This window comes from Moschus berezovskii, chromosome 2, assembly GCF_049115385.1.
Source record: "Moschus berezovskii isolate FMDL1 chromosome 2, NW_MosBer_1.0, whole genome shotgun sequence".
Lineage (NCBI taxonomy): Eukaryota > Metazoa > Chordata > Mammalia > Artiodactyla > Moschidae > Moschus > Moschus berezovskii.
In genome coordinates this window covers 9,338,350-9,475,873 of record NC_142461.1, presented here as the reverse complement: position 1 = coordinate 9,475,873, position 137,524 = coordinate 9,338,350, and the positions used below count along the sequence as shown (strand labels likewise).

Here is a 137,524-nt window from a genome sequence, read left to right as displayed (position 1 = left end):
CTGACTAAGATGTCTAGATATTGGCCACATGATACACTTAATTCACTGAATTATTGCATCCCTGATGTTCATTCATCTTTCCTGAAGGAAGAGGGAAGGAAGGGAAACAAACATTTATGAGGGCCTTCTATGTGCTAGCAATATCAGCAGTCACAGTTTACATTTTTAAGTAATTCCTTTGCGCGTGGCCCTGGGCTGGGTGTTTTATGTGCGTTACCCCTGCCTGGCTAGTACTGTTACCATCCCCACTTTGTGCTACAGGAACTTGAGGCACAGGCCATACTGGTGAATGGTGGAACCTGTCCAGAGCCTGGGCTCTCGACTTCCTGCTGTGTGCACAGTGTCTTGGTAGAGCCCTGCCTTGGGGTTGCCCCGCTCTGGCTCTGAGATGTTGGAGGTGGCACCTGGTTCCAGTAGGAGGGGAGGGACACCCGGGCTTTGTGATGATCAACTTTGTGACGACCAGGTCTTTGACAGATGGACAAAAGCCCCCGGCCACCTGAGTGGGTCTTGTGCCTGGGATGGAGGTCTGGGGAGGTCCCAGTCGAGTGGCCAGCCCCTGCCCCCATCCCACCCCATTGCCCCTTTCTCGGGTACTGCTAGGCCAGAGGCCTCCAGGGGCAGAGCAGAGAGATAGATAGCCAGCGGAGCAGGTGGACATCAAGCATGGGATCCTGAGGCCAGATTGCCTCCAGAAACTTCTGCGGGGGCTGTGGGAAAACACAAGGGGCACCGCTCCCTGGACAGTGCCATCTCCTCAGAAAAGAAGGCAGGGAAGAGCAGGTTTCAGGCCGCTCCCTGGTCCTCAGTGACTGTCCCCAAGGGCTGACTTCTTTGTTCTTAGGGGGTTCCCGACAGCTAGAATCTAGAAGTAGAAATATGAGCTCACCTTTGGCCTCCCTTGGCAAGACCCGGAGAGTGCCTCTACAGTCGGAGCCTGTGAATCCTGGGTAAGGAGCCAGCCTCTTGGGGTCTTTGTGTCCATGCCCCTACCTCCTCCCGGCCCCTCCCATGAACTCAGAGGTTGACTCCTAGCATCTTGGGGAAGCAATAAGAAGTGATGTATCTTTCCCTGGCCACCTTTTCTTTCTTGCCCCTTCTTCTGGGAGGCTGTCCATGTGCCTAAGCACACACTGGGCTGTGCCCTCCAGTGAGGTGTGGGCTGTGGGGTAGCTCGGCATCCTTCCGTTTACTCATTGTTCATGAATTAGTTCTGCAGGCACTGATGGCCCAGGCGTTCTGGGCCCGGCCACGTTACATGCTGGGCTGTCAGTGAAGAGATTCCTAGTCATCGTTCTGTCACTTTCATCTTTGCAAAGCATTTTTTTTTTAATCCCTCTCCTTATTCTTCTGAATCCCACTTTGAGTCATCCATGTCATGGCCAAGGGGGTCCAGAGAGGTTAAGTGACAGGCCTGGGGTCCTGCAGCCATTTCAGAGCAGAGCTGGGGCTGGGCTCCTGGGCTTGGGGACTCTTGTGGTCCTTTCCCCAAGGCTCTGCCCTTCAGCTGTTGCCCATCTGTCTCCTTCGGGAGGAGTCAGATACCCTGACACCTGCGCCTTGGCTCACCCCCGGGCCAGGATTGGATTTGGGGGTGGATGTCTTCACAAGGCATCTTTTTTAGGCTTGGGGGGGGACCTGGTGCCAAAGCCCCCCCACCCCGCCATGGCAGTCCAGGGGTTCCTAACTTGTCTGTCTTCCTTCTCCTCCCTGCCCATTCCCAGGAGGCGGGGGATAAAAGTCTACGGAAATGGTGAGTGTGGGCTCTGGCCCTTGGGCCCTCCTCGTGCCCTTGCAGTTGGGCGGATGGAGAGAGAGAGCATGGTGAACTGCCTTGTCAGCAGGGTGGCTGGCCAGCAACAGTGCAGCCCACGGCTCTCGGCTTAGGAGACTCCATGCCCCGAACAGGGATGTCCTGACTAACGTCGGAACCCCTCCACTCACTGTGGGGTGGGCCATGGGGCGCCAGACCCCCACCCGCCGCCCCCAACAGCCACCTCCAGCCCATGACAGCCTTTTCTGCTTGAAGCCCAGTCCGCATATGGCTGCCTTGCCACCTGCAGGCTCAGAGCTTTGCATCCCAACCCCACTCTAGCCCCCACTCCGATGCAGGCTTTGGCCACCCAGGGCCCTCCAGGAGCCGGGCTGGGAGAACAGAAAGAGGCCTGTTCTGGTTGGATCCTTGCTCTCCAGCATCCCAAGTTTTCACTCCTCATACTCGGGGGGCAGGGAGGAGGGAGAGGGACACAGAGTACTCTGCCAGGGCCCAGGGCCTTAACGCCAGAGCAGTGACCCGGGCGTCCCTGTCTGCAGAAGATGAGGTAGACATGCTGAATGACGCTCATGGCTCGGAAGAAAGGATCCCTGTTCCTTCCTGCTATGGTGGCATAGGTGCCCCTGTGAGTAGGCAAGGTGAGTGCAGACGCGCAAAGGGGTCTGAGTCCCTGGCAGCAGGAAAGACCCAAGTGAGAGAGGTGTGAGAGGCATGGCCTCTCCTCCTGCCTGCTGGGTCAGAGGCAGCTGCTTCTCCTCCTGGCTGACTGTGGGCACGTGCCTGCTCCCCAGACCTGTTCAGAGCTTGGCTTGTCATGAAGCTGCACATCGGCCCAGCCCTTAGCTCAGGAGTTCTGTTCAAGCCCCAGGGCAGGCTGTGACTGGCACCTCAGGCTCAGTAGTTGCGGCCTGTGGGCTTAGTTGTACTGCGGCATGTGGGATCTTAGTTCCCTGACCAGGGATCGAACCCATGTCCCCTGCATTGCAAGGCAGATTCTAACCATGGGGCCACCAGGGAAGTCCCTAATTTAAAACATTGTCAGCCAACAGAAAAGTTGAAATAGTACAGCAGACGCTCACACATCCTCCTTCTGTATTCAATAATAAGTGACATTTTGCCATGCTTGTTTTCTTTCCATATACATGTCTGTATGAACAAAAGTGTATTTTTTTGGATGAACCATTTAGAAATCAATCACAGATATTGTGACAGTTCAACTCTAAGTACTTCCCTGTGCATCTTCTAGGAGGAAGGAAATACATAACCACGATGCTGTGATCACAACTCAGAACGTGAACAGCTCAGTAACTGTGACATCCCAGTGTTCCAAAATTTCTCCCACAGCTTTTTTTTTTTTTTACTGATTTAGGTTCTATGTGAGAGTCATGTCATGCATCTGACTGTTGTACTTCTGCAGAGCAGAGTCCCTGCCTCTTTTAAACAATGATGCTTTTTGAAGTGTCCAGGCCACCTGCCCTGCAGGATGGGCCCCACTGTGACTTGTCTCCATGCCGTTAACTTGCTCCCCTGTCCACTGTACTGCCTGTGAATTAGCGGTGAGATTAGACGTGTGATTCGGCTGAGGGTGAGCTTTTCGACACTGTTTGTAATGTGGCCCAGATGTTATACCACTTCTTTGTACGTCTTGAGTGCATTACTGAATCTCTGTGCCTCAGATTCCCAAAGCAGTTCATTTCCTCAGAAAAGCTGATGCATGAAAAGTGTTTAGGACAGTCCCCATTGTCTCGGGGCTTCCCTGGTGGCGCTAATGGTAAAGAATCTGTCTGCAATGCAGGAGACCCTGGTTTCATCCCTGGGTCGGGAAGATCCCCTGGAGAAAGGCATGGCAACCCACTCCAGTATTCTTGCCTGGAGAATCCCATGGACAGAGGTGCCTGGCGGGCTACAGCATAGGTGGCAGCTGCTGTTAGCACGCCTCTTTCCACGTTTGGGTATCTCTCCCCCCTCCCCTGGACCCCCACCCCATCAGCCTCAGCTCTAGGCTGGGTTCGAGGACCTTGTCTGGTTGGCAGTCCCCGTGTACAATGACTCGGAGCTGGTGGCCACCCTGACACGGAAACTGCGGGATCTGGAACAGCAGGTGAAGGCCCAGACTGACGAGATACTGTCCAAGGTGGGGCCCCAGCGAGCAGAGGGCCAGGGTCTGGTCCGAGGGGCGGAAGGGCCCGGGCTGGGGAGGCCAGTGAGGCTACTCTTGCAGTAGGCCAGAGACGATGGGTTCTCGAACCATCTCCCTGACCAGACCTCCCACCTCGGGGCCCAGGTCTGGGACTGGGACTGATGTGGGTCCCTGCGACCTGAGCATGGAGCCTTGAGGTCTTCACCTCTGAGCCAGGCCTTAGCCCTCAGGTTGGGTGGCAGCAGTGGCTGCTGAGTGCTGGGCACTTGGGGGTGCTCCACACCCTTCCCCCACCTCGATGGAGCCACAAAAGGGCTCATCTGAGGTACAGGAGTGGTGGCTGCACCCAGGGTGGGGCAAGGGCTTCAAGTGGGCTCTTCCATCCGGAAGGAGCTCCCGTGGGCTCTGGAAGCCACCGGGCCTGCTCCCCTCCCGCCTCCTTGCTGTAGACTCGGAAGATACAGGCCCTGGAGGAGATGGTGGAGACCCTCGAGAAGCACCAGGGTAAGAGGCCCACTCTGCGGGCTGGCCAGCTCACCTCTGCACCTCCCCTGGGGATGGTGACCCCTGGGCATCAGGGCCCCAGAGCATCCGGCTGAGTCCTGTGTATGTGTGTTTTGGGGGGCGGGTCTGGACAATGGAGCCCAGAGAGGAGTAGTGACACCCAGGACGGTGCCCTTCTGTGTGGGACCAAGTCCCCCGGGCACAGCCCTAGCCACCCCCAGGAGCCCTGCTCTGGGGGAGGGCGGTGGGGGTTGGAGGTCGGTGGCCTCCTGAGAGCCCGGGCGTCCCCTCTTCAAGGTCAGGGGAAGGGGCCAAGAAGTGGTTCTCAGGGGAATCCCTTGAGTTTTCAGAGGGGCAGCTTCTCCAGGTAAGCCTCGGGCCAAAGCTCTGGTCAAAGCCGGAAGCGAGCGGCCTGGCAGCCTGGGTGCAGGGGCCATGGAACCCCACCCGCCTTTCCCCCCACCTCCAAAGGCACGGTGAGCCTGCAGCGGCAGGAGGAGCTGGAGACGGTGTGCGCGAAGCTGCAGCGGCAGGTCGGGGAGATGGAGGTGAGGGAGGCGGCGTGCCCAGGGCTGTCTGCCCCCAGGCCCAGGGTCAGAGCCCGCTTCTCTGGGGTCTCCTCAGCACACACCCCACACAGGGCCCCTCCCCGCTTCCTCAGTTTCGTCTCGAGCCACTCTCCTCCGGCCAGGCGGGGACCTGCCTCAGGTTCTGTGGCTCTGTCAAGTTCTTTCCCACCTCAGGACCTTGGTCCAATGCCATTCCTTCCTCCTGAAATGTTTTTTTTCCACCTTCCCCTGGTGAGTTTTCACTCATCCTCTCAAAGTCTCAGGTTGAGGCAGGGGGCCCTTCCCTAGGGGACCCCCATGAACTCTGACCTGGGCAGGTTCTCCCCCCTGGGCTTTCTTAGAACCACACCTCTTCTTCTCTGGGGGACCATGGACTCCACGAGGGAGGGAGGGAAAGACGCTTTTCTGCTGTTGGGTGCAGCACGGCCACGACCCGGCAAGGGGCCTGACCGTGTGTGTGTGTGTGTGTGTGTGTGTGTCGCTCATAGCTGCTCCCTGCCTCTGGGTGCAGCTCATAGCTGCTCCCAGCCTCTGGATGCAGCATTGCACTCACCCAGTGTCACTTGTCTCGCCCCTATTCATATAGCAGGGCTTGAACCGGAGGGACCCTAGGCTGCAAGGAGGGTTCTGGACACACATGCTTCCTCAGCGCCACGCCCCCAACTCCCTCACCAGCCCTGTCAGAAGCTCTTCCTGAGGTCCCCTCTCCACAGAGTTGCTCTCCAAAGCCCCAACCTAATTTAAGAGCACAGGTGCAAACTCCCAAGCCACAGCTGCAGCTGAGGGCACTTTGCACCCGGGCCTCTTCCTACCTGGGGCTGTGGGTGTGCAGCTGCTCTCTGAGAAGTCTGCTGGGAGACTGCCCGCAGCCCGTGCAGCTTCGCTGAGCCGCCGCCACAGGGCCGAGGGCTGCCCACGCAGGGCAGAGGGCACTGGGGCTCCCACCTTCACACCGTTCACGCATCTATTGCTTCCTTAATTTAGGAAACTCATCCGAAGTCTTTTCTATGTGCCCCGCCCTCGTGGGGCTGACAGTCTAGGGGGGACAGACACATGTACAAGTAGGTAGGAAGAGCCACAAGTACACAATATGCTGAAATAGAGCAAGGGGTGATGCCACAGACCACCCGCGATTTGGGCCACTCTGAGGGGTGATGTTGGGCAAGAGATCCAGAGGATGAAGCGAGTTATCAGGGAAAAGAGGGTCCAAGCCGAAGAGGAACGCCTCCACCTCCTCCTGCAACGTCAACTTGGCCTTGTGGCTGGGAGCCGTGGGGAGCGAAAGGGAGGAGGGGGAGAGGCCACAGGGACCGCATCCCAGAGCCGGGCGCAGTGGGGAGCAGAGTCGAGGAGTGTGGGAAACCGTGGGCAGGTTTCAGGGGGAGGAGTGGGCTGGGGAAGGCAGGCGGACGTGCAGTTTGGGCAGTCCAGGAGGAAGAGGGCCATGGCTTGGCCCAGGGGAGAGGGAGCAGAGCGGATGGAGGACTCAAGTGTGCTTTGGTGCTGGTGCCACAGGCCTTGGGGGTCCTGGGGGGCGGGCAGGGAGAGGATCAGGTGAGGGAGGAACCAGCACCACTGTCCGGGACCAGGAGGCCGAGCGGGAACGACGTTTGGGAGTCACGACTGTTTGGGCCAGTTCATTTTCAGTCTGAGATGCCTGTGGGAGGTCTTTGGAGTGGCTGGAAATCTGAAACTGAAAAGGAAGAACATATGTTGCAAGAGATGAACACAGAAGTGTGCCTGCTGGGTTAGGCAGTGGGCAGGTGGCCGCCTGCAAGGAGTGGCAGTGAGCTGTGGAGCCGGAGGCCTGGCGGGCGTGGATGGAGGACGGGCGTGGGGATGAGGAAGCAGCACCGGGAAGCATGGACTCAGAAGTCCTCCTATGGCAAAGGACCGTGAGGCCAGCCCTGGGGAGGCTACACGTGGGTGGGCGCACCTCTGAGCCTGCAGAGCGACGCGTTGCTGCCCCTCCTCCCCCTCCGGCCAGACCCACACGGCTCCCTGCAGCCACTGTGGCTGCTTGTACCGGGGTCTGTGCTAAGGACATGACATGTCAGTCATCCTCACAAGCTTCATCTGACAACTCCCATTTTACAAAGGGAAGCCTCAGGCTCTAGGAGAAGAAGGGGCCTCCCAAGGCCACAGCCAGGAAGTGGCCCAGAGCCCTGGCCCCATCCCCCCATGGTCCCATCGGCCAAGGCCTGAAGTGGGGGTTTGCACAAATGCCACCTGTTCCCTGTGAAGGGGCTGAGCTGACAGCAAGTGCCCCCTGATGCCTCCCACTTCTCTCCTCCCAGCGGTTCCTCGGTGACTACGGCCTGCAGTGGGTGGGCGAGCCCACAGACCAGGAGGAGGACTCGGAGGATGGCGAGACGGACTGGATGACGGCCAAGAAGTTCTGGAAGCCAGGTAGAGTCAGGGTCCACCTTGGCCCCTCCTGCAAAGGAAACTCTCCAAAAGCTCTGGATAGCCCGCAGCTGTCCGGACACCAGCTCATTCACGCCCCGCCTCCCCTGCCTTGCCGCTGTCACAGCGGGGGGCAGGAGGGAGAGGCTCCAGCCTCCAACACTGACCACCTAACCCCGGACTGTCTGCTTGCTCAAGTTGCTAAAGGATCCAGGGACCCAGAGATACAAAATGTTAACAAGACCTCCCCTGTCTCAGGCACAATAGTTTATAAAATGTCACCCATTCAAAAGCTGGGGCCCTTAGAAGTGATTCCCCCTCCTTTGGAAGCCACCCCTCAGTCCAAGGGCTCAGCCACCTCTTTAGACTGCCTCTCCAGGTTCATTTGTAGCAAACCATTGGAATCCACCCAATTCTGGGGAACGCCACCACTTTTTAACTCGACTGCTAATATCCAGAGGGATGCACTCCAGAGATTTGGGGCCATTGAACTGGCTGGGTTCCGAAAGCTGGGTCCATTCTTCCATCATTGCCTGGAAGGTAGTTCTCCAGGCTGTGGAGTTGGTCACACTTATCCTGGGTGTGACCAGGATGTGAGTGTGCCCACTCACACTGGGTTCTCAACTCCACCCTCCCACTTATCCCCGGTATGATTTGGATACTCGAGTTCCATTCTCTGAGCCTCTGGTTCCTCATCAGTAGATGGGGCTGCGGTAGGGAACTGCTACCCATTCCAGCATTCTTGCCTGGGAAATCCCACAGACAGAGGAGCCTGGCGGGCTACAGTCCATGGGGTCGCAAAGAGTCAGACACGACTGAGCAACCTTCATTCTTCCCTGTGGAGTTAATTCTGAGCCAGTGAGTTGGATGTGGCATCTGGCACTGACCTTGCAGGTTGTCAGCCCACAAATGGGAGCTCTCATTGTTTTCCAGCATCAGAAGGCAGTGGCAGTCTCGTGGGAGCATGAGCTTGGCTCTCAGGGGACCATCTGGAAGACAACTGCCCTGTCCTAAATTCATAAGTTTCCTGCTGGGTAAAAACCCAGGCTGAAAACATGAGAGTCCCACCTTCTGCACTTAGCGCAGAGCCCCCTAAGTCTCGGGCACAACCCCGTCACCCTTTTTGCAGAAGTATCATTTCCCATTTGTACCACATTTACTAACTTAAAGCATTTTTATAAATAGCCTTGACATGGGCCAGGAATGATTCCATTTTACAGATAAGAAAACGGAGGCACTTAAGTCTGAAGACTGTTGAGGGAAAGGGCAACACTTAAGGCTGAGAGCCCATTGGGAGGTGGTTACAGTCATCCAGGCTGAAAGATAATATGATGCCCAGCATACGGGAGGGGCTGGTGAGGAGGGGCAGAGCAGAGAGATTTAGGAAGAGAGTCCATGGTCTTGACAATTGAATATACATCAGGGAGAGGGTGGGAGGAACCTGAGATGACCCTGGGGAGCATGGCTGTGGGGAAGAAGCCCAGTCCATTTGGGACATGACAAAGCTGGGGGACTGTATGGCGCCCAGGCCATGCCAGGAGCTGAACCCTATGCAGAGTGCTGAGTGTCTCCAAGGACCTCTGCCCCGATGAGAGGCAAGACCTGGCAGGCAACTGCCAGAAGCTATAAGAATGTCCTTCCCTGGGGTCTAGGACCAAAGGCCTGCCAGCACTGCACGCACACACACACAGACACAGACACACCCCACCCCACCCCACCCCACCCCATGTGGTGAGCCGGCTCAGGCCTCATGTGGCCCTGCTGGCTTGTTGGAGGCCAGACTTCCTCCTGGGCAGTGGGGCCTCCCTGCTCCGTTGGGGAAGAGGTCAGACCAGACAGCTGGTTTCCAGACCTGGCTCTGTGGATTCCAGCCTCTTCCCTCCAAAGGAGAGCAGCCTCCGCCTCCCCTATGGTGTTTGCTTTTGCTCAGAATAAGGCTGCTCTGAAGCCACTTGTGAAAGCCACCCGGCCACAAGCTCTCCATTTGTGCCCTCTTTCTCCTGCCTTTCGATTCTTCAACTTGGAGGGGCCTCAATTTAGCTCTCTTGCCTGATGAACAACATGTTTCTCATTTCTAGCAGCTTTTTTCTCCAGGGACTGCCCCAGCTTTTTCCGTTCTTCTCCCCACAGCCTTGTCCCCAGGGGCCAGCTTGCTCCTGCCCCAAGGGCCCTCGGGTCCCTGAAGCTGGTCTCTGGCTGGCCCTGTTGCTCTGGCCCACTTCTTAGGCTGTCTGATCCCCTGGAGAAGGAAATGGCAACCCACTCCCATCTTCTTGCTTGGGGAAATGCCATGGACCAAGGAGCCTGGAGGGCTACAGTCCACGGGGGTCACAAAAGAATCAGATACGACTCAGTGACTAAGCAACAGCTGTTGGCTACCACCCCCCACAGACCCTGGGGCAGCAGGCCAGCTGACAGGTGAGCTGGGGTATCTGTATTAGGCAAACAGGCTGATCCAAACATTCTAGAGCCTGGGACTCTTGCCTTAGGGAGGACAGTCGATTAGGCCAATGAAGGGCCCAGGGGCTTGAGAGGAAGCCTTGCAAGGGCCTGGCCCCAGGCCAGGTCGTTCACCCCTTCCCACCAGTAAGTTGCGTGGAGGCCATGCCAGGCGCTGCAGAGTGTGCAGAGACATGAAAGGCACCCTTCAGCTCCGGTCCTGACCACCTTCGAGTCAGGTGCTGCGCCCCAGGGCTGAGAGCTCCGGACAACTCTGAGTCCTCACTCCCCTCTCCCCACCCCTCTGAGCGCTTCAGTCCTCCAACCCCTCATCCAGCTCCTGCCCTCCTCCTACCATCCCCACCTCCCTAACCGTTTCCCCCAAGCCCAGGCTCCTGCCATCTCCGCTCTGGAAGCCATCCTGCCTCCTCTGTGAACTGCAGCCAGCTTCACTCATCCTCAGGCAGCCCTCAAGCCCCAGGAACTGGGTCGGCCTAGACCTCAGGCAGGCTGGCCGCCTCCCACCAGCTCAGGCCTGTGCTGTGACCATCCCCCCCCCCAAGTGCCCTGCCCCCTTTTTCTCCAGTCCTTTGAAGCTCAGCTCAAAGCCCACCTGCTCGAGCCAATGTGCGTGGAGCGCCTGCTTGGCACCAGGCATGATGCCGCCCTGCAGCTGCCTGGGCGTGTGGTTAGGGGCCCTGAGTCAGAGTGGAAGCCTTAAAGGCCCTGGCTGAAGAGGGGCGTGGGTCAGCTCGGAGACCGCTCTCCCCTCTGGGTCCACACCCTGCTGTGTGAAGTGAGGATGGCATGGCTGCCCAACCCCTCCCCAGGCCAGGAGAGCCCCAGCGCCCCCGGCGTGTGTGGAGCGTCCTCTCAGGTCGGTGTGCAGTCACTGACCAGTGGCTGTGTGCGTCTGCTGCTCTGGCCCTGCTGGGCTCCAGAACGCCTGCACAGGGCTCGCTCGACCCGAAGGCCAGGGGCTGGTGCCCATGCAGGGCCTGTGGTCAGAGCCCCTGCACAGGATGAGGGGGGATGGGCAGCATGATGCTCAGAGGAGCGCCCGAGCGGTCGGATCCTGTTGAGTCAGGCTGGTTGTGGTGCCAGAGGTAACCAGACTCTGGGGGCCTGTTTTCTCCCCACTGGTTCCTCTGAAGAGTGGAGTAACTGTAGGCGAATTCCCCAGAGCAGGGCCTGGCTTGTAGGTGTGTGGAAACAGTGGGTTTGCTTCCTGTTCAACCGCCTTCACCTGGGTGCTGCTGGGGTGCCTCTGGCACTGCTGGCATTTCACAGCGGCCAGCTGGGCCTCCCATGAGGGTGGCCCCCCACGAGGGGCCAGCCCAGGATGGGCCCGCCACTCACCCATGCATAGTCACAGGGTCTGACCCTCCTGTGGGCCCTGCAGCCCCTTGGTGGCACTTCACCACACGCCAGGGGCACTGTTTGTCTCCCTGTCTCCTTTGCTCAAGTCTGAGCCTGAGGAGGGCAGAACCCTGGGCATGGGCACCGCCATGCCACTCAGGGCGGGCAGAGCATGGCTGCTCTGGACACGCTTGCTGGATGGTGGGTGGAGGGTGGAGGAATGGATCCAGGGCTTCATGAGCAACCCTCTCTGGGCCAGGCTCAGGGCTGGATGCTTTTGCCGGTGTAGCTGTGAAGACAGACAAAATGACAACAACCTGTGACAAGGGCCAAGAGTGGGCCAGGGGCTCCAGAGGCCCAGGAGGAGCAGGGGCCCCAGCTCAGGGGTGAGGGGCTCCTGACAAGGGCCTCTCAGAGGTGGTGAGAGAGCACCCCGAAGCCTGAGATGAGCAAGGGTGGGGTATGAGTGACAACAGCGGCTCTGCCTGCCAGGCACTTCCTGCGAGCCTCCCTGCAAGCCTGTGAAGCGGGGCCTGTTACTGTCCTTGCTGTGCAGAAGAGGAAGCTGAGGCCCAGAGACGCTGGCCCGCGTGCCCAGCGTCCCGCAGCTGGGAAGTGAGCCCGGAGCGCCTGCTGACGGCGGCTGCAGAGCTGGGGCCCCGAGGGTCCAGGGAGCTGGGCCCGGCCTCGGCACTCCCCTCCGGAAGTAAAATCATGGGCCCTCACAAGTCGGATGAGGGTCTCCCTGCACTGTGCCCCTCCTTGGGAAGGAACCCGTCCCCAAGCACTGAGAGGCAGCCTGCGCGGCCACTGAGGACAGAGGCCGAAGGTCACCTGGGCCCTGCACATGGCGTGACCCGGGGCGTGTCGCCTCCGCGGGCCCAGTCTCCTCATCTGTAGAGTGGAAGCAGGAGGGCCTGCCTCTCGGTGCTCGGCACGTAGTCAGCCGGGTCATCGTTGCAGCCAGCTCACCCCTGAATCTTGTGGGCAGGATGGAGAGTTCTGGTATCTTCCCCCCCAACTCCCTGGAGAAGCTGCAGCTCAGACAGGAAGTGCCCCACTTGACCTCTGTCTGACCTGCCTCATCCCATGTGACACGGCTGCCAGGTTGCTGGGGGTGTGGGCCCCCCCCAACCCCCGCTTCTGTTGAGCACTCCCTGCTGTGAGAGGGTGATGCCTGGCTCTTCCTGCCTTATTCTTTCAGCCCTGGTTTGTCTAGAGCTGCGTTTCCTTCTCCGGGGGCGCCTTGTCTCCTGCGGCATCTGATACCTGCCAGCCCACCCTACTTTCAGTTCTCCGCCCTGGCTGGAAGAGATTTCCTTGGCAAACTGTCCTTTTCCCTTTTGTTGCTTCTGGCGTCCTCCCCTGGCCTTCTGCCTGCGCCTTCCCCCTGTTGACCGGTCAGCTCCCTGAAAGAGCCCAGGCCCCAGGAGGCAGCTCCTCTTGGCTCTGCTCTGCATGGCCTCCTCTGGCCAAGTCATGTGACTTCCTGGGCCTCTCTTTCCCATCTGTAGGAAGCTAGGACAGGGGCAGGCGTGGAAAGTGAGGAGCTTCTCTGTTATTTTTAGGTTTACCGAGACGTTCTGAAAGTAGTTAGTTATTAAAGGATAATAGTGTCTTGATGTTGTTCATACTCATACCAGGGATACCCAGGATGTTCTGTGAGTTTTTCTTGGGAGTCTCAGGGACCCCAGGGGACCCAAGGAGAGGGCGGGGCAGGTGCAGCCCCTCCAGCAATAGAAGGTGCAGACAGATGAGAGGGGAAGGCCAGCTGGGGCCTACGTTTCAGCAGCCACAAAGGCAACAGGAAATGGGGCCACCCACATCTGTACTTCCCCAGTACAGCCACTGCACCTCTGTGGCGGAAGGAACTGGGTCCCCAGAATCCTGACCCACATCCTGCCGCACCCTGGCTGGTGAAAAACATCTTCCAGGAAGGACCAGAAAGCCCCCCCACCCCGGTGTTTGTTTGTTTGTTTTCATTTGTTTGCTTTTGGCTGCACCGTGTGGCAGGCATGTGGGATCTTAGTTCCCCTAGCAGGAATCGAACTTGCGCCCCTGTATTGGAAGCACAGAGTCTTAATCACTGGACTGCCAGGGAAGTCCCCAGTCACCAGTATTTTGTAGCCTTGCCAACCTAGTAGATGACTTACTTGGGGGCTAGATCCCTTGAAAGACTGAGAATAGGCTCCTGGCCTGCCCCCCACCAGCATCCCACCTGCCCTGTCCCCGTTTCTGCGCTGGCACCTGTCCTGACTGTCCCCACCACCGCACCTGCACCCCATGAAGCTTAGGGACAGCTATGTGAAGAACCTACTTCAGAAGTAGAGGCCAAAGCTGGCAGCTTGTCAAAGGGTTCTGTGACTCAAGAAATATATGTCCAACCCAAGTTCTGTCCCATGTCCATTCTGCCCAGTGGCCGTCCTGACCTCCCTCTCCTGATAGTGCAGATGGGTGGGAAAAACAGACTCCGGGTCAACCGCTTCTTCTAACTCGCCAAGTGGCCTGGGGCAAGTCACTTTTCGTCTCTGCGGGCCTGTCTCCTCCTGTGTAAAATGGAGATAAATAACCCCTGCCTCATGGCCTCTGGCCTGGCCTAAGGTCCATTCAAGCACTGTAGACTTGTTAACAGTGGCTGACACAGACACATGCTCGTTGGAAGCCTTACATGGTCCTTGGACTCTCACAGCCACCCTCGTACTGTCATCATCCCCTTCCAGGAGAGAATGCTCTGGTGCAGAGCGGTAAAATGACTTGACCAGGGTGACACAGAAGGGGAAGAACTGGAATTTGAGCTCAGACCGCTGGGAACTCTGCACTGTGCCTTTCAGCTGCTAACCCCGGGCCTGGCACATCTGACCCGGGATCACTCCTGCTCCTACTACTTACTGCGTGTGTCCCTAGGCCAGCCTTTAACCTTTAGCGCTTTGTTTCCTAATATGGAAAATGGGGATAATTATAGTCCCTACAGCATCGGGTTGGTATGAAGAAAGAGCAGGATAATAGATGGTAAACCCCTAGCACAAAGCAGATGCTCACTGAAAGACAACTAGTAGTATTATCTAGGTCAGCTGCCCTCTCTCCCCAGGGGGGTCACTTAAAGAGATGCTAAGTCCCCTGCCCAGTGTGGGAGGGGGCCATGGAAGCCAGGGCCCCGGAGCACACAGCAGCCCCGAAGAGAGGCTCATGGGTGTCTATCCGCTTTGCCAGGTGACTCGTTGGTTCCCCCCGAGGTGGACTTTGATAGGCTGCTGGCCAGCCTGAAGGATCTCAGCGAGCTGGTGGGAGACAGCGACACCCAGTTGATGCCGGTGCCCGACAGAGTGCCGCACCAGACCCTTGAACCCATCCCACTGAGGCTCTACCGGAATGGCATCGTGATGTTCGATGGGCCCTTCCGGCCCTTCCATGATCCCTCCACACAGGTAGGAGTTACAGGGAGGGGGAGACAGGCCCGAGCACCCTCAAGCTGCTCCAGTGGCCAACCCCTTGCTCACCATTAAACGGGCCCAGCTCTCCCTCAGCACCCCAGGCTCACATGCAGCCTTCAGCAGCACCCCTACCCGCCCAAGCCCTGGGGCTCTACTTCCAGAGTAGGATCCACAAAGGGAACCCGCCCCTGTAGCCTGCCATCTAGACAGGAAGCAGGGTGCAGGGCACCGCGCAGTCCAGCCCAGGCCTCATCCGACCTCTCCCCACAGCGCTGCCTCCGAGACATACTGGATGGCTTTTTCCCCTCAGAGCTCCAGCGGCTGTACCCTGATGGCGTCCCCTTTAAGGTGATGGGCTGCTCCCCGAACCACTCCCTCCCTCCCAGTGTGGGGATTTTGCAGGGGAGGGGTGGGATTGCTTTCTCAGGCCTCACCTAGAGGAGCTGCCCCACCTCAGGGGACCCCCCCCTCGTCCCACCCCCATCTGATGACCTCTCCAGAAGGAGAGGGCACCTGAAACCAGGCTGGGAAGGGAACTGGGAGGCTGCGGTGGCCCCCGGGGCTCCAGCAGCAGCAGCAGGGAAGGCTGGTGGCTGAGCGGCAGGCAGCGCCCCCTGCTGGCTGCCTCGAAGCACAGCCTTCAGCTGCCTGGAACCCTCCTCCACCGCGTCCAGGAGACCCCGGCCGCCTGGGGGACGGTGAAGCGACCGTGCAAAAGCGACCTGGCTCCCCCCAGGGGCTCCTGGCGCCTCCTGGTTGGGATGGAAGGCAGTGCCTTGGGAGGAGGCGGATGTTGGGACTAAAGAACTTGAGGTGCAGCCGGCTCCCTGCGGTGGGGGCGGTGGGCTGCGAGATGAGGGTGACTGGACCAACCTGAGGCCGCGTCCGCGAGGGTGATGCGCTAGTTCCACAGTGTGAGCATGTGAGGGAGCGTGCGTCAGCCCGGGCTGGAAACTACCATGAGTCACGGCCGGGGTGTTGGAGGCAGTGCTGCCAAGCCAGGCTTTGCCCTGTCCTGAACACCCTCACCCGTCCCCTGCTTTGGGCGGGGGATGTCAGTGCTGTGCCTCCAGCTGGCGTGATGAGCGGAGCTTGCAGGGAGAGCAGGGGTCGGGTGGGTGAGAGCAGCACATATGGCAGCGCTCCTGCTCCCCCGCGGCTTCAGCTTCCTCATCTGTAAAACGGGCATTGCGTCAGGCCACCCTGCGCGTCCATTCCTGGGGCCTCTGTTTGGGCACGGAGGGGTGGGGATGAAGCCCAGGGCTGAAGAGCTGTGCCTGCCGCTGTTTCCCTTCCTTCTTGCCAGGTGAGTGACCTGCGCAGTCAGGTCTACCCAGAGAATGGGCTGGACCCATTCCCAGGTGAGGGCCGCGTGGTAGGCCTGCAGAGGATTCGAAAACCCTTGGACAGCATAGAGCATCCAGGTGAGCTCGCCCTGCGGCTGAGCCAGGTGGTGGGAATGCTGTGCCCAACAAGCTCCAGGTGGGGCCTCCTCCACCATCACTCCAGTCCCCGCCTGACCAAGGCTCCCCGATGCCTTCCCTGCAGGCTCCAGGATGACCGCCGAGAAGTTTCTGACCAGGCTTCCCAAATTTGTGATCCGACAAGGCGAGGTGATTGACATCCGGGGCCCAATCCGGGACACCCTGCAGGTGAGCCCAGCCCTGGCTCCCCCGGCCTTACTGTGTGTGTGTGTGTGTGGTTGCCATCAACCCTCGCCCAGCTGGCCAGAGCAGTGGTTAATCTGGAGGCTCAGGCTTGGGGGCCCCTCAGGATGGCCTGCATGGAGAGACAAGCCCCTCACAGCTTGCTGTTCCACTGTCTCCTGGAAATGATGGAGCTAATGAGGGCTCTGAGTGGGGACCAGAGAGCATCTGGCACAATATGGGAGGAGGAGCTGTAAGAACGGGCAGGTCAGGGGACTCTAGGTTGGGCTGAGCCCAAGTCCAGGCCACCCCCTCGAGGTTCAGTCTGAAATACACCTTCCTGGGCTTCACAGAACTCACCACGCCCGCTTCTCACTCCCTGTCCTGCTGCTCCTACCCCCCTCCCCCTGTGAAAGGTACCGAACCCGTTTCCACACCCCAGTCTGCCCTCGCCACACGTGGCCAAGTCCTGCCAGATCTGTCGATCCCCAGAACTGCCCCCAAATCCAGTTCTTCTCTCTATTTCTGTCCCTGCCAACCTAGCCCAGGCTCCTGTGTCTCCAAGACAACTGCAGTGGCCCCCTCACTGACCTCACCTCCACTCCCACCCTGCCAACCATCCTTCCCCGGCAGCCTCTGTGCCCTTTTAAAACTGGAAGTTGGATCTTGGCTCTTCCCTGTTGAAACCCTCCAGTGGTTCCTGGTAAAGCCTGTCATTCCTTCCTGGTCCTCTTCCCATCTTTTACCTTTTCTTTCTTCCCAGTCCAGCCTGATCCCCATGAACTAAGAAAGAAAGTGAAGTCACTCAGTTGTGTCCGACTCTGCGACCCCATGGACTGTAGCCTACCAGGCTCCATCCATGGGATTTTCCAGACTCTCAAATATATCACCTCGTCTCAGAAGCCTTTTCTCATCTATGCTATCTGGGATGTCCTTGTCCCCCCTCCTTCCATTTCTAAGAACGCCTCTTCATCCTTCAGTCAGCTCAGGTGTCATTTCCCTAGGGAAATGCTGGGTTAGGCATCCAGCCTGGTCACTGCCTGTTGGATTCTGTCTTCCCCACTAGAATGAGGGAATGATGGTGCCACCTCCCAAAGCTTCCCTTTTGTTTCCTCTCCTTGGGCCGGTTTACACACTGGGCCCCTTTCGGCTCACTGGTCTCATCCATCCCTGATCAGGGAGACGTCCCCTGTAGGGGTTGGGGGAGGCCCTGACTCTGGCAGGGCCCAGGGCTCTGTCCACTCCTCAGTGCTTTCCAGAACTGCTGCCCGTTGCCTGTCCGGATCCAGGAGATCGTGGTGGAGACGCCTGCCTTGGCTGCTGAGCGTGAGAGGTGAGGGCCGAGGGGAGAGGTGAGGACGCTGGGCTTGGGTTCCTGGGGGAGCACTGGCGGCCTCTGGGTCCGCAGGAATCGGGAGTCTCCGGAGTCGCCGGCGCCCCCGCTCTCCATGCTGCGCATCAAGTCTGAGAACGGCGAGCAGGCTTTCCTGCTGATGATGCGGCCGGAAGACAGGGTCGGCGATGTGCGCGACCTGCTCGCACAGGCCAGGTGGGCGCGGGGCGCGGCTGGCGGCCGCCGTGGGGCTCAAGCGCCACGACCCAGCCTGATCCGTGCTTCCCTGTCCGCAGGGCCGTGGAGCCCACCACCTTCGAGATCTTCAGTACGTTCCCGCCCACAGTCTACAACGACGACGCGCTCACACTGCAGGCCGCGGGCCTGGTGCCCAACGCCACGCTGCTGCTTCGGGTGCGCCGGGCCTCGCCGCCCGCCCCCAACCCCAAATAAACCGCCCGCCCGCCTGATACCGGCTGCTCCGCGAGGCTCAATTGGCGGGGCAGCCCCGCGGCGCTAGCTCTTCGGAGGAGGGGCGGCGCCCACCCGCCCCTCCCTAACCCGAGCCCCAGCTGGCGGCCCTGGCCCTGGGGCTTTGTCCTGCAGGTTCCTCTTTCTGCCCCGAGGGCTAAGCTGCTCCAGGGGAGGGAGGGCCGGGCCCGCCCCAGACCAGAGCCTCCTGGGCCAGCGAGCAGCCAGCAGATCCCTGCGCCCAGACGCTCACAGGACAAGCACGTAGGGACACTTCAACACTGCACCAGAGCCACTGCCCCCGCCCTGGCAGAACTGCACCTGGGCACCCACTTCCACGACACCCCCACACCAAGCTGAGCTCTCAGGACACAGGCAGGAGGGCACAGGGTACTGCCCTGTTACTGACTGGCATGCAAACGTGCAGTGCACACCAGGGCACAAGCGCATCATGGATACCACCACATGCACGAGCAATGCAGGGTGACCCACCCCCCAGTATCTCTAGAAACCGACGGTCCAACACAATTGTGTGTGTGTGTGTCTGTGTGCTGGGCATATATCCAAACACATGCACTGTCACACACACAAAGGGGCCACAAGGGAATGCCAGTCGACCTGCCCACCGAGCGCAGCCTCAGCACAATCACGTCTACCACCAGCTTTGCTCAGAGCCGGGACCCAGGCGGCCCAGGCCACACCAGACAGACACGGTGCCAATGGAATGGAACATTTAATTGTTTCTGTGGTGCTCCCGGACAGGGAATGCGGGGCCTTTGGCAGAGCCCTGGCTGATGGAATCAACAAAGGTGCCCATCAGCCAGTGCCAGGCAGGGTGGCAGCCTCAGGACCGAGCTGAGGACAGCCAGCACTTGGGCTGTTGCTTAAGACAATTTCTGAGACCGGGGGGTGAGGAGTGTTGCTGCTGATGGAGAACAGGGGGCTTACAGTTAGGGGAGGAGAAGGGGTCTTGGGTTGAGGGCAGAGGCTCCCCGTTCAGAAGGTTAGGAACAACAGGGAGTTGGTCACAAGGTCCTTCATGGCCGGGGTGATGGCTGGGGGGGAATGTGATGACGAAGTCCAGGGGGGCTGACTTGGCTCAGGCCAGTTTCAGGAACTCCTGCAGTGTGTTTTGTTCCACAGCCTCCACGAAGAGCTCATAGTCCTAGGGGAGGGGAAGAGAAGCGATCACCAGAGAGCTGGTGTTCTGTCTCAGGTTTGACTCCGCCTGGTATCCTCCTGTAACGCTCCCTCCACTCCCACCCCCAAGGCCCATACCCCACAATACTGGTCCCCGTTGACAATCTGGGGTGGGGTGGCCTTGGGGTTGCCGGCCAAGGCTCGCATCTCGTCCCGCAGGGCGTTGTCTTGGGAGATGTCCACTAGCTGGTACTGGATGCGCTTCCCATCCAGGATGCGGGTCACCTCACTCTGCTGGGACTTGATCTGGGGGCAGAGGGCGGGGAGGGGTTAGCGAGCAGCCTGGAAGGTTTAGGGGGAGAACCCTGGGCAGAAACAAAGGGGCTTCGGTCAGGAGCTTTGGTACCCCCGTACCCCTACGCACCCTAGGGGAGGGTTCTGGCCACAGGGAGTTGGGAGGGCGAGTCAGGCTTGTGGTGGTGTGGGAGGAGAGAGGGCCCTCCAACCATGAGGAGGGGCGTCAGGGTGAAGGTAAGAGAGAGCAATTCAGGGCGGGGAGAGCCAGGAGCTCAGCAAGGGGAAAGCAGGGCAGGCCTGGGTGGAGGCTGGTAAGGGGCCACCCCCGCCCCAAGTACAGCCACAGTGGAGAGAGGAAGGGCCAGATAAGGAAAGGATCAAGGATCGGCCTCGTAGTGGGGGTGCGGAGGACCCAGGATGCCCTCAGTAAATGTTCAAGGTTCAGGATGGGGCTGTAGAACCTGCCCCCAGCCCAACTCCGGAGGCCATGCCCAGCACCTCGGCGCCCCCGCCCTGGGGGCGGGTCCCAGGCGCCGGGTCCAGAGCCCCGGAACCGCCGCCCGCGCTCTAGCCCAGGGCGCGCACTCACTTCGCGGGAGCCGGTGACCGACGTGCTGTAGACGCGCAGGCCGCTCATGCTGCGGGTGGACCGACGGGAGGACAGGCAGACAGACGGCGGTGGCAGCAGCTGCACGGCCTAGAGACGAGGCCGCCGCGCTCGGGAGCGGTTTCCTTCCTGCTCAGCCCGCGAGTCACCGCTCTCGGGACCAATGGGCGGCGCGGACAGGCGCGCGGCCGGGGCGGGGCCTGCGCGACCCCGCCCCGCGCACCGCCGGGCCCCCTCCCCTCCCCCTTGGGGACTGGGCGCGCCGGGGACCCGCGTTCCACGCAGGGCCGCCCCTTTCAGCCCTCCCCGGCCTGGGGCTCACAGTGTGAGGCCAGGGAGCGATCTGACGGAAAGGGCCAGGGCAGGGGCTTGGCAGAGGCCCCCTCAGCCTCACCCAGGTTTGCTACACCCAACTGGTTGCCCTCCCCCGGGTGCCACGACGCCGCTGCTCAGCTCTGGGCTTTGAAGGCTCGGGGCTGTTCACAGTTCCCCGGCTAGGGAACCTGGCTCCAGTCGAGCATTGTCCTGGGGGCCACCCGCACATAGCTAACCCCGCGGGGCATGCCACGGCAGTGACAACCCCTCGCTGCGAGTTTTCCCCAGAGCTGCTCTCCGCTCAGATAGGCAGGTTCAGACAAGTAAGGGTGGTGGCCGGAGACAGGGCCACGCCCTCAAAAGAGCCAAATGGGGGCCAAGGTGAGAAAGGCTTCTAGCTCTGGACCCGGTGGAGGCAGAGGCTGGCAGCGGGGTTCCTGAGTCTGGCTGGGCCCTTGTTAAAAATCCACAGCTGGTCTTGGGGTGGCCCCAGCCCCACCCCGACTTCATGCTGCAGATGACCCTCCAAAACTCCTACTCCCAGCAAAATGCAGGGAGTACAGAGGCAACAACCAGCCCAATTTTGGAGACTCAGCTATCTGTCTGGGGTGGGACATGACAACCCTCAGAAGTCTTCCCGGGTCCAGGGCCCCAAGAAAAACCCAGGAAGACAAGTCTCACTCCTGGAGGCAAACACAGTGCCCTGCCTTGCTCTGGGGAAGCCACTTCCCTGTGGAAGCCCACAGACAGCAGACTTCCTTGTCAGAATGACTGAAACTCAATGACAAACTTGCTCTATGACTCAGGGCAGCGTCACCCAATAGAAAGTGCTGTGGGAAGAGATCTTATCTGTCTTCTCAGACAGAGGAACAGAAGTGGTAGACATACAAACATGAGGCTGGACCTGCCAAAGTTCCCTCTTTGCTGCTGTTTGGAGAACTTGGCTAAACACCCAGGCTTTGGCCCCAGCAAGCCAAACTGAGGGGTGGAGTATGAGATGATGGTGATGGAAGGCAATGGAAAACTGAGGAGTCTGTTACATTTTTATTTTGTAAACAAAATAGGCAATACAAACCAGTTGACATAACAAGGATTCATATAAATAACTGCTTATAAACTTTATGAGGAAAAATACCCGTGAGCATGGTGGCTGGGCTCCCAATTCAGGGTGGAGACCAACCGGACAGCTCTGCTTGTAGCAGGCAGGAGCCCAGAGGCTGAGGGGACAGCTGGGTGGGGATGCTCTGAATGGAGGGTTAAGTCACTCCATAAACAAAACACCAACTTGTAAAAACACTTAAGAATGAGTCTCATTCAGGCCTGGGAGTGAGGTCTAGGATGCTGCCCTGCCAGCCCAAAGCTTAGCAACAACCTCCAGGTGGCTGGCTCTGGACTCCTGAACTGCTCAGGACTCCCCCCTCACACAGCCCTGGCTCCAGATCTAGAGGAAACCTTGAGCTGGCCCAAGTACCAGACACAAACAACTACAAGATGCTCTCTTAACAAAGAGGCAAGAGAAACCAGAAAGCAGAGGTCCAAAGGCCCCAGAGAAACAACTAAAAACATAGAACGCTATACCTTGAAGCTGACCTGTACTGGCTACTCTGAACTCTCAAGGAGCCCAGAGCAGGAAAGGGAAAGGACCCCCATCCCCAAACACAAGAGAGGCACAAATCAGAAGGCCAGGCACTGGCCCCAGCCTTGGGGGAAGGGGGTGAGCAGCTTGACAGTTGCTCTGTGGTATCCTAGGGGAAAATCTTGCCCAAACCCAGAACCACAGAGAAGAGTTTGCACTCAAAGCCCAAGAAGGGGCTACCTGGCCAGCCTGAGAACAAAGGACATAGGGGCTGTGCTAACTACATGACCAGGGCCCCAAGGGCACAGGGCAGCTCGAGTGGGTCTCCTGTAAATAGGCATGTCAGCACAGATGAAGGAGCCCTGGGTATAATCCCTGGGCCCCCAATCCTAGCAAATACTTTGCTAATGAATAGATCACCCTGAGGCATCAGTGAGAACAAGAGCCCTGAGAAAGAGGAGTGGGCCTGGGCCTAGGAAAGTCCAGAGCCAGTTCAGGTCCCAGGAAGGCTGGCACAGAGGGCCGGAGGATTCTCAAATGGCTACTGGTACGGGTACTCAGCCTTTCCCGCCCTTCTAAGGACTTTTGGGCATCAGCACGGCCAAGGTACAGAGTGGGAATGAATGTGGATCCATCCCAAAGGATGGAGAAGGGAGTTAAGCAGCCTGTTTGCCTCTGACATCAGCTTGCTACTGGGAACAGTCTGTGAGGATTTACCTGCAAATTAGTAACTCACCCTAAAAGAGTGAATCAGGATGACAGGATAAATGCAACCCAACAAGGCAAAGCCAGAGTTGGGCAGGACAAGCAAAATTCTCTCATCGGCCCGTGGCCCCATATGCAGGCTCACACCTCCTCCCTCCCACCCCTTCTCTCTGGGAATAGCAGCAGATAGGAGGCAAGAGATTGTCAGGGCAGGACCTGTTGGACGGTGCTCTCAGCAGACCAGATTCTCCCCGGGGGAAGACAGCTTGTCCACCCCCAGCATTCCTCATTGTGTGACACAGTTTTCTCCCATGTCCTGGGCATATCTATCTGACATGGTGGTCCTTAAGTCCTCGATATCACGGCGTAGCTGCTGAACCTCTTCCAGTTTTCTCCTGATCACATCTGGCTTCTGAAAATCTAGTTGAGTCCCTGGGTGCTGTGTAGCTGGGGAGGAGAACATTTTGAGAGAATATTAATAAGTAAGTCAGAAGACACCTCCATGTGGATGGGGCAGTGTGGACAGGCAGTACCCTAAGGCCGGTGGTCTTGGTACATGAAACTTTTTACAAAACAGCTAGGGATAATGGGCTAAAAATCTTGCTGCTTAAGGGCCACTTTTTTGTTTATCCTACACCCAGGTACCCATAAGGATGCCTGCTTCCAAAACAGATTTACTGAACATCTAACTGGGAAAGGTAGATAGGGATGAGAGGAGAATGAAAGCCACTCTCTCCTAGGTCCCAGACTGGTCTAAGGACTCACAGTGAATGCCCAGGAGCAGGGAGAGATTGGGGTCGTGGCCCTGGGCCCTCTGGGTCACAATGCTACAGACAGCCTGCAGATCTTGAAGACAACTGGCCAATTCCTGGTGTAGCTCAAATGCCAGCTGGGCTGTGTCTGTTGAAGATGGGGACTCTGATTGGGCCTGTCGCAGGTGTTCTTGGAGCGTCAGATTCTTCTCAATGAGGTCCTGGTTCTGTACTGAAAGCTGAGCAGATAGGTGAGCACGTTAACTCAGGCCCAGGGAGAAGCAGAGTAACTGCACTCGAATGTGGATAGATGTATATGGTGTGTCGAGGGAAAGCTACGAGACAAAGGCAATGTTCCCCCACCCCCACTCCTACCAACAGGCTTTGCACTGCCCCCTCCCCCGTCCACATCAGGCTGTTTCTCCTGCAGGCAGGTTGGGTCCACAGGACCGCAGCACTGGAGAGGAAACTGCACAAAGCAGACCGAGTCAGCAGCCTCCAGGGTTCTGTGCAGGAACCAGAGAAGATACTCCTGCTCCTCGGAACTCTATCTGAAGCCAGTCCCTCAGCCAACTCTGTTAGCCAGGCTATTAGAGAAGGCTTAACGTGAACTGTGAAATCTGAGGAGACACTGGTTTCAATCTCTCCCTGCCACCCTGACAAAAGTGGCCACCAGCCAGCTTGATCAGTGTGTGTCAGAGGAATAAAGTGGGGAAGAAAGACAACGTTGACAGCTAGTGGCCACTGGGCAGGTGAAGGCTAGGGGTTAAAGAAGTTGTTGACCTGGAGGACACAGTGCTGAAGTGTGCCCTGCCTTTTCAGTCCTTCACCTCGGTGGAGTCAGGCTTCAAGAGACCAGCTCATTCACGTGTATCTGTGTCTCTTTCTCTCCCTTTCCCACAACAGCTTTAACACTCCTTCCCTTCCTACCACTATTCTGTTTTAAAGCCAAGGAACAGAATTCCTCCATTAGTCCCAGCCCTTCACCCACACTGGGCCATATGAACATCTTTGCTCTGGTAGACGCCTTCCTAGGCACTTGGCTAGTGACCTTGACCGCCCCCTGCTGACAGCTCTGTTTACTCCAGGAGGATCACCAAACCTTCAGTCTTCTTGAACCCTTCATCCCCAACCCCACAAACCTGTGGCTGCAAGACAAAATAAGAGAGAATGATTTTCCATATCCAAAAAGCATTACTGGATAATTACAGACAGAGATAGCCTTAGGACCTTTAATATAAAGGATGATGCACTGTTCCTTCTTACTCCTCCAAAAAAGCTTAGCAGAGACCTCTCAAGGTGTGGGGGTCTTGTAGGAATAAGGATGGGTAGAGTACACAGAGAAATCAGGCTTGTAAAGACAATACCAAGGGGCTGAGCTGGTGATGCTCACCTCTTTCACAGCTGTGCGCAGCTGCTGCAGGGCTGTCTCCCTCCTTTGGGCCTCCTCTTTCAGGGCCTGGCTTGTTCCTTCTTCTTGAGCCACTTCCTGTTCTAGGCTCTAAATCCCATGACAAGAAGGGTGGGAGAACACATCACAGGTAACAAGTCTGGGTCAGACCACATCGCCTCTGGTCTGGACTACATAATAGTAAAGCCCCACCCTGCCCACACACTGCTGCTAAGAGATTATTTTAGAACAATCTTGATCTGTGACTTCCCATCAAAACCCTTCTAGAGCCCCTGACCATGTACCGACCGAGGTCAGGCTCCTCAGAAGAGCATTCTATTAACAGGTCAGCCTGGCCTTTACCTACTTCTCCATCTTTACCTCTTTTTACCCTCCACATCGCCTCCACTCTAGTCACGCAGACTGACTGACTGGCCTTCATCCCCAAAGCTTCCAGCACCAATACTGTTGCTCATTTTCTTCCCTTTTGCCCAGAATGCGCCTCTGCTCTGCCAGTCACCTGGGAAACTTCCCACCTCAACCTTCCCTCATCTGCGAATCAGCCCCCATTAGTCCACACCTTGCGCTGCTACTAACGCTCACGGCTCATGAGTGCGTCTGTCGGCTGTGCACTTGATTCCTCTGTTAGACCGTAACTTTCTCGAGGGCAAGGAATGTGGTTCAGTTGAGTTCAATTAGTCACTGAGCACTCACCACTGGCAGGCACTAGGGACGCAGAACACAACACCGAACAGCTCCCGCCCTTGAGGGGCTCACAGCCCAATGCCCTTGACAATCGTTGTTGTTCAGTCACCAAGATGTGCCCCACTCTTTTGCCAGCCCGTGGACTGCAGTCTACCAGGCGCCTCTGTCCACGAGATTTCCCAGGCAAGAATATTGGAATGGGTTGTCATTTCCTTCTCCAGGGGACGTTCCAAAACCAGGGATCGAACCTGCGTCTCCCACATTGGCAGGCGGATTCCGCCAGGGAAGCACTGTATATTAAATGCTTCTTACAGAGAGGAGAAGGAGTAAAGGGCACTCTCTCAGTCACCTAATCTAGTTATGTGTTATGAGTATGTGTATAGGGGTGGTCAGGGTCAGGACAGGGAGGTACAGACTTGTTATCTTTTGCCTCTCATTCTGTTCATTCCAATTTCCCTCTGGTTTTGAAACTGATTTGGACAAATAAAGTATAAATAATATTTCTGAGCTTTTCCATTTTGTTTTTAAAAAAAATTAAACAGCCAAGGAGAATGTCTCACCACCACGAAAGACCCAAGGTGACCATTTTGAATCCACCTAATTCCACCAAATTCACCTGACATTTTAATTTGTCTGAGAAGTCTCATCATGGGTAAATATATATTTAAAATGTGGAGGGCTTCCCTGGTAGTCCACTGGTTAAGAATCCACCTTGCAACGCAGGGGACACTAGTTCAATCCCTGATCCAGGAAGATCCCACATGCCTTGGGGCAGGTGAGCAAGCCCCTGTCCCACAACTAAGCCTGCGCACCCTAGAGACTGTGCGCTGCAGCAAGAGGGGCCACTGCAATGAGAGCCTGCACACTGCAGCTAGAGAGCGGCAACCAGTTGCTCCAACTAGGGAAGGCCCTCTCAAAGCAACAAAGACCTAGCACAGCCAAGAATAAATAAATATTTTAAAATTAAATAAATAAAATGTCAAGAGTTCCAGTAAACATACTTTGAGATCCATTAAAAATTACGAAAATCCTGGAATTTTAAAAGGATGTAGGGAATTCCCTGACTGTCCAGTGGTCAGGACTCCCTGCTTTCACTGCCAAGGGCCCACATTCAATCTCCAATAGAGAATTAAGATCCTGCAAGCTGCACAGTGAGATCCAAAATAATAATAGTAATAAAATAAATGGATGTAAACACTCACTAGGCTTGACTATCTCTTTAGAGGACTTGAAATCTGTGAACTGAATAGACCCACATGATGGCAATGGTAGGACTGAGCTTACAGCTGTTCCTCGGTGGAAGTACATTTCACCTGTTCTTTGGTGTGAAAACCTCTTTTAGAATCCAAAGAGAACCTGTACCTAGGATTTCTTGGAGAACCCAATTAAGGACACTCCCACTCTGGCCCAAAATAGAAACCAGGAGTTGTCTTTAATTTCTGCAACAGACCTGCCCTCCAGCCTTGCCTCTCTCCAACTGCCAATCTTCTTCCACACTCAGATCTGAGCTGCAAGCCTGACTACATCACACCCCAGTGAAATGCTGTGGTAGTTTTCCATCACCTGCCTAAGAATAAAAGCTAACTTCACTGGACAGTCCAAGGCCTCCCATAGCCCAGTTCTCCATCTGCCACCTTACTCAACACTAGCAAATGACTTGCAGCTCCATGCATAAACCCTGCTGTCACATGCCTTCGTGTTCCTACCCACGCTGTTCCTTCTATCAGAATTTCAATACCATCCTATGTAGCCTCCTCGTTGCCTGGCTAACTCCTCCTCCTTCTTAAAGGTTCATGGTCTCCAGAAACCCTTCCTTGATCTCCCTACTTTCAATGACTCTTTTATGCTCCCCCAGGGTAATATGGATGCTCTCACTGCACTGTGCTGAATGAAACCCCTTCCCAACAAGATTGTAGGCCACAAGCAGTGATTTGGTCTCATGCTTGTACTCCTGGATGTGTGCTAAGTCACTTCAATTGTGTCTGACTCCTGGCAATTCTATGGGCCACAGCCTGCCAGGCTCCTCTGTCCATGTGATTCTCCAGACAAGAAGACTCGGGTGTGCTGCCACGCCCTCCTCCAGGGAACCTTCCTCACCCAGGGAGCGAACCTGTGTCTCTCACATCTCCTGCACTGGCAGGCAGGTTCTTTACCACTAGCACCACCTGAGAAGCCCTAAGCTGGCACTCTCAACACCGAGCAAATCGCATGGCAAGGAACAGGGTTGGTTGAATTCTAGAAATTCCATCAAGTCCTGCTCATCATGTCCCAAGGATTCCAGCTCACCTGTACTTGTGAGTGTAACTGCTCAATCTTCTGCTGTTGCCTCTCCACAATCTGAAAGGCAAAGTTATCAAGGACGATTGTAAGCACATGCTAACAATGGGGCCAGATGGCAAGAGGCTGCACTAAGATCTGCAATTTGACTATTATCTCAACTGGCTACAGCCAATTAATAGTGAGAACAGAGTGAAAACAAGAAATATAAACCAGACTCCCTATCCTGGCTACTTAGCTTCACAGTCCTGTGCTCCAGGCCCAGAGGTTTAAACAAAGAGGAAGGCAATGCGGAGGACCTATGACTACCATGGGGAAGTCAGGTGGAGAGAGACACCTTCACCCTGACGACTGTCGGCCAGTAGAATCAACTTCGTATACAGCTAGTGTACCTTCTGTTTCTTTGGAAAAGGACATAACTGAGAATTCAGTTTAATGAAGCCAGTCCTGTTCAGGGCTGTGACAGTTTTTCACTTATAGCTGTGGTCCCACTGTTCAAGGAGGGAACCTAAACAGGTCCAGTGTCCTGTCCTATGAGACCCCAGGTACTCTCTGAACTGTTTCTGGGTTTTTTTTTGTTGACCTTCAAACAAGTCTCTCTGATAGGTCCTGGGCTCCTTCTTCTATGCTGAATTAGGGCCACACTGGCTAAAACTCTGCTCAGTGCGAGAGGTTCTGTAGAGGGCCTGAGCCATGAAGGAAGTGCACCAAGCTTCAGTGCACCATTTTGGTACATCTAAGTTTTGATATTCAGAGGCATGCCCTTCCCTAACTTTGCTTGCCAGTACTAAGGATGGCTATCTAAAATGTGAATTTATTATGCAGGGATGGCTTCTAGGAAAAGAGAGGAAAAACTCTGGGTAACATATCCTAGGGGGCTCGGGGCCAGAAATTCATGGTTCCCTACCAAAACCCAATCTTCTGCTTCCTCTAAGCCTACCCACTTATGGCCTGGATGCCCTCAGTCACCTTTCGAAGGGAATCACATTCCTTCTGCCAAGACTCCATTTCCACTTGGAGACCTTGTCCTTGTTGAGCTGGACCTTCTCCACTGGCATCTTCCACACACTGCTTATCTTGCAGGCTGAAAGACAGTAGCCTCTTCAAGAACTCTAAATCAGAGAGGTGTGGCTTTGATTCCTGTTACTGCTATTTACTGGGCAAGACAAGTAGGCCCTTCCAAGCCACAGCTGGGATAATTGCTTAGGTCTGTTTCAAGTAGGGAATGCCACACAGAAGCTGCTTGCTCAGTCTATATTAGTTCCCTTCCCTAGAGGTCAGCATCTATACAATGTGCCAGCAATTCTTTACCTACCCAAGGCTTCTTTATTCTTTGTTTTGATATTTAAAAGTAAACCTTCATCACATGTATTTAAATTACAAAAGTCACACGTACAGGATAGAGAAATTCTAGAAAATACAAAAAAACACACAAGAAGTCCTTTATTCTTTGCACACCCAGTCTGGGACAAACCCAACTTTGTCCCCTAACCACGATCACTTTCATCATGGGCCATATGTTGAGATAAACAACAGGGTTACTGTGGTTGAATGTGGGATGAGAAATCCAATCCATCCCATTAAAAATTGGATTTGGTCCAAGAGGCTGTTGAAACACAGCCACGACATTTTCAGAAACTGCTATTAATATGGAAGAAGTTCCCAGGACACCCTGAGAGTACATTACAGCATCTTGTTTTGTTCTCAGAACCTGCTGTGGCAATTGAGAGCAATCCCTAGGGCTAAGGAGAAGTAACAGATGCTCCTGGTAGCCTTCACAAGATTCACCATGTGGATACCCCTCAGTCATCAGCACCAGGATCTACTTCTGCAAATACAGATACTCACTTTCCGGTTTATAAATTGCTCCCATTCATTCAACACATACATATTCAAGAATTACTACCCAATACTATTATGATGCCAGGCACTGGGTTGGATCTTTCCAAAGGACAGTGGAAAACCCCACTGCACCACTATACCACCCACATTCCATCTCAAAGACACAGTCCCTGCCTCATAAACAGTTTTCCTATTACTTACAATCCAAAGAAAACAAAGCTCAGAGAAGTAAAGGGAGTTGCCCAAAGTCAAACAAGCAGTGAGTAGGGTAGCTAGGACCAGAACCTAGCTCTCCGCTTCTTTCTAAACCCCTCAGGGATATTTGGAGAAGGCAATGGCAACCCACTCCAGTACTCTTGCCTGGAAAACCCCATGGGTGGAGGAGACTGGTAGGCTGCAGGCCATGGGGTCGTGAAGAGTCGGACACAACTAAGCAACTTCACTTTCACTTTTCACTTTCATGCATTGGAGAAGGAAATGGCAACCCACTCCAGTGTTCTTGCCTGGAAAATCCCAGGGACGGGGGAGTCTGGTGGGTTGCTGTCTATGGGGTCGCACAGAGTCGGACATGACTGAAGCGACATAGCAGCAGCAGGGATATTTACCTATGTCGGGTGGAGGAGAAGTCAGCTTCTCTCTGTCTCAGGCTTTCCAGTTGAACCTCCTTTTCTCTGAAGGCTGCCTGGGTCTCCTCCAGCAAACTCTCCAGCTCAGTCACTCTCTCCTGCAGCTCTGTGCTCTTCAACTCAAAATCCTTAAGCTGAGAGACAGGATTCCATGCTTAGGTCAACAAGCAGGGAAGATTTTGGGTATATTTCAAAAACTTTGCAGCTCAGTTGTGATGTAAGTCTGGACATGACTCCTTTGGGATTTTCCTTTTGGGACATAAGGTCACTGCATGCAGCAGAGGTTGAGAAAGCGCCCCCCACCTCTCCCAACTTGCCCCAGGTATGCTTGGTCATTGCTGCTACCTGTTGGCTCTGTTTCTGATGGTCTTCCAGAGTGGGCAGGTCAGCCAGGTAGCGCTCCAAGGTCTCAATACGCTGCTGCTTCTCCCGGTTCTGCTCGGATTCCTTCTGACATTTCTTTTTCAAATTATTAATATGTTTATCACGACCCTTGACCTATTGGAAAGAAACATTAAGAATCCTTCTCCACTGACCCCTCTACCATCTTTAACGTTAACTTTTTTTTTGAAGTGAACACTGTCTTTGACCTTAGGACTATAAATGTTTTCTACTACCATGAAGGCAGGAAGTTGAACAAATTTTGCCATTGGAGATTAGGACATAAAATGCAGAGTCATCACACAAGAACTTTCCATTCAAGGGCAAGGAAGAGGGGATTCTTGGGCAGTTTTCAAAACCTGGTAGCTCTACTGTATACTAAAGAATTTCTCTGGTCTTTGTTCAAGCTCCTGGAGGTAACTTCTAAACTCAGAATATCCCAAATAATAAATGTGTCTTCGTTATTCACAGTGGACCAGTTCAGTTCAGTTGTCGCTCAGTCGTGTCTGACTCTTTGTGACCCCATGAATCGCAGCACGCCAGGCCTCCCTGTCCATCACCAGCTCACGGAGTTCACCCAAACTCATGTCTGTTGAGCTGGTGATGCCATGCAGCGATCTCATCCTCTGTTGTCCCCTTCTCCTCCTGCCCTCAATCTTTCCCAGCATCAAGGTCTTTTCAAATGAGTCAGCTCTTCGCATCAGGTGGCCAAAGTATTGGAGTTTCAGCTTCAACATCAGTGCTTCCAATGAACACCCAGGACTGATCTCCTTTACAATGGACTGGTTGGATCTCTTTGCAGTCCAAGGGACTCTCAAGAGGCTTCTCAAACACCACAGTTCAAAAGCATCAATACTTCGGCGCTCAGCTTTCTTTATAGTCCAACTCTCACATCCATACATGACTACTGGAAAAACCATAGCCTTGACTAGATGGACCTTTGTTGGTAAAGTAATGTCTCTGCTTTTTAATATGCTATCTAGGTTGGTCATAACTTTCCTTCCAAGGAATAAGCGTCTCTTAATTTCATGGCTGAAATCACCATCTGCAGTGATTTTGGAGCCCAAAAAAATAAAGTCAGCCACTGTTTCCCCATCTATTTGCTATGAAGTGATGGGATCTGATGCCATGATCTTAGTTTTCTGAATGTTGAGCTTTAACCCAAATTTTCACTCTCCTCTTTCACTTTCATCAAGAGGCTCATTAGTTCTTTGCTTTCTGCCACAACGGTGGTGTCATCTGCATATCTGGCAATCTTGATTCCAGCTTGTGCTTCTTCCAGCCCAGCATTTCTCATGATGTACTCTGCATATAAGTTAAATAAGCAGGGTGACAATATACAACCTTGACGTACTCCTTTTCCTATTTGGAAGCAGTCTGTTGTTGCATGTCCAGTTCTAACTGCTGCATCCTGACCTGCATACAGGTTTCTCAAGAGGCATGTCAGGTGGTCTGGTATTCCCATCTCTTTCAGAATTTTCCACAGTTGATTGTGATCCACACAGTCAAAGGCTTTGGCATAGTCAATAAAGCAGAAATAGATGTTTTCCTGGAACTCTCTTACTTTTTCAATGATCCAGCAGATGCTGACAATTTGATCTCTGGTTTCGCTGCCTTTTCTAAAACTACCTTGAACATCTGGAAGTTCACGGTTCACATATTGCTGAAGCCTGGCTTGGAGAATTTTGAGCATCCCTTTACTAGCATGTGAGATGAGTGCAAATGTGTGGTAGTTTGAGCATTCTTTGGCATTGCCTTTCTTTGGGATTGGAATGAAAACTGACCTTTTCCAGTCCTGTGGCCACTGCTGAGTTTTCCAAATTTGCTGGCATATTGAGTGCAACACTTTCACAGCATCATCTTTTAGGATTTGAAATAGCTCAACTGGAATTCCATCACCTCCACTAGCTTTGTTCGTAGTGATGCTTCCTAAGGCCCACCTGACTTCACATTCCAGGATGTCTGGCTCTAGGTGAGTGATCACACCATCATGATTAACTGGGTTGTGAAGATCTTTTTTGTAAAGTTCTTCCGTGTATCCTTGCCACCTCTTCTTAATATCTTCTACTTCTGTTAGGTCCATACCATTTCTGTCCTTTATTGAGCCCATCTTGGCATGAAATGTTCCCTTGGTATCTCTAATCTTCTTGAAGAGATCTCTAGTCTTTCCCATTCTATTGTATTCCTCTACTTCTTTGCACTGATCACTGAGGAAGGCTTTCTTATCTCTCCTTGCTATTCTTTGGAACTCTGCATTCAGATGCTTATATCTTTCCTTTTCTCCTTTGCTTTTTGCTTCTCTCCTTTTCACAGCTATTTGCAAAGCCTTCTCAGACAGCCATTTTGCTTTCTTGCATTTCTTTTCCATGGGGATGGTCTTGATCCCTGTCTCCTGTACAATGTCACGAACCTCCATCCATAGTTCATCAGGCACTCTATCAGATCTAGTCCCTTAAATCTATTTCTCACTTCCACTGTATAATCATAAGGGATTTAATTTAGGTCATACCTGAATGGTTTAGTGGTTTTCCCTACTTTCTTCAATTTAAGTCTGAATTTGGCAATAAGGAGTTCTTGATATGAGCCACAATCTGCTACCGGTCTTGTTTTTGCTGACTGTATAGAGCTTCTGCATCTTTGGCTGCAAAGAGTATAATCAATCTGATTTCAGTGTTGGCCATCTGGTGATGTCCATGCGTAGTCTTCTCTTGTGTTGCTGGAAGAGGGTGTTTGCTATGACCAGTGCCTTCTCTTGCAAAACTCTATTAGCCTTTGAACCCTGCTTCATTCCATACTCCAAGGCCGAATTTGCCTGTTACTCCAGGTGTTTCTTGACTTCCTACTTTTGCATTCCAGTCCCCTATAATGAAAAGGACATCTTTTTTGGGTGTTAGTTCTAAAAGGTCTTGTATAGAACCATTCAACTTCAGCTTCTTCAGCATTATTGGTCGGGGCATACACTTTGATTACCATGATATTGAATGGTTTGTCTTGGAAATGAACAGAGATCATTCTGTCGTTTTTGAGACTGCATCCAAGTACTGCATTTTGGACTCTTCTGTTGACCATGATGGCTACTCCATTTTTTCTAAGGGATTCCTGCCCACAGTAGTAGATATAATGGTCATCTGAGTTAAATTCACCCATTCCAGTCCATTTTAGTTTGCTGATTCCTAAAGTGTCGATGTTCACTCTTGCCATCTCCTGTCTGACCACTTCCAGTTTGCTTTGATTCATGGACCTAACATTCCAGATTCCTATGCAATATTGCTCAGTGGACCAGAGCACACCATAAATGCATTTATGCTAATTAGATGACACAGAATAGGAACTGATCCCTAAGAAAACCAATGGAGTTGAACCCAGCTTCCTGTGAAGAGGGGACGAAGACAAGAGATTAGAGTTCAACCAGGCCTACATGATAAAATCCCAATTATAAACTGTGGACACCAAAGCTCAATAGAGCTTCCTGGTTGATGAACACATCCATGTGCTGGGAGGATGACAGGTTCTAATTCCAAGAGGGAAAAGGTATGGAAGCCCTGCTTTTAGGACTTTCCCAGACCTCGTTCTATTTGTCTCTTGGCTTATCATGATTTGTATAACAAAACTGTAATCTGTGAAATTACTGAACCTGAAGGCGTCATGGGAACCCCTGGATTTATAGCCAGTTGGTCAGAAACACAGGCAATCTAGGGAACCCAAAACTTGCAGTTGGCATCTGAAATAATAAATAAGCATAGTCTTTTGGGGGACCGTGTCCTTTAAACCTGTGGCGTCTGATGCTAACTCTGAGTGGTTTGCATCAGAACTGAATTGCCAAAGTATATATACAGGTAGTATACATACAGCCCACCTGGTCTGTTCTGATGAGACAGGTAATGCATTCTTCTCTAAACAGTTCATATGATATAAAGCTAAGTAATCATCTGGAAGGGCTAATGAGACTGTAAACTCCTTGCAAGGAGGGGCTGTGTCCATTTTGCTTTTATCAAATCCCCAACACACAGCACAACGCTTGGCACTAAGCAGGCAATCAATTAAGATTTGTTGAACGGAAAATTTTCTTTACTATTACGGCTTTTTCTTTGGCTTATGAAAAAGGAAGCTGGAGATAAAGCAAAGAAAAACGCAGATTTATTGATGCCAAAGAGGCTCAGGCCTAATTTGATCCAAAGACAACACAGTACTAATAAGGATCCCTGAAAATCAGTTAAAAGCTTTACCCCAGGTACAATCTGTACCCTTCAAGCTCTATGTGATTCTCCAGATTCTCATATCTTAATATGCATCAGAATCACATGGGAAGCTTATTGAAAATGCTGATGGCCAACTCGTAATTAAAAAAATGGTAGGCCAGTCAGAGATGTTTATTTTTTCTCCCTTCCAAAATATTTCTAGAATGACAGGCATAAAATAAAATACCAATTCTTAAAAGGCAACAGAGAAGACAAAAGTATACAAGATAGGGGCTTCCGTGACAGTTCAGTGGCAAAGAATCTGCCTGCCAATGGAAGAGACATGGGTTTGATCCTTGGTCTGGAAGATTCCACATGCTGTGGCGCAACTAAGCCCCAGAGCCACAACTCCTGAACCCATGCTCTAGAGTCCCTGAGCCCCAACTACTGAAGCCTGCATGCTCTGGAGGCTGTGCTTCACAACAAGAGAAGACAATGAGAAGTCGCACTACAGCTAGAGTATAGCTCCTGCTCACCACAACTAGAGAAAAGCCCATGCAGCAACAGAGATGCAGTGCCGCCCCCCAAAAACAAACAAAAAAAGTATGTAAGACAGTTCAAGATGTTTTCAGAATATGAAAGGGAATGGGAGGGACAAATGATTTGGAGCAGAGGAGTTATAATTTCCAGTAGGAGTCACAGACAACTTGGAAGACAATGTGCCCTTCACAACCCACAAGAATCCCTCTACTTGAAACACAAGATACCTGAGGCAGGTAGGTATCAGCCATAAAACTGAAAAATAGGGGAATTCACTGGAAGTCTATATTCAGGTTAGCTGGACAGCATTCTCACCCTAGGTTTTCCCAAAATGGAGATTTACTCTTTGCGGAGAAATCAAATCAGAGAGAGCCCAGCTCAGGGGTATCAGTCATGGCAGAGAGAGACAGAGAATGAAGCACTGGGTTGAAAATAAGCATAAATAAGAATCTATGTGTAGAACTATGGGACTTTAAATCTAATTTCCTTCTCAGTGTTGAGAACCCAAAGGCCAAAAGCATTCCTGTTCCCAGCCTCCCCACCAGGCAGCAGGCTGAAAATTCTTTTCTAGAGAGAGTAAGATGAGACATCAGATATTGACATTTAAGGGTTCCCAAGTGAAAAGGGAAGACTAAGTCTGATCATCCCATAGGGAAGTCCACCAGGCAACTTCCATGAACCCAGAGCTTCCATGCAATTTAAAAATACTATATTCTTAAATATGAGCACTCCTTCATTCAAGGATCATCAATCCTCTGACATGAAAGACACAAAAACAAAATAAGACCTGAAAGAAACACTATAAGCAGATGCAGATATCCCAAAAGGCATAATCAATATCACCAGAGAAAAGATATTGCATTCATGAAACAAAAACAGCAAAAAAATGCAGTAAGAGAATACTATTCAGAAATACAGACGTATATGTCAGGAGAAAGAAGAGAGTTGAGGACAGCTAATTCTGTAGAGTGGGGCTGGGCAGAGAATCACTAATTTTTATTATCAACATGTTGATATTTGATAACATGTTGTTTATTTTCTTTTTTTTTAAACAAGCCTCAAGTCCATGCTATACCAATGGCACCAACATCACCTGGTAAGATTGTCAGAAATGCAGAATCCCAAGGCTGCCTCCCTTTCCAAAACTACTGAACCTGGATCTGTATTTTCATCAAGATCTCCAAATGATTTTTAAACACATTAAAGTTTAAGAAGCACTGCTTTAGCTGACTTTGATGCAAGTAGTACAGAGCTAAACATTATTAAACTCGTCCCCCAAGAATATCTATATTAGAGCAACCCATGAACAGAACTAGAAGATTTAGCTCCTTCTATGATAACCAATCTCAACCTGAGGCAATTCTAAGAGCACTGGCAAAAATGTAAAAACTCCCAAAATAGCTGCATATTTGGGATTCTTCACCTACTTTTTAGCTAGAAGTGAGAATAAATCACGCTGAATGATGTACCACAGGTACATCTTGCAACAGTACCATTTGGTATGACTGGTCAGACTGGTTTTTCACCTAGGTCAGCTGGTTCCCCATCACAACCTGGGACAGTGAGAGATTATACAGCTTTTCCTGTCTGTGATAGTTTTGTGGAGATGAAGCAGATATGAAGGACTACATTTCAGATAAACCAGTCCTGCATGAGAAGTCTATGTAGGGTATCTCACCCAATTGTCTCCTCCAGGTTCCAAGAATAGTCTGGCAGGAAAGGGCTGACTGCCAATTCTTTTGTGAATTAGAAAGCTATCAGCTCCTTAGCTCACCCTTTCTTCCTGTTTCTTCCCTTCCTCCGAATGCTTCTGCAGTGCCACTCTGAGTGACTCTCTGATGAGCTGGACTTCAACTTCTGAAGCAGAGAGTTTCTTTTCAAGTTCGATCTTTTCTTTGCTCAAGGCTTCTGTCTTCTGTGCAAACTGTGCACGTAAGAAAGTGTTCTCTCGCTGCAATTCCTGCAGAAAGATTCGCAATATGTAACTGTTCCTTACTCTCAGAGTCCCATGAACTTAAATTATACCTAGCATACTTTGTGGTCGAATATCAACTTTCTCTGAGATTTTCTTCAAGCAGTGCTTCTCAAAGTGTGGTCCTAGGACTAACATGGGATTCCCTGATAGCTCAGTTGGTAAAGAATCCACCTGCAATGTGGGAGGTGTTCGGAAGATTCCCTGTGTTGGGAAGATTCCCTGGAGAAGAGAAAGGCTACTGACTCCAGTATTCTGGCCTAGAGAATTTCATGGACTGTACAGTCCATGGAGTCACGAAGAGTTGGACACAACTGAGCAACTTTCACTTTCAGGACTAACAGCTTCAGCATTACCTGGGAACTTGTTAGAAATGCAAATTCTTAAGTCCGACTCCCAGGCCCAGTGAATCAGAAACTCTGGGGATGGATCTTAATAATCTGTGTTTGAACAAGTCCTCCAGGTGATTCAGATACACACTCAAATTTCAGAAGCACTGGCTTAAAGCAATATTCAAGGACCAGTCATGCAACAAAGGAACACAGGACACTATATCAGCAGACCTGGGCTCAAGGCCTGGTTCTCCTCCACTCATTCTTTATATGACTTAAGGCAAATTCTTCCTCCTTCTTGGGCCTCAATTTTCTCATCAGTAAATGAGATGACTGAGATATATTTTATGTAATGGCCATTCTCATACTAACATTTTGATTTTCCAAGAAGGAACATTGTCTTAAGAAGCCCACGAGGTGGCAAAGCCAGTACAGTACTATAGTCTGTCTAATACTCATCATTCAAAAGCCCAAACTGCAGAAGGTTGGCCAATATCTTTCAGAGCTATTGACCTAAGTGAGAGCATAGTTTTCCCTCAGTTTCTCCTAGACATGGAAGAATAAAAAGGGGAATGGCTCTATATCCCATACTACCTCTGCTGCTCTTTTCATTTGGCCAGGACCAGTAGATCAAGACTTCTCAGAACATCACTCAATTCCAGGACCTTACTATGAACCTTGCTCTGCCTTCCTTTTCTCCCAAGTATGTTCTAATATCAAGGCACCTGGACTTCCACTTGATTCCATCTTCAGGCCTTTTCTGACCCCTCAAGAGCAGAATAGGAGATACTTTATAATTAGAATGTTTACTTTCTGAGGGCAGGAATACCTTACTTCACATGGCCCATTTTCTATCTCCTGGATACCTACCAGTGCCAAGCACAGGGAAGATACTGAGTTATGACAAGCAGAATGCCATGCTGGCTGCCAAAGCTTACCTGCAGCCTCAGCAAGCAGACATCCCCAAAGGGGGCAGGGCGGCCTAAAAGAGCACTGTGGACTTGTAGTTCACTCTCTCGCACCTTCTGCTCCAGCTGAGAGATATGTTTCCTCTGCCTGCAAAAGTCAGAACAGAATGAGGCCCAGGGTCCTGACACAAACCCACTTGCAATATGAGCCCCAACTTTCCTTAAATAGGTAAAAACCACACTTTGTAAACAAAGACCTTGGATTCTTGGGTAGGCTATTTCCTGAAGGAGGAAACGCGAATGAGAAAACTGACTGAGGGGAAAGGAAGAAAGCTGCAAAGACCCTGCTGCCTCCATCAGGCATTCCTCACAGCCCCTGAAGAGATATGCAACAAACCTATCACTTTATTCACACACACGACTAGGCTACTTAGCATGAGGCAAAGCAGGGGTCTAAGCAGAGGAGGATGCACTGCCCTTGGGGAGACGTCATCAGTGGGGGCTGGGAGAGCAGAGGCTGGCCCTATGGCCCCTTGCCCCCTTACTTGTCAATAAGGAGCTCCTTTTCCTTCAGAAGGTGTTCATTACTGTTCAAGATGCTGATCCATTGTGCTGGGTCTAACATGGGCAATGAAGGAGAAAACCCAGCAGGATGGTGGCAGACGGCTCCATTCTGAAGCTGGAAGACAAGCAGGTCCAGTGGGACTTAATGTTAAAACCTACAGGCACCTGAAAGCACCTATGAAGCACCCAGCTGTGTCTGCAGTCAAGACTCACTTTGGCTCAGTTTGAGAAGGCCCACTGTTTATGAAATAATTTTAGCTCTGATGCATGACTGGAAAGAACCTGCCTGACAGACTTCTGCCAACTGGACACTCCCTGCTCAGAAAGGCTCTAGTTTCTAAGAAAAGGTCAGTTTATCTTTCTTTATCTGGAACAAAAGCAAATCAGGAGCTAAGATGCCCTCACCAACCAGGAAAGGAGAATGTGTCCTGCTTTCTTTTTCCCCATTCTTAACAAGTACAAGAACTTTAAAAAAACAAAACAAAAAAGCAAACACAAAAGTAGTACAGTGGAAAGAATATGGGACTAAAAGATAGTTTTTGAACCCGAGAGCTCTGCCACTTAAACCAGCTCTGTGACCCTGGACATATTAGTTATTCTAAGAACCTCGTAAATTTCTACATTTACCTCATCAGAGTGCTATAAGAATCAAATAAGATTCTATATGTTGAAGGACCTAGCCTAGTGACTGTTATGTAAGTACATACACACACAATCAGTGTTAGTGTCCTACTTCTGGGTTTCCCTTTGTAACCCTCTGCTTTGGAGAACCAATCTGGTGTTTAGAACCAACAGATTTGATGACATTCACAAGATTTCCTATCTAAAAACATCTTCCCTCCTTTTTACAAACACTTTCTTTGGAGTCAAAACTTATAAGAAAAAAAACCTATATAGTTCTAAGGTTAGCACAGAAACTGCAAAGTCCAAGGAAAGAAAGGCCTCTACCTGCATTTGCTCCATCTGTAAACGGATCAACTCCAGCTGCTGCCGACAAGTACTGAGCTCACAAGATCGCTCGCGGGAATGCCAAGGGTCAGGATTCGGCTGCCACACCTGAGAAGGTAGAGGCTTGGAGAGCCCAGGAGCAGGCTGGAGTCCCAAAGGAAGAACCCCACTGCCGCCAGGGTGTGGTCCATTCCGCTCACATACTGCCCCGCTGCCTGGTGCCTTCTTGGTCTCAGGCAACCCTTTGTATAGCTCCTTGTTTGTGTCAGTTCTTGGGTTGTGGAAGTAGACTCGGTAGTGAGGGTCTGAATAAAGTGTCTCCAGCATTGCCGACTGATTGAGGGTAGACTCCATATTGGGAACATCAAACTTTCTTGCCTCTTCTTCTCTTTCATGGCCCACTGCTGGAAACCAGGACTGCTCAACTCCATTTTCTCCAGCAGCACCACAAAGATACATGAAATCTCTAGAAAGGCCTGGAGAACGTTTCATTGAATTGAGGTCTCCATTTCTTGTCATCCCCACACTTTCAGCCAACCCTGACAAAGGAAGTTTGGAAGAGGGTCCAGCAGCAGAATTCGGCTTGGCAGGAGAGGTCCCCAAAGTAGAAGGTATCACATGAGCTGTTGGAATGGTTACATGGCTTTTGATGGGCTGGAAAGAAGGACTGCTACTTGAACTGCAAAAATCTGTGGAGAGAATAGTCTTCCATAAGTCAAAATCGAAGCAGCAAGCTTTTTTTGAGTTTGGCTGCTATGCCAGACATTCTCTGCCTGAGAGCAGGCAGAGACGGCACCGTCACAAGTATCAGGCAGAAAAATACAGCAGCCTAAATGGGAGATGTGTGTTCTAGGGTCTCAAATGCCTTTCCCAAGGCAAACCAAAGAAAGGTAACATTGGCTTCACTTTTAATTTATATTTTTCTTTGTATTTGAATAAAAAAAATCCTGCCAGTCAACAAAGCTAAAAACTGAACTTTAAAAAAAAATCACTTACTTAAGGGAACTGGATTAGGTCCCACTCTTCCAAGAGCTGGGCGACTCTAAGCTATGATCCAATCTAATAAAAATGTCTTTTCCAAGGGCTGCTGGAATCCTCTTTGATCTCCAAAAGCTCCACAGCAAAGGTGAACAATGACTCTAAACTATCCAAAGAATAAGGCAAACTGTATAGTGCTGCTTTGAGTCTGGGGCAGCGAGCACCACATCTGAATCAGGATTCTGCTCTCTCTCCCACACGCCAGACCTGACTGCCAGGATATGTGAAGTTATTCTTAGCAACTCTCAGGTTTCATTCTAGCACAGTGAGCACTCTCAACTGGTAAACACTGAAATCCTCTATTTTTCACTTTGCCTTTTATTTACCCCTTTGTTTGTATATAACTGTGATTTTTCACTTTCCTTGAGACTGGATTTATGTTTCCTTTAGCTCCTGCCTAGTCTTGGGAGACAACTCTGATTGGCTCTGTTGCAGAAGGTTCACATTTTTACTATTTCAACTCTCAAGTGCTACTGTGAAGAGGACTACAAGGTCACAGAACTAACACAGGGCAGAGGGCTACAAGCAAAGTACAAGGCAGGAATATGAGGAAACATACCTGTTACCTTCAGGAGGCAGGAAACCGAGTGAGGGAGACAAGGAATAGAAATGTCTTTTTTTTTCAACTATGTCCAATATTCTTTTCCAAACTAAGCAACATCTACCGTGGAGAAGAATAGATCTCTGATTTGTTTCATTTTCCATCAACCAATACAGAACACACTCAGCTAATGAGGATACTAACCTTTTCCAGAATTAAATGGGTATAGATCTGCTATCATCTTCTCATATGCGTTTGTAAGCAGTTCTTTAAAAACAAGCAAGCCAAATTATCCTTTATAATGTATGTGGAGTATCTAATTTCCTCTACTCAGATGATCGTGGGGATATATAAAATACCATAGTGAAAACAAACAAGAAGCAAAACAACCAGTAATTTTTGATGACATGCATCAGCGTCTCAGGACCAAGAAAGAAGCATATTTCAAAAGTCAAAGGACACCATTTTTGACGTCCTAAAACTTAAAAACAGAACTAGTCAACAGGGTTAAGGTAGACTGGTGGTGATGAAGATTCTAAGACTAGAAAGCTCTCTACTTGAAATCTTCCATAATGACACCATAATATTCTCTCATCAAGGGTCCCCACTCTCCAAATATAATTATGGAGCAGAAGACAGTAAGATTTTGGTTATGAGGGCTGCTGCTATGCTGAACTTGGCAACACCTCCTTCCATTCTCCATCCACGGCACAACTCTCTCTCACGACTCACCAGATTCAGTTTTGAGCCCATAATGCCCAAAGTAGTAATGCCAAAACATAAGTCAAGAAGAAAGGTATCAACTGTGCAAAAGAATATCGTTTCTCTAATTTGCCGGTGAGTGTGGTCCATCTATGGATGATAAAATGAGGTCTGTCAGCACTTGTCATTTATCTACCGGGTTTATCTATTTACATTAAGGAAACTGTGTGATTATGAGAAAGTACTATAAAATGTCAAGTTAAAGTATGGCTTGTGTTTTAGACCAGTTTGAAACAAAACAGCAATACAGTTTCAAAAGGGTCACTATCTTCTATAAATTTCAAAGGCTATTCAAATTTAGCACATGAGATACGTGATTTTTTTAATATGAGCTATTTCAAATCCTAAAAGATGATGCTGTGAAAGTGCTGCACTCAATATGCCAGCAAATTTGGAAAACTCAGCAGTGGCCACAGGACTGGAAAAGGTCAGTTTTCATTCCAATCCCAAAGAAAGGCAATGCCAAACAATGCTCAAACTAACGCACAATTGCACTCATCTCACAACACTAGTAAAGAGATGCTCAAAATTCTCCAAGCCAGGCTTCAGCAATACATGAACTGTGAACTTCCAGATGTTCAAACTGGTTTTAGAAAAGGCAGAGGAACCAGAGATCAAATTGCCAACATCCACTGGATCATGGAAAAAGCAAGAGAGTTCCAGAAAAACACCTAGTTCTGCTTTATTGACTATGCCAAAGCCTTTGACTGTGTGGATCACAATCAACTGTGGAACATTCTGAAAGAGATGGGAGTACCAGACCACCTGACCTGCCTCTTGAGAAACCTGTATGCAGGTCAGGAAGCAACAGTTAGAACTGGACGTGGAACAACAGATTGGTTCCAAATAGGAAAAGGAGTACGTCAAGGTTGCATATTGTCACCCTGCTTATTTAACTTATATACAGAGTAAATCATGTTAAACGCTGGGCTGGAGGAAGCACAAGCTGGAATCAAGATTGCCGGGAGAAATATCAGTAACCTCAGTTATGCAGATGACACCACCCTTCTGGCAGAAAGTGAAGAAGAAAGTGAAAGAGGAGAGTGAAAAAGTTGGCTTAAAGCTCAACATTCAGAAAACTAAGATCATGGCATCCAGTCCGATCAGTTCAGTTCAATCGCTCAGTCGTGTCCGACTCTGCGAACCCATGAATCACAGCACGCCAGGCCTCCCTGTTCATCACCAACTCCCGGAGTTCACTCAAACTCATGTCCATTGAGTCAGTGATGCCATCCAGCCATCTTATCCTCTGTCATCCCATCTCCTACTGCCCTCAATCTTTCCCAGCATCAGGGTCTTTTCCAATGAGTCAACTCTTCGCATGAGGTGGCCAAAGCATGGGAGTCTCAGCTTCAGCATCAGTCCTTCCAATGAACACCCAGGACTGATCTCCTTTAGGAGGGACTGGTTGGATCTCCTTGCAGTCCAAGGGACTCTCAAGAGTCTTCTCCAACACCACAGTTCAAAAGCATCAATTCTTTGGCACTCAGCTTTCTTCACAGTCCAACTCTCACATCCATACATGACCACTGGAGAAACCATAGCCTTGACTAGACGGACATTTGTTGGCAAAGTAATGTCTCTGCTTTTTAATATGCTGTCTAGTTTGGTCATAACTTTCCTTCCAAGGAGTAAGCGTCTCTTAATTTCATGGTTGCAATCACCATCTAAAGTTATTTTGGAGCCCCCAAAAAATAAAGTCTGACACTGTTTCCACTGTTTCTCCATCTATTTCCCATGAAGTGACGGGACCAGATGCCATGATCTTAGTTTTCTGAATGTTGAGCTTTAAGCCAACTTTTTCACTCTCCTCTTTCACTTTCATCAAGAGGTTTTTTAGTTCCTCTTCACTTTCTGCCATAAGGGTGGTGTCATCTGCATATCTGAGGTTACTGATATTTCTCCCGGCAATCTTGATTCCAGCTTGTGCTTCTTCCAGCCCAGCATTTCTCATGATGTACTCTGCATATAAGTTAAATAAGCAGGGTGACAATATGCAGCCTTGATGTACTCCTTTTCCTATTTGGAACCAATCTGTTGTTCCACATCCAGTTCTAACTGTTGCTTCCTGACCTGCATACAGGTTTCTCAAGAGGCAGGTCAGGTGGTCTGGTACTCCCACCTCTTTCAGAATGTTCCACAGTTGATTGTGATCCACACAGTCAAAGGCTTTGGCATAGTCAATAAAGCAGAACTAGGTGTTTTTCTGGAACTCTCTTGCTTTTTCCATGATCCAGCGGATGTTGGCAATTTGATCTCTGGTTCCTCTGCCTTTTCTAAAACCAGTTTGAATATCTGGAAGTTCACAGTTCACGTATCGCTGAAGCCTGGCTTGGAGAATTTTGAGCATCCCTTTACTAGCATGTGAGATGAGTGCAATTGTGCGTTAGCTTGAGCATTGTTTGGCATTGCCTTTCTTTGGGATTGGAATGAAAACTGACCTTTTCCAGTCCTGTGGCCACTGCTGAGTTTTCCAAATTTGCTGGCATACTGAGAGCAGCACTTTCACAGCATCATCTTTCAGGATTTGAAATAGCTCAACTGGAATTCCATCACCTCCACTAGCTTTGTTCATAGTGATGCTTTCTAAGGCCCACTTGACTTCACATTCCAGGATGTCTGGCTCTAGGTGAATAATCACACCATCGTGATTATCTGGGTCATGAAGATCTTTTTTGTATAGTTATGTGTATTCTTGTCACCTCTCCTTAATATCTTCTGCTTCTGTTACGACCATACCATTTCTGTCCTTTATCGAGCCCATCCTTGCATGAAATGTTCCCTTGGTATCTGTAATTTTCTTGAAGAGATCTCTAGTCTTCCTCATTCTGTTGTTTTCCTCTATTTCCTTGCATTGATCGCTGAGGAAGGCTTTCTTATCTCTTCTTGCTATTCTTTGGAACTCTGTATTCAGATGCTTATATCTTTCCTTTTCTCCTTTGCTTTTCACTTCTCTTCTTTTCACAGCTATTTGTAAGCCCTCCTCAGACAGCCATTTTGCTTTCTTGCATTTCTTTTCCATGGGGATGGTCTTGATCCCTGTCTCCTGTACAATGTCATGAACCTCTGTCCACAGTTCATCAGGCACTCTATCAGATCTATTCCCTTAAATCTATTTCTCACTTCTACTGTATAATCATAAGGGATTTGATTTAGGTCATACCTGAATGGTTTAGTGGTTTCCCCTATTTTCTTCAATTTAAGTCTGAATTTGGCAATAAGGAGTTCATGATCTGAGCCACAGTCAGCTCCTGGTCTTGTTTTTGCCGATTGTATAGTGCTTCTCCATCTCTGGCTGCAAAGAATATAATCAATCTGATTTCGGTGTTGGCCATCTGGTGATGTCCATGTGTAGAGTCTTTTCTTGTGTTGTTGGAAGAGGGTGTTTGCTATGACCAGTGCCTTCTCTTTGGCAAAGCTCTATTAGCCTTTGCCCTGCTTCATTCTGTACTCCAAAGCCAAATTTGCCCGTTACTCCAGGTGTTTCTTGATTTCTGACTTTTGCATTCCAGTCTCCTATAATGAAAAGGACATCTTTTTTGGGTGTTAGTTCTAAAAGGTCTTGTAGATCTTCATAGAACCGTTCAACTTCAGCTTCTTCAGTGTTACTGGTCAGGGCATAGGCTTGGATTACTGTGATATTGAATGGTTTGCCTTGGAAATGAACAGAGATCATTCTGTTGTTTTTGAGATTGCATCCATGTATTGCATTTCGGACTCTCTTGTTGACCATGATGGCTACTCCATCTCTTCTAAGGGATTCCTGCTCACAGTAGTAGATATAATGGTTATCTGAGTTACATTCACCCATTCCAGTCCATTTTGGTTTACTGATTCCTAGAATGTCGAGGTTCACTCTTGCCATCTCCTCTTTGACCACTTCCAATTTGCCTTGATTCATGGACCTAACATTCCAGGTTCCTATGCAACAGCATTGGACCTTGCTTTATCAGCAGTCACATACACAACTGGATATTGTTTTGCTTTGGCTCCATCCCTTCATTCTTTCTGGAGTTATTTCTCCACTGATCTCCAGTAGTATATTGGGCACCTACTGACCTGGGGAGTTCCTCTTTCAGTGTCCTATCATTTTGCCTTTTCATACTGTTCATGGGATTCTCAAGGCAAGAATACTGAAGTGGTTTGCCATTCCCTTCTCCAGTGGACCATTCTGTCAGACCTCTCCACCATGACCCATCTGTCTTGGTTGCATCTTGGGTCTGTCTTTTAATATCTTTGGTAATAAGCCACTCCGTCTAGGGGATGAGCTACCCCACGTCCGAGGTCAGAGGCGGTGGCCGAGAGGAGCAGCCCCATGTCCAAGGAGAGGTGGCTGCGCGGACGCAAGAGGGCCGAAAGGAACTACTCCACATTCAAGGTCAGGAGGGGCAAACTCATCCAAGGTAAGGAGCAGCGGCTGCACTTTGCTGGAGCAATCGGGAAGAGATACCCCACGTACAAGGTAAGAGAAACCCAAGTAAGATGGTAGGTGTTGCGAGAGGGCATCAGAGGGCAGACACACTGAAACCATAATCACAGAAAACTCGCCAATCTGATCACACGGACCAGTCCCATCACTTCATGGCAAATAGATGGGGAAACAGTGGCTGACTTTATTTTTCTGGGCTCCAAAATCACTGCAGATGGTGGTTGAAGCCATGAAATTAAGAGACGCTTACTCCTTAGAAGGAAAGTTATGACCAAACTAGACAGCATATTAAAGAGCAGAGACATTACTTTGCCAACAAAGGTCCGTCTAGTCAAGGCTATGGTTTCTCCAGTGGTCATGTATGGATGTGAGAGCTGGACTGTGAAGAAAGCTGAGTGCCAAAGAATTGATGCTTTTGAACTGTGGTGTTGGAGAAGACTCTTGAGAGTCCCTTGGACTGCAAGGAGATCCAACCAGTCCCTCCTAAAGGAGATCAGTCCTGGGTGTTCATTGGAAGGACTGATGCTGAAGCTGAAACTCCCATACTTTGGCCACCTCATGTGAAGAGTTGACTCACTGGAAAAAACCCTGTTGACTCATTGGAAAAAACCCTGATGCTGGGAGGGATTGGGGGCAGTAGGAGATGGGGATGACAGAGGATGAGATGGCTGGATGGCATCACAGACTCAATGGACATGAGTTTGGGTGAACTCCAGGAGTTGGTGATGGACAGGGAGGCCTGGCGTGCTGCGGTTTTTGAGGCCGCAGAGAGTTGGACATGACTGAGCAACTGAACTGAACTATGTGATTATTTAGAAAATAAATAAATAAATAAAAAATAAGTAAAAATCATTGGGCTTTTGCCACTTCAAGGATATATCTCTAAATCTCTCCTTTCCTCAAATATACTCTCTGCCCCTCAACTCCTACCCCCCACCAAAAGCAATTCATTCTTTCTAGCAACTGTCCTTTCTTAGTAAGGGATAGACTTAGGTATTGCTAAATTTTGATCACTTCTCCTATATCCCTTACTGGTTTATGAAGTACGATAGTCTGAAATAAGCCAGTGATGATTTCAATCTTTATCAAAAAACTGAAAGACTTCTGAGCTCTCAGGTATCTACCTCTATCCCGTCCCTTGAGAATCTTCAAGGTAAAACTCCTTAGTGAAGGGTAGAATCAAAAACCTAAATGGGGAATTCCCTGGCAGTTCAATGGTTTGGACTCCATGCTTTCACTGCAGAGGCCTGGGTTCAATCCTGGATTTGGGAACTAAGATCCCACAAGTTGCACAGCATGACCAGGAAAAGCAAAATGGAACAGAAAACCCTAAATGTCCATCAGCAAATGAACGGATAAAGATGTGGTACATATATTCAAAGGAGTATTACTTAACCATAGAAAAGAAAAGAAAGAAAAATATGCAGTAACATGAATGGACCTAGAGATCATCATACTAAGTCAGACAAAGACAAATATCATATCATATGGTATCACTTATATGTGGAACCTAAAAAAATGATGCAAATAAACTTATTTACAAACAGAAAACAGACTCATAGACTTAGAGAATGAATTTATGGTTACCAAATGGGAAAGGTGAAGGGGAGGGAAAAATTAGGATTTGGGGATTAACATACTATTGTAATCAACAAGGACCTAATGTATAGTACAGGGATCTCTACTCAATATTTTATAATAATCTAAATGGGAAATGAATATGAAAAAGAATAGATATATGTGTATATATAACTGAATTACTTTGCCATACAGCTGAAATTGACACAACATTGTAAATCAGCTGCACTCCACTATAAAATAAAAAAAATTTTAAATAGAAAAAAAGAATAGCTAGTGAACTATATTTTATACCAGTCACAAATGTTCTTGTCAACTGGGCTCCAAATAAACCAAGATATAGTCATGAACAAAATAAGCAAAAAATAAAATTAAGACCACAGTATATAACATGGCAGAAAAGAAACCTTAGATCCTTTTAAAAGAAACTTCTAGACCAATGGCGTTGGCCACCATGTCAAGACTACTATAATTTAAAAAAGAACACATGACTGGCAATTCCCTGGTGGTACAGTGGTTAAGACCCTGAGCTTTCACCTCTGGGGACCCAAGTTTGATCTCTGGTCGGGTAACTGAGATCAGTTGTGGTAACAAGCCACACACTCAGACAAAAAAATTAAAAATAAAAATGCACTAGGAAGGAAATATAAATATATATTTCCCCAAAGATATAAAAAGCATGCAGAGTTACACACAATCCATGTAACAATTTGACTGGATGAGATACAGCAAGTCAATTCAACAGGGGGAAAAATCTAGACAAGTGTTTGATTTTTAAAAACTCTAAAAATAATATGACCTATGACCACCCATGTAGACAAATCTTAACAAGTCCCAAGTATACTGACAGTAACACTTTTGATTACACAAGTGATGGAAAGAATACTACAGGTGGGAGACCTGAATCTGATAATTAGCTATGTGACATTAGGCAAGTTATTTAACCCTGTGTGGAATTTTTGTTACTCATTTGCAAAAATGAACTGGATCAAGTGATTTTTAAAGTCCTGTCTATTAAAATCTATTATTCCACTTACTCAATATTTACTGACACTGTGCCCATAGCTATCAAATCAAATGCCAGGTACCCAGGAGTTAGTACTAGTATTTTATTCTTCAAAATAGAAGATTTTTCTCCAAACATTTGTTTTTTTAAAAAAAAAAACAAACAGCTTTACTGAGATATAGTTCACATACCATACAATTTTCACCCACTTGAAACACACAATTCAATGTTTTAGTATATTCACAGAATTAAGTGACCATCACTACAATCAAGTTTAGAACATTTTCATCATCCCCAAAGGAAACCTTTTTATCCCCTAGAGGTCATGCTGCATTTACTCTAACTTCATAGCCTTAGGCAACCACTAAATCTCCTTTCTGCCTCTATATAAATTGGCCTATTTTGGACACTTCATACAAATGGAATCATATAATATGTGGTCTTTTCTGTCTAGCTTTTTTTACTCAGCATGGATTTTTTAAAGTTCATCCAGTTTGTGGGGTGTATTCATACTTCATTTCTTTTTATTGTTCCACAGTATTCTATAATATGGATATACAACATTTTATTCATCTATTTGTTAACTGATACATTGGGTTGTTTCCATTTTTTAGTTATTATTATTAACCAACTCTGCTATGAACATTTGTGTACAAGCTGTTGTGTGGATGTATGTTTTCATCTTCTCTTGAGTATATACACCCAGGAGTAGATTTGCTGAGCCATGATGCAACTCTATGTTTAACCTTTTAAGGAACTGCCAAATAGCTTTCCAAAGCAGCTGCAACATTTTACATTCCCACCAGCAATGTGCAGGCTCCACTTTCTCTACATTCCCACCAACACTCATTATCTTTTTGATTATAGCCATCCAAGTGGGTGTGACATCTGATAAAGTACCAGAGTAGTTCGCTTTGTGACTTTAATCAGCTCATTTAATCACTTTGAAATTCAGCTTTCTCATTTGTAGATTGGAAATAAAATATCTCGTGGGACTTCCCTGTTGATTCAGTGATTAAGACTCCATGCTCCCACTGCAGGGGGCCAGGGTTTGTTCTCTGGTCAGGGAACTAGATCTCATATGTCACAACTAAAGATCTCAAGTCCCACAACTAAGACCCAGCGCTTAAAAAAAAATGCATAGAGTTCTTAATGGTATTAATGAAAAAAAATTTAGCGCAGTATTCATCATAAAGTATTTGATAAACAGTAGTTAATTATTATCACTAGATTTTCCGTCCTCCTAGGAACCCACCATCTAAATGAAAAGAAAAAAAAAAAACTCTTGTAAAGTACAATCTTACATCTTTTCGCTGTTTTTTCTTTTCAATTTTTTATTGGGATATATTATTTACCAAGCAGCCTAACAGCTATTACTTAAGTGCAAAAACAAGTGGCAGAAAAAATAAAGTATAAGACTGCAAAAGGAAGATCAGTAATGGGAGAAAGGGATGTGAAAAAGTTTGGTCAAGACACTTCACTAAATTGTGAAAAATAAGATCAACACAGCTGGGAGGGGCAAGAGAAGATGAGAACAGCACAAATGGGTCCAGATTAAAGAAGGAAAGAGCTCAGGTATCAAAAAAAAAAAGTTTTGTGCTGTCTGTGCTTTCATAGCGTAGTTAAAACAACATCCCTGAGGACAGTAAGAAATATGTCTGGGGCTTCCCTGGTGGCTCAGTGGTAAAGAATCCACCTGCCAATGCAGGAGACAAGGATTCAATCCCTGGTCCAAGAAGATTCCACATGCCACTGAGCAACTAAGCCCATGTGCCCACAACTACTGAGCTTGTACTCTAGAGCCCTGGAGCCGCAACTATTGAACCCACATGCTGCAACTACTGAAGCTGGCACACCTTTAGGGCTCATGCTCTCCAACAAGGGAAGATACTGCAATGAGAAGCCAGTGTACCGCAACTAGAGAGTAAGTCCCGCTCTCCACAACTAGAGAAAAGCCCATGCAGCAACAAAGACCTAGCACAGCCAAAAATAAAAAAAAAAAAAGTCCAAATGGGACAGGGACAGCTCACAGAATTGAAGATTCTGACCTTTATCCTCCAAGTAACAGAAACAGTTGAGGATTTGCAGGAAAGGGAAACTATGAAATCAAGATTTTAAGAAGATTAATCTGGCAGGAGAGGGAAAGACCTGATGCCAAGAAACCTATTAAGAAGCTGTTCAGGCAGGACAAACAGCAGAAGTTGAGACGAAGGGACCAGATGTGACGAGCATAGCATAGGAAGAATCAAGCAGACTCCGAGTAAACTGACTTATGAATATTCTGGAAATGACAATACACCTGAAATACAATTTGAAAACGACAAGATATTTTGGTAATCAAATCATTAATTCAAACTTACCCTCTGCGATGTCTGAGCACGATGTGCCAATGGCTGTGTCCCCACTGTCGGCTACACTTGAACAACGACTGAAGCGGCTCCGAAAGGCCTCTGAGATAACTGGGGTCTGCCATTCAGTCCCCAGGGAACTGCCCTTCTGAATCATGCTGGAACCTGAAACAACCAGCATTTCCCACTGTTAGTGTAAATCAGCTTGTGTAATTCCACAAAACTCTAAAAAGAAAATCACTTAAACCTGTGAGAGAATAGCCATACCTCACCCCTTTCTTCCTGCTGTGCCTATTTCAGCTACTCTGAATTAGCTAACTTTATTTAATGGTGTTCTTTAAAATTAGGCATTCATCCATTCATTCATGGCTGCACTGGGTCTCTGTTGTGGCACAGGGACTCTTCATTGCTGTGGGTGGGCTTCCTCTAGTTGTGGCGAGTAGGGGCTACTCATCTAGTTGTGGTGCCGGGCTTCTTCTTGCAATGGGTTCTCTTGCCTCAGAGCATGCACTCTAGGCACTCAGGCTCAGCAGCTGTGGCACACAGGTTCAGTTGCCCCAAGGCATGTGGAATCTTAGTTCCCAAACTAGGGATCGAACCCATGTTCCCTGCATTGCAAGGCAGATTCTCAACCACTGAACCACCAGGGAAGTCCCTGAATTAATTAAATCTAAATGGAAATAGCATAAGAGATGAGACACAAAAAAAGACCTACCAAGGATCCAGCAGTACTGAGACAGTAATAGTTAACAGCGGCTCCATTCTTTGAAATCTAGAAGCCATGGCACTTTACAGACATGGTCTCATCTACCTACTTAGTGAAAAGGATTATAACCCCTATTTTATAGAATACAGCTGAGATTTGAACTCATGTTATTCTGATTCCAATACCCACATTTTTTCCTCTTGCAGGGTTTCTCAACAGGTGCTCTTGGCATTCTGGGTTTGACAATTCTTCAATGTATACTCTACCTACTACAGGATGGTTAAGCATCCCTAGTCCTTCCCCATCCCCTAAATGCCAGTAACACCTCACTCCATCCCACCATCACTGTGAAACCTGAAAATACCCCAATATGTTTCTAAATGCTCCACAGGGTAACATGCAATCCAGTGTCCTTTGAAAATCACCACTTGGGAATGAATCAGGGTATCCTTCTGGGCAGGGTGAATCCAGATCAAGGCAAGTCTTACAAGTTAATCTGAAGGGTTCTGGGGGGAAATGCAGAGGAACTACTACAATTTCTGACTGATGAAATTTATCTGACTTTGTCAGCTTGCTGTTTGAGGGCTTGGTAGATAGGAATTGTTCAATAAATACTTGATTCATGAACATATTAGCAAAGAGTTAAATTCAAATTATTTTTTTAAAAAAATCACTGTAATTCTAAACTTCATCTAAGATGATCCATGTAAACAAACAGGTAATGGCATCTACTTATCCATTTAAAGTGTCAGAATCTGAGTGTGTAAAATATGGTTCTACACACTCTATGATCCAGTGGGAAGCAAATGATATTTGAATTTAGTGCTTCTCTACTTTTGCTTCTTTTTTCACTACCCTTACTTTTTCTACTGAAGACATTCTCACTTGTCCCAAGAACTCCTTTTATTCTTTGGGTCTTAGGGGACTGTCTGATTTGAAAGCATCTATACATACACAGTAATCTTTAACAATCTTTAATAGAATACACAGCCAAAAATTAGAGCCTTTGATCAGCATAAGATTAGCCAGGGTTACTATACTAAATTAACAAAATTCTAGCCAGAAGCAAAGAAATTTGACTTCTTGGTGAGTCTATATGGCATTCTCTCTCCAGTCAGTGTATAATTTGTCATGTTTTTTTAAACAGTGAAAATCCATTGAGGGCCTCATCCTGGAAACCACGCCCTGTTACTACTACTAATCTTTTTCTTCACTTCTACCATCTTTCTAGTCAGCGACTCCATATATCAATTCTAAAAGAAAGATTTGCTGAAATGAAAGTGTGCTTTGGTACAGTGAGAGACTGATTATCTGAAGTGTGAGTTCTGTGTTATGCCACGTGTCCTATCACCAGCTTGCGGGCCATGATCAATCAAACAAGAGACTGCAGAGAACAACGAACAGAAAGGCAGTGAGCTGACAGGAACTGCTGCATTCCAAAACTTGAACTATACATAACTGTCCTAAGAAACTGTACATTTAGTCCTAAGACACTGTATAGCAGATGTTCAATAAATATTTGCTGAATGACTCTTGAATTTTTTCAAAGTGCTTACTATATGCAAGGCCATATGCCTAGAAGAAAATAACATACCTGTCAAAATGTCTAAGGCACCGTAAGATTTTTAAAGTTAAAGAAAACATATCATTAGTTCCATAAATGTATTTTTTTCAAAAATATCCCAGAATGCTAAAGTTATTTTTCTAAAATGCTATTTCCTATTTGAATATATCATATCTACTTAAATGTTGCCTATTGAGTGTGTATGACTGTAGCCTTCCAGACTCCTCTGCCCATAGAATTTTCCAGGCAAGAATACTCAAGTGGGTAGCCTTTTCCTTCTCCAGGGGATCTTCCCAACCCAGGTATTGAGTCCAGGTCTCCCACCTTGCAGGTGGATTCTTCACTAGCTGAGCCACATGGGAAGCCCTTCACTTAATGTTGGCTATTGAGTGTGTGTATGTATTTACATGTTTTAATATGTATATAAAATATACATATATACTTTTAACATACTAATTTAGGATATCAACTGAGCTTTCAAAATCCTTTAAATCCATTCTAGAGATAAATTTCTGAGTCTCTAGTGACAACACAAGTGAGACTGCTGGCATCCAAGAAGAATTCCAATCTTTGTGGGCTAGCAGATGACTGACCCACCCACAGGACTACAAAGACAACACAGACCACAGTAATTTATGCTGTGTTTTTCTGATTTCAAATGGAACTATGTTCCAAAGTCATTTTGTTCCAATCCTTTATATGCCCCCCACAATAATCAATCATGTGATCTTGTTGGAAGCCATGGAGCATGAGAGATAAATAGCTGTTCTCTCAGAGAGATCTATTTTTCTATTCAATGTAGCCCTATGTCATTTTTGTCCTTTTGGTACCAGCATTTCAGTGAATGCTTATTTGTTCAGTATTTCCTTTTAAGGAAATTTCCGTTATAAAATAACAGAGCAATGGTCAGAATTTAATCCAGAAAACTTTGACTACTCACCTGGTGAGGTGGCATGAGAGATCCTCTCACTTGGGTATTTCTCCTGCATGGCCAAGAACACAGTTACTTGAGCCAGCTGTAAAATGAAGGAAGCAGTCAGATCTCTCCATTATCTTTTAATTCCCTGCAATTCATTCCCATTCAGCTGAAACTGCCAAATGCATACAAAGTATTCAAGTATTCTTCCACATGTTTTACTCCTAAGGATATTTTTTTAAGGCAAAGCAACTCCCAATATTTCACTCTACTTCTCCCAAAGCAAGAAGAAAAAACCTAGAACCAAACAGAGATTCCCAATACAGATCCTATAAGGTCTAGAACCCTTCTGACTATTGCAAAAATTAAAAATATTATTTTAATTAAAAAGCTGCCAAAGATATTCTTACCCGCTGGAACGGGATGGAAGAGTGAGGTAGGAAAAAAACTAAGTAACCAAAACAACAGCAAAGTATTATAGCTTCAATCCTGATAACATAAAATGAATTCCCTGATTCCTCCAGTAATGAAAGTTAGTCATATGATGTACAGTGATGGACAGAATCCTTGGTCAAAAGCAGAACTCCAATCCTCAGCTGGGAACGTAAGATTTTCTTCCCATTTCCCCATTACTTAAATAAAACATTTATATTTATTCTAATGGTAGGATCTAAGAATTCAGTCTGATTACTAGTTGTATAAACAAAAGCTTTCATTAGCTATAACTAATAATAGCAAATAATATCTTGTATTGTATAGTACTTGAGAGGCAGCAGAGAGTAAGAGAAGTAGCTCAGAGCACTGACTCTCAATCAGAGAGTTCAGGTTTGAAGTTGGACATGAGCCAACTCATTGGAATAGACCCTGATGCTGGGAAAGACTAAGGACAGGAGGAGAAGGGGGCAACAGACGATGAGATAGCTGGAAGGGAAGACCAACTCAATGGATATGGGTTTGAGCAGGCTCCAGGAGACAGTCAAGGACAGGGAAGCCTGGAATGCTATAGTCCATGGGGTCACAATGAGTTGGACTCAACTGAACAACAAATGAGCAATGTATCAGCTGTGTAATCTTGGGCAAATTTCTTAATATCTTTGTGCCTCAGTTCCTTCCTATAAAAATGAGGATAAAAACAGGACCGAATTTGGTCTCATTTAGGATTAACTTACAATGGTGTCTGACATATATTAAGTGCTTAATTAATGCTTTTATTATACTTGGCATATTAACATCTTGTTAATAAAAAGTGAAAGAGTACAATTCCTGGAAGATAAATTATGAATTTAGAAATTTTGAATTTATAAGGGCCCATGGGGCTTTCCTGATAGCTCAGTTGGTGAAGAATCTGCCTGCAATACAGGAGACCATGGTTCGATTTCTGGGTCAGGAAGATCCCCTGGAGAAGGGATAGGCTACCTACTAATCTTGGGCTTCTCTTGTGGCTTAGCTGTTAAAGAATCCACCTGCAATGTGGGAGACCTGGGTTCGATTCCTGGGTTGGGAAGGTACCCTGGAGAAGGGAAAGGCTACCCACTCCAGTATTCTGGCATGGAGAATTCCATGGACTATACTATACAGTCCATGGGGTCGCAAAGAGTTGGACATGACTGACTTTCAGAGTTTAGGACAAACCCTATCCACAGAATACAATTCTTAGAGGTGAAATTTAACTTTGGAGGGAAAAAAAGGCTATATGGTACTTTTTCCCTAATGTGCTTTACTGACCTCTGCAGTTTTTTCTTAGTAACAACAACAAACCCTAATTCACTGTATCTACAATAGGAATTATATGATCCCCTGAAATCCCAGGTCTCCACATACTGGGTAAGAGAAACTTTGTGCAGTTAAACAGTTTCCATTTATGGCTAGTATTATTCAGTGTTTTACGGTGACACAGAACGATAATCCACCTACTAGTGATACCGGTCAATATAAAAACTCATTTTCATCCCCTTCTTTAAAATATAAAAAGGTTGGCCCATTAAATTCTGAAACCTCTCCAAATTCAGAGGAGTTGAAAATGTGATAACAAAAGAACTCTCAGTTAAACACGGATTTACCCTATGACTCAGTAGCTCCAAATGTATGTCAACACAAAATCTTGTATATTAATCTTCATAGCAGCATTATAAAGTGGCCAAAAAGTAGAAAGAAATGTCCATTAGCTGATGGATAAATAAAACGTGGCCTTCCCTCACAGCTTAATTCATAAAGAATCAGTCTGCAATGCAGGAGACCCTGGTTCGATTCCTGGGTCAGGAAGATCCCCTGGAGAAAGGCTACCCACTCCAGTATTCTGGCCTGGAGAATCCCATGGACTATATATATAGTCCATGGGGTCGCAAAGAGTTGGACACAACTGAGCAACTTTCACTTTCTTTTTCAAATAAAATGTGGTATATTCATACAATGAAATATTACTAGGCAGCAAAAAAGGAATGAAGTACTGATACCTGCTACAACATGGATGAACACTGGAAATACTATATTAAATAAAGAAGGACAAGTACAAAAGGCCATATATTGTATGAATCCATTTCTATATAGTGTCCAGAACTGGCAAATCCACAAAGACAGTAGATGAGCGGTTGCTAGGGAATAAGAGGAGGGCAGGGAGTTTCTGACTAGCCTGAACAAAATGTTGACATTGGATAGTGATGATGGCTGCGCAAGCTTGTGAATACACTAAAACCTCTGAATTGCACACATGTAAAACTAAACTTTATGTGAATCAAATCTCAATTTAAAAAACTCCCATAAGGAGTAATATAGTACAGAATAAATAATTCTTAACTTCTTCCTACTTAAGTTTACAAGTAGATGGGCTACTGGTGGAAATTTTTAGAGACACTTGAAAGAGACAGACTTCTTGGGATAAAAGTGAGAGAAATGAATGCATATGCATAAGAAGTAATACAAATAGCCAATTATACAGCCAAGAGAGGTAGAAATGAATGCAGGCAGACTGAAGAAAAGAACCCAACACTGATAATTTCTACTTTCAAAGGTGTCTAAACTACAGAACAATTCATTCAACAAATTTAACATGTATTAAGTACAAGCATACGTCTTTTTTTTATTGCACTTCACCTTACTGAGCTTCACAGATTCTATTTTTTTTTTTAACAATTTGAAGATCTGTGGCAACCCTGGTGTCAAGCAAGTCTGTGGATGCCATTTTTTTCCTGCAGCATTTGCTCACTTTGTGTGTCACATTTTGGTGATTCTTGCAATATTCCAAGCTTTTTCAACATTATTACATCCGTTATGGTGATCTGTGATTAGTGATCTTTGATATTACTATTGTAACTGCAGGAGTAGTAGAACGAGCAAAAGAAGTGGAGCCTGAAGATGTGACTGAATGACTGCAATCTCATGATAAAACTTTAAAAGATGAAGAGGTGTTTCTTATGGATGAGGAAAGCGGTTTCTTGAGATGAAACTACTTCCAGTGAAGATGCTGTCAAGACTGTCGAAATGACAACAAAGGATTTAGAATATTACATAAACTTAGCTGGTAGAGCACTAGCAGGATTTGAGAAGACTGACTCTGGTTTTGAAAGAAGTTCCACCATGAGGAAAATACCATTAAACAGCTTTGTATGTTATAGAAAAATTGTTTGTGAAAGGAAAAGTCAATCAATGCAGTAAACTTCACTGTTGTCTTATTTTAAGAAATCGCCACAGCCACCCCAACATTCAGCAACCATCACCTCATTCAGTCATCAGCCATTAACATCAACGCAGAATACTGGCAAATTAGCAAAGAGATTACAAATCACTGAGGGTTCAGATGATGATTAGCATTTTTTTAGCAATAAAGTATTTTTTAATTAAGGCATGTACATTTTTAAAAGACATAATGCTATTGCATACTTAATGAACTACAGTAAAGTGTAAACATAACATATACATACTGAGAAACCAAAAAAATTCATGTGACTCGATTTATTCCGGTGGTCAGGAACCCTACCCACAATATCTCTGAGGTATGCCAGTCCCTACTACCCATCAAGCACTGTGCTAAAGATTCTATAGTATCATGTCTTACGTTTAATACTCACATCAAACCTATGAGGTGATTACTAAGCCACCACAAGCTGGAGTTTTTGCCTCAGACATAGCCAGAGCTGCAAGTCCCAAAGCACTTAGGAGCTGGGGCAGCTCATATAATTGCTTCACTGTGCCACTGGTCACCACCCAAGCTCTATTTCCCAAGTTGCTATCCAAGAACTAGATTTTGACTGTTGTTATGTATTTCTCCTTTGAAGAATTATAATCTTAGTGTGGAACACATTTGGCAGCTGTTGAGAGAACCACATCAACACAAGAGAGGATCTGAAGGAATACACAGACAGCTGACATAGACACACTAAGAATCTCACACCATTACACTATTTCCATCGCCTTGATCATTCATCGAACCAGATCTAAAGAGAAGCCAAATCCTTGCCAAGATGTTGCCTTTACAAAGGAGTCCACACCACACCATCAGATTCTTATAAAACACACAAGGCCCAAGGGCAAGAAATGAAGCATGGTTATCTTAATCGTCCTGGTATCACCACTCCTCCCTTCCTAGCACACAGAACTCAATTCATCAACCAAAATTTACTGAGTGCCTATTTGCCTGGCTCTGTGCCATGTGGTGGAAGTAGACTGGTGCAGAGGACAGGGTTCTGATCCTCCCGTTTAATGTGCTCAACACCCTCTACCGAATAAATAAGCTTCAACACACTTTCTGTGCATCCAGAGAACCAGCTCCTCCCTGTCTATAGCAGGGATCCTCAATTTTGGTACTACTGACTCTGGAGTCGGTAAGTCTTTGATGTAGGGCTGTCCTGCAGGCTGTTCAGCAGCACCCCTGACATCTACCCATCGGATGCCAGGAACAATCCCAGAGTTGTTGAGAACCCAAAACGTCTCCATGTGGAGGGGGAAGCAAAACCGTGCCGGCTCAGAAACTCCATCCTAGCGCCTTCACGAGTGCTCTCGGTCCCTCCGACCTTCCTTCTCTATTCACGCTCCAAATCTTGGCTCACACTTCGCTCCCCTCCCCCTCAGACCTGTTGGTGCCTAGGGTTCCGCGATCCGTGCTTCGCTACCCGGCACAACCACCCGGTTGACGTCTACTCTCCCAGGGCTACGCGCTCCTAGAGGGCAAGGAACTTCCCTCCCGCCGTGCCCCGGCGACCGGGACCGGGACTGTAGCTCACAGAGGTCCCGCAGCTGCTGTGGAATGAGGGACGGAGAGAGCAAGGCGACGAAAGCGGGGGGCGTTATTTCAGAAAGCCGGAGCTTGAGAGACCCAAGGCTGGCAGCTCAGCCGCTCTGCGCATGCTCTTCGCTCTCCCTCGGCCCCCAACGGAGGCAGGTCGACCGTGCCTGAGGCTCTGCCGCGGCTCTCCAAGGAGGGCACAGGGTTTGTCAGTCCAGCGAAGGCCCGAGAGAGAGGAGGACTTACGTGGGATTGAAAGAGGGCAGCAAAACCCCTCACTCAGGAACACCAACCGCGGCGACCGCGTCGGCCACGGACAGCGGCTCGGCCCCCTCAGCTTGCCTAACGGCCGTTAACACGCCCGCCAGGCCGCGCGCCGCGCGCACCGCCCCGGCCCCGCCCCTTTCTGCCCATCTGCGACCAATCAGAAGTAGGGCCGCGCGGGTGTCCCGCCCTTGCACGCCGCCCTCGGCGCGGGGAACGGCCGGATCTCTTTGCGCATGAGCCAGTCGCGGCCCTCTGCTGTCTCCTGAGCCGCCCTGCTGGTCTGGCCTCTGGGCGGAGCGCTGCTCACCGTGCCCTGAAGTGGCTTTCTTGGGCCTGTGCGGGTTGAGAAACTGGCAGTCAGCGCAGCTCATTCCGCGATCCCGGTCTCCTCCCATTCCTCACCACCTATCAATACTCCCACCTGAAACAGGGGGTCACATTTTGACCAGGAGTTAGGTTGTGGTCAGGGTCACTGTCTTGTCAGGGTCAGGACTTGATCTGGTTACATAACAGGCCATGGTCAGTCTGTGACCAGGAGTCAGATTGAAGGGTATGGGATCAATCTTGCCTCCCTACTCAAACGTCCTCCCCTCTCATTTATATTTTAATGAAGACTTTTGGCGCTAATTTCAGATAATATTCACAATTTTCAACACAGTTTAAGTTCAGTAGCTTTCTTTTAACTTTGTTTCATTCTGTTTTCTTTTTGAGATATTTAAGCATAATGTTCAGTTCAGTTCAGTCGCTGAGTCGTGTCCGACTCTCCGCGACCCCATGAATCACAGCACCAGGCCTCCCTGTCCATCACCAACTCCCGGAGTTCACTCAAACTCATGAACACAGAGTCGGTGATGCCATCCAGCCATCTCATTCTCTGTCGTCCCCTTCTCCTCCCGTCCCCAACCTTTCCTAGCATCAGAGTCTTTTCCAGTGAGTCAACTCGTCGCATGAGGTGGCCAAAGTATTGCAGTTTCAGCTTTAGCATCAGTCCTTCCAATGAACACCCAGGATTGATCTCCTTTAGAATGGACTGGTTGGATCTCCTTGCAGTACAAGGGACTCTCAAGAGTCTTCTCCAACACCACAGTTCAAAAGCATCAATTCTTCGGCAATCAGCTTTCTTCACAGTCCAACTCTCATATCCATACATGACCACGGGAAAAACCATTTTCTTGACTAGACGGACCTTTGTTGTAGTCAATGGTATTTTCCCCTTATAGTTTAGAATATTTTCTTTCTTTCTTTCTTGCCACAACCTATAGCTTGCAGGATTTTCATTCCAATCTTAGTTACCCTACCAGAGATTGAACTGTGCCCTAAGCAGTAGAAGCCCCAAGTCCTAGCCACTGGACCGCCAAGGAATTCCTTAGGATATATTTTATTTTACTTATTTAAACACATTTTTATTTATTTATTTATTTGGCGGCTTAGTTGTGGTACATGGATCTTTAGTTGCAGCATGGGGTCTAGTTCCCTGACCAGGGATCAAGCGTGGACCCCTGCATCGGAAGCACAGTCTTAGCCACTGGACCACGAGGGAAATCCTGCCTGGGATATATTTTAAATGTGGGCAAGGGTTAATGCCTTTGTCGACAGGGCTATTTAAAAGGTCTCTCTACTCCAGACTCATAAAGTGAATATAAATTCCCAATGAAATGTAATTAGTTGTACTGATTTAATGTGTGTGATTTTTCTGAACATGAAAAAATAATATGGATTGATCATTTGACTTAATTTTTTTCTGGAGCTGGTAAATCATTAAATAATAAGAAAAGATTTTACAAATGAAATGTTAAAGACTTTTAATTTCGTTGCTTGTAACAACATATTTCCCCAAGAAATTAATTTCTAAAATGATTATAGATACAAATAAAAGCAGTATTTTAAAAATGAAACAACAAAATAGGCATAGGGCCTTCTTGGGATTTTGTGAAAGTACCACCTCTGTCAGTTTCTAAAGCCTGTCCTGCTTTGTGGTTCACACCATGCAGTGGTACTTCCTGCTTTCAGCTGTCCTCTCTGTAGGGTCAAAGCCTGTGTTTTGTGTGCTGTTGAATCCCCAGGAGATTCCAACCTGTTTTTGAATGAATAAATGGTAGCACACTGTTGCCTGTATCCACCCTCTGTTAGGAAAGGGGAGTTAATGAGGCTGGAAATAATGATCAGAATAATATTATATTCATACCTGCTGTGCTGTGCTTAGTCATTCAGTCATGTCTGACTCTTTGCAACCCCATGGACTGTAGCTCGCCAGTCTCCTCTGTCCATGGAATTCTTCAGGCAAGATTACTGGAGTGGGTTGCCATGCCCTCCTCCAGGGGATCATCCCAACCAGGTCTCCCACATTGCAGGCAGATTCTTTACCATCTGAGCCACCAGGGAAGCCCATGAATACTGGAGTTGGTATCCTATCCTTTCTCCAGGGGATCTTCCTGACCCAGGAATCAACCTGGGGTCTCCTGTATTGCAGGCAGATTCTTTACCAGTTGAGCTACCAGGGAAGCCCTATTTTGACACATTAAATCCTAATTCTGAAATTGAATAGTTCTTGCCCATTCTGCAGAAGAAAGGAAACTTGGAACCAGTTGGCCATGGCCTATCAACTTACCTAGAATAAGAGTCATGGAGTCCCCATGTTGAAGCAAAGATCATCTGGTCAAATTCTTTCATCTTACAAATGGAGGAACCGAGACCCATAGAGAACAAAGTTACTTCTCACGTGTATGTACACATACACACACACACATGCACACAAACACATACACCATTCCTCATAAAGCCTCGAAGCTTTGTGGTCTGATAACAGAAAAGGAGTCAAATAAAGTAGGAAAGTTCTCTGCTGTTTATTGGCCATAACCTTTGCCCCCACCTTACCATATTGAGCAGTACAAACCTACCCTTGGAAGAGTTCCAGAGATGGGAAGGAAAGGTGAAATAAGGAAGCACTGCCTAATGCTCAGTGGTCACAATCCTTACCAGACAGTTTAATAAGTCACACATGGATTCCATCTTCACCCCCAACCTGTTTGGTCCCTAACAAGAGGACAGACTAATTGCCTTCCCCTGTATCTTCCTCCACCCTACCCCTTGCCTCAGGCCACTAAACTAAAGGCTAAGGACTAGAGCTTTGGGGGAGTATCTGGATAGGATTTTATCCTAGCATCCAGCCTATCACCGCGAGAAGAAAGATGGCCATCCAGGATCCTGCAGGAAAGAAAGAAATGATTTTAAAGCAGCATTAGGTGGCTTTGTGAGACTGGGAAACATTTTAGGCTTAAACACTCCTCTTTGGAGATTATTTAGTAAGTCATTCATGCATTCTTTCAACAAAGCTTTCCTGGGGCTTACTGTGTGGCCCTCAGACAGTTGGGTAGCATTACTGACTCAAAGGACATGAGTTTGAGTAAACCCTAGGAAATAGGGAAAGACAGGAAAGCCTGGCATGCTTCAGTTCATGGGGTTACAAAGAGTTGGACATGACTAAACAACAACTGTGCGGCAGTTCCACTGTTGGTCTAGGGGTGAGATGGATGGAGATACAGAGATGAACTCTCCATTCAGTGTGGACTCCACTCAACCCCCTCACTTGTTATTACCTTCCTGGCCTTGTATCTTGACATTTCAACCCCTATTCTAAATCATTTCTGGATAGTCTCAGGTTCTGATAAGGGATAAAACGTTATGATAGCTGAGAAAGCTGAGACTTAGGGTAAAAAACTTCTCCCAAGTCCCATACTATTGAGCAGAGATAAGATCCAAGACCAGCCAGTGTGTACCCCCAGACTCTGGTGCAGCCATCAGAACTTTGTCACAGCAATCCCTGGGTACCAACCTGCCAGACTCCTGCTGCTGGAGGCACTGGACTCTGAAACCGCAAAGGAAGAAAGATTAAGCTTAAACTTTTTAGGCTTAAGCACTCCACTCTGGGGATTATTTAGTGTCATTTATGCCTTCTTTGTAGAGAAGGAAAAGGAAACCCACTCCAGTATTCTTGCCTGGAGAATCCCAAGGACAGAGGAACCTGGAGGGCTGCTGTCCATGAAGTCGCACAGAGTCGGACATGACTGAAGTGACTTAGCATGCATGCCTGTGTTGGAGAAGGAAATGGCAACCCACTCCAGTATTCTTGCCTGGAGAATCCCAGGGACAGAGGAGCCTGGTGGGCTGCCGTCTATGGGATCGCACAGAGTTGGACACAACTGAAGCGACTTAGCAGCAGCAGCAGCATGCATTATTTGATTAAGCAAAAGGACCATTTCTCGAAGCATGGGCTCAGAAAGTTGTGATGATGAACCTCTGCCTCTAAAGAATGGACTTACTAAGAAGACCCTCAGTTTCCTGTGAGGGTCAGAGCTTTGGAAGGTTGTTACCAAAGAAAAGGGAGAGAGGGTTTCAGACTAGCAGGAGGGTTTACAAAAGCAGCCTGGCACAAGGGACAAACAGACTGGGCGAAAATGGGTCTGGGGTGGGCAGACAAGATGAGAATGGGAGGAGAAAAGTTTAAAGAGTGAGAAGAGGAGCCTTCTCAGGATGGGGTGAGAGAGGAGACCTCTCCAGAGCAAAGGAGTTGAGGAGGAGGACACGGCCTGGAATTGAGGGAAGAGAATGGTAGGAAGAGGTAAAAGGGTTGGCATCTCAGAACAGGTCAGTGGGGAAATCTGGAAGAGGAGCCAAGGAGGCCCCCAAATGATCCAGTTACCACTTAATCGAATGGGTCCGAACACCAGCCAGCCAGTGCCACTCTCCTGGCCCTCCCGGGTTGAGATCTCCCAGGCTCGATTCCTCCCAGGAGGACTGTTCTTTATACAGGTCTGTGGGGACAAAGCAGAAGGGTAGCGAAGTCTCTCTCCACTAGCTCCCCAGCTAGCCGCCCGCAGCCGTGGCCCGAGGAGCACCTAATGCCGCCCACTCACCGGACGACACGGGCGTCCCGCCTGCTTGTCACACAGGGTCACTCGGCTGTGCAGGTAGAGCGCATCGCTGGGCAAGAGGCGGAACGGGTTGAAGGCCAGTTTCACCTCCAGCGAGGCCCCGTTGGCCTGCGGGCCCTCCAGTAGCCACTTGCTGACAGGGCAGCTGTCGGGAGAGGCACGTCCCCCATGGTTAGGAGCCCAGGCAAACACTGATTTCCCCTCTTTGGCTTGTCCAGTGTGGGTGTGCACGCTGGGTCTCAGGATGAAAATTCACTAACCCTATTTCATTGTATTCTCACATCAGTCATAGGAGGAAGAGAAGACTTTCGCCGCCTCCTCTTTCTTTACTTCTTTCTTTCTCTCCCTCCTTTTCTTCCCTTCCCTCCTTGTCTCCCTCTCCCTCCCTTCATTTCTCTCTCCTTCCCTCTTTTCCTCCCTCTCTCCCCTTTTTCTTTCTCTTTCCCGCCTTCCTTTTTTTTAAAAAAAATGTCTTTTCTCTCCGTCTTTTCCTTTCTTCTCCTTCCTCTCTTCTATTATTATTGTGATGATGTGGTGGTAGTAACTTAAGGCAAGGTGACCTTTTATTTTTGTGTGTTTTTCTAAGGCCCTCCCCTTTCAGTAAAGTGCGCTCCTTCACCGGACATAGTGTATCAGTGATCACTTATTAGCTGCTGCACATTAAAAAAAGGAAACCTCAGCTACTGGTGGCAAACTCCGATAGACACAAAAAAATTATGTGCTCAGGGATTCAGAGGTAGTGGCCTGAACTGTTCATGGTGTTGTCATGGTGAATTTTTTGAGGTGACAATAACTTAAATGTAACCCCTTCACTATAACTGATACCATTGGGATAGAGTCCGTGCAGAGTCTGTGGGCAGAAAGTCTTACTGTGCCTCGGTTCTCTTCTTGGTGCTTGGGAGAAAGCCCACTCAGGGAACTGAGTGAATGAAACAGACCAAATCTCCTACTCTCTTGTGGGTAAGAGGAGACGCACAATAAACAACTTAATAAAACAAAAAAGTAGATGAGCTCACGTAACATAGTATATAATAGGAGGTGATAAGTAGATCAAAGGAAGACATACAGATCCAGACTGGTGCGTGGAGGGTAGTTGCAATTTTAAACAGCCAGGATGGGGTAGGCTTCATTGAAATGGTGTCCTGTAAGTAAAGGCTAAAGGGATGAGAATTTTCCATATAGGTATCAGGGCGCTGAGGATTCCAGGAAGAGAAAACAGCCAATGTAAAAGCCTAAGGGAGAGCAAATTATCTTCCCACTAAATTACCTGTCCCCACAGATGCTACCTCCTATGGGCATTAGGGAATCACCTCTATGACCTCTCTCCCTTGTACTTTCTGAAGCCCATGGAATCTTTTTATACCCTGGGGTATTTATTCCAGGATTCAAGCTTGCTTGCTTGTTCAGTTGCTTCAATCATGTCTGACTCTTTGAGACACTATGGACTGTAGCTCGCCAGGCTTCTCTGACCACGGGATTTCCTGAGCAAGAATACTGAAGTGAGTTGCCACGCCCACCTCCAGGGGATCTTCCTGACCCAGGGGTTGAACCTGTGTCTCTTATGTCTCCTGTATTGGCAGGCAGGTTCTTTACCACTAGTGCCACCTGGGAAGCCCAGTATTTTTCACCCGTGGGTCTTTATCCCTGGTGGCTCAGATGGTAAAGCGTCTGCCTGCAATGTGAGAGACCCAGGTTCAATCCCTCCAGGAAGATCCCCTGGAGAAGGAAATGGCAAGCCACTCCAGTACTCTTGCCTGGAAAATTCCATGGATGGAGGAGCCTGGTAGGCTACTGTCCACGGGGTCGCAAAAAGTCAGACACGAATAAGCGACTTCACTTTCACTTTCCTTATTCCAAAACTCAAGCTTACTATCATAAAATCTATTCTAGTTTCCCCCCTTGATGGTCCTTTTCTTCTACTTCATTTGTCTTTGGCTGCATCATGTGGCTTGTGGGTCTCAGTGGTTGGAATTGAACCTAGCCCCATGGCAATGAAAGTGCCGAGTCTTAACCACCGGACTGGGAATTCTGTCCTTTTTTCCTTTTAAAGATGAGGAAACTGAAGCTCAGAAAAGCTAAGTAGGTTGTCCAAGTTTCTTCAAGTAGCAATCTGGATGCAGTGCCACCCATACCCTTAATCAATAGGTTCTCTTTTCTCCAACAAAGGAGCTTCCCTGGTGGCTCAGATGGTAAAGAATATGCCTGTAATGCAGAAGACCCAGGTTCCATCCCTGGGTGGGGAAGATCCCCTGGAGAAGGGCATGGCAACCCACTCCAGTATTCTTGCCTGGAGAAATCCATGGACAGAGGAGTCTGGCGGGCTACAGTTCATGGGGTCACAAAAAGTCAGACATGATGGGGTCACAAAAAGTCAGATATGATTCACTTTCACTTTCTCTTTCCTCCTGACAAAGGAAGAATTGCATGGTAGAATGGATTTGGTGGTGTTTCAGAACCAGGACTCTGGAAGAATGAGGACATCAGCATTATGCCCTTGATCTAGTCATTAAATTCTGAATCCTCTAATCCTCTCATTTTTAAAGTGGGGGAAATAATACTTCATGGGGTTTTTTCAGGAATAAATGAGGCGATGAACGATTCACTGTGCTCTGTGAAGACTTATTAATAATAATGAAATAAAGCCAGGAGGCAGGAGACATGGCTCCTTCCCTTGACCATGAGCTGTTGAGGGTAAGGACTTGAACCACCGCTTAGCAAGGTCTACCACTTACGAGCTGTGTGAACTGAGCCTAGGTTTCTCCATCTATAAAATGAGAATGAAAACATAACTATCTCATACAGTGTGTTGTGAGCCTTATGTGAATGAATATATGCGAAGTGATTTGAACAGTGTCTGTTCAAATGTCAAATATATTATGTAGTCTGTCGTACCCTGAAATGTGAGCTTTGTTTGCATTTTTTACTTTTCTGACTGTAAACCCTCAGTAATCGAGGAAAGAAGACACGGAATGAGTGCCGTTAATTGGCCGTAGTCTTGTGTAGGACTTCATTTCCAATCGCCTTAATTTACTCATCTGAAACATGGAAATGATCATAATCTCTGCACTTTTTCCAACAAACGTTCACCCAGCACTTCCTTTCTTCTCCTGTTATGTACTAGCAATACAGAGAAGCGTGACAGGACCTGTGCGCATGGGTATAAAGCACCCAGCCCAGGCTACAGCCCAGGAGCTAGATAGCAGTGAGAGGCGGTTGTCAGGCCCCACAGGCACTTACCTTTCCTTCACGAGGTAGTGGGTAGCCTGACCAGTGCCAGTCCTGGAGACGCTGGTGCTGGCGAAGACCTCATTGACCACCAGGGCAAGTCTGTCTGGGTCACTGCTCGTCGCTCTGAGGATTACGTGGAGAGGCTTGTGAAGGGGAGCAGGCCTGTTCTCAAGCGGAGATGAGCACTGAGGGTCTGTGCAGACGCCCAGGATGACGATGGTGTCCCCAGCACCCAAAATACGGATGGCGATATAGCTGGAGAGGGGTGGCAATAAGACCCTCACTACAAAACCCTAGAGGCAAGGAGTATCACTCACCCTCTGCCTCATACCTTTGTTCACTGAGCACTGGTAGCCACAGAAAACTAGGGGAAGGGGAGTGCTAGTCGATCAATCATTCCAGCTTTTTGTTGACCCCATGGACTGTAGCCTGCCAGGCTCCTCTCTCCATGGAATTCTCCAGGCAAGAGTACTGGTGTGGGTACTCATGCCCTTCTCCAGGGGATCTTCCCAATCCAGGGATCAAACCTGGGTCTCCTGCATTGCAGGAAGATTCTTTATTGTCTGAGCCACCAGGGAAGCCCATGGGAAGGGAGAGGAGGGGCAAGTTTGCTAACCTTCCTCCTGGACCTCCTAAAAAGTGAAGGGCCACATCAAAGATCCTCAGACCCCAGGGCCCTTGAAGATATCTGAGCCATCCTACCTCGACGTAATTTACATAAACAACCCATAATGTATTACTTCATAAAAGCATCTTTTTCTTCCACTAATACTTTGAATCTCAGTCTAAGAGGTACCTATGATTGCTGGGTAGGCATGGTGGGGGGAACCAACATCCGGAGGGTGTTGACTCCTTTTGCATGGATTATAGGTAGCAGTGGGAGCTCTGCAGGGCCCAGTCAGAGAGGCAGCTGATGAACAGGAACTCACGTGAAAGAGACTACTGGGTTGGGGTGAGTGACATTCACCACCAGAGCATACATGCAGCTGAGGCTGAGCATCATGACATCAGTTTTACTGGCAGCATCAGGGTGAGATTTCAGAAGCTGCACCTCCAGAGAAAAAAGGGCATGGCTCTTGTTGATCTGGAAAAAACAGGGAGGCGGCCACTACCCTCAGATCTCCTGGGGAATCTCTGTCTTCCATCGTCGTCTGTTGCAAGTTGTTTATTTAAATAAGAGGAATGGCCCAAACCTTGACCTCTCTGGCAGTCCAGTGGTTAGGATGCTACACTTCCCCTACAGGGGATGCAGATTTTATCCCTGGTGGAAAATCCCGCAGCCAAAATATAGGGGGGGAAAAAGAGTAATGGTTAAAACTTACTGAGCATGGGTTGTATTCCATGCATTGTGGTCTGAATGCAACTCTGTGAGGAGGGGTCCATTATTAGTCCCATTTTACAGAAGGGTAAACTGAGGCTTATTTATTTGGCTGCACAGTGCGTCTGTAGGATCTTAGTTCCCCAACAGGGATTGAACCCAGGCCCTCAGCAGTGAAGGCGCAGATCTCTGACCACTAGACTGCCAGGGAATTCCCAAAAGAATAAACTGAGGGTTAGAAAGTTAAAAGATTTGCCCAAAGCAACTAACAAAGCCAGAATTCAACGTCTCACTGATCCCAGAGCCCATGTTCTTAACCTCTGTGCCAGTGGTTCTCAAATTTAACATGCATTTTAGAATCTCCTGGAAAAATAAAAGAATCACTGTGGGACTTGTTAAAATTGCTGATGCCTGGTCCTTATCCCAAGATTCAGATATTTCTTTGATATTTCACTGTTTTCCACAGGACTTCTTAAAAACAAATCAAAATGATTTGTTTTACTGCTATAAATCAAGCAGTTTATTTTAAAAAGAACACAGAATTCTAGGGGCAAAGCCATGGACTTATCTATTACATGTTGAAACTGTCAACTCTGTGCTATTGACTTAGGCAAGAGAACCCATCTGTGGGTGGCAGAACTAGATACTGGAGGAACCACATCACCCACCTTATCCCACCATTAGAACAAATTCTGGTTTTCAAACTGAGCCCAGAGAGCTCCAGAGCCTCTTTGAGGGGGCATTTAAAGTCTACCTATGTGTTGGGGGAAGCTGACCCAGCAGGGCACTCTTCCTCCTGCTGCATTCAATCAGAGCTGCTCTATTTTTATATATTTCTTTTTATGTTTGGCTTTTCACAAGAGCCCTTTCCCGGAAAGGAAGTAACAGCACAGTGAGCAGTGAGGAGCACAAGCCAGCTCGGTTAATTCCTAACTGTGTGACTTGGGATAATCCCTCAGCTTCTCTGAGCCTTAGATTGCTCACCTGTAAAATGGAAATTCACAGGATTATTGTGAAGATTTAGTGAGACATTGCATATAAAAAAGATTCTGACCCACAGCACATGGTACACAGTATGAGTGTGTCAGTCAGTCGTGTCTGACTCTTTGTGACCCCATGGACTGTAGCCATTCTCCAGGCAAGAATACTGGAGTGGGTTGCCATTCCCTTCTCCAGAGGATCTTCCCGACCCGGGGATTGAACCTGGGTCTCCTGCATTACAGGCAGATTCTTTAACATCTGAGCCCAGCACACAGTAAGACATAAATAAATACTGGTTGTGGTTGTGGTAGTTATTATTTTAAAGGATTATGTGGCTGACAAGTTTGGAAATCAATTTCCCAATCCATCAAACACGGCACCGTTTATAAGGGCATTCCTAATCTGATGAGAGACAACACGGTCTCCTCCCCCAAAAGACTAGACTGATTGCTAAGACTTGACATCATTCCAGAGAATTATCCTTCATTTCGATTGAAATAAAGTCACAACAGGTACCAGTCATTCATTTCCCAGTCCCTCCCCCGAAGCACACATACAGCCCAACTTCCCATCTGAGGGTCCCTTCCAGATTGCTCACAGAGAGGTGGAGTCCACAAGAACCCTCTTTCTTCTCCACGGTGAAGACCTGGGCTCTGCGACCTTCCTCTGACTTGCTGACACTGGAGCATCCTGAAAAGGCGCCTTCCCTCAGGATCCAGTGGCGAGTCTTCAGGAAGCAGCTGCTCAGGACCACCTCAATTTTCTGTGGCTGGCAGTGCAGAACCACTAATGCCCCGGATAGTTCTGTAGGGGGATAAGAGCCAGGACAGAGCTTCCTGAGGTTCCCAGGGTGATGCCATGGGCAGGGGTACTAGTTCTAATCTGGGTGGAGGAAACACTGTGGGGATACGAGTCCAACCCACAGCCACTCCCTTCAAGACTCTCCCTCATGGGAGGAGACCCCTCTGCCATGACTGCACAGGGGACCCTAATCCCTGGCCTTAGCTGATCCACTTAGAATAGAATCTCTTTCCCAGGAACTGACCCTGAAAGGAGGCAATATAAAGCTTGAGAGTTGTGAGGCGGCCCTCTCCTGCCTTGTGGGCTGAGATGCAGGAACAGCCAGTGTTTGGAGAGAGGATCAAAGCAGTTGCGGTGACCGAAGCGGGTGAAGCAAGGCTGAGAGAGGAGAGGCGGGTGACTCGCTGGTTGCCACCACATCCATAGTTCCAAGTCCCTGGGGACCCTGGCTGGAGCCTACCCTTGGGCTCCATGAGACACCCTTGTAATAAATTCTCCTGTTTGCCCTTCTCCAACCCATTGACTTCTGTTACTTGCCTGGCAAGATTATTTAAGGAGATCATAATTGGCTCTGTTCTTTGATTTCCTTCTTATTGCAACAGGTAACCTGGACCTTGGGGTTTTTGAGGGACCTAAACTGTCTGAGTGAACTCTGGGAGTTGGTGATGGACAGGGAGGCCTGGCGTGCTGTGATTCATGGGGTCGCAGAGAGTCGGACACGACTGAGCAACTGAACTGAATTGAACTGAAACTGTCTGAACTCAATGGCTCTTTCTGTCTTGCAAAAGCCTAAACTCCTGAAGAGACAGCTGAGGGAGGGGAGGCAGGGAGCACCATTGAGAGTCACGACAGAGAGGAATACATCTTCACGTCCTTTTCAGGATTTCTTAGCTTCACAAGGCAACAAATTTTGCTTTGTTCCGTTTTCAGTTTTTAAAATTAATTAATTAATTATAGTTAAGTCGATTAGCATGGATTTTTCTGCCCCTGGCACCACACGGTGCCCTGATACATGTCAGGCACCATGTTTTGGGTGATGAAGGAGAAGCTAATATTTAACCTTTCTGTTCTTTCTGTGTCTGCGCTTTCCACACTTGATGTTGAATTTGGGATGAACCACTTACAGTTAGTCATTAAGAAGTAAAATATCATGGAAATACTAAACATTTCTGGACTTGCTTTATTACTTTGAATTTAAAGATTTTGTTTCCTTTAAAAAAAAAAAAAAACTCCTTGATTCTATCTTAGCAGACATGTTCAGTCAGAGGCATGGGCTGCAATATAAGAGCTGGTGCTTTGGAAGTTCCCAGGTGGTCTAGTGGTGAAGACTCTTGTGCTTCCACTGCACGGGGTGTGGGTTGGATCCCTGGTTGGGGAATTAAGATCCCACATGCTGCATGGCATGGCAAAAAAAAGTAGTCTTTTTTAGAAAAATCAGAGTTTTATTAAATTGAAGTATTGGGGGGGGTTAGATTTATTTCCACTGTAGGGGGCATATGTTTGGTTCCCAGGACCCAGCTTTAGCCCTGTCAGAGGCTGAGCCTGAGAGGTAGTTGCATTGCTTCTCACACAGGGAGATCCTGTGACCTCCACCTTTCTATGTCTGCTACACTTGTCTTGCCTCAACAAGATTTTTGCCCATTTCCCTGCTTAGCCCTCCAGGCCTCTGCTGGGGTTTTATCTTTGGTAGCTCATCATCTACTCCCCCCAGGAAGGCTTAATCTCAGATCAGTTGTTGGAATTCTGGGGGCTGGGGGTTGATGACTTGTCCATTCTACCTCTGCTGGAGACCATATGTTTGCACCACCACCCCCAAATCCATATGTTAAATCCTAATATCCAATGTGACATTATTAGGAGGTGGGTCCTTTGTGGAGGTGATTAGGTCACGAGAATGAAATGGCAACCCACTCCAGTATTCTGGCCTGGAGAATTCCATGGACCATATAGCCCATGGGGTCACAGAGAGTCGGACATGACTCAGTGACTTTCACCTCACTTAGGTCACGAGGAGAATTCCCCTCATGAACGGGATTGGTGCCCTTATAAAAGGGACCCCAGAGAGCTCCCTTGCCCCGTCCATCCTGTGAGGATGCAGTGAGAGGACAGCTGTCTGAACCAGGACGTGGGCCCTCACCCAATACCAAAGCTACCCGTGACTTCATCTTGGACTTTCAGCCTCCAGAAATGTAAGGAATAAGTTTCTGTTGCTCATAAGCCAACCCATGCATGGTATTTTGTTATAGCAGCCCGAACTAAGACAAATTCATATGTCTAGCTACCGTTGCTCTCACTGGAAATCACCTCTGCCCAGGTAGACTCTTTAGATGTCAATGTCTGACTAAACCTCACTAGCTCTCCCATACCCTTTGGACTTAGTTCATCTGGGCCTTCACAGAGTTGTGGAGAGTTCTCAGCTGCACTGTTGGGAGTTCCTCAGACTTACCTGAGTGGGCATAGTAGCTATCATTGCACATACAACCTCCACTGTCAGCTAGGTACTCATCCAAAGCACAGATTTCTGCCCCAGGGCTGCTGCTCCTGGTGTGTTTGGGGGACACTTGACTGACTCCAGTCCTGGCAGAGGGTTTTGTTGTCCCTGGGGAGATGGGAGTAAGGGTTGTTGAACGAGCAGCTCTTGTCTCAGGTGACGGGGTTGTGGCAGTAGCAGCACTGGGGGCTGATTGCATTGGAGAGGAAGGTGTGTGCATGACGGTATTGTGATGTCTTTCGGACTCCGCGCTTATCATGGAGGGTGTTGTTAGGGTGGAGGGTGCAGCTGTAGTTACCCCTTCCTGAGCCCCAGGTATGTTTGTTCCAGGTACAGTTGTCTCCAGGGTGGTCATGGTTAGTGAAATGGTGTGAGTAACGGCACGAGTGGTCACAGGTAAAGATTCTATCGCATCAGTGGTTTTGTCCAATGTTGTTCGGGATGTTGTAGCTGACATCTCAGAGACAGTGGTTGTCATGGACCCTGATGACATAACGTCAATGCCTGATGTGTTTAAAGCCATTGGAGTTGTGATCGTGGCTAACTTTGAAGAGTCAGTTGCCACTGATGACTCCAGTCCGTTGGCTGCAGAGCTTGAAGTGAATGGGGCTGCAGCTGGAGCACCCTGGTTCTGTTTTGAGGGGTTTGTTATTGTGGCCATGCTGGATGAGGCTGTGCTTCTGGATGTCCCTCCCTGGGCCTTCAGTGTGGAAGTCATCATGGAATTTGGCAGTGTCGTGCCCTCAGAGGTTGTGGTGATAACCGTGTTTAATTTCTCCTCCTGAGTCTCGTGTGTTGGGCTTGTCTGCTCAGTGGACACAGCAGAGCTTCTGGTTGGTGATGAAATTAGAAGAGCAACTGGTGTTGTATGTTGCTGGGACTCAGACATTGTTGTCCTCCTGATTGTTGGTGAGGCATTCGATGAAACTGCAGGGCTATCGTCTCTCCCACTGTTGGATGGGGCTGAAGTTGTGGAGGAATACTCTGTAGTTCCCAAAGCTGCAGAGTTGTTCATGGAGGATGTTGTAATTGACCCCCGGGTTGTCATAATGCCTATAAAACAAACAAAAAGAAACCAATAGACCTGTTCCCTCCACCAATCCAGATGTTCTCACTTTACCAAATATCTTTATTGCAAGATTCAATAAAGTAATATCAACACCAACTATATTATTACTGGCTTGCACCATTTATGTTCCAGCTCTGTGCCACTTTTATTTTCTTGAGCTCTAAAATCACTGTGAACGGTGACTGCAGCCAGGAAATTAAAAGACACTTGCTCCTTGGAAGAAAAGCTATGACAAACCTAGACAGCATATTAAAAAGCAGAGATATCACTTTGCCGACAAAGGTCTGTATTGTCAAAGCTATGGTTTTTCTAGTGGTCATGTATGGATGTGAGAGGTGGACCATAAAGAAGGCAGAGTGCCAAAGAATTGATGCTTTCACATTGTGGTGCTGGAGAGGACTCTTGAGAGTCCCTTGGACAGCAAGGAGATCAAACCAGTCAATCCTAAAGGAAAGCAACTCTGAATATTCATTGGAAGGACTGATGCTAAAGCTGAAGCTCCAATACTTTGGCCACCTGATGCGAAGAGCTAGTTCATTGTAAAAGATCCTGATGCTTGGAAAGATTGAGGGCAAGAGGAGAAGGGCATGACAGAGAGAAAGATGATTGGATGGCATCACTGACTCAATGGACATGAATTTGAGCAAACTCTGGGAGATAGTGAAGGACTGGGAAGCCTGGCATGCTGCAGTCCATGGGGTCGCAAAGAGTCGGCCACAACTTAGTGACTGAACCACAACTGTGCTAATAGATCTCAGCTGATGCATGCCAGGGAGAGCTAATTTAACTAATTCTGGCAACTATGTCTTATTATACTTAAAGACTATTCCAGAGACAAAGGTCAGCAAAAGATGGAAATCTATTACCACACTTGATCTTTGATTTCTTTTTATTACGTTCATCACCTGTTTATTATTAGAGTAGCTTCTCACAGATTTTTACTTGCATGCATATGTATGAGCATGACCTTTGATTTCTTAATACCTTTTTTGATGTGACTTTCATACTGCATTGAATATGATTTTAAAATTTAAAGATACTTTTTTTTTTTGCAACCTGACCCCTAACTGAAAGCCAAGTGCTTCATTTACTGCAATAACAGTCAAAGATAGTTTTGATAACCTTCAGTTTTCACCTTGTCTGAGTAAGGTGCTGTTCCAATGTGCAAGCCTTGGCGCACTGAATCCTCACATCCACCCTGAAGTAAGGACTATTATTTCTATTTATCAGATGAAGAAACTGAGGCTCAGCCAGGGGAAGGCATCTGTGCAAGGTCGCACAGCCAGGAAGTGGTGGCACTGGATTTGAAACCAGATCCATCAGACTCCAGAGTCCAATGTACTCCCTACTGTGCTGCACTGCTTCACAAAAACACAGCTTTATTCTCACAGCTGAGCCAGCTACCCTCTAGAGAAAAAGGCCCAAATCAGTTACACTAAGCTGTATCACTTGAAAACCTTCCTCTCTCTCCTGGGCAATGGGCAGAAATAGGTCCATCACCTGATGCCCTGTTATCGTAACCTTGGCAGTTGTCAAGGGACTAATTCAGAAAAGAGGAGGTGACCCAGCCCAGGTGATGAGCTTGTCCTCCCTACAATTAGCTCTGAAGAGGCACTGAACCTTCTCCCCAACCCCACCCACATCTTCTACCCCTGAAGAGAGCTACGGGGTCACAAAAGGACAGGAGTGCTGGGCAGGATGCGCGAAAAGAAAATCTAGGCTCTGGACCTGGCTCTGTTACTGACGTGCTGTGCAATGTTGGGGAAGACCACACCTCTCTCAGTCATCGCACATCCCGCTAGCACAGTGAGGGGCTTGGACTTAGTGTCGCAAGCCCTCTCTAAACCCTAGTGATCCGTAGGTCTGTTTGCAACAAAATGCCAGGCTGAAATGAAGAAAGATCCTGCTACAGGGATCTCGAGTTTTTATTTTCAGGGACAGATGTTTCCACTGGATCTGACTTTATGTTTTTTTCCATGTGGTTAACCAGTCGTCTCTGCCCCCTTTTGGAGAAGTCTGTCCTTTCTCCACTGGCTTGTCAGGCTACCTGTTGTTATGCATCAAGACTGATTTCCCTGCTGCTTCATTCCCTTGGTTTACCGGTCTATTGCTGCGACACCACATCATCTTACTGTTACTTTAATGTAAGTCTCAGTATCAGGTAGAGTGAGTCTCCCATCTTGGTCTTCAAAGTTACCTCGGCTATTGTTAGCCTTTTGTTCGCCTTCATAAGTACTGGAATCTGCATATTAGCTTTTGCAAAAAAAAAAACTCCATTGTGATTTTGATTGGAAGTGTGTTGCAATTAGAGGTTTGCTAAGAATTCACATGTATATGACACGGAGGCCTCCTGCCCATAGCAGCTCCTTTGCGAAGCAATGGAACCTGGCCTGGACGCCAAAGTCAGACCTGGGACAGACTCCTAGCACTGTGATGAGCAGACAAACCACTTCATGTCTCCGAGTCTCAGTTTCCTCAGCTGTAAAACAGCAGTGGTAACAGTGCCTACTTCCGGGGTGCTCATAAAGATTAAATGAGACAATGCATAGGGAGCACTTGGCACAGTGCTGAGCACACAGTAGGTGCTCAATAAGCAGAACCTGCCGCTGGTAATGATTTCCCCTTCTGTGCCTCTCATCAAAACTGATATCTGCTTCCTGGGTATCATTTTGCCAAGGAAACACCCAGTCTTGGAAAAAGTCGTGACTAGGGATTGAGGACACAGGCAGTTTCCCGACAGCTCCTCATATCTTCCCCTGTACTGTCCCACGAACTCAGGATCCAGGGCTGCACTCCTCCATTGGGCTCAGTGAGACATTGCGGGTGGCAGTTGGAGTAGGGCAGGGGAGGGCAGCAGGGGTCCAAGCCCCCACAGGGGCCCTCACTTCTAGACCAGATTGAGACGGAACCAACCTACTGAAACCCCTAGCTACTGGCCCAACACAGATGGAAAGGACAGACAGAAAAGGGGGGACGGCTGAGCTGACAGACGAAATGGAAGTGGGCGAGGACAGCATCTTGAATGAGGATGGACAGGCAAAGCCAGAAGCTCTTTGGAGGTCATCCCTTCATGTCCCTGTCCTGCCCCCCAAGCTCATGGGTGCCCTAAGCCTTCAGATCATTTAGGGGTGGGTTGGAGATGGCTATGCTCACATAAGGTCTTCCTAGGGACAGACATTAACCCAGCTTCCACCACCTGCTTCCCCTACCCAGTGAGCCAGAAGACACGCTGTGAGAGCCTCCAGAGAAGGATGGATGGAAAGGGTGTGTGTGGATACTCACCAGGAAGATGGAGGGCTCCATCCCCAATTAATAACAGCAGCAGCAGCAAAAGCCACTGTCTGCCCATCGTTCTGCGGGTCGATAGTCCCGGAGGTCACTGTCAAGGAGTTCTGGTCCAAACCGAAGCACAGACAGCAGCTCCAAGACAGCGAGGAACTGCTGGCGCTGGTGTCACCTCCCACCTTCCTGCTGCAGGCACCACCCCTGCCCTGGTGGTCCAGACTCCTTCCCAGCAGGCCCCAGGGGGCTTTTCAGGGCTGGCAGCCATGCCGATGGGAGGGAATGAAGGGTGGAGTTTCCCATCAGCTGCAATCAGTGGGCCTCTGGGGATTCCCATTCCAACTGGTGACTGTCCCCAAGGCCCCTAATTGTCAGGGTATGCTGAACAGCTGGGCAGAACTCTGGGCCTTCCAGCCTTTCCCTCACATAACAGCAGGGAACCTGAGTCTCGGCACACGGGTGATCTCATCAGACCCCCAACTCCAGGGAGTTGAGCTCTGGCCATTTGATTTTAGAGCTGGCGTTCAATCTTATCCTCTCCTGATTGCACCGATGGGCAAAATGAGGCCTGGTGACTTGCCCAAGAATGAGAATCCATCAAGGCAGCTCTTCATAGTGTCCACCTCAGCCACAGCTTTGTGAGACTGCATTGCCTAGCTCAGGGACCTGCTGTTGCTCTCAATGGTCTTACTGTGAAGGTCCCAAAGAGGTCTCACAGGTCCCAAGTTCTCTACCAGACTTCATTCACCTGACCCTCAAATTCCTCCTGCTGCCTTCCAGGAAGCTTCCTGCTCTTCTCCTCCAGAGAGGCTGCCAGGACCCACATTTCATTCTCCATTGACCCAGGATGGAGTTCCCTGTACCTGCATGACTTGGTCAATGGGGACCCCATGAGACTAGAGCTCTCCAGAATGAGGACCAGTGTTTTATACCTTCAGACAGAGAGAGAGGGTCGGTGTTTCCATCAAAGAGGCACTCTCAACCCTGAAGACCAGACTTTCACCCCTCAAATTTAGGACCCTAAGGGAGGAATTATCTCTCTACCATTAAGTCAAAAATTTTCAGGCTGTAGATTCTCTCTCCCACTAGACTGGAAGCTCTGGGAGACAGTCAGTTACTCTCCCGTCCGACAAAAGGGCTTTTGAGGGGGCAAGACTGCCCCCAAAGGTTTGGAAGTCTACCAGTCAGACACACTGATCCCAACATAAAACTTTATTGTCGATACATGATACCTGGCCCCACCGGCCTCATCTTTCTCCTTGGTACCTGGGCCCACTTAGACACCATCTAGTTCTAGTCTAGCAGGGCACCAGGGATGCCCATCCTGAGGGCAAATCCTAGCTGCCTGGGCCAGCACCCCCTTGTGGGCTCATCCTTGCTGTAAGGCTCCCACTCTCATCCACCATCCTTCTCCATCCGTGCTCCTCTGGACCTGGGGTTCACAGGCCCAAGTCCTAGAGATACTGCCCCCTTCCATCCCCAGGCATCTGCCCAGGTGTAAGGCAGAGGATGGGCTCGAGCCAGGCTGTGCCACATCATGCTAGCGATGCAGGAAGATGCAGCAGCTGGGTGTGTGCTCATGCACATTGGCTCCTGTACTGCCCTCTCAGCGGCTGGCCCTGTGTTTGCTAACATTTGTGCTGGATTCCTGAACCTGCAAACCAAGAGGTCTTGTCAATTCCCCACCCCGACATGGCAGACACCCCCTTACTCCCCTCCTCCAGCTCAACAGCGGCTCATCCAGGCTTCCTGGGGAAGTCCTTCCCGTCTTAACTCTTAGTCTCCTCTCTGACCGTGGAGCTCTCCTCTCAGGCCATTGACACCCACAGGGCTCCCAGGTCAGATGGGATGGGAAGCAGAGAAGGAAACGAAACGTGTGGGAATGTGCCTTGTTCTATGGGGCTTCCCAGGTGGCGCCAGGGGCAAAGAACCCGCCTGCCGATGCAAGAGACGTGGGTTCGATCCCGGGTTCAGGAAGATGCCCTGGAGGGGGGCATGGCCTTTTTCTCCCTAGAATTTTCCTCCCTCAGGAGGCTGCTCCTCTTCCATACCTGACAAGACCTAGGGGTTCCTATGTCCCCCTGGTGGACCTAAGCATCTGCCACTAAGCAGGAACTGAGGCACTCAAGTCCCCTCAAGAGGAAGCTTGAGGGCGCTGAAGACCAAGATGGCTCAGTGTGTGGAGCCCTGCAGGAGGGGCAGGGCCTCCAAGAAAAGTTGGAATCTAACCAGATGGGCAGTGACTGCTGGGGTGCCTGGGAGTCTAGCGGGGCGGGCCAGACCTTGAAAGAGTCAGAAACCTTGACTAAGGGGGTGGTGGCTGGGCTGGGTGAGGTGGTGGGTGAGCACTGATTGGGTGGGAGAGGGAAGCTGAGAAACTGCACCTTTTTCCTGTTGACGAGCGCAGTGATCAAGTCTTGCTCGCGAGTCATCTCACGGATGTCCACGGAGGACCTGCTCTCCAAGGATATGTTCCATGACAAGTGCCTCTGCATCAGCTCCTCCTCCTGCTCCTGGTTGAAGCGGATGGAGCGGACCTCGTCCACTATCCTGAAGGTGGAGGGGTGAGTGCGTTCCGAGGGAGGGGGTTGGGGGGCGGCCCTTCCATCTCTTCCCTGGGGTCCAGCCCCCTGCGCCCTCCCCACCTTGACTCTGATAGAGACCCAGGCCAAGGCTCAAGGCCCCTTGTGAGATTACGAGGAGGTATATATCCTGCACAGACAGGCTGGGGGGAGTCTGGGCAAGTCACTTAACCGTTCTGGGTCCCAGGGTCCCTATTATCAATGAGGGCGTGAGGCCAGAAGAATCTGAGGGTCCACTCAGCCCTGACTCATGAGACTCAGAGGGTACCGCCGGTACCCGCCCTACATGTTGAGCTCATCGCGGATCTCCTTGTATCGCATCAGGTTCTCCTGTATCGCCTCAAGCACCAGGCAAAAGTTGTCACATGTCCTTTCCGAGAGGTTTGTCAGGGGGCCCCCCATCAATGGCTCTTGGGGGATGCCAGACATCTCCGAACGGGCGACTGCACAGTGCACCAGCGGCAGCCTGTTGCTCCCATTTCCCTCTTTGTTGTCTACCTGGGGAAGGGAGAACGGAGAGGGAAGGCTAGCTTAGCTGGTACCCCCTCCCCTGGCCCCTTCCTGCTTGACTTCAGGGTGGACGAGTCTCAGGACGCCAGGGTGCTCATGCCCCTCATTTCAGCTCCAACCAGTCTTAGCCTCCCTCCTTTACTGTGGGAGCTCGACTCGAAATGCAGAAGTCTGTCCCTCACCTCTGAAAATTCTCACCCCTTTTCACAACTTAGTGCTTCCCCCATCATCTCCCTCCTGAGAAATCCTACCCAGCAAACTTCTGAAACCCTAACTACTCTCAGGCCACAGTCCACAGCCCTCAGCACTTTACACAATACTCCCCACCTTTCGGAAGCTCTTCCCCTGGATGAGTGATACTATAGCTAATGTTCATCGAGTTCCTAATATGTGTCAAGTACTGTTCATTGACCCATGAAATTCTCATAATAGCTCTATGAAGTAAACAGAATTATTATCACTTCCATTTTATAGAAGAAGAAATTGAGGTTTAGATTGGTTTAAATGCCCTAAGGTCACCCAGCTGCTCACTTTCGAGTTGTCACAGAGCAAGATATCAAGGAACTCCACACCCCTCAGAAGCCCCAGTTGGTGAGTTGGCACTCAAAGCGGGGGTTGCTGCCTTCAGGCCTCAGACTTGGCTTTCTTTGGCCCTCAAGTGTGAGCACGCGCACGCACACACACACACACACTCTCAGGTTAGCACTCATATACACTCTCCCCTTCCCCCCTCTGCCCTCCCTACTCACTCACCTCACTGAAGGCTATTTGATGCTGTTGCCCCTGTTCTGCCTTCATCATTTGCTCCAGATTGGTGGTCACCACGACGACCAACAGGTTGATGCCAATGAAGGCACCGATGGTGATGAAGATGGCAAAGTAGATGGCGCCCCCAATCTCCACTCCGTACTCCCCTGTCTCCATCCTGGAGATGGCAGTCAGGGGCCCTATCACCTCCCTGGCCCTTTGGGCCTCAGTTTCCTCATCTACGAGACGGAGAAATTCTCTCAAAGCCTACTGGGCCTTCTGCCGCCTCGCTGCTGCGTGCAGAGCTAAGGCCTGACTCTTAACTGTCCCCACAGCGGCTCTTGAATGAGCGCCCGCTGTACTGCCAGACAGCGGGCCGTCCTCAAGCCAGCCCTCCAAGGTGAGGATTCATACACCAGCATTATCAAATGTAATCTATTGGCTGTACTCTTTATCATGTCATTCTCATTATAACTCAGGTTTGTTATAGAAAAATCAGAGGGAAGATATATAGGAAAAAAAATCCCACCACTGTTAATACCTATTGCAAACCCCCCATAAAATATTTTCCCAAAAGGTAGCTTTTGCTCTCTTGCTACACATGTGTGTGCGCGTGCACGCAATTCCAGTCTCTACTAATCCTCAGAGCAACCCACGACATGGTTAAATATTGTATTATGATCTCCAGTTGACAGATGAGGAAACTGAGGCTCAGAAGGTCACATGGCTAGTACAGTGGAGCAAAGGCTCAAAAGCCCAGGCCACCTTTATTGCACATTCCATGACTTGTCCACTGCCTACAATGCAATGGTAATGAGAGTAGAAGCCCCTTTACCAACTGGGCTTCTACTCTCACACGAGGGAGATAAAAAGAAATCAGTCAGTGGGACCCAGCCCCTGAAATGGCCTGGAAACAAGTAGGATTGGGGCTAAATGGAAAGAGGTAAAGAACAGAACCCAGGCAGCCCTCTGCAGCCAAACATGAGCTTGGACAGTGGGTCTCAAAATGAATAAAATGAGACCTTAAGTTCCCAGGAGTCGAGGCAGGCTGGTGGGCTCCAGTGTGGACTGGGAGCTGCCTTGGGACCCTAGGTGCAACCACAGACCTGCTGCCTGGTCCAAGGCCAAGCTGCCCAACTGCTGAGCATGAAGGGAGACTGTAGTCCACGAACAAGACTGCAGCGGGACTTTGAATACATGGAGTTTCACAGGGACAAGGCTTCAAGCAGATTACAAAGCTAGAGGTCCCAGCCCCAGGAGTCTGCTTTTCTCCAGCTTAAACACCACTCCCTCCTGCCACCCTCATCCCAAGCCCTGGAGCCTCACTCCCACCTGAGAGCCCTTCTCCCTCCCCAGATAGTTGTTTTTGCCCCTGGATGCCCCAACTCCTCCCCGCCTAGCTCAGTTGGACTGGGGGCCCAGAAGCCCCACGGGCACTCACTGAAAGTCACTGTAGATGTCCACCCAGCCATCCTGGGTGATGCAGATGAAGAGGGTATACAGGGCAACCTGCATGTTCTGGAAATGCATGGGCACGAACCCACCAAAGAGAGTGACCCCAAACACGGAGAACACCTGCCGGAGAGATGGGAGACCCACCCCGGACTTCACCCACGGGCCTGGGACACAGGACACGCAAAGGAGCTGCCAGGGGAATCACAGGGAGGTGGGCCTCCCCTCCTCTCATCTCCAAAGCCTCCTCCTCTCTGCTCCAGACACCCTGTATCCCCAGTGACCCAGGGGCCTGTTCAGGAAAGGGGGGCGGCTGGGGGCAGGGGAGGGCACTGACCAGCATGAAGAAGAGGATGAGGACCATGATGTTGGCCATGTCGGGCACCGACTGCAGGATGACGCGAATGATCCGGGCCAGGGGCTCCACCGCCATGCACACGTGCAGCAGACGAAGTGCCCTGCGGCAGAGCCTCTCAGGGGTGCCCCTGGCCCTTCCCAGACCCCTCCTCCTCACCATCGCCCCACCTGCCCAGAAAGGCAGAGCTGATGCCCACCTGCAGCAATCCCCTCCCCTCCCTCCCAGGATCCAGACGGGTCCCTTCTTCGCCGCGAGTCCCCAGCTTACCTGAGGGTGTAGGTGATAGCGACGGCACTGAGTTCATTAATGAAAAACCCCAGGAGCAAGATAAAGATGATAAGGAAGTTGAGGATGTTCCAGCCGTCCTGGGGGGTGGGCCAGCCCCAGCAGGGTCTGTCAGGCCCAGCCCGTGGGTTCATCCTGGGTCCGCCCTCCCCACACCCTCAGGAGGGGGGACTCCACGGTGCTCTCGGGGCAGGGCCAGTCACGTGCCATCCACTGCGGTCCTGCTGTCGCCCCCAAACATGCCACAACACACCCACGCGCTCGCTGTCTCATACACGAGTCACAGCCAAGTGCAGTGTCTGAACACACAATCGAGTCCCTCATATACGCCAGTTCCTAATCTGAGCGCCCACCTTGGCTAGTGTGCCATTGACAAAGGCCTTGCCCTGCACTTAGGTGACCTGAGAGTGTTTGGATGCTCCAGCTTTGTGGGACACACACTACAGTTAATAAAATGAAAATAAATGAAAACACTAAGGAACAGGGCTTCAGTAGCCACTTCAGAGGTGAACTAACTCTCACTGTAGAAGAAAGGCACAATTTGCAAGCCCCGTGTCCAACATAGCACAAACTCCTTTAGAGTACGGACGGAGGAAGGAAGCTCACGTGTATGACAAATTCAAGCACAACCACTACGGGGGAAATTTTCTCTAGTGAACAGTCTGCATTTTCCTCTGACCAGTGATCCCACTTCTAGAAATCCATCCCACACAAACTCTGGTACAACTACAAAATGACATTTGTGGAAGGCTGAAAATAACTAAAATGTCCAATAATTATAATAGAACACTGACTGGCTAAACTACACCTTCATTCAATGGAGAACAGAACAATGAGAAAGGTCTCCATGTACTGACAAAGAAAGACCCATTAACTGAGGAAAGTAAAGTGCACAACAGCATTTACACTATGCTACTGTACGGAAAGGGAGGACTAAAAATATATACATATTTGCTTATGATTGCAAAATAAGCACTAGGAGGATAAACAAGAGATTATAAATAACACAGCTTATCTAAAGAGGGTGGGGGTAGGGGACAGGGATGAAGGGACAGAGTAGAAACAAGAATTTTGTATGCTCCTTTCAGTACAGTTTTGACCAATATGTAGCTGCATTAAATATTCAAAAAGAAAACAATTTTTTTTTCTTTTGGAAAAAATATTATTTGCCTGCAACAGGTCTTAGTTCCAGCATGTGGGAGCTAGTTTCCTGAACAGGGATTGAACCTGGGTTTCCTGCATTGGGAGCGTGGAGTCTTACCCACTGGACCACCAGGGAAGTTCCAAAAAGAAAACTACTTTATTTTGAAAAAATTACTTTAATGGGAAAAAAGTTCTTAAATTTGTTGGGCAGTCCAATAAACACAAGACCTCCTGGTATGTCACAGAGTGTTGGTGCCCAAATGTACACAAGGAGACACAAGGCTGTCTGTCTACAGATCCATCCCTGTATCCATTCAATATTAAGCTCCTACTCTGTGCCACACCTCACATCAGATCCTGAAGATACAGGATTTCTGCCCTGCTGAGCTCATAGGCTATTTTGAGGGAGGTGGACAGACAGTAAATTTTAACTCCTGGTGAGAGACTGCGGGAGTTGGTGATGGAGTGGAAGGCCTGGCATGCTGCAGTTCATGGGGTCACAAAGAGTCAGACATGACTGAGTGACTGAACTGAACTGAGAGGTGAGTACACAGTGTTAGGGAGACAGGGCAACAACTAACCGAGCTTAGGAGAAACAGGAAGGCTTCCTGGAAGAGAAGACATCTGAATGAGTCTTAAACTGTAAGTAGGAGAAAAGCAGCTGCAATACTGTGGCCACCTCATGCGACTAGTTGACTCACTGGAAAAGACTCTGATGCTGGGAAAGGTTGGGGGCGGGAGGAGAAGGGGACGACGGAGAATGAGATGGCTGGATGGCATCACCGACTCTGTGGACATGAGTTTGAGTGAACTCCGGGAGTTGGTGATGGACAGGGAGGCCTGGCGTGCTGTGATTCATGGGGTCGCGGAGAGTCGGACACGACTGAGCGACTGAACTGAACTGAACTGAACTGAGGAGAAAAGCAAGTGAGTAAGTGGTAAGGAGCTTTCATAGACTAGATGTCAGCATGGACAAAGGCATGAAAGTGAGCAACAGCAGTGTGTGCATATATGTGTGTGTGCGCGCGTGCACACTTGTAAGTGTGTCTTTAGGAACGTCACTACAAGCAGCTTGATGTAGCTGGAACACCCGAGGGTGAGGCGAGGAGTGATCAGGCTGCGAAAGCAGACAGGAGGCGTTTCACGGAAAGCCTTAAGCACAAGTGAGACAGGCTGGGGCCCGGCACTCTGCTGCTGTGCTGCAACGCTTGCACCTGGACAGATCTCTGCTCGAGCAACAAAATACAAAGAAACTAGATGGGATGAAAACTAAGTGCGTGTGCAGACCGGACAGATGCTGGACAAACGATACAAAAAGACCAAAAACTTCAATCGCCACTTCTAAAGATCCAGGAGCAAAAATAGGATTTTGGGAGCAAAATCAGGGTATTGCACATGCCCCCTGCACACAACACTACCTAAGGGGTGGGCAAACCACCTAAGACACCCCTCCAGTCTGACCCCAGACACACCCCTACCCCACCCCATGTAAGGAACAACCTTGCCTCACAGGTCAGGGATTGAGGCAACAAAACAACCTGTTACTTGTTCTCCTCCCCTCTACTGCAGCTGCTGCTTAGTCACTTCAGTCGCGTCCGACTCTGTGCGACCCCATAGGCAGCCCACCGGGCTCCCGCGTCCCTGGGATTCTCCAGGCAAGAACACTGCAGTGGGTTGCCATTTCCTTCTCTACTGCAGCAGGGGCCCTAAAAAGCCTTGCCTGAATCTCTTGTCTGGCCTCTAGTCAGTTTCTACTGATTGGAGAAGGCCAAGAACCCTGGTCAGTATCACAATGAGGCATTTAGACCTGATCCTATAAACGATTGGGAGCCACTGGAATGTTTAAGGGTACTCTGTCTTGGGCTTTGGGAAAACTATTTTGATGGCAGGTGGGGTACACTGGAAGCCATAGCAACACCCTGGTGAGAGAAGACAAGACAGGAACTAGGTGGGGTACCAGAGCTGCAGAGGTGGCAAGAAAATTGAGAAATACTTAGGTGGTAAAACAGTAATTGGAGAAGGCGATGGCACCCCACTCCAGTACTCTTGCCTGGAAAATCCCATGGACGGAGGAGCCTGGTAGGCTGCAGTCCATGGGATCGCTAAGAGTCAGACACCACTGAGCGACTTCACTTTCACTTTTCACTTTCATGCATTGGAGAAGGAAATGGCAACCCACTCCAGTGTTCTTGCCTGGAGAATCCCAGGGACGCGGGAGCCTGGTGGGCTGCCGTCTCTGGGGTCACGCAGAGTTGGACATGACTGCAGTGACTTAGCAGCAGCAGCAGCAAAACAGTAATTAGTAGACTGTAGAGGTAAGAAGGAGACAGGAGCCACATGAGCGCTGTAGAAAAGGGGGCACTGGGGGGCAAAACTTTGGGGATCCCCATATGGCTGGGTAATATTTGAGATATTAACTTGCAGATTTTCCTCCCTCCCCTGCCTTCTCCCTTTCCATCCACCCATTAAGTGGGGAGCAGTCCTTGTACACTGGGACCAGGAGAGGGGCTGGGGGTGGAGAAGAAGATAGCAGAGGGTCTCTAACAAGCCCTGGCTTTTGGCACTGGGAGGCTGGCCCCAGATAAAAGTTAGGGCTTCGGACATTCGTTTTCAGCCATTAGTTCTGGAGGGCGGTTTTTCCTTCCAGAGGACATTTGGCAGTGTCTGGAGATATCCTTGATTGTCACAGATAGGAAGATGCTCATGGCATCGAACGGGTAGAGGCCAAGAATGCTGCTAAATATTCTACAATGCACAGGACAGTCCCCTCCCAATGAAGAATTATCTAGGCCAATTATGTCAACAGTGCCAAGGTTGAGAAATCTTGTCCTTGAGGAGATAAGCAGAGTGACTGGGAGGAACACAAAATTGCTCCCATTCTTGTGTGCTAATGAAACGCTAGAGTTTAGCCTTGAAAGTGCAGGCCCTCCTAACTGCTGCTGCAAATGAGACAGGTTGGCATCTGGGACCCTTTGCTGCAATGCTTGCACCTGGACAAATTTCCTCAAGCAACAAAATACAAATAAACTATAAGAGGCTAAAAATAACTGCCTGCATGAGCAGTTGGGGCAAATTATGGACAACAAGATACAAAAAGACCAAACAGCCCAACTGCCATTTCTGAAGAGCATGGAGCAAAAGCAGGGGGTTGGGAGCAAATGCAAGGGGTCAAAAGCAGTAAGCAAAAGCAGTACTTGCAGATGCCTCCTGCACACAACACCACCAAAAGGGCAGGCAAACCACCTAAACCACACCTCCAGTCCGACCCCTGGTCACACCACTACCCTCACTTCATACAAGGAATCGGGGAGAGATGAGCAAAGGAAACTGTTACTTGTTCTCACTCCCCACTGCCACCACAGAGGCTCCAACAAAGCCTTGCCTGAATTTCTTATCTAGCCTCTGAACAATTTCTATGGGCAACAAAAGAAATCTCAGGACTACTTTCACATAAGAAATGCTCTCTCTTAGGGAACAAATATCTGCCTGTATCCTGAAGAGCAGTACATTGAAATATTCACAAAATCATGGTACCTATTCTCCCCTCCATCATGAGGAACACTGGGCTGGAAGAAGCACCAGCTGGAATCAAGATTGCCGGGAGAAATATCAATAACCTCAGATATGCAGATGACACCACCCTTATGGCAGAAAGTGAAGAGGAACTCAAAAGCCTCTTGATGAAAGTGAAAGAGGAGAGTGAAAAGTTTGGCTGGAAGCTCAACATTCAGAAAACGAAGATCATGGCATCTGGTCCCATCACTTCATGGGAAATAGATGGGGAAACACTGGAAACAGTGTCAGACTTTATTTTTGGGGGCTCCAAAATCATTGTGGATGCTGATTGCAGCCAGGAAATTAAAAGACACTTACTCCTTGGAAGGAAAGTTATGACCAACCTAGATAGCATATTAAAAAGCAGAGACATTACTTTGCCAACCAAGGTCCGTCTAGTCAAGGCTATGGTTTTTCCCGTGGTCATGTATGGATATGAGAGTTGGACTGTGAAGAAACCTGATCACCGAAGGATTGATGCTTTTGAACTGTGGCGCTGGAGAAGACTCTTGAGAGTCCCTTGGACTGCAAGGAGATCCAACCAGTCCATTCTAAAGGAGATCAATCCTGGGTGTTCATTGGAAGGACTGATGCTAAAGCTGAAACTCCAATACTTTGGCCACTTCATGCGACGAGCTGACTCACTGGAAAAGAGTCTGATGCTAGGAGGGATTGGGGGCGGGAGGAGACGGGGACGACAGAGAATGAGATGGCTGGATGGCATCACCGACTCGATGGACATGAGTTTGAGTGAACTCCAGGAGTTGGTGATGGACAGGGAGGCCTGGCGTGCTGTGATTCATGGGGTCGCAAAGAGTCGGACACGACTGAGCGACTGAACTGAACTGAACTGATTCTCCCCTCCACCATGGAGACAAATAAATATGCACCATCCTATTCTATTTTCTGTTAATAAACATCCTCCCAAGTGTTGTTCTCACAAAGCAGGCTTTAAGACATCCATACTTTAGAAATATTGTTCTAGGTTCTACATTCTGTATTCTATGAAGTGACACTTCTAAGCCCTGGAAAGCTTGTAATTCTATTTGGTTGTCCTGATAATGGTATTTAAATGATGCTTCCTTTTTAAGAAGGTATAAAGATTTGATGAGTAATTTTTTTAAAGCCTCTTCTTGCACATGCCCAAAGGCAAGATAAATCTCTTGACTCCAGAAATCTTTTAACTCTAGAAGTCCTATTTCAACAAAGAATTTGAGTCTTTGTTTCATTTTACGTAATGTTAAGATCTGTTCCTACCCAGATATCTTTTTGATACTCTCCCAAATAGGAGTCAGCAAACTCAAGGCCAAATATGACCAGCAGCCTCTTTTTTTTAAGACCCATGGGTTTAGAATATTTTTATATTTTTAAATGGTTAGGGGGAAATCAAAAGGAAAATAATACTTTGTGACATGTAAAATTTAAAGTTCAAATGTCAGTATCCACAAATAAAATTTATCTGGAAAACAGCCATGCTCATTTGTCTATATACTGTCTATGGCTGCTTTGTGCTCTTACAGCAGAGATGAGTGTCTGCAACAGAGACTATATGGCCCACAAAAATAATATTTACCTGGCCCTTGAGAAAATCATAGGGAAACCTCCCTGCAATGCAATTGGATGGACAAAAGGGGGCGCTCGTGCAATACCACTAGATTACTAGTGGATTACAGGAAGAATTGTCAATTACAGACTCAACAGAATAATCACCAACTGGGAAAGAATCATCAATTACAGGCCCCACGGGAAAAGAGGTACATAGCATCTCCTGCAAGAAATCTAATATTCCAACAACTCAGCTAATAAGACCATTTCACCCTGCACTCTCACTTTTCTCCAGCAGATTTTGGTTCAAATCAACCTCTCCTAACTGCCTCCTTTTTCTCCATAAAATAACGTTCCTCTCCATTTTTGGACTTGCTGTGGCTTTTGTTATAGCTTGCTAGCCCTGAATTGCAAATCCTCTTCTATTCCCAAATAAACCCCCCATTCTGCTTTGCTGGTAAAATAACGACTTAATTATTTTTAAGGTCAACACCCTTTACAGAAAATCTCTGCTGACCCCTCTGCTCTTGAACCCTGTAAATTAAGGTGTGTGTGTGTGCTAAGTTACTTCAGTCGTGTCTGACTCTTTGCAACCCTATGGACTGTAGCCTACCAGGCTCCTCTGTCCATGGGATTCTCCAGGCAAGAATACTGGAATGGGTTGCTATGCCCTCCTCTAGGGGATCTTCCTAACCCAGGGGTAAATTAAGGTGGATACTCTCAGTTGCATTTCTCTGATAAGGAATTCAAGGTTTTCCCAAGAGCACAGAACTAGGGAAAGCTGGATCAGGAACAGGGACCCAGGAAGGCTGCACTTCCAGTACAAATTACTTCCGGCCACATCACAGACATCTCAGAAGTCGGTCTTTCTTTCTTCATGCACGCACATGAACATACACGTGCACTCACACACACACTCCCAGGTTTCAGGGCCAGGTGCACAGTGGTGGGGACAGGACGGGGTGCCAACCCTAAGGAGGGGTAGAGGTGATGGCGGGGAGGGCCCAGGATCCCACCTTCCAGAAAATCCAGAAACCATTTAACCAGCCGAGAAGAAGTTCACAGATAAGGGTGGTCAGCACAATGTCATCTATGGTAGAGAACAACTCATAGTGTTTCTACATGGAAGACAGAGAAAAAGAAGGGCAGAAAGGTCAGCGGAGCGGGGCCTTGGCAAGACCAGGGACAGAGGATGTCTGTAGGGAAGGGGAGGCCCAGATTCTTACTGCTTTTCAGCCTCAGCATCTTTGTAGCACCCTTTAGAGTAACCCTTTCACGTACGTGCCAGGCACCATTCTTAAGACCACAAACTTATTTCATGTTACCATAACCATCATCCTGCTGCTGCTGCTAAGTCACTTCAGTCGTGTCCGACTCTGTGTGACCCCATAGATGGAAGCCCACCAGGCTCCCCCGTCCCTGGGATTCTCCAGGCAAGAACACTGGAGTGGGTTGCCATTTCCTTCTCCAATGTGTGAAAGTGTAAAGTGAAAGTGAAGTCGCTCAGTCGTGTCCGACCCTTAGCGTCCCCTGCAGAGTAGGTTTTATTCCTATGTTGCACATGAGGAATCAGACAGGTGCCCAAGGTCAAACAGTTAGTGATAAAGATTGTTGTCTGACTACAAACCTTTGTCCATCAACTCTAGAGCAGGAAAAGGGAGGTGGAGAAAGGCAGGACAGACTCCAGGATTGGGAAGCAAAGATCTGGCCCTTGAGATGGAGGACACTAAGTCACATGCTTGCTTCTTTGGTTGTCTCCACCACTCCGGCTGCACCAGCTCCCACATCCCCAGGCTTGGCCTGACCAAACTCCTGAGTATCCCCCTACTCATGGGTCCAAGATGTGCTTCCGGGGTGGATGGATTGATGGATGGATGATTCCATGATTCTGAATTCTGTTTAAAACAACTCACTGTCAGGCCATCTCCTGTTAAGCTGTGACACTGCGGTTGTTTGTTGCATGAACAGCCCCCAGCCCCCTGACTCCACTTTGCCAGTTACTAAAGTCACCCGACTCCCTCTTTGCTTTACGTCCGTGGCCCACAGACTCAGGGCTTCAAGCCTCCTGCTCCCCACACCTTGCCACCAGCTCCATCCACCAGCCAGCGCGAGGCTGGACAGAGTTTCTTCTTTTTTCCCTCTCAGCCATGCAGCACAGCATGTGGGATCTTACTTCCCTGACCAGGGATTGAACCCATGCCCCCTGCAGTGGAAGCATGGAGTCTTAACCACTGGACCACCAGAGAACTCCCTGGGCAGAGCTTCTTAAGTTCAGATGCGAGCTGAAGTTTATGGGCTCCCAGCCCATTCCAAATTCCCAAAGGGCATCACGGGCCAGCGGTGTCTACCTAAAGCAAGGAAAGGCTTTTTCCTTCCCTCTGTCTTTCCCTTCAGCTCTACCCCATTGGTCACGGGCGGCAATAGCCTCTCCTTACTATTTATTGAAAGAGCTTCCTGAACAGTTGCCCTGCCTTTTCCAAGTCATGAGCATCCGTGGTTAAATCAGACCTGCATTCTTTACCCACAAACCTTCCATGACTCGCTATGGCCTGCAGGGTGAAGTACAAAACTAGCCTGGCATTCACAGGTCTCTAGGATCTGAGCTTCACGGCACATATCCTCTACCAGGCTCTTTTAGCATTTTTGACTTGGACTCAGAGAAATATGCATTTTACTCCACAATGCTTCCTCTCCCTCTGGCTCCTCCCCTCCCTCTCTCTTCCCCACCACAGTTTCTACATCATTCTTTTTCATTTTGTTTCATTCTACATCAAAATGCCGCTACCTGCATTCTGAATTGTTCATGATCCATTGATGGGTTTTGATCTGCCCTCCAGTCACTCACTCTGCAAACCCTGGCAAGTGGGTTTCTGCCTCCACCACATCAGAGTTAGCTCCTGTCAAAGTCACAAGGGCAAGATCCAAGGGATGTTTCAGAGTCCTTTTCTGGCCTCATGTCCTGGGCACGTCGGACTCTGCGCTTGTTCCCTTGGTGATGTACTCTCCAGGGGATCCTCCCACTCCGCTGGCTGCTCCTGCTTACTACCCTTTTGCATCTCCTCTTCTATTTTCTGCCCTTTACTTAGAGGCTTTTCTCAGAGAGCTCTGTCTTGGTCCCCTTCTCACTCGGCACTCTCTCCCAGGCAACCTCATCCATTCCTTGAGAGTCGGCAACAAGCTCCCTGGATTCCAGTCACTCTCACATTGCCATACTTTAAACCCTGGCTTGCCTGGATAAACATCAAGGTCCTACTGTGTAGCAGAGGGGACTCTATTAATATCCGATGACAAACCACAATGGAAAAGAATATAAAAATGAATATATATGCATACATAACTGAATCACTGCTGTACAGCAGAAATTAACACAACACTGTAAATCAATGATAATTAAAAAATAAACCCTGGCTTGCGGTTCATGGGGTCGCAGAGAGTCGGACACGACTGAGCGACTGAACTGAACTTCCAAAGACATCCTCCTTAATATAACTTGAAGATGCTGTGTGATCTGGCTGTTGACCACCTCTCTGAACTTACCAGTCACCACACAGGAACATTTTAAAAACACTGGCTTTCAATAGGACAATTTGCATATGTGGTAGACTCCTTGTAAGAAATTAAAACCTCAAGGGTAAGACCCAAGTCATAGTGGACTGCAAGTTGGATACCCAGGGCTCACTTCCATGCTGTTTCTTCTGCCCAAAACATTCTTCTCCACCTCCTTTTGCCTGGCCAACACCTACTCATTCTTTATTCTCCACTTAAATGTCCCTTTCTCCAGGAAGCCCTCCTGACCCCAAGATTAGGTCAATGCCTCCTTTGAGCTTCCACACACTCTGTGACACCCAGGCATTTGCAGTGACATGTTTGTTGTGTCTGAGACAGAGCTTGGTCTGTCCTATTCATACCTGGCACAGAGCACAGTCTCTGGTGCAGAGTGATTCTCGCTCAGTGATTATTGATTAAAATGGGATACCCTTCCCCACAAGACACCCACTGGCCTTCCTCTGCTCACACCATTTTTCTCCTGTCCTTCCTCTGCAAATCCAATGCATTTCTCAAAGCTGGGCCCCCTCCACCACGAAGTCTTCCTTGATCTCAGTGCTGACAGGCCCTTGAAAAGCATCCAATCCAACCATCATGAAAAGATGAGGAGTCTGAGGCCCAGGGAGGTGCCTTGCCCCGGCCCCTGTGAGATGAGTGAGAGCAGGGGTCAGGCTGGAGTCCCACCTGGCCAAGCATGGAGTTGGTGCGGAGAGCGATGGTGATGGCGTTGACCACCAGCAGCACGGCCAGCAGCACCTTGGAGGCCGGGTGTTGGAGAAGCTGCTTGACATACATGCGCGTGATGAACTCCTGCATGTCCCAGGCATCCTGGGAGAGGACGGGGGACCTTCCTTTAGGCAGGTGTCACCATAGGAGGCCTCTGCCTGGAAGTTTGCTCTGTGAATAGGGACCCATGGCGGCCATTTTTGCGGGAAGTTGCCTGAGAAGGGATCATGGAATCGGGGGCATCAGTGTAGAGGTCACTACTCAGTCACTAAAAGCGGGTCACTCCTGGGGGTGGTCTTTGTTGGGGTCATTGCAAGGGAGACTCTTTTGGGGGTCTCTGCTGGGGAGTGGCTCTCATTATAGAGGGACTCCTGTGAGGGTCACAGCCAGGCGGTTACTAACATATCATAGTTGGGGAGTGGGTCACTGCAGGGATCCCTACTTGGACGTTTAGAAGCAGAAGGGGCAGTTATCCTGAGGGCAGAGGGGTCACAGTGGGGGTGAGGATGGCTGCCAGCCCCCAACAGGCTGCACGCCCAGCCTCAGCCTTACCTTTCTGCTGGTGATGTCTCGGCGGTTGATGAGCACTTGCTCCTCTGGCCGCAGGTAGGGCTCTTGAGCAGCCCTCTGCAAGGGTGAGGAGAGGGCCCATCAGGGCAGCCCGTGCCCCTCCAGACCCAGTCCAGTCCTCTCATGCCCCATCCCACCCCAGGATGCCCAGCTTGGGCAGTGCAGACAGGCAGGGGCCGCCTACCAAGCGGTTCAAGGGTTTGATGTAGGTGCTGTCAGTCCACTGCTGCCACCAGCTCCTTTGGTTATCTGCCATATTGCTCAGTCTCCCCCCTCACTCCTCAAAGAAATGTCACTCCAAGCATGCCTGCCCACCCCCCGCGGTGAGATCACAGAGGCCTCTGTGACCCCCCAGCTGTCCGCATTCCACCAAGGAACGCCTATAGCAAGAGAAGCTCCTCCCACTGACTCCCCTGGGTGTGCGGCAGAGGAGGCCAAGCACACCGGGGAGGTCACAAGTCGGAGGCTGGTGAGGGCAGGTCAGGTCTCTTGTGCAGCCTGGATGGAGACACAGGGGCAGGTCCCTGCTCTGCGTCCAGGAGCTGGAGGTGAGACCCAGCCAAGGAGAGAGAAGAGGAGAAAGGTGTTTCATTCTGGGGTCCTCCTCCGAGCAGACTTCATCCTGCATCCCTGCCCACCGGCTACCCCATCCCACCACCCCAGTCTCCAGGGCTGCTCTCCAGCCCACCTTTCCATGGGAGGTATGTTTCCCCATCTGTAGAGGAAAAGGTTGGCCTCTGTTTCTCACCTGTTCCCCCCTGGAGATGGGGCAGGACAACACCATCAGGTCTCTGAAGGGCTGGAGAGAGATGGGCGTTAAGGAGAAGCCCCCACCATCCTGGTAGGGATGGGGCTTCAGCTAGAGACCCCACGGGTGGGCTGTGCAATGGGCTACTTACCAAGAGCATTCACCCCCATCTGACAGCTTTTCCTCCCTGTCCCCTCCCAGAAGCAGATTCCAGATTCTAATACAGAAGTCAAAGGCACATGCAGATTCAAGTTAAACTGACTTTATTTAGTTGAAAAGTATCTACTGGTTCAAGTGAGGAACTTCTGTACAGACTGGCTTGGGGAATGGAGACGCGCTGAGGGGTGTAGGGGGCACAGGTAGAGCACAGGGTAAGAGAAAGTTCTTGCACCCCTGCCTCTCGCTCCTTCCCTGGCACAAAGCTCACTTCACTTTACCCCATTCCAGGGCGGGCAGAGGAGCAGAAATGATGGAAGGTGGAGCAGAGGCAGTCAGCTTGGGACAGAACCATGGACAAGCACTACCTCCAACTCAGAACAGCATGCAGGGACGCTCTGTCCTAGATGTGTCAGAGGTTGTCCTCAAGGCCGGAGGTCAGAAACTTAGGGTACTGGCCAAGGTTAGAGGTCAGGAGGTCGGGGGTCATTCTCTGGGGTCAGGGGGCAGAAAGCGGAGTGCGCCTCGGGGTCAGAGGGTAGCGGGTGGGAAGACTGTTCCTTGGGGTCAGGAACGCCCTCGGCCTGCTCCCCTCCCCAGGCCCCCAGGCCCTCCGAGTAGAGCTCCTGGTTCTGCTCCTTCCACCGGCGGAATTTCTCTCCGGTGAGCTCGGGGTCGCCCAGCACTTCCTCCAGAGCCTGCAGCTCCTGCAGCTTTGCCTGGAAGAGGTGTCGGGGTTAAGGGGCCAAGATCACCCCAGGAAGGGGCAGCGCCCGAGCCCAGAGCTAGCTCTGGGGCCCAGCGCCCAGATCCCAGCCAGCGCCAGGCCCCATCCTCAAAATCGAGAGCCTGGCTCCAGGATCCAGGTGGGCAGCCGAGCCAGAGAGGGCTAGACATCTAGACATCTGGCCCAGCGCCCAGCCCCCTGGGCGCCCCCTGCTGACCTTGAGCGTGCTCTGCAGTGCGCGCACGCGGTGCACGCGCTCATTGAGCTGGGGGTCTCGGTTGCGCCGCATGAAAGAGCTTCGCCACTGCTCCTGAGTGAGGGGCTGCTGCTGGCCCAGCAGGGACACGCCACCCAGCCTCAGCCCCCGGACCATTCCTTCGAGGGCCCCTTCGCTGCTGTCTGTGGGAGCGGGGAGCAGAGTGAGGGGGTGCCCGCCCCCCTGCCCCCAGCCCTGTCTCAGCTCCGTGCCCCCACCAACGCCCCCACCCCCTGCTCTGCTCCGCACCTGTCGCAGGACTGAAGGAGGTCCGCGGGCTGCCCTGCGGGGTGGCTGCAGGTGATGGATCTCCATGGAGCGGACTCCTAGTTTGGGCCGGGCTGGGCTGCGGACAGGGTGGAAGGAGAGGAGGGTTATCAGTCTGAGCTCCACACCTTGCTCTTCACCCCGCCGCCCACTCCACCAGTCCCCGACTCACTGAGGCTGAGCAGGATCCTGCCTCGTCGTCAGGATCTTCGGCTTCTGTCTCGCTGTAGCAGTCTGGGGTGGACAGGAGCAGTTGGGGGGACCCACTGAAGCTTCACAGGGTTGGGTAAGCCAAGGGGTGGGCTTGGGGAACTGGATTCCCAGCCCCCACCCCAGGAGGAAAGCAGAGGCTCAGGTGAGATTCGGTGGGATCCAGCGCTGTGAGACACTCACCTTCCTCTCGGGGCAGGGAGGCCCGGCCTGGAGACTGGTACTTGGAAATACAGGTAATGAGATGACGCACCCACCTGTGGAGGGGCAAATGGGTCTCAGAGAGCTTCCACTGAGTCAGTATGCTGGCTTGGAGAAGGCAATGGCAACCCACTCCAGTACTCTTGCCTGGAAAATCCCATGGACAAAGGAGCCTGGTAGGCTGCAGTCCATGGGGTAACATAGAGTTGGACACGACTGAAGTGACTTAGCAGCAGTAGTATGCTGGGTGTCAGTCAGTCAGTCAGTTCAGTTGCTCAGTCGTGTCTGACTCTTTGCAACCCCAGGGACTACAGCTCGCCAGGTCTCCCTGTCCATCATCAACTCCCAGGGTTTACTCAAACTCATGTCCATTGAGTCAGTGATGCCATCCAACCGTCTCATCCTCTGTTGTCCCCTTCTCCTCCCGCCTTCAATCTTTCCCAGCATCAGGGTCTTTTCAAATGAGTCAGTTCTTCGCATCAGGTGGCCAAAGGATTGGAGTTTCAGCTTCAACATCAGTCCTTTCAATGAATATTCAGGACTGATTTCTTTTAGGATGGACTGGTTGGATCTCCTTGCACTCCAAGGGACTCTCAAGAGTGCTGGGTGGGGCTTTCACTTATATCATCTTCTAACTTAATCCTCAGAGCCAATCTGAGAGATAGGAATTCTTATTAGTCCATTTTATAGAAGGTGAAACTGAGGCTTAGAGAAGGAAGTGTCTTGACGAGCCCTCTCAAAGAGCTGGGATCTGAATCCAGGCTCCTGAGCCCAGGCCCCGAGCACTCACATGCAAGCTGTGGGGGGTGAAAGGGTGGCACTCACATGCTGAGATCTGTCAGGGTATCAGCAGCGAAGATGAAGGGTTTGTACACGTTGTGGGTGAGCTGGAACACACTGCCGGGGAGCAGAGGGGCCTCACTCACCTGGGGGTGCCCATCCCGAACCCAGAGAGGCTGGCCTGGGAATCCCAGCCACCTGCTGCCCCCACCCCGCCCCTCCTGTCACCTGCCTCTCCCTTTTCTCCCCACCCCCGGCCTGTCACAGCCCAGGACTTAACTATTTTTTCTTCTGATCTTGTCCACTTTCCAGACTGTAGTTGGAGACATTGATGAGGCCCTCGGCCTTCTCATCCTGGGGGATCACAGTGTGAGGGTCAGCTTGGAGCTCCAACACCCTTGAGGCCCAGGCAGGCTCTGAGGGGCAGGGGTGGGGCGGGGAAGGGCATCTCCTGGGCTGTCTACCTGCTCAGCTCTCAATGCCCAGGGCAGGAAGCTGGGGTAGGGTTGTGACCAAGGGGTGTGTCTGTGCCTGGAAATGGGAGGCAAGCTATCCAGAGAAACAGCCAGGAAAGAGGAGCCCGCTCACACATCTGCTCCGCCACAGACACAGACGAGGCTGCTTTGCAGAATGCCCGTCTCCCTGCCTGCTTTTCTTTCCCCTTTCCATCTAACTAACCTTCAGGCACTAGTTTCTCAGGAAGCCTTCGCCACTCTTCAGGTGGACTGGTCACCTTTGCAGGGACCCCACCCACCCCTGGGCTCTTCCTCCATCACATTATATGTTCCTGTATTGTCCCTGTGTATTCATCCCTGTCCCCACTGGCCTGAGAAACAGAAAAGGTCCAGTTCTCCCCCATGTCCCAGGGCCCAGCCCAGAGCTGGTTATACAGTAGGCACCTTGAATGTTAGTGGAATGAGCAGACAATTGCTTGAGCACCCATCACTGGATGAACAGATTAACAGAAGGGGAAGGAAAGGCGGGCAGAATCAGTGATTCCACATGGCCTGTGATACCTTTTCCAAACTGCTTTTGCACACACCTCAGTTCTCTCTGAAGAGTGTCCCCATTGTACAGATGGGAACGCTGAGGCCCACCGGTGACCAATGATGGGCCTGGATGGTGGAGGAGGAACAGGAGCTGTGGCCCTGAGGTGACTCACTTGTCTGTGTGTGTATGGGGTCTCACCTGGGGCTGGCGGTACCAGTAGAGTGTGTGTCCCTTGAGCACGAACCAGCAGCGGCGCCAGCGCGGGCCCATGAAGCCCCCGGGCACCTTGCGGAGCAAGAGCCAGCCATCACAATCGGGCTGGCCCAGCTCCCGACACGACACCCGCCGGCGCGTCGCCACGCCTGCAGTAGCATGGCACAAGGGTCAGTGAGGGGTTGGCGGGGCATCCCGGACCCCTAAAGCTGCTCCCTGGCCCCCCAAGAGAACCCCCAGTGGATGTTTCTGAGCCCACGCTCTGTGCTTGGATTGTAACAAGGGTCATTCTGGGCGGGGGGTGACTTCTCATTTTAAGAGATGAGGAAGGTGAAGATCAGAGGACGAGCTGTTTGCCCAGAAATCGCAGAGCTGATGAGAGGTCTAGGCTGGGAGCACAGGTCTGTCTGACCCCAGAAACAGAACTGTGTCTGGGAGAGAAGTGTGAGATGTGTGTGCTGGGAGGGTGGTCTTGCCCAGCCTTGTAAAGACTTCTAAGAGTGCCTCAGATCAGAGGAAACCCCCCCAACCTACCCAATCAGGTGCATCTCATACCTTTTGATTTCCTGGAGCCAGGGACAGGACTCTGAAAGGAACACAGGCAGTTAGAGAAGAGTCTGCATCCAGAGCCACATACCCCTCCCCACTGATCCCCTGAACTTACCCTATCAGGGTGTTCTGGGGGCTCTGGAGTGTCTGCTACCTCTGCTGGGTGTGTGGCTGGGGTTGCAGGGGGGCTGGGCAGGGGCTCGGGGCCAAGGGAGGTTGAGTCTGTCAGGGAGGGAGAAGAGAGAGAGAGGCTCCATGAGCCTCAGACCCAGGCCCAGCGGTAGGCTGGGGGTGTAAGAGCCCAGGGTCAGAGTCAGACACCCCACATGCCTTTTCTGGAACACCTGCTAACACGTGGGGCTTTGATATTACCTGTCCAGGCAGGACGGCTGGGTCCAGGACTTGGGTTTGAAGACAGGTTGAAGTCAAAGATGTCTTTAGATGGGGTCCTGGAGTGATGGGGGAGAGATGAGATGAGCTGTGGTTCACTCTCCAAGACCCACCTGGGGCCCGAGCCTGTTACCTGGGAGACACCGAGGCTGGAGCTGGTGATGGGCTCACTGGGCATGGTGAGTCCAGGGGCTGCGGAGGGGTCTAAGGAGCAACCAGAAACAGGTGATGGAGCTGGGGACCACACCCAGGTCTGAAAGCAGACGTGGGGCGGGGAGGGTGGCAGGTACCTGTTGCGGTGTCTCTGGCACTGGGACCTTCTTCAGCACTAAGCTGACCCTGTCTGGCTCCCGCAGCAGCTCCCTCACCACGTTTTTGCGGGGCCAGCCCACCTAGGGGACGGGGACACGGGGCTGGACTGACCTGGACGAGACCCCCTGGGGCAACCCAACAGCCCTCCCCTCAGATCACTCTCTCAGCCTTGCGCTCAGCCTCCCCTCACCCTCCTCCAGGAAGCTTCCCGGAGCCCCTCGGACCCATGTGAGCTGGCTGACCTCACGGCAAGCAGCTCACCACCCTGGTCTCCCGAAGGAAGGGAATCTGTCCACCCACCAACCTGGGTTCTACTCAGGAACCCCCTCCTCCCACCGTGCCCATCCCCTCACTCACCACCACCTGCTCGTTGACCTGGACAATCTCGTCTCCAGGCAGGACCTGCAGCTGGGGGTTGGTGGGGACCTGGTGTTGGAGGTGGGGTTCAGAGGGGTGCACCCTCACGGGGCTGGGCCGGCAGGTAAAGAGGACCGTGGGGCTGGGTGGCTGTGAAGGGTGGAGGGCTCTCACCTGGGCACCCACTCGAGACACGAAGTGCAGGCAGTTGCTGGTGGTGTAGATTTCCAGGCCCTGCAAGGCAAAGGCTGCGGTCACTGAGGGTCAGGGGGCTGCAGGGCTAGTGGGCAGGACCCCTACTGGGCACCAGGACTCATAGGCGGGTGAAAAGGGGGAGAGAGCTGGCCTCAAGTTGGCACTGCCTGACTTGCTGTGTGACTTAGGGCTTGCTGCTGCACCTCTCTGGGCCCTGCTTCCTCTTCCCCTAAGGACTGAGGGGCACAGGTTACTGACTTTCGGGCTTTCAGATTCTCAGCAACTCTCCTGAAGGCTTAAGAAGGGACAGGAGCAGGACAGGGCAGGGCTGGGGTTTTCCCAACTGGTCAAGGATTGAAGCAAAAAAGTTCATGTCCTCTCCCCTTCTCCCCTAACCTGCCAGGTCTGTGTCCCAGGACTGGCATGTGTCACCGAGACCCCACCTGCTGCAGCTCCTCTGGACTGGAGAAGGGGCTGAATGACGGTGAGACCCCAGGGGAGGTTCTCTGAACCTTTAACGTCTGTACAGAAAGGACCATCCAGCCGTAACAGGATAGGATTATGTGGGATCCTAGAATCAGATTTCTGGGCCCACACGAGGCTGCTTGGGGGCACCAGAGGTGAGAGGTCAGGGCTCACCGAAGGATCGTCCAGCAGGACTCGCTCTAGTACAGCCTTCTGCACCAGCAGCTCCTCCGGGCAGCAGCTCAGGATGTTGCAGCAGATCCCGGCCACATGGCTGCACTGGCGGATGGAGGGCAGGATGTCTAGCCTGAGTCCCGTCCCACCCCATCCCCACAGCCCACTCAGCCCCTGACTCACAATCCTCAGGACTTTGCTTTCCTTCTCAGCCACTGGACAGTCCTGGAAGCAGAGAGAGAGCAGGGGCCGGCCCTAAGCAGGGTGGCCTGCCTTCTCCTGAGGGCAGGGGGGGTTCCCTGAGGTCCCTCCCAGCATGTCCCGTACCCTGGCCCCTTCCCGGAACGACATGGCCGCAGAACTTTGGCCCCACGGTCCCATCTCCCTGACACCGGGCCCCCTGAGGTCACCACACATGCCCTCCCCCGCTCCACACCCTCCTGAGATCAAACTTGCTGAGCTGCCCCTGCCAGTTAGGAGCCCCCACACCCCCTCACCCCCTACCCAGTGGCCGGGCCTCCTCTCTTCCTGCTCTCGCCTATCCCTGCTCTCACCCCCGAACCTGTGCTGATTCACAAGTTATAAAAAGCTCTAGCCTGACTTGGTCTCTACAGCCTCGGCCAAGTCTGGCCCTTGGATCTCCTACCTCCTGCAAGGCCTGGCCCAGCTCCCCGCATAATTCCCCAATCGCCTGGCAGGATGAGAAGTCATTTAAGTGGGAGAAGAGGTACCTGGCAGAGGGGAGGATGGAGCAGTGGTTAGGGGACTGAGCTTAACAGTCAGGTCGCTGAACCACCCTGAGCCGACTACGCATCTAAGGCCTTGATGGGTTTTGGCTTGGGGTAAAAGAGATGACTGATACATCTTCAGCACAGATTGATTTTGTGCAGACTTCATTTATTTTAGCACAGACTCTAGCACAGGATTTATTTGTCAAGTGTTTAATGAATGCCAGGCTTGGTTCTAGGCACTGGAGAGACAGATGAAAGGTTGGGGGCGGGAGGAGAAGGGGACGACCGAGAATGAGATGGCTCGATGGCATCACCGACTCTGTGGACATGAGTTTGAGTGAACTCCGGGAGTTGGTGATGGACAGGGAGGCCTGGCGTGCTGTGATTCATGGGGTCGTGGAGAGTCGGACATGACTAAGCAACTGAACTGAACTGAACTGAACACCAATAATGGTTAGGGACTTCCCTGTTGGTCCAATAATGATTTATGGGCTTTCCTCATAGCTTGGTTGTTAAAGAATCTGCCTGCAATGCAGGAGACCCCGATTCAATTCCTGGGTCGGAAAGATCTGCTGGAGAAGGGATAGGCTACCCACTCCAGTATTCTTGGGTTTCCCATGTGGCTCAGCTGGTAAAGAATCCACCTGCAATGCGGGAGACCTGGTTTTAATCCCTGGGTTGGGAAGACTCTCTGGAGAAGGGAAAGGCTATCCACTCCAGTATTCTGGCCTGGAGAATTCCATGGACTGTATAGTCCATGGGGTTGCAAAGAGTCGGACACAACTGAGCGACTTTCACTTCACTTCACTTCACTGGTGGTCCAGTGGTTAGGAATCTGCCTGCCAATGCAGAGGATATGGGTTCGATCCCTGGACTGAGAAGATCCCACTTGCCACAGGGCAATCATGTGCTGCAACTATTGAAGCCCACAAATTCTAGAGCCCATGAGCTACAACTATTGGAGCTTATGTACCCTGAAGACTGTGCTCTGCAACAAGAGAAGCCACTGCAATGAGCAGCCTGCGCACTACAATCAGAGAACAGCCCCTGCATCCCCAGCTAGAGAAAGCCTGCCCACAGCAAGGAAGACCCAGCGCAGCCAAAAAATAAAAATTCAAAAAATATTTAACTTCCACTCTTGTGACACGTAGGAAGCTCTGAGAGTGTGTAATGGGAAAGGCTTCCCTGAGGAGGTGACATTAGAGCTGGGACCTCTGGGACAAGCAGCGGCCAGTGAAGGGACAGCCAGCTCCTTATACAGTGCTGCTGATGAGACATGGTTACAAGCTGGAGGTCGGGGGGGAACCCAGGGAACCCAGAGCCCTTAGGTGAGTGAAGTCGCTCAATTGTGTCCAACTCTTTGCGACCCCATGGACTGTAGTCTACCAGGCTCCTCTGTCCATGGAATTTTCCAGGCAAGAGTACTGGAGTGGGTTGCCATTTCCTTCTCCAGGGGATCGATCTTCCTAACCCAGGGATCGAACCTGGATCTCCCGCCTAGAAGGCAGACGCTTTACCATCCGAGCCACAATGGAAGCCCCATTATGTGAAGCCCCTTACACAGACCAATTAACCTTTTTTGGCTAGTCCCACCATATTACTCCTTGGAAGGAAAGTTAAGACCAACCTAGACAGCATATTAAAAAGCAGAGACATTACTTTGCCAACAAAGGTCCGTCTAGTCAAGGCTATGGTTTTTCCAGTGGTCATGTATGGATGTGACAGTTGGATTATTAAGAAAGCTGAGTGCCGAAGAATTGATGCTTTTGAACTGTGGTGTTGGAGAAGACTCTTGAGAGTCCCTTGGACTGCAAGGAGATCCAATCAGTCCATCCTAAAGGAGATCAGTCCTGGGTGTTCATTGGAAGGACTGATGTTGAGGCTGAAACTCCAATACTTTGGCCACCTGATGCGAACAGCTGACTCATTTGAAAAGACCCTGACGCTGGGAAAGATTGAGGGCGGGAGGAGATGGGGACGACAGAGGATGAGATGATTGGATGGCATCACTGACTCAATGAACATGAGTTTGGGTAAACTCCGGGAGTTGGTGATGGGCAGGGAGGCCTGGCGTGCTGCGATTCATGGGGTCACAAAGAGTCGGACACAACTGAGCTACTAAACTGAACTGAACTGAACCATATTTGAACAAGAGCCAAGCTCTCGTTTTCTCTCCCGGGTCCCTGGAGGAGGCCATGGATGCGGAGGGTCCCCTTACCAGTCACTCAGACCCTGGGAGGAGACCGAGGTACCTGTTGAGCCAGAAGAGGAGGGAACGGGCCTCGTGTACCAGCTGCACAGCCGCGCCAAGGACATCTGCAGGGGGCTCCACACAGCCCTCTAGGCGACCTCGGACCAAGCTCTGGAATGCCCGGGTTCCCTCCAGCAGCCCCTCTGTCAGGCTCTGCAGGTTCTCTGACTGTAGCCCCGAGCTCTGTGCAGAGAGGGGGCAGGTTACTCTGGCAGGGGCCAGCCCCCCATCAGCATCCCCAGGGTGGGCGGAAGCTGCAGCCAGTCGGGCTGCCATTCACTCACCAGGGCCCGGAGCTGTTCCACCCCTTCCAGGATGATCTCCTGGTGGCCCAAAGGCCACACGGTTAGAGCCTCCAGGCTGTGGGGGCAAAGCTGCAGCAGGTACTTGCCAGGCAGCTCCCATTCCTCAAAGCAGTAGTCCTGCAGGGAATCGTCCAGGCCTGGAGGGAGAGCAGGGGTCAGTACAGGGGACCCAGGGGGGTATCAAGGCCTTTCTGGTCAGTGGAAGAGCCCTTCTCCTAATGCCAACCCTGAGACCAGGGCTGCGTTCTATCCTGCCCATTTCACAGATAAGGCTACTACTGAGTTGAGAAGTAGGATCACACATGGCAGTGGTTCTCAAAGGATGGTTCCCCAGACCAGCAGCAGCAGCCTCATTGGAGGACTTGTTAGAAATACAAACTCTGGGAATTCCCTGGTGGTCCAGTGGTTAGGATTCAGCGCTCTCATTTTCATGGCCTGGGTTCGATCCCAGTCGGGGAACTAAGATCCCATGAGCCATGTGGTGTGGCCATAAAAAAGAAAAACAGGCAAGACATGGAAACAACCTCAGTGTCCATTGACAGATGAATGGATACAGAAAATGTCACACATACACACCCGCACACATGCACACATGCACAAATATTCATCCAGGAAGAAGGAAATCGTGCCAATTGCAACAATATGGATAGACCTTGAAGGTATTATGCTAAGTGAAATCAATCAGAGAAAGACAAATGCTGTATTATTCCATATACAGAATCCAAAAAACACAAACTCTTAGAAACAGGGAGACTGATGACTGCCAGAGGCAAGGAATTAGGGAGTGGGAGAAATGGGTGAAGGTGGTCCAAAGGTATAAGCTTCTATTTATAAGTCAGCTTGGGGGACAGAATGCACAGCCTGGTGACTACGGTTAGGATTCTGAGCTTTCACTGCTGGGGCCTGAGTTCAGTCCCTGGTCCGGGAACTATTAATAAGATCCTGCAAGCTGTGTGGTGTAAACTCAGGGGCAGGGCCCAGCAATGTGCTTTTTAACAAATCCTGCAGGGGTTCTGATGCTTGGGCAAGGCTTTGGAGTCAGGGAGACCTGAGTGATAGCAACTGAGCAAGTAACTGAATTACTCTGTGCCTGTTTCCACCTAAAAAAATGGGGAAAATAAAAACACGTCACTTCTAATCATGTCTATTAAATGACATGACACATGTCATCTGCTTGACCAACTCCCTTGGTTCAGTCAATAACAGCCCCCATGGTATGTGTTGCCAGACTCTCTACCATGATCTGCAAGGCCCCGTGTGACCCGGCCACCACCTGCCTCTCCAGTCTCATCTCTTGGCACAGCCCGTCAAGCTCTAGATCCAGAGCACTAACTCCCTGCAGCTCTCAGGAGGCTCTTTTGCTTTTGCTTCACGGTCCCCGAAGGTGCCTTTCCTTCTGCCTGAACTGCTTTTCCAGCTCCCTCATGTCCTTGGTCATCTAACTTCCTCCAGGAAGCCTTCCACGGCTCCCCAGGCTGGGCCAGGGCCCCCTACTGCGCTCACTGCCCCCTGTGCTGCCACAGACCCCTGCACCAGAGCACCAACCTCTCCTACTCGAACATGAGCTCTTCTAAGGACTGGGCCTTAAAACAAGTGTTCATCTCTAATTCTGGCCGAAGCCTGGCATAAGGCAGACACTCAAAAATAAATTTAAGGACTTTATACATATCAACACATTTAATCTTCACCAAATCTAGAAAGTAGAGATGTTATTCCCATTTTACAGATGGGAAAACATACACATAGAGGTTAATAGTTAGCTTTCTCCCTCTTTGAAGGAACCCTTGCCATTCCAAGCCAGAGTCCCTTCCGGGGTATGTGTGTGTGACCAATAGCTCTTCCCCCATCGGCTGTGTGACATCAGGAGCCCTTGCCTAGGAGCTCATGAGCTTTCACTCCATGGCTGTGGGCCTCAAGCACCTGCTTCCCATGCACGGTGAACGCGCTGTGCTGTCTTCCTCCCAGCAGCCCCTGACACTGAGCCAGGCCCTCATCACAACTGTCTTATTTGGTCCAACCTCAAGAGATCAGGGTTGCCTTTCCCATTTTGTGGATAGGGAAACGGAGACTTGTGGTCATAGAACTGAGCAGAGGGGCTGGGCCTGGAATTCAATCTGGGAGACTGACTCCAGCCCTGAGTCCCTGCTCCTCCTGGGGATGGTCACCCTGAGTCTGTCCCCAGACAACTCCAGTTGACCCCCCTCCAACTCTGGCTCCCCCTGTGGGAGGAATGGGGTCCTCACCTCCCAGCTCCCAGCTCCACAGCAGACCATCTACACTTCTGAGTCCCCTAGCACTCTGGGCCCTTTCCCACCCATCTGGGCTCATCTTCCCTGGAGGTCTCAGGAGGTGCTGTACCAACCCCTCCAACCCCTCCAGCCCATCCTGGGCTTCTGCTCTCACGGGAGCCTCAGGGGGAGGGGGAGGGAAAAGACACCTCGGGCAGGCCCTAGACCAAAGCCTGAGCAAATCACTTGTTGGATTAGTGTAGAGTTTTCAGCATCTGAAAAATGGGATTAATTACAGCCCACTGCCACCCCGGGGCAGAGGGAAGATGAGATACACTGCGGGCGGTCAGCTGGGGCGACTCCTTCTGTTTTCATTACAGAACCACTGCCTGGGCTATTGTGGGGGAAGGAGACCGCTTCTAGGTCCTCGGGGGACCCCACCGGGGTCATCTCGACTGTCTTTCTGCCGGGTTGACGGCAGACGCTCTGTAAACACTTGCGGACTAACAGACTGACAAACTCGACAGGTCCTTCTTGCTTCCGCTCTCCCCGGCCCAGGGCGCCTCAGGCCCAGCACTGCCCCGGCCCCACCCACCTCTCAGCCAAGCCGCCACCTTCCTGGGGGTCCAGGTCGCCACTGGCTCCATGGCCAAGTTCGGCCTCTCGGATCCGCACCCGCTCCGCCTCGGCCGCGCAGGAATTTCCGCTCCCGGAGCCCCGACCTGGGGAGGGGCTGGGCTGGGCCGGGGGCGGAGCCACTAGCATACCTGGGCCCACAAAGCAGGCCAGGTGAGGCGCTCTCACAGCGATTGGCCGGCTCCCTCTCCATCTCCTACCCCGCCCTTCAGGCATCCCAGAATATCTGGGCTACCAAACCTGGGAGTGGTGCTGCCCCTGGTGACCTCGCAGCTGGCCTGGGATCCCCGCCCAAAACTGGCCTCAAATGGCAGGATGCGACCTGACCTTTGGGCCTTTTCAAAAAGGGACCAAAAAGTGAGCAGTGATCACAGCAGCGAGGCACAGAAAGGTTAGAAAGCCAGAGCCTGGGTCCAAACCCCAACACTGCAACTTCTTCGCTTGTGTGACAAGGGGTAAACTGACCCACCCGGCCTCAATTTCCCTGTCTGTAAAATGGGTATTAGCTCCTACTTCAGAGGGCAGTGCAGAGTACCTGAATTAATAGCTCTAAAACCTTTAGAACTGGTTTCCTGCCCCCTCTTTGTTCTGCACTGTGGACACTTTTGACAGTCTGGTGGAAACCCTAGGCCTTTTCTCAGAACATTGCTTTTAAAAGCATAAAGCAAAATGCTGAAGATTGCGAGGACAATTACTATCAAAATGTATTAAAACCCACAAATTTATGATATAGTAATATGTATTTATCAGTACATATAGTAATATGCATTTATCAGTACATATAGTAATATGCATTTAATATGTATCAATAGCAGGACTGGCAAATTAAAATTTCCTTTTCTAATGGTATCAGTGTATTGTTACTCAGCATGAATAACATTGAATTGTGGGGGTGGTCTCTGACTCACCTCCTCACACCTATTGGTCAGCAAACAACTACAGATAGGGCATGTGAGAGACTGAGAATCTGAGTCACTAATGCATGAGCAGGTGGATTCACAATTAGGCCACAAACCCTCTACTGGCCACAGTCAATGGCATCTCTGTTTTAGGAGCGTCTGAAATAGAGTGTGATTTAGCAGTGGGTTAATAACTGTCAGCATTTTGAAATTGTTAATGAGCATAAGTAACATTTTGAGATACTTGTGATAACTACAATTTGATATCAAAATATCTTTGACGTCTACTGGTGACAAAAACACAGATACTGCTAATACTTCAATCCATAAAGAAGGAGATGGTAAATTTTGGTTACAGGTCAGTGGAAATAAATATATAATTTTTTTTGCCATCCAAGTTGATGGGATGGGAAGCCCAGGTTAAGAGCTTTCCTTTTAGAACAATGTCAGACACATACTGTGTCTGCTGTTGTCATCATCATTATCATCCCAGGCCAGGGAACACCCAGGACTTTGGAATCAGCCAGAATCAGTTCCATGTGAGTTTAGAATTAACATACACATGGCTATGTATACAACAGATAACTAGCAAGGACCTATTATATAGCACAGAAAACTAAATATTTTATAATAACTTGTAAGGAAAAAAGAGTCTGAATATATATATTCTTATATTCTGTATTTATAAAAATCGCTTTGCTGTACACTTGAAATCACCACATTGTAAATCAACCATGCGTCAATTTTAAAAAATCATTTCTATATGCTATGTGATTGAGTCCACCTCTTACACCTCTCTGAAACTGTTTCTTCATCTCTAGAAGAGCAGGGAGGGAATTAGACCTTAGCTCTGAGGATGTCTTTTAATATTTGAAATCTGAAACATGAGGTAGATCTGAGTTATTACTGCTTTAATTCTGTGGAGAGGGGCCTGGGAGCGCTGCCCCCTCCGTGTCACCTAATTTGGACTCTCTACCAGTGCCTCCAAAGCCTGTCAGGAACTGAATCGTCAGAGATCCAAAGTCTGAATTTGGTCCACGGGTGTCCATGTGGTATGTGTGTGTGTTAATTATCCTTTAACAATTTCACATACAAATTGAGTCCTCTGGAACTTGGCCAGCTCTATTGACCCCATTCTATCTTCGCACGTGGCATCAAGCATGAGTGCAGATTGTCAGCTGCTTCCTTCAAGGGGACGCCAGCTCGCCAGGTCCCCACGAGGCCTTGCTCCCTCATTTGTGAACCAGCAGGCTCAACTCTGCAGCCCGGCCCTCATGTTTCTGGCTTTGTCCTTGGTCTCAGGTCCTCCTCCCCTGCACTCGGCGTGTCCCTCTAACCCTCCTCTGTGCTGTTTGCTCCTTCAATGTTTTTCCCTCTTCCCACACTAGCTTCCCTGTGATGCTCCAATAAACAGACGTATCTCCATCATCCTGATTTCATCAAACACCTACCCTGAGCTGGCACGTGATCTAGAGGTGAGGCGCCAGCCAGCCTGCCCTCCCTGAACTCACCACTTGTACTCAGATCCTCCCGGAAAAGGCCTGGGGACCTAACAGCCATACTGCTGCCTTTACTGCCCCCCACCCCGCCCCCGCCTGGAGCACCTGACAGGGCTGGAAAGTTAGAGGCATGGGAAATAGTGGCTTCTATGTTATTCAATTTTTAAATCAGGATTTAAAAAATAACTATTTATTGGTTGCACTGGGTGTCCACTGCACGTACTTCCTCTAGTTGCTGAGAGTGGGGTCTAATATAGAGCTGCAGTGCACAGGCTTCTTGCCGCAGTGGCTTCTCTTGTGGAGCACAGGTTCTAGGCATAGGCTCAGCAGTTGTGGCACAAAGGCTTAGTTGCTCCACGGCAGATGGGATCTTCTTGGACCAGGGATAGAACCTCTGTCTCCTGCATTATCAGGAGGATTCCTATCCATGGTATCACCAGGAAAGTCTGCAGCTTCTATTTTGAAGGTAGTTTTATGAGTTTATAAAAGGTCTTTGAACTTATTTGCTGCAAAAATGTCAAAGGTAATAGTAGCTCATTGAGTGGAAGGAAAGTGAAAGTGTTAGTTGCTCAGTCCTGCCCAACTTTTCGATGCCATGGACTATAGTCCGCCAGGCTCCTCTGTCCATGGCAAGAATACTGGCAAGTCTCCAGACAAGAATACTGGAGTGGGTTGCCATTTCCTTCTCCAGGGGATCTTCCCAACCCAGGAATCGAACATGGGTCTCCTGCATTGTAGGCAGATTCTTTACTGGCTGAGCCACCAGAGAAGCCCAAATGGAAAGAGGATGTGTCCTTTTCCCAGCAGGTTCCCATCCCATCGCCCAGAATGGGCCACTGTTAAGTTTTCTGGGTGTTCTTCCCTTCTATCTATACTATATGCAGACACTCTACATGAGATTCAGCAAATACACTTTTCTGCATTTTTAGGAGATAATCAATGCCAAATAAAATCATACACGTAAAGTGCTTAGAATAATGTCCAGCACAGTCAGTTATTTTTTTTGGCCACACTTGTAGGTCTTGCAGGATCTCAGTTCTCAGATCAGGTATTGAACCCGAGACACAAGAGCGAAAGCCTAGAATACTAACCACTAGGCCACCAGGAAATTGCCAATCAGCTACTATTTTTCTTAGCACACCTTGAACAGCTTTTTCAATCAGTAGATGCAGATCTTTTCTTATTGTCTTCAAGCTGAGGAGGGACGTTCCTAGAGGAACTCCATCTTGGGGAAAGGGGTGAAATGTGCCTTTCCCCGAGATAAATGTGGTTGATCTAAGAGAAATCAAGTGAAAAAGGCCTGCCCCTATTTGGAAGGGGTGCTAAAGGTACCCAACCCCTCCTCTGCTGAGAGCTGACAGGTGACATCCAATTACCTGAGGCAGGGACAGGGCCAAGACCAGGGCTGGGGAGGCCCTCCCACACCTGGTCCAGGCCTGAGACTTGTCCACACTGCTAGGCAAGGCCTCTCCTGCCTCCCTGGCAGTGGGAGGGGGAGGAGCTGCTCAGGCCTGATGCTGATCTCTCCTGACAGCTGCTCCTAAGGCTGGCAGGGAGGGCTGGCGGGGGAAGGGACAGATTTAAAGGTCTAGCTGCCCCGCCCCCTGCCAGACCTGGGAAGGCAGACACTGGTGAGCATCCTCTGAGGGCAAGGCTCTCTCATGAATGAGAGTCAGGAACCTCTATGCCCTGATTTCCGCCTCTTGGTATCATGAACGAATGCCACCGGTCCTCATTCCGGCTTTCACCCCATAGGACATCTGGGAGACGAGCGGCACCCACCATGAGATTTCGACGCCTGACCCCTGGCTACTTCCGAGTGCTACAGGTAAGCACCCCAACTGATGGCTTCCAGCACCGACCCCGTCTGCCCCTTACCATAGCCGGGATGATACCCAGTCACCAGACTGTCACGTTCCCAGCCGCCTGAGCAACCAGGGCCCAGATGGGCAGTGAAGCGAGAGGGATTGGGGTGGAATCTCCCTGGGGCAGCGATGGCATCCATACCTCCTTCCCCAGCTGTAGCTTCTCAGCCCCTTTCCACCCCACCCGCCTCCCCAGCAGTCTCGACTGACCCCTCAGGTGGACCCTCTGTACATCTCCAGATGCAGATAGCCGGGGAGCTGAAGGCAGAGCCCCGGAGTCCGCTGGCGGGGATTGTGGCTGCAGTGCTGGCTGTCCTCGGGCTGGGCGGCTCCTGCTATGCTGTCTGGAAGATGGTGGGGCAGCGGCGGCCACCACAGGCTCCATGACGAAGCAGGCAGCCTCTCACCTCGGCCCCTGGATGCACAGGGGCTACAATCTCGGGAGCCAACTTCTTTCGTTTCCTGGGGGGCACTCCCTGCCCTCATTGTAAGCAAAAGAGTATAAACCTGATCCTACCCACCACCCCACACACACCTGGGCTCCAAAGGGGGTCTTCAGCACAGATGCCAGGACCCCTGAGGGATGGCAAGGATACACGCGCTAAGGCTGAATCAAGCAGGGAGTAAACACTCTGGGCCCTGCACACAGGAGTAGTAGAGAAATCTCTACAGGGCTTGAATTTGGAAGAGTGGCCTGGAGGTTAGTGAGTCAGAGGCAAGCCCTATTTATCCATTTCTTTTATTGGTAGGGAGGGAATCTGGAAGAGGCCATCCACTCCCCAAACCAAGAGATTGGCACAGTCTCTCCCAGCCTGGCCCCTGTACCACTGTCCAAGGGCAGCTCCTCTGCCTCGCATCCTCAGGCCAGGTCAGGTAGATGTGTCCATCTCAGGGACCTCAGTGGATACTTCTGTGGGTACTGCCAGCCGCTGGGGAGGAATATAGGAACCCATGCCCGCTGCCCTCTCCGCTTCTTCCTGACTGTAGGGCTCCACACTCAGCTGCTTCAGCCTGGGGAAAAAGAAAAGGAATTGAAAGCTGACCAGACGCAAGCTCTGTCTGCCCGGCAACACATCCAGCAATCCTCTCCTTGCTCCTTCATACCTCTTCTTGTGATCCTTGGATCGGAAGTGGGTCTTCAGGTTGGCAGAATCGATGAAGTACCTCCTGTAGGGATGAGGTGGGTAGGGAGGAGAGTTAAAAGGTGATGCCTCTCAGGTAGGCCTATTTCCCTGACCCCAGCTCATTCGCTGACGCTAGGCTCCGGGCTTGAAGGCATGGGAGGCCGGCAGACCCACACGGGTCCCAAGAGAGGAAACCCTGCACACCCCGGGCCCGGACCTCACATCCCCGGCCCGTACCGCGGACCCTTCTCCTCCTCAGGCCTGGGCCTGGCCGGAACTCACGCGCAGGCCAGACAGCGATGTAGGCCGCCCCCTGGCAGGTCGGGATCGGGTTCAGAGCCTGGGTCGGCCCGGGGACGTGCGGCGACTTGGGGCCGCAACTCGCGGTGAATCTCATCCAGGTCCGGCCGCCGCCGCTTCGCCTTCATCTGGCGGGCCAAGGAGTGCGCTCGGTGCGCGCCCGTCCGGCGGGAGCGACCCATGGTGGGTGACAGCAGGATCAGAGGTCCCAAAACCGAGGTGGGAGGACACGTGGGGGCGCTTCCGGACGGCTCGATGACGTCATATGACGTTCCGGGACGGGTAGGGCTCCACCGGACCGCCTCTGATGACGTCACTCGCGCGGGTCGCGCTTCGAGCGCCCCCAGGCGGTCGTCGATGTCAGTGACTGAGCTCGAGATCCGGCCCCAACAAGCGTCCTCTTTGGTCACTGGAGGGGGCTCGGTGGTGTGAGCCCTGCGGGCATTTCGGCGGTCCCCTGGCCAAGCCCATCCAGCCTGGCCCAACCGATTTCAGCGCCGTCCTCTGGCCTTGCCACACCTTCCTGGTTCCCCCATCTTAGATTCCGCGGTTGAGGGGAGGGGGGGAATAATGTTGCATCTCTGGGAGGCACTGAAAAATGTCTGTGATGTTAATAAATGAATAAATGAATGAGTGAAGACGTTTGGGATCCCGGCTCCCACAGGGCTTGCTGAGATACCTCTGGTCCTTAAGAAAGTCCTTGCCATTTGAAACCCCTCCCCAGTTATTCTTCCCAGAGATCACAGTGCTCAGGCGTCCTGTCAGAGACTCAAGGGGGTCAGCTTGAGATTCTCACAGAAGGACCTCCCCTCTTTGACCCCTTGCTCTGAGCCCTGGACTCTCAGGCATGGGCTGGCATCAAAGGGAAAGATCAGCCTAGATGGTGTGTGCTCAGACTGGGGAGAGGGCCAGAGAGCCTTTCCCCATGCATCAGAGCCAGGTGCCTTTTTCCTTCCAGGTTGACCACAGGAACTCAGCAATAATTCAGGGGCTCCAGTTCTTTGGAACCTGTTGCCAGGAAACAGGGAGACCAGCACGTGCATCCCTGGGGAGAGGAATCGGTTTCCAGCCCAAAGCGGTGAAATGTAAGCCCAGGGCACCCACTGGGAGCCTTGGGGCCTTCCCACTCCACACCATAGAGGCTGAGTGCAGATATAGGGCAGGGCCCTGTTGAGGACATGGCCCTGTGAGGGCACAACTGGTATGGCTATAGGCGGAGAGGCACCACTGTGGGTCCTGAGCCCAAAGACTTTGTAAAGAGAATTTGTGAATGGAAAAGAATTTTTCTGGAGCCTTTGCAAATAATCAAATTCAAGAATTCCTAGACCCAGGAAGGAGGCTTCTGTGAAGTATGATGTCATCATTATGTTTTTATTATTCTTGCAAATATGGGTCAAGATAAGGGGCTGAAGTGGCAGAAGCTGAGTCTCACCACAGACTCTTTTGGATCGGGTTCGCCTGCTGGGCACTGTGCCATCTGGGGAGGCTGGTGCATCTTTAATGAGGTCACCTGATGCTTGGGACAGGCTCTCAAGACTCACCAGGTTCCTGGAGCCAGACCCACTGGGTGCCCCCTGAACCACCAACTTCCCGTGCCTGGGTGCCAGGCCTGTTTCCCATGCAGCCATGAGCCAGGCCTTCTGGAAAACCTACAAGTCCAAAGTGCTACAGACCCTGAGTGGGGAGTCTGAGGAGGACCTTGCAGAGGAGGTGGGTGCCATCCTGCTTGCTGGGTGGGGCACGGGTAGAGGGGCAGCAGGGGTGAAAGGTACAAAGAAGGACTAGGGACTAGTTCTGAGGAGGGAAGGGGAGAGAGAGACATTGACTTGTGTGGAAGCAACTGGCAATTCAGGGATGACCAGTGGCATGGTGCAGTGTCAGAAAGTCAAGACATTCAAGAAAACCAAAGAAGAAGGAAAGACTTGGGGGGGGGGGCACCTGAGGAGTGTTCAGTGTCTCTAAAGATCTCAAGGGCTACCACATGGAAGGGATCCTTTTAGGACCCATGGGCAGTACCCACATAGATGCACTCAGTTTGACACACATTTCTAATGGGCAGAGCTGAGCAGAAGTGGGATGATTTGCTTTGAGAGGAAGGGAGCCCCTGGGACCGGTGGCAGGGGAAGCAGCATTTGTTACACTGAGGGTCACTGTAGCAGCATCAGATCAGAGCCATTACTTGGACCACGTTCGTTCTGACATTAAAAAAAAAAAAGGTTTTTGAAAAGAGTCTTACCTCTGGAAAGTAAAAGTCACTCACTTGTGTCCGACTCTTTGTGACCCTATGGACTGTAGCCTGCCAAGGCTCCTGTGTCCACGGAATTCTCCAGGCAAGAATACTGGAGTGGGTAGCTGTTCCCTTCTCCAGGGGATCTTCCCAACCCAGGGATTGAACCCAGGTCTCCTGCATTGCAGGTGGATTCTTTACCATCTGAGCCACCAGGGATGGCAGTTACACAAATAGACACGGCAGAGGCAGGAATTGGTTCTAGGGTGTGTGTATGTCAGTGTGAATAAATGTACGTATACACAGGTTGGTGTCCAGGGCTGACCTTGTGCAGAAGTGTCTGTGGGTCAGTAGAGGGATTGATGTCTGTGTGGAATCCCCAGTTAAGGTGTGTGTGTGAACAGGTTATAGGCATTTTCAGGTGTACACCATTGGGGCAGAAGACTATGGAAGCATTCACAGGTATTACATTTGTATGGTCTGCGTCTTTGGGTGTGTGTGTGCATCTGTGTCTTAGTGTCTGTGGATGGGTGGAGAAGTTTCATGTGCTGAGTGGGCCTCCACGCACCTGTCTTCGTTGTGGAAGAGCACGTGTGAACTGTATGAGCATCCTTGGGTAAGTGCCTCACAGCACAGGTATCCATATACAGGTGAAGAGCTGTAGCCATATGGAGGCACACTCATGTACAGGTGTGTGTCTACATTGGCACGCAAGCCTTTGTCCATGTGATTCGCAGTGTGTATGAATGTGTCTGTGGGTGGGCAGGTATGTGAGTGCAAAGGTGTCTGCAAGGATCCACTCTACAGGTAATGTGTATGACAGGTAGTTTTGCATAGAGGTACAAACACCTGTGTGCAGTTTTGGAGGGCGTGCCTGGTCTGTGTGCATCAGGCTGGCAGGAGGGAAGGGAGGTCGTATTCCTCTGGGGCCTCTCTCATACTGGGTGGGGGTCTTGTGTCCCAGAAGGAGAACCCAGTGTTAGTGGAGTCTGAGATGGCAGAACCCACTGAAGAGGGCTTCAACCCCATGGCACAGCTGGCCCGCCGGGTGAGTTCTCCTTTTTTCCGCCCCAACCCTGGGGAGCTGGGCAGAAGCCTCTGTGGAGTCCTGGGAGGTGTGCTGGGGCCCTCCTTGACTCTCAGCCCCTCTGTCCCAGGTTCAGGGAGTTGGGGTGAAAGGTTGGCTGACGATGTCGTCTCTGTTTAACAAAGAAGATGAAGACAAGCTGCTGCCACCAGAGCCCTGTGCTGACCAGTACGTGTGTGTTTCGGGGAGGCCGTCTGCAACAGACCTGGGGACCTCTTCTCCCACGTCCTTTCCTTTTGCTTTGTCTTTCTGACCATGGAGGACTGGGGAGGGCCAGCCCCTAGCTGTTCCTGTTTCTCTCTCTGTCAGCAGGAAAGAGGCCAATCTGGGAGATTAGATTAGATCTCGGAAGGAATTTACCAGCTGTTGGGATTGAGATGCTAGAAGGTATTATGGTGTCTCTCCCCATCCACGTGGGAGGGGTCACCTCCCTAGAATAAGGGAAACCAGGAGAGAAGTTTTAGGTGTTTGAAACAGAGAGTGGTTCAGATCAGTGGTTTTAAAGTATTGGTCTAAACCCTCATCCTCCCAGGGAACTTGAGACAGACACAGATTCCCAGACCTTCCTTCAAAGATTGTGATTCAGCGGGTGTTGGCTGAGGCCCGGGATCTATATTTTCAGCGAGCTCCCTGAGGACTTGAGGGTAATAGTTTAGGAACCCCTGTCTTAGCAGGTCCTTGATGCTGGGGGCCACAGGGTCAGATCCAGGGTCTGGTCTCCCCCCAGCTCTGTTCTGGGACACACTCCATTTCTGCCCTTCCTCCAGCCCAGTCACACTTCCCTTTTGACACCCGCCCTGTTCCTTTCTTTAGGGTTCTCCCGACCCGCCCCGGGTTCCTTTTCTGTCTCCTGCCCGTCGACTCTCCCTACCTCAAGATTCGTCACCACGCCTTGATTGCCCTTCCCAACATCTCTTTACTACCTCCAGAGTCTCCCTCTGCCCTAAGCCTTTGATCTAGGCCCTTCTTCCTCGGGGTCGCTGCACCCGTCCTCTCCCCGGCGTCCCCCATTTTTCTGGACCCTCTTTCCCTCCATCCGGGAAACCAGACCCCTGTTCCCGCCCCGCCTCTTTCCCCCGGGCTCTGCGGGTTTTCCCCGAGGACCGCCTCCAGAATCTGACCGCGCCCCTTCCCCCCAGATCTAACCTTTCCCTTCGGGTCCCACCACCACCTCCTTGCGCCCGCTCCTCTCTCAGGGCTCCTCCCCACCTTCCCGCAGCCTCCCTCTCCCCGAGTACCTACCCTGAGTCCCTGAGCCCGGCTCTCTCCCCACGGATCCTGATCCCGGCCCCTTTTTCCCAGTGAAAGTGAAAGTCGCTCAGTCGTGTCTGACTCTTTGCGACCCCATGGACTATACAGTCTATGGAATTCTCCAGGCCAGAATACTGGAATGGGTAGCTGTTCCCTTCTCCAGGGGATCTTCCCAACCCAGGGATCAAACCCAGGTCTCCCGCATTGCGGGCGGATTCTTTACCTGCCGAGCCACCAGGGAAGCCTGGACCGCCTCACCTAAAGCCCTGACCCCTTTCCCAGTGCCTCTGGGTACTCCTCTCGCCTCCAGACCCTGACCTCTTCCCAGTCTCCCGGGTCTCCCCTCTCCCAGCCCACACCCCCAGCCCTCGACCTCGCCCGGGCCCCACTGGCCCCACGACAGGTCCCCTGACCCCGCCTCCTGTCCTTCGGCTTCTCCTGGGCCTCCCGGCCCGCCCCTGACCCCGCCTCTTTCCCGCAGCCCGCTGGCTGCGCAGCCCGCCCCGCAGGCGGCGGCCGAGGCGCGCGGGCCCGGCTTCTGGGACGCGTTCGCCAGCAGGTGGCAGCAGCAGCAGGCGGCCGCCGCGTCCATGCTGCGCGGAGCGGAGCCCACCCCGGAGCCGGACCCCGAAGCCGGGGACGAGGCCGCCGAGCGCCCCGAGCCGCGCGAAGCCGATCCCGTGGCCGGTTTCAAGTGGGGCTTCCTCACCCACAAATTGGCCGAGATGAGGGTGAAAGCAGCGCCCAAGGGCGACTAGCCGGCCGGCTGGCCGAACTGGGCGCCCTCTCCTCCCCTTCCTCGATAAAAACCTGGCCTGACACCTCCGGTGACCGCGTGCTTTTATGTCCGGATGGAGAAGGCTGCTTTGGGGTGGGCAACCTCAGGCCCGGGTCCAGCTGGAGCGGCCCTCGCTTTCTGCCCCCTCAAACCTACAGGGAGAAAAACGACCAGGGACAACCCTGGTATCAGGACAGATTGTATTCGATTTACCAGTATGGACAAGTCTTGCCGCCCTCTCCAGCCGCTTTTAACTCGACACACTTTGCTTGTGGCCTTGTCCCTGTGCTAGGGGAAGGTCAGGGACTAACAAGAGAACCCAGACTGCCAGCGGGTCCCACACAAGGTGATAAGTTGAGGCCCAAAAATAAGGCTGTACTTGGGAGCTCAGGGGAGATGAGGCCGGCTGGGAAATGCAGGAGTTCCTGAGAGAGAGCTAGAGAACGCATGTATGGAATCTTATGGAAGGGGAGGGTAACCCAGCTAAAAGGAAGAGGAAGGGAATAAAGACGAAGGTGTGAACGGGTGAGGAAAACAGGTGACTTTGTTTTAGGGGAAAGGCAGTGATGCGGTGAGGCGGCAGGCTGGCAAAATCCTGGTTTGAAAAGTCCTTTATTATCCTGATTCTGGATCCACTACATTTCAGCCCTTCATACCTAGTAACCAAAATGGGCAGCAAAACTCCAGGAATGGGGGCCTTCAGGGACTAGTGAACCCCAGATTTCTGAGAGCAGACCCCTCCCCCAAACTCCCCAAAGGCGCTAATTCCCGAAAATAGTTTGGACTCCACCCCTGTGGTAGGGGGCGGTCAGTGGCAGAGATGATCATAATAGTGTTGCTGCTGCTGCTGCTGCTAAGTCACTTCAGTCGTGTCCGACTCTGTGTGACCCCATAGACGGAAGCCCACCAGGCTCCCCCGTCCCTGGGATTCTCCAGGCAAGAACACTGGAGTGGGTTGCCATTTCCTTCTCCAATGTGTGAAAGTGAAAAGTGAAAAGCGAAAGTGAAGTCGCTCAGTCGTGTCCGACCCTTAGCGACCCCACGGACTGCAGCCCACCAGGCTCCTCCGTCCATGGGATTTTCTAGGCAAGAGTACTGGAGTGGCTTGCCACTGCCTTCTCCGCATAATAGTGTTACTGTTAGTATTATACTAAATCGGTAGTGGTCCTAGAGGCTTCGTTTACTTAGCACTTCCTCAACTTTGCCAAGCGCTTTGTGACCATTTCAAAAATACTTTGATCAACCGAGGAGGTGTCGCTGCGATTCCCAGAGGCGGAGTGCTGGCCCAGGGTCACACAGTCAGTCTGGAAGCCACAATCCAAAACCCTCGCGCATCTGCCCTGTAATCCAACCTTCCGAGTCCGTTAAAGAACGTTTTGGCTTTATTCAGCAGGTTCTCTGATCTCCCACCCCAGTCTTCACTCGCCTCCCGGCCTGCACAGGGGCGGCGAGGCCGGCTCCCTCCCCGTCCTCAGTCTGCGCTGGGAAGGGCCTTCGGACCGTTAGGTCCCAAGCTCCGAAGGTTCACGATGGACGCCACGATCCAGAGGGAAGGGCTTGTCCCAAAGCACTCGACGCGTGAGGCAGGGAGTCCCTGCCCTTGCCCGGGTCCAGCCCCGCGCCCGCTCCTTGCCCTTCCCCGGACCCCAACTCCAGGAGAGCCGGCCCCCGAGCGGCGGCGGTCACACCTCGGACTCGCGCGGCGGCCCGCGGGCGCGCTGGCAGCCGTACAGCCACTGGATGACGCGCGCGTTGCGCTCCACCACCGACACCTGGGGGCGCCCGTCCCGCTCCGAGCCCGCCGCCTCTGAGCCGCCGCCCTCCGCACCGTCCCGGCGATCTGCGCCGCCCTCGCTGGACGTCCAGTCGCTGGCGTCTCCGGAGCCCGGCGGCGGCGACGTTCCGGGCTGGGGGCTGGCGTCGGCGCCCCAGCTCTGCGGAGAGAAGCGCTCGGCCCCCAGCACCTCCACTAGCGCGCGCTCCAGGCCGCAGTAGTTGAAGAAGCGCTCCTTCTCCGACAGGGGCAGCGAGCACGTGGGGCACAATGCCCGCTTTCCCGCCGCTTCCGGGGCATCTTGGGGCGCGGCCCAACCCCCGGGAGCCGCGGATCGCTCCGATGAGCCTGCGCTGCTCGAGGCGACGTCTCGGGGGCTGCCCAGGAAGAGGCGCCGCACCAGCCCCTGGCCTTTGGCGTTCTCTTTGTTCACCGAAGCCTTGCAGTCCCGCTTCTGGCGGTAGAAGATGAGGGAATCAGGCCTTGGCAGTCGCCTGCCACTGCCCCGGCGGGCGGGCCTGGGCGTCCTGGGCGATGGAGGGGGGCCCAGCTCGTTGCAAGGGTGCGGGGTGAGCGGCCCGGGACCCCCACGCAGAGCCGGCTCCTGGCGTCGCGCGATCACCTGGTGCGTCTTGACATACTTGGCTTTGTCGGCCTCCAGCCTCTCCACGGCACTGGGGGTCCGTCCCCGGGACGGGGTGGAGGGAGAGGCCAGGAGCATTTTAGCAGAACTGGGCAGGACAGTGCTCCATAAGCCACTGGAGGCAGGCAGGTAGTAAAGGAACTGAGAGCAATTGGCTGGGGCTCCCTGGGACCTGCTGGGGAAAGAGGAATGGTCAGAGGGAGAGTAGGAGATGACTCTCCTGAAGGCATTCCTGGGAATAAGGTCATCCAGCCACCCCTCCCCCATGCAAGTCAGCCAGGTGCCATGCCTAGGGGGCAGAGGCTCAGGTATCCCTTCCCTGATCCCTCAAGGACAATGGGCAGGGACTTTCTGACCATCCAGAGACATAGGCCCTTTTGAGCATGCCCCATTCTGGCCACAGGGCCATGCTAAGCAGGCATCAGCAAGCTGGACCCTTGGAAAAGGAAATGGGGCTGTTCCCCGGCCTGGTTCCCGAAAGTAGCCTCAACCGGAAAAAATACCTCTTCCCAACCTAGCAACTCTGAGTCCAAGACAAGGAGGCTTCCCAGCCACCCGCTGGTTCCAGCAGGTCCCACCCATCCCGCCCCCAAGCGGAGAGGTCAGGGACATAACCACAGGGTAGGAGCCTCCAGTACTTGCAGCCAACTGCCCTGCCCAGGCCCGGCAGGGCCATCAGGGAAAAAGAGGGAGATGGTCACCACGTCACTTCAGCCACTATCTGCCACTCACTCTGTGCTCCTTCGAAGGGAATTCCAAAAGGCCCAACGTGTAAACATCACCTTGTCTGCCCCTTGCACGTCCATTTCATAGAAGAGAAAACTCTCTTACTGAGAGTTTGGGCCCAGGACTGGAACACAGGTCTCTTGCTGTGTAGTTTGAATCTCTCACTTGCCTGTCAGAACTTTCCTCTATGTTTTGCTTCTATTCTTGCTGCCTTAACACCAAGCGATTTCTGCGAGAGATGGGCCCCTTACCTCACTAAAAATTTCCTTCCACTAATTCTTCCCAGGAACTTGTACTCCCAGAAACCTGTCCTCTGGGTCCCTCACCCTGAGACCCCCATGACCCTTCTCCTCCACCTCCCTTTTCTGCTGGGGAAGGGGGCCCGGAGGGATTGTAAATCAAGAGCTGACAGTTCCCTTGGCAGTAATAGAATGGGCCACCCACACAGCCCAGCACACTCCACCCCACTTCTGTTTCCCTACTCCTCCCATCCTCCATTCAGCTGAGAGGGACACAGTAGTTCTAGGGGCTGAGGAGACCTTGGGCTGGAGGCAACAAAGGAACACACCTTGCCAGGGATGGGGGGAGGGGAGCCCTGGTGAGGGGTCCTGGAGCAGAAACTCTAGCAGTCCCACTCACCCCAGAGCAGCCTGCATGAGTATAAACACACACACACTTTCATACGCCCACTCAGTGTCCAGTAAGTCAGCCCATAGGTAGCTGGGGACTGGGAACCCAGGCAGCAAGGAGAGCCTGGCAGTGCCCTCCTTCCTGCTTCCCAAAGACTCAACTTGGCAACACGTCAGATTCCAAAGTCCCAGGAGGGATCCGTGCTTCTCTGACCTCATGGGTACCCTCCTGTCCCCTCCTCGTCCCAGCCCTGAGCAGGAGTCTATAAAAAGTTCCTAAACACAGGGACCAAAATAGTTTGCTGTCCACTGCCTCTTCCTGGCCTTCTGGGCTCCTTGGTGCCCGACCGCAGACGTTCCCTCCCTAGAAGCCTGGCAGACATCCTTGTGCCCTCTGTCCCTCTGCCCACCTTCTCCCAGCACTGGGGTCTGTGGGCTGACGAACTTTGCCTAAGCTTTTGACTCTGGACACAGATGCGGGCTGGGGGACAGTGCTCCCTGGCTTGGTGCCAGCCTCCATGCCCATGGGTGCCTGGGTGCCCTCCCACCCCAGCCCCGGGCTCAGGATGCACTCACCTCTGCATGGGGAGGCTGAATGCCAGGGTCCCCGGGCAGGTCCAGACTGAAGGCAGGAGGGACAGCAGGGACTGGAAGTAACTTTGGTGGCAGCCAAACCTCACTCTCCACAGGAAAAGCCAAGAGAGCCTCCACCCCCCAGATTAACCCTTGCCTTCCTGACCTGGAGCCTGGCCTCTGTTAACTCCTTCCTGGTCACAATCTCAGAGCAGGAGAGGACCCTTGGATCATGTCCAGCTTCTGTATTTAGCCAATGGTCATACAGGCCCTGGCAGGTTAAGTGGTTTGCATAGAGGCACAGTGAGCTTGGGGCACAGCCAGCACCCCAAACAAGGTCTCTGGTTCCCAAGCTTCCTCCAGAGGCCTGGGTGGGGACAAGCTATTCACGTGGGGTCAGCCTGCTCTGCTGGGCCTTGGCAGATCCTCTTCGTTCAGATGGAAAGGCTGGGCAGGGTTCTAGTACACCATGCTTTTTCCCTCTGGAGCAGGTTTAGACCTGCCCTAGCCTGCATGTGTGGAAGGTGTCAAGCTTGCTCTCCCTAAGGATGAGGCCAGGAATTTGCAGCCTAAAAGTGGGGACAAAAAAAATAAATAAATAAAAGTGGGGACAGAGGTGCTGCAGATACTCAGGGTGAGCCCCTCCCAACAAGTCTTGGCAGGAAGGTCACAAGAGAGCCCACTGGAGGGGCCTCTGCCCAAGAACCTCTGATGGCAAATGGAATTGGCTGGGAAGAGGGTAATGAAGGGATGGGTCCAAGCCTGGGGAAAGGACCTCCTTCCTTCTTTGCCCCCATCGGGGACTTCTAGAGCTGGCATAGTTTCTTATTTGACACCTCACTTCTCAAGGAGGAGTCCTGTCCCCACAATGCTGCTTCCAGGAGCGCACCTCCTCCTCTCTCCCCACTGGGCAAACTCTGCAGCACCCAGAGCCCCAAGACTAGTGGCCTTGCCAAGGGGTCCCTGCACCCCTCCCCACTTTTCACAAATCTCTTTCCCTCCCTTCTAGGACTTCTTAATGTTTGTAAAGCACGTTCATGCCTTTGTTCTCTGATCTCCTTTGTTCCCCACAAAGACCCTAAACAGCAGACCCAGCAGGGGTGACCACCCCACTTGATAGGCAAGGAAACAGGATTGGGGGTACCTAATTCCAACCCCAAATCCACTCTTTCCACTGCACCCTCAGCCTGGCAAGTAAGGTAATAAGTCTGAAATCTACAAGGCCCATCTCCTGGTAATGGATTTTATTACCAGTTAAAGGGAGTATTTTTTTTTTTTTGTCCATCCATATTGTGTCATTACAGCGCTCTACAAAATGCTCTCGTGTACATGGTCAGAATTCATCCCCAGGACTATGCTTCAGAAGTAGGTTTATTATTTTCTCCATTGGACTGCTGAAGAGAATGAGACTCAGATAGGTGAAATGATTTATCAAGTTCACACAATGAGGAATACTAGTTAACATGTATTAAGAGACTGATATATGCTAGGCACTGTTCTAAGGACTTCACACAATGATGAACACATTTGATCCTCAAAACCACCCAATGAAATAGGGACTTTCATTCTCCTGGTTTTATGGATGAAGGTTGGGATGCAGGCCAGTAGCCCTGAGATCTGGCCCTGAAGGGGTTAAGCATGAGGCTGGGCAGAGCCCAGCTGGGATGCTGTCAATGGCAGGAAACCTGGCCTGAGAAGGAGGGGGAGGATGGGGCTGTTGTGTCTGACTCTTATACAACCCCCATCCTTTTGGTCTTAAAGGAGCATCCAGGTTGGGAAGAAGGGCAGGCAAGGGGCATCCTTCTCAGCTCTGGACAGACACCAGGTTACAGAAAGAGGGGCCTTCAGAGTCAATGCAGGTCACTGCCCTGGAGTGGCCCCCCATCTGACGAGGGTGAGTGGAAGTGAGCCCACCTCCCCTCAGGAGTGGTCAAGAGTTGGGGAGACACAGTCCCAGCCCTGGGAGTCCCAGTCCGAGAGGGGAGACACAGCCCTGCCCCCCTGGGTCTGGATGGGGCTTGGTCAAAGAGCCTGCTCTCAGGAGCTCCCAGTCTGAGAGGTGACAGTAGTCTATCCCAGGAGGTCAGGATCCTGGAGAGCAGAGTCATGATGTCAAGGTCAGACAGGATCGGGTTTGTGGGTGAGAGAGCCCTTGGAAGAGTCAGCCCTCTAAGAGGTGGGGGGTGGACATCATGAGGCGGGGCTCCAGCTGCCTGCCCTGCCTGTGTCTTGGCCACACTTGACTTGAACCAGATCGTCTCTCTTTCTGGTTGTGGGTCCCCTGGGAGAGCCCTAAAGTGATTCCTTCCCGCCCCAGAGCCAGGGCCTTGGTTGATGGGGAGGCCAAATCTGAAGGACGTTTCCTTCCTGACTCTGAGCTCCTTCCCGGATCACCCCGAGGATGAGGATAGATGGGAATGGGCCTGAGTCAGAACTGGTTCCTTCCAGGAGAGGGTGGTGGGAGGGTGGGGGCACAGCTCCAGCGAGTGTTGGGAATTAGGAGACCCTTCAGATCCACCTTTAAGCCCCAGATCCACACTGTCCCGGGGCAGAAATGTGTGTCGGTGCCTTTGATTCTAAACCTGGTCCATCTCTGGCTGGCTGTGTTGCCTGAAGCAAGAACTTAACCTCTCTGAGTTCCCTTCTGTGTAAAAGGGGGGAAAAAACAGCTTTTAGTGTGGCCAGAAGTGGTTCTTGAGAAAAGCACCTGGGGCCTCAGTGCTGGTAAATGGCAGGAGTCTGGACCTCTTAGGTCCAACACCTAGCTGACACCTCTGGCCCGACTCTCTCTCTGTTTTTTTTCCTAATCCCTCAGCCACCTTCAACAAGTCGTTTTGAACACTGCCCTCTGCTCAGGAGCCTGCAGATGGGTCAGACCTGGCTTTTGCTTTCCGGGAGCTCGGCCTGCTGCAGGGGGGTGGGGTGGGGTGTGAACAGAGGTGTGAAGGACTGATCGCAGCTCCAGGGCAAAGCAGCGCCGCTGTAGCAGAAGATGAACAAAGCAGGGGCCATGGGAGGGGGTGCAGCATCTGCTCTGCCCCTGGGGCGAGGTGGGAAGCTTTCAAAGAGGAAGGGTACCGACTGGGGTCTGGAGGGGGTTTCTGATGGGGGTGGGATGCGAGCGGGGAGAGGTCGTGAGAGGACGGTGACACGGCGCAAAGGCAGGCTCGGTGAGAGAAGCGGGGGCGGTCAGAGCAGGGCACGGGGTTCGATGTAACGTGGAGGGCTCAGGGAGAGAGGGCGGGGCTCAGGCTGGCGGCCGCGACGCCCCGCACCCCCGGGAGCGGCCCCCTACCCCCGCCCCCGCCCCGCCTCCGCCGGCCGCGGGCGACCCCGCAGAGGCTGGAGCCGCGGTCCCCTGATTCAGGGCTTTCCGTTTCGGAAAGAATCTCGGCCGCAACAATAGCCCGGCGCCCGCGCCCCCTCCCTCCGAGGGAGGTGTCCTTAAACGTTTTTCCCCCGGAGCACCTACAAGTCGCCAATGAACCACGGGAAGAAAATCGGGTTTCTGCTGTCAGGAACTGACAACCTAGAGCTGGAAGAACAAAAGCCAGACCGAGCGATTGCTCTGTTCTAGGCTCTCGGCTCCGGGTCTGACTCTCAGGGGTACCCCACCTGCTCCTTACAAAACCCTGCGTGAAGTCAGCGAGGAGCCGAGGCAGAGAGGGGGCCGAGTGGCTCACCTAGCGGCACGCGGCTTGCAGAGGGCAGAGTTGGGACTCTGGAGCCGGCTCTGCCCGGCCGAGCCGCCCGGCCTGCCTCGGGTCGGGCTAGTCGGCCCGCCCTGCCCGCCTGTCCGCTTGCCTCGCTTATCTGTTGTCTGGACAGGACTTCGTCTTCAGGACCCTGAGCCAGGACTGGAAGGAGGGAGGCCCCGCCGGCACTCTGCTCCAGCCTTACTCACCTACTACTCCTTGGTCATCATCCTTCCCCCCATCTCCAGCATTCCACCTTCCACCACCGTTTTCACCTTCAGACAGAGCACCAGGAGCAAAAAGCATCCAGTCTCCACTAAGGGAAATAGAGGAACACGTGGAAGGGAATCAGGGGCTTCTCCCAGAAAGCAGTGACAGATCTATTCTCCTACTTTGACAAATACACCTTCATAAAGATACTCTGAAAATGTTTTGTTTTGCTTTTTTATACAGAGAATGTCAGCAAAGTACCAAAGATGACTGTATCTAATTACCATTAAGGATGTACAGGTGTTTTGTTAAAGGAGCAGCAATATTAGATGAGTGAAAAAACAAAGATGCGATAATTCATATATTATTATATCTTCATTCTATAAAACCTATTTTTCTTGCTTTGATTTCAGCAAAATGATCAATTGTGTTGCTATAATTAAATTTTCACATAATTTGTATTCTACTGATAGTAATGCCTAATTAAACAATCTTCAGTCTTTTTTTTTTTTTGGCTTTTTTAAATTTCAATTTGGGGAAACTTTAATGTGCGGAGGTACTAGCAATTAGAATTGAAAAAAAATTCTTTTTTAAAAAAATAAAATTCTTAAAACAATATTTAAATTTAGAGATGAGCTATGAATGTTACATGACATGTGAAAACATTTAAATGGTGTGTATATGATAAATTATTATTAGCATAGAACATATTACAATTTATTGTAATGGCATTATATAAATCCCTATCTCTTGCATCACAATTGTTACCATCTCATACAACAACGTCTAAATTCATAACAGTATAGAATTGTCACCAGGCTTCTTGCATGTAATATCTTGCCTGAATTTACAAATTTAAGTGCAAAATGTATTGTTTAACATTGCAGAATGTTCCTCAGCCATCATATGCTACTATTGCAAACACCATGCTACCCGCTGGAACACGAAGTGAAGCAAGAAAATGGATGCTGAGCCCTTGCTCGGAAACAATACCCCCTTACGCACGAATCTGTGCATTAATGTGCTCTGAGAGGAAGGATTTGACAAGCTAATTAATTTGTATTTTCTCTTACCTAAGGGCTTTCGCCAGTCTCCCCCACACTCCAGGCAGTGGCTGTCGGCAATTTCAGCAGCAGTGCAAACCTACCGGCACTGGGATGCAACCGTCTTTTGTTTGGAGGACAAGGCAGGAGACGTGGAGAAAAGCATTTATTTCCCCGGGGCCGAGTGCAGTTAGATCTGAGCAGATGTTGAGGGTTATGCCTTACTCTGTGCAGCGCGGAGCACTGGGTCCCAAGTGGCAGATGCCCATGTGGTCCTTAATAAATGACTTTTGTGGTACTTTTGATATCAAGGACCCCCTAATGGGCAGGAGCATCTCTGACCACTTGTAATGGTGGCACTGAGCTATGGTCACGGAGGTCCTGTATCACACTGAACATACTTGATATTAACATTCCGAGCTATGCTAAGTCACTTCAGTCCTGTCCCACTCTTTGCGACCCTATGGACTGTGTAGCCCGCCAGTCTCGTCTCTCCATGGGATTCTCCAGGCAAGAATACAGGAGTGGGTTCCCATGCCCTCCTCCAGGGAATCTTCCCGACCCCAGGGATCGAACCCACGTCTCCTGCGGCTCCCTCATCGTAGGCAGATTCTGAGCCACTGGGGAAGCCCTGATGTTAACATACCCTTTTATTTATTTTTATTTAAAAATATGTATTAATTTAATTTTGGCTGGGCTGGTTCTTCGTTGCTGAGCAGGCTTTCTCTAGTCGTGGTGAGCAAGGGCTTATTCTTTGTTGCTGTGTGTGGGTTTTTCATTGCAATGGCTTCTCTTGTTGCAGAGCACAGGCTTTACATGTGCGAGCTTCAGTCGTTGCAGCACGTGGGCTCAGGAGTTGCAGCTCCCAGTTTCTAGAGCGCAGGCTCCGTAGTTGTGACACATGAGCTTAGTTGCTCCACAAAATGTAGGGTCCTCTCAAACCAGAGATCGTGTCCCCTACATTGGCAGGCAGATTCTTAACCACTGGGCCACCAGGGAAGTCTGGGACATACCCTTTTCTATGTGAGGAGGGCAATTCCCAGAGAAGGTGGAGTTTGAAGGCTGGGCAGACACCCCAGGAGGTGGACATTGCAAACACCACCTTTCGCATCACCAGCATTATAACCAACACTTTAGTATCACCGCTGGATTATGACTGTCACCTCCGCCATGGCCACTGTCGGGTTCCCCACCGTTCCCGGGCCTGGGGACGTCTGTACTCCATGCCTTTCAGCGGTTGCTCGTCTTTCTCCCGCCCTGATCTTGGACACTTTTCCTGCCACTCTCAGTCCCTGTGCTCCCAGAGTGGGGCCGCGTGGCTCAGAGGGGCCCTTCACCTAGGTCTCGGTCAAAAAATCTATCACATCCCTCTGGCTTACAGCACTTCGTTTAATTTGATTATAGCTGAGGGACTCCTGCTTCAATGGCTGGCACAAAGCTTCCCTCTCTTCTCTGCTGTGCAGAAACCTGGGCAGACAGATCCCTGAGAGGACAGTCTGCCCGAGGACAGAGTCAACAGAGAGCAGAGACAGTGAAAACCACCCTTGATGAGCGGAGCCTCCATATCTTGTCATGTGTAAAGCAAACCTACATATGGGCTTTACACTGTGTAAGCCAGTACACTTTTTTTTTTTTTGATGGGGTTGATTTTTTAGTCACAACCAAAGTCAACCAGAAGGAAACCCATCATTCTTTTCCAAACGAGGTGCCTTCCTCACAGTGCCTGTAGCATTGAATAGGTGCAGCCTTGGTTTGCCCACCATTCTGACCCATCTCCAACCTAACTCCTCAGGTGTGCTGACCAGACCCCTCCAGGTTTGTGGTAAAGCTGGCCTAGAAGAGCAGCAGAAGTTCCCATAAAGAGTCAGGAGGCCAGAGTTATGGTCTTGACTTGGACATGAACTCACTTTTGGTCCAGAGAAAGTCACTTCCTCTATCTGGCCTTAGGTTCTGATGTGTTAAAAGAAGGAAAGTGGATTAGAACAGTGGTTCCCCAGAACAATTCCTAGGGTGGATTCCAGTTTGGTCCATGAAGTTTACCTGAAATGCTTGGTTTTTTCTTTTTTTGACCATGTTGGGCAGCTTGGGGGATATTAGTTCCCCAACCAGGGATTGAACCCTTGGTCCTTGGCGAGTGAAAGCGCCTAGTCCTAACCACTGGGCCCCTAAGGAACTCCCTGGGATGCTTGTTAACAAGACCAACATTAGGCCTCCACCCTTGGAGACTCTAACTCTGTAGAGCTGGGGTGGAGTCAGGGAGGAAAGACTGCAACATTGGTTCAGGCTGGCTTTGCTGCTCTGAGTGCCCTTCCTGGAGACTTTAGATTTAACATGTTATCTCTTGCAGCTGAAAGTAGCTCTCATAGTTGGCTTATTCAGTTGACTGAACCTAGTACTCATCTTGACCTGTATTCAGGGAGGCTGAGATATCAGCATTTACCTGGTGAATGTGTCTGATGTCTAAAAAGACAGGAATGTTGGGACGTTCCTGGTGGTCCAGTAGATAAGACTCTGTGCTCCCAATGCAGAGGGCCTGGATTCCCTCCCCAGTGGGAGAATTAGATTCCACATGACCCAACTGAAAAAGAGAGATCCTACATGCTGAAATGAACAGCCAAGATCTGGTGTGATACAACTCCGGCATAGTCAAGTAAACAAATAAATAAAAATAAATATTAAAAAGATAGGAAGGTTGGAGAAAATTTAGCACATGAAATTGAACATACTCCCTTATTCCCACCAAGGACATTCCCAAGGGGACTCAGAGGGTAGTTTTTCACCCAGGTGTTGAAATAAGCATGAGAGACAGCAGCATCAGTAACCTTGAAAAGTGTTATGGTAGATGTCCTCTGTGGTTTGGATATTGAAAGAGGCGCCCCTGAAATGGGCTCCCTGACTTCACTGGAGGTGATAGGATCCTAGAGGAATACAGGATAAGTGACCGAACTGCCAGAGACACTGTTCCCTGTGGCAGGATGAAGTGATAATTAGAACTTTTGGCTTGCAGCGATCTTTGATCAGTGTCTCTAGCAATGAAACAGATAAGCAACTTAATAAATATGATAGAGTTACATAACAGGAAAACGACAGCAACAGTGCCAACAAAACCATGTCTTATGGCCAGAAGTCTACCTTAAATGGTCACAATGGAGCATCTCAACCTGTCAACTAATTTCCTCGTCTAAGCCGGTTCACAGACCTGAAGTCCTAGGAGGCCAGGTCCCTGCAGGGAGGATTTCGTGGCACTGCCACAACTGTATGCTTCCTCCAAGAAAGGGGGACGGGGAAATCCAGACCTTTTAGGGATTACTAAACAATAGCTTTGAGTGGATGCTAATATCTGGGAACCCAAGCATCAATGCATGCAAAACTAAACTACTGATCTCTGTCCTGTTCCCTCATCTCTCTCTCACCACTGCCTTTCTCAGGAGATCCCTGTCTATCTCTGTGTCCTTCTAATTAATTGCTCAGGCCAAAACCTTTGAGTGACCTTGGGCATCTCTCTCTGTCTTACATTCTATGTCTCATTTATCAGCAACATCTGCTGGCTCCACCTTCAGAAGACATGAGATTTAATCTTTTTTTTTTTTAATTTATATATTTGACTATGCTGGGTCTTAGTTGTGACACTGTGGGATCTAGTTCCCTGACCAGGGATTGAACCCGGGCCGCCTGCATTGGGAGCGTGGAGTCCTAGCCACTGGACCACCATGGAAACTCTCCAGATTTAATCACTTTTATCTTCCTCCACTCTGACCACCCTGGTCCATGCCAGAACCATCTCTTAGTTGGATTATTGCAATAGTCTGTAAGTCTCCCTTTTTCTTCTTTTTTAAAAGATTTTTTAAAATGTGGACCATTTAAAAAATCTTTATTGAATATGCTACTGTCTTAAGTCCTGATTTTTTGGCTGAGAGGTGTGTGGGATCTTAACTTCCCAACTAGGGATCGAACCCACACCTCCTGCCTTGGAAGGTGAAGTCTTAGCCACTAGACCACCAGGGAATTCCCTAAGTCTCCCTTCTCACCTCATCCCCAATAGTTTACTCTCAGCATAACAATTTGATCAGTCCTTTAAAAACCTAAGTCAATCCTGTCACTTTATCTGCTCAAATCCCAGGAAAAAAAGTCTCCTCGTGTCACTCGAGAGAAAGCCAGAGTCCTCACTGACTTGCAAGGCTTTCCATGACCTGGCCCTGCTGGCTCTCTGACCGGATGTCCTGCTCTTCTCCCTCTCACTCACTTTGCCCAAGGTACTTTTGGCCTCTGGCCTGTTCCTTGAACACACTGACTACATCCACCTCAGGGCCTTTGACCCTCTGCCTGGAATGCCCTTTCTCTAGTCTCCGCTTTGATGCCTCTTCACTCCGTTTAGGCCTTCACTGATGTCTCATCCGGTGAGACCTCCCCTGACTGTTTGCTAAGTCAGTCAGCCCCTTTCTGCAGCATTCCCAATCCTTTTCTGAAAATTATTTTTTTTTTAGTATAGTTGACTTACAATGGTATGTTAGTTTCTGCTGTATAGCAAAGTGAATCTGCTATACACATATCCACTCTTTTTAAAATTCTTTTCCTACATAGGTCATGACAGAGTATCGAGTAGAGTTCCCTGTGCTATACAGTAGGTGAGAAGTGAAGTTGCTCAGTCGTGTGCAACTCTTTGTGATCCCATGGACTGTAGCCACCAGGCTCTTCCGTCCATGGAATATTTTCAGGCAAGAGTACTGGGGTGGGTTGCCATTTCCTTCTCCAGGGGATCTTCCCGACCCGGGGATCAAACCCAGGTCTCCTGAATTACAGGCAGATGCTTTACCCTCTGAGCCACCAGGGAAGCCCATACAGTAGGCCCTTGTTGGTTATTTGTTTTATATATAGTAGGGTGTACATGTTGATCCTTTTTACTCTGTTCTACTTTCCTTTGGGGCTTCCAGGCAGCTCAGTGGTAAAGAATCCACCTGCCAATGCAGGAGACTTGGGTTTGATTCTTGAGTGGGGAAGATCCCCTGGAGGAGAAAAGGACAACCCACTCCAGTATTCTTGCCTGGAAAATCCCATGGACAGAGGAGCCTGGTAGACTACAGTCCATGGGGTTGCAAGAGTTGCACACAGCTTAAGAATGAACACAGCACATCACTTTTTCTTTGCTTCTTGACTTCTAAAAAAACTTATCACATTCTAACATACCAAATAATTTACTTGTTTGTGCTCATAAATATCCGCCCCCCCAACCCCCACCACACACACACACACACGAATGTAAATTCCGCAAAGGCAGGAATCTCTGTTTGGTTCACTGATATATCCCAAACACCTGGAACAGTAGCTAGTGCCCAGTGGGTGCTCAACACATTCATTTCATGAATGAATTCTGAAGAGCCCCTGGAAGGACTGTGAAGGGGACCAGAGAGTTTCTTGAGAGGATGGGCCTTGGGACCAGAGTGATATGAATTTTAGGCCCTAGAAGCCCTTCCAGAACCATGCAGTTTCCTTCTGGTCAGTGACACAAGAGGGGAAGTCTGATGAAGGGTCCTCGGAAGGGCTTCCTCACTCTCAAGGAGACACTGGAGGAAAATGCCCCTTTGCTTCTCTGGATGTGATTCTTAGAACTAGTCTATCATCTTGGGACCGTGGGGACAGCAAGTTTAAAGAAAAATGTGTGTGGGTTGGTGGGGGGAGGGGAAGGGACATGTGGATAATCTGAGTCCTTTACGCATAATGAGCCCTCGGGGGAGGGCTCACTGCCCCCACCAGTTAGTTGCAGTTAGTTGATGCCTATGGCTGTCACTTCCTTCAGGTCTGTCTCAGCTGCTGGGAGTCCCCCTCCCCAAGGTCACATCCTCTTGGGGGGTGGCCCACATCTAGTGACTGAGAGAGGTGAAGGTATAAAGTAGTTCTAGCCCAGATGGAACTGTGACGGGTAGTACTTGCTCCAAAGCATGTGCTGATGTGTTTAGTCATGGCCGACTTTTTGCAACCCCATGGACTGTAGCCCGCCATGTTCCTCTGTCTTTGGAATTTTCCAGGCAAGAATGGGTTGCCATTTCCTTCTCCAGGGGAGCCAAAGCATGGGTTGAATCAAAGACCTTCATGGTGCTATGTCCCTATAAGGAAGAATACAGGCATACATGAACCAGGGGGGTGAAGCACGAATGACTCCACTTACTCTGATAATCCCCTGGAGACCTCCTACTTACCAGCTTGGTCGCTCTGCAGGTTAAGGGTCCTGGTTCTCAAAGGGGACACAATTTTGCCCAAAAAAGTTACGTCTGTTTCCTGGGTGTTTTGGACTCCTTGTATCCAGGGGCCAGAAGTCAAGAAGCGAGGTTACTATCCTGGCAGGAGTGTTCAACCTGATTACGAATAGGCTGCTCCATGGGGGCATGGAGGAATAACTGTGGATCCCAGATGATTTACTTGACTGCTTCTCGGTAGTCCCCAGTCCAGCTGTAACTGTAAATGACCAGGTAAGGTCCCTGAATATTCATTGCAAGGACTGATGCTAAAGCTCAAATACTTTGGCCACTGGTTCGAAGAGCTGACTGATTAGAAAAGACCCTGATGCTGGGAAAGATTGAGAGCAGGAGGGAAAGGGGGTGACAGAGGATGAGATGGATGGATGGCATCACCGACTCAATGGACATGAGTTTGAGCAAACTCTGGGCGATGGTGAAGGACAGGCAAGCCTGGCGTGCTGCAGTCCACGGGGTCACAAAGAGTTGGACACGACTGAACAGCTGAACAATAACAGTAATAACAACGAAGATAAACTGGCTTGAGAAGGGCATGGTGACCAGGGGCTCAGGCACCCTGAGGGTCTGGATCATGCCACCAAGTGAGCCACTGCATGGTCGCTGAGGCTTGAGGGGAATGTGGAATGGGTAGCGGAGGCGGGAGATCACCAGAGAGGCCGCAGTGGTGGGAGCTGTGGCTCTTCCCACTAACATTCCTTCCTGAATTCCCTCAGGAAGAGGACCAGAGGACTCCTGAAGGAGCTGCTCCTTGAATGTGTACGGGGCAGTGAATTTGAGGACTCCGGGTCGTTTGTGGTGGACACCGGCTTTCAAGGACTGAGTGACTGAACAACAATATCCACCAGAGGGCAGCCTTCGCCCTTTTAGAAGCTTTCCTGATTGGCCTCCATCTGCCAGCTTTGCTCTCAGCTCCAACAGCAGTGGTTCCACACCACTGCTTAGCATAACGGTGCACCCTCTGGACGTCCTTAGCACGGCTGCTCTACCTGCTGAGTGCTCTGATGTTATTTATCTCGACACTTGGTGCTTTGTAACACCAGTTAACTGGTGAGAGCCATGATTCCTTCATTTATGTTTTCCTCCATATTTCAAGAAATATCTTCACAAACATTACACTCATTCCATTTGCAAAGAAACTTGGGGAAATAATTTATTATTATGGCCACTTTTGAAAGTGGTAGCTGAGGCTCACAGGTTGAGTGGCCTGACCAAAGTTACACAATAAGCTGCTGCTATCACTAACATCTAGTAAGCACTTTCTGTGTGACAAGCATGAGCTTAAGAGATGGTTTATTTAATTCTATGGCAGTTAAAACAGTGAAGTAGGGATAGACAGTGGGGACAGACAAAGAGATGACTGGAACATATAAAGCTTATTAATTGTATCATTTAAACCTCCATGTCCTTACTGAATTTTTGTTTATTTGACCTGTCAATTACTATTACAAATTTCACAATTTGTGTTAAAATATTCCACTGTGAGACGATGGATTTGTCCATTTCTCCCTGTAGTCCTTTGAGGCTGTATTATTAGAACATGCCAGCTTATAAATGTGCTTTCTCTCTGTGGTGAACTGAACTTTATCGTCCTGTAGTGACCTTCTTTATCTCTAGTGTTGGTTTTCATCTTCCTGTAGTTATTTTTTCCTTTCTATTTATTTTTTGCCTAGTATTTCTTTTTCCAAACTTTGTCAGTCTGTGTTCATATGTTTTAGATCTGTCTTTTGTAAACAGAACATTGCTTTCTTTTGTTCTTTTATTTGGTGTTATATCCTTTAACTTTGAATTGGAGAATTTTGCTCATTCACTGAGATTGATATATTTTTATTTATTTCTCTCATCTTGTAATATGCACTATATTTGTTGTACTTTCCCCCTCTGTGTTTTTTTTTTTAAAACATTGTTTCTTTGATTGATCTCCCTAACCCTCACCTCTATTTTTCTGGAGGTTGTAGACTCTTGTAATGGTTATTGCAGCAATTCTAAGATAGAGCCAGACATCCTGGAATGCGAAGTCAAGTGGCCTTTAGAAAGCATCACTATGAACAAAGCTAGTGGAGGTGATCGAATTCCAGCTGAGCTATTTCAAATCCTAAAAGATGATGCTATGAAAGTGCTGCACTCAGTATGCCAGCAACTATGGAAAACTCAGCAGTGACCACAGGACTGGAAAAGATCAGTTTTCATTC

The 137,524-nt window shown here is 50.2% G+C and overlaps 10 protein-coding genes across 25 annotated transcripts in view; 3 read left to right on the top strand and 7 right to left on the bottom strand.

The window, feature by feature from the left end:
* Positions 1-18,073, top strand: part of UBXN11 (UBX domain protein 11) — a 23,229-nt gene extending 5,156 nt beyond the window's left edge. Inside the window, exons 2-15 of one of the 3 annotated variants that reach the window (XM_088843763.1) lie at positions 845-950; positions 1,725-1,753; positions 2,314-2,412; positions 3,808-3,875; positions 4,364-4,418; positions 4,890-4,966; positions 7,285-7,396; positions 14,402-14,616; positions 14,893-14,970; positions 15,929-16,046; positions 16,171-16,274; positions 17,528-17,601; positions 17,677-17,817; positions 17,898-18,073. In XM_088843763.1, coding sequence (XP_088699889.1) covers positions 880-950; positions 1,725-1,753; positions 2,314-2,412; positions 3,808-3,875; positions 4,364-4,418; positions 4,890-4,966; positions 7,285-7,396; positions 14,402-14,616; positions 14,893-14,970; positions 15,929-16,046; positions 16,171-16,274; positions 17,528-17,601; positions 17,677-17,817; positions 17,898-18,054 — 1,398 coding nt within the window. In that variant the 5' untranslated portion in view covers positions 845-879 and the 3' untranslated portion in view covers positions 18,055-18,073. Of the gene's footprint in view, positions 1-844; positions 951-1,724; positions 1,754-2,313; positions 2,413-3,807; positions 3,909-4,363; positions 4,419-4,889; positions 4,967-7,284; positions 7,397-14,401; positions 14,617-14,892; positions 14,971-15,928; positions 16,047-16,170; positions 16,275-16,811; positions 17,506-17,527; positions 17,602-17,676; positions 17,818-17,897 lie in introns of those variants that run through there. The other 2 variants (XM_088843756.1, XM_088843770.1) reach the window with 2 other exon arrangements.
* A 713-nt stretch (positions 18,074-18,786) lies between these two features.
* Positions 18,787-20,262, bottom strand: SH3BGRL3 (SH3 domain binding glutamate rich protein like 3). Its single transcript, XM_088843775.1, has 3 exons — positions 20,099-20,262; positions 19,351-19,518; positions 18,787-19,237 (listed from the first exon to the last, which is right to left on the bottom strand). The coding sequence occupies exons 1-3, from the start codon at positions 20,144-20,146 to the stop codon at positions 19,172-19,174; spliced, it is 282 nt and encodes a 93-aa protein (XP_088699901.1). The 5' UTR covers positions 20,147-20,262; the 3' UTR covers positions 18,787-19,171.
* Positions 20,263-21,462: 1,200 nt separating this feature from the next.
* Positions 21,463-60,618, bottom strand: CEP85 (centrosomal protein 85). 2 transcript variants are annotated; one of them, XM_055397532.2, is made up of 14 exons: positions 60,480-60,618; positions 55,040-55,115; positions 51,842-51,994; positions 40,128-40,816; positions 39,161-39,294; positions 38,646-38,763; positions 37,178-37,363; positions 30,650-30,802; positions 30,284-30,438; positions 28,806-28,920; positions 27,846-27,896; positions 24,858-24,965; positions 23,478-23,703; positions 21,463-23,159 (listed from the first exon to the last, which is right to left on the bottom strand). In XM_055397532.2, exons 2-14 carry the CDS (start codon positions 55,086-55,088, stop codon positions 22,999-23,001), a joined length of 2,298 nt encoding a protein of 765 aa, XP_055253507.1. In that variant the 5' UTR covers positions 55,089-55,115; positions 60,480-60,618; the 3' UTR covers positions 21,463-22,998. The 2 variants fall into 2 exon arrangements, with proteins under 2 accessions (XP_055253507.1, XP_055253508.1); XM_055397533.2 differs by lacking the exons at positions 51,842-51,994; positions 55,040-55,115; positions 60,480-60,618 and adding an exon at positions 41,124-41,373.
* Positions 60,619-63,651: 3,033 nt separating this feature from the next.
* On the bottom strand, positions 63,652-78,668 carry LOC148778472 (uncharacterized). The gene is made up of 9 exons (XM_088841712.1): positions 78,602-78,668; positions 74,206-75,303; positions 71,557-71,762; positions 69,589-69,743; positions 68,669-68,914; positions 65,414-65,576; positions 65,200-65,311; positions 64,333-64,365; positions 63,652-63,704 (listed from the first exon to the last, which is right to left on the bottom strand). The coding sequence occupies exons 1-9, from the start codon at positions 78,666-78,668 to the stop codon at positions 63,652-63,654; spliced, it is 2,133 nt and encodes a 710-aa protein (XP_088697838.1).
* Positions 78,669-79,607: 939 nt separating this feature from the next.
* On the bottom strand, positions 79,608-95,937 carry CATSPER4 (cation channel sperm associated 4). Its single transcript, XM_088843745.1, has 11 exons — positions 95,805-95,937; positions 95,603-95,677; positions 95,009-95,152; positions 91,795-91,896; positions 84,518-84,615; positions 84,230-84,350; positions 83,882-84,015; positions 82,447-82,618; positions 81,470-81,681; positions 80,986-81,151; positions 79,608-80,255 (listed from the first exon to the last, which is right to left on the bottom strand). The coding sequence occupies exons 1-11, from the start codon at positions 95,874-95,876 to the stop codon at positions 80,208-80,210; spliced, it is 1,344 nt and encodes a 447-aa protein (XP_088699871.1). The 5' UTR covers positions 95,877-95,937; the 3' UTR covers positions 79,608-80,207.
* Positions 95,938-96,987: 1,050 nt separating this feature from the next.
* CNKSR1 (connector enhancer of kinase suppressor of Ras 1) lies at positions 96,988-108,859 on the bottom strand. 11 transcript variants are annotated; one of them, XM_055410536.2, is made up of 21 exons: positions 108,721-108,859; positions 105,877-106,034; positions 105,594-105,775; positions 103,257-103,341; positions 102,794-102,835; positions 102,611-102,715; positions 101,951-102,010; positions 101,777-101,845; positions 101,398-101,499; positions 101,241-101,311; positions 101,090-101,166; positions 100,833-100,939; positions 100,724-100,754; positions 100,154-100,317; positions 99,246-99,319; positions 99,011-99,082; positions 98,168-98,241; positions 97,947-98,008; positions 97,757-97,853; positions 97,469-97,650; positions 96,988-97,243 (listed from the first exon to the last, which is right to left on the bottom strand). In XM_055410536.2, the coding sequence occupies exons 1-21, from the start codon at positions 108,770-108,772 to the stop codon at positions 96,989-96,991; spliced, it is 2,121 nt and encodes a 706-aa protein (XP_055266511.2). In that variant the 5' UTR covers positions 108,773-108,859; the 3' UTR covers position 96,988. The 11 variants fall into 11 exon arrangements, with proteins under 11 accessions (XP_055266511.2, XP_088699823.1, XP_088699840.1 ...); XM_088843697.1 differs by having other exon boundaries at positions 101,777-102,010; XM_088843714.1 differs by lacking the exon at positions 101,241-101,311 and having other exon boundaries at positions 101,090-101,240.
* Positions 108,860-112,870: 4,011 nt separating this feature from the next.
* ZNF593OS (ZNF593 opposite strand) lies at positions 112,871-113,670 on the top strand. The gene is made up of 2 exons (XM_088841710.1): positions 112,871-112,987; positions 113,265-113,670. Exons 1-2 carry the CDS (start codon positions 112,871-112,873, stop codon positions 113,409-113,411), a joined length of 264 nt encoding a protein of 87 aa, XP_088697836.1. The 3' UTR covers positions 113,412-113,670.
* Positions 113,671-113,745: 75 nt separating this feature from the next.
* On the bottom strand, positions 113,746-114,722 carry ZNF593 (zinc finger protein 593). Its single transcript, XM_088841707.1, has 3 exons — positions 114,431-114,722; positions 114,129-114,191; positions 113,746-114,035 (listed from the first exon to the last, which is right to left on the bottom strand). The coding sequence occupies exons 1-3, from the start codon at positions 114,628-114,630 to the stop codon at positions 113,894-113,896; spliced, it is 405 nt and encodes a 134-aa protein (XP_088697833.1). The 5' UTR covers positions 114,631-114,722; the 3' UTR covers positions 113,746-113,893.
* Positions 114,723-116,074: 1,352 nt separating this feature from the next.
* Positions 116,075-119,899, top strand: C2H1orf232 (chromosome 2 C1orf232 homolog). Its single transcript, XM_088843689.1, has 4 exons — positions 116,075-116,158; positions 117,640-117,723; positions 117,833-117,930; positions 119,495-119,899. The coding sequence occupies exons 1-4, from the start codon at positions 116,075-116,077 to the stop codon at positions 119,769-119,771; spliced, it is 543 nt and encodes a 180-aa protein (XP_088699815.1). The 3' UTR covers positions 119,772-119,899.
* A 487-nt stretch (positions 119,900-120,386) lies between these two features.
* FAM110D (family with sequence similarity 110 member D) lies at positions 120,387-124,261 on the bottom strand. Of its 3 annotated transcripts, none has more exons than XM_055398486.2 (2): positions 124,140-124,261; positions 120,387-122,383 (listed from the first exon to the last, which is right to left on the bottom strand). In XM_055398486.2, the coding sequence occupies exons 1-2, from the start codon at positions 124,145-124,147 to the stop codon at positions 121,474-121,476; spliced, it is 918 nt and encodes a 305-aa protein (XP_055254461.1). In that variant the 5' UTR covers positions 124,148-124,261; the 3' UTR covers positions 120,387-121,473. The 3 variants fall into 3 exon arrangements, with proteins under 3 accessions (XP_055254461.1, XP_055254462.1, XP_088699812.1); XM_055398487.2 differs by having other exon boundaries at positions 120,387-122,380; positions 124,140-124,242; XM_088843686.1 differs by lacking the exon at positions 124,140-124,261 and adding an exon at positions 122,565-122,587 and having other exon boundaries at positions 120,387-122,380.
* Positions 124,262-137,524: the final 13,263 nt, after the last annotated feature.

Coding starts and splice junctions, on each gene's coding strand:
- SH3BGRL3 (XM_088843775.1), bottom strand. CDS start 20,146: ATGAGCGGCCTGCGCGTCTACAGCACGTCGGTCACCGGCTCCCGCGAA. Junction 19,519..20,098: donor CGGTCACCGGCTCCCGCGAA/GTGAGTGCGCGC, acceptor CTCTGCCCCCAG/ATCAAGTCCCAGCAGAGTGA. Junction 19,238..19,350: donor ACGGGGACCAGTATTGTGGG/GTATGGGCCTTG, acceptor CCCCTCCCCTAG/GACTATGAGCTCTTCGTGGA.
- CEP85 (XM_055397532.2), bottom strand. CDS start 55,088: ATGCAGGAGAAATACCCAAGTGAGAGGATCTCTCATGCCACCTCACCA. Junction 39,295..40,127: donor TACAGATGGAGCAAATGCAG/GTAGAGGCCTTT, acceptor CTTGTCTTCCAG/CTTCAGAATGGAGCCGTCTG. Junction 38,764..39,160: donor AAGGAGCTCCTTATTGACAA/GTAAGGGGGCAA, acceptor TGACTTTTGCAG/GCAGAGGAAACATATCTCTC.
- LOC148778472 (XM_088841712.1), bottom strand. CDS start 78,668: ATGGGCAGACAGTGGCTTTTGCTGCTGCTGCTGTTATTAATTGGGGAT. Junction 71,763..74,205: donor TAGCTACTATGCCCACTCAG/GTAAGTCTGAGG, acceptor ATCCCCCTACAG/AACTATCCGGGGCATTAGTG. Junction 68,915..69,588: donor AACCCAGTAGTCTCTTTCAC/GTGAGTTCCTGT, acceptor ACCCCTCTCCAG/CTATATCGCCATCCGTATTT.
- CATSPER4 (XM_088843745.1), bottom strand. CDS start 95,876: ATGGCAGATAACCAAAGGAGCTGGTGGCAGCAGTGGACTGACAGCACC. Junction 95,678..95,804: donor TCAAACCCTTGAACCGCTTG/GTAGGCGGCCCC, acceptor TCACCCTTGCAG/AGGGCTGCTCAAGAGCCCTA. Junction 82,619..83,881: donor GACATCTACAGTGACTTTCA/GTGAGTGCCCGT, acceptor TGCCATCTCCAG/GATGGAGACAGGGGAGTACG.
- CNKSR1 (XM_088843697.1), bottom strand. CDS start 108,772: ATGGAGCCAGTGGCGACCTGGACCCCCAGGAAGGTGGCGGCTTGGCTG. Junction 100,755..100,832: donor CCCCAGAACACCCTGATAGG/GTAAGTTCAGGG, acceptor TGTTCCTTTCAG/AGTCCTGTCCCTGGCTCCAG. Junction 98,009..98,167: donor CTCCCTGCCCCGAGAGGAAG/GTGAGTGTCTCA, acceptor TGTCCACCCCAG/ACTGCTACAGCGAGACAGAA.
- ZNF593OS (XM_088841710.1), top strand. CDS start 112,871: ATGAACGAATGCCACCGGTCCTCATTCCGGCTTTCACCCCATAGGACA. Junction 112,988..113,264: donor GCTACTTCCGAGTGCTACAG/GTAAGCACCCCA, acceptor GTACATCTCCAG/ATGCAGATAGCCGGGGAGCT.
- ZNF593 (XM_088841707.1), bottom strand. CDS start 114,630: ATGGGTCGCTCCCGCCGGACGGGCGCGCACCGAGCGCACTCCTTGGCC. Junction 114,192..114,430: donor CATCGCTGTCTGGCCTGCGC/GTGAGTTCCGGC, acceptor TCATCCCTACAG/GAGGTACTTCATCGATTCTG. Junction 114,036..114,128: donor TCCAAGGATCACAAGAAGAG/GTATGAAGGAGC, acceptor CTTTTTCCCCAG/GCTGAAGCAGCTGAGTGTGG.
- C2H1orf232 (XM_088843689.1), top strand. CDS start 116,075: ATGAGCCAGGCCTTCTGGAAAACCTACAAGTCCAAAGTGCTACAGACC. Junction 116,159..117,639: donor AGGAGGACCTTGCAGAGGAG/GTGGGTGCCATC, acceptor CTTGTGTCCCAG/AAGGAGAACCCAGTGTTAGT. Junction 117,724..117,832: donor TGGCACAGCTGGCCCGCCGG/GTGAGTTCTCCT, acceptor CCTCTGTCCCAG/GTTCAGGGAGTTGGGGTGAA.